At 40.9% G+C, this 144,179-nt stretch overlaps 1 protein-coding gene across 4 annotated transcripts; it reads right to left on the bottom strand.

Annotated features, from left to right (window-relative positions):
* Positions 1-38,961: 38,961 nt before the first annotated feature.
* Positions 38,962-123,985, bottom strand: LOC126355249 (uncharacterized). 4 transcript variants are annotated; one of them, XM_050005529.1, is made up of 7 exons: positions 123,798-123,928; positions 90,847-90,959; positions 82,427-82,518; positions 77,067-77,159; positions 64,409-64,492; positions 50,120-50,275; positions 38,962-40,318 (listed from the first exon to the last, which is right to left on the bottom strand). In XM_050005529.1, the coding sequence occupies exons 3-7, from the start codon at positions 82,511-82,513 to the stop codon at positions 40,178-40,180; spliced, it is 561 nt and encodes a 186-aa protein (XP_049861486.1). In that variant the 5' UTR covers positions 82,514-82,518; positions 90,847-90,959; positions 123,798-123,928; the 3' UTR covers positions 38,962-40,177. The 4 variants fall into 4 exon arrangements, with proteins under 4 accessions (XP_049861486.1, XP_049861487.1, XP_049861488.1 ...); XM_050005530.1 differs by having other exon boundaries at positions 82,427-82,515; positions 123,798-123,921; XM_050005531.1 differs by lacking the exon at positions 90,847-90,959 and having other exon boundaries at positions 123,798-123,985.
* Positions 123,986-144,179: the final 20,194 nt, after the last annotated feature.

Raw genomic sequence — 144,179 nt, 5'->3', positions numbered from 1 at the left:
CACATATCCCCCAAATCTATATGCTATGCTCAAACACTCCTCCTCCCGCCCCTCTGTCTTTACAGCTTAAACAATTGCCCCACCAGAGCACTTCAAAACGATGAGAAAATATACTTACAACAATTTTAAAATGATGGGAAATCTGCTGGCTCTCAAACCTATAGGACTCTCGTCCTATCTTTAAAACAATACCCTACTGATGCAACCATTATGTTTGTCACTACCGTGATTAGGAGGAATAGGAGAGGAACAGCCGCATATTTGTTTAAACAAATACCACACAAAGTTCGCGACCCGCGGACTGTGAATACCGTCCACAAACAATTGGTGGACCTGGCCTGGGCATGCGCCGCTAACAGCCGCACCCTCTGCTGTCCGACATTGTAGGATGGACAACAAGTTGTGGGATGCTGTCCCAATACTGCTACGCCCTGAAACTACCTTCATAATTAAGAGAGGCATACGACATCTATATATGTTATCAGTAACAGAAAGAATGACCAGCCGGCCGGTGTGGCAGAGTGGTTCTAGGCCCTTCAGTCTCGAACCGCACTTCCGCTACGGTCGCTGGTTCAAATCCTGTCTCGGGAATGGATGTGATGTCCTTAGGTTAGTTAGGTTTAAGTACTTTTAAGTTCTAGGGGAGTGATGACTTCAGCTGTTAAGTTCCATAGTGCTCAGAGCCATTTGAACCATTTGAAAGAGTGACCCACATACCTGCTGAAGTCGTGGAACTGCATGCTTTCTGAACGGTTGCCTCCACACTCTTCCATGACGATCATAGGTGTCAAAAATTTCAACACACCGTGGTGAAGAGAACATAACGCTACTCGTATGGGCTTTCCGCGGTCTCTGGGTGTACACGCTGACTCAGCATTCATCTGCACATTTTTGTCGCCACATACCGGGAAACATAAAAAAATGGCTTTGAGCACTATGGGACTTAACTTCTAAGGTCATCAGTCCCCTAGAACTTAGAACTACTTAAACCTAACTAACCTAAGGACATCACACACATCCACGCCCGAGGCAGGATTCGAACTTTCGACCATAGCGGTCACGCGGTTCCAGATTGTAGCGCCTATAACCGCTAGGCCACCCCGGCCGGCCCGGGAAACATCGTTCTTTTTTTGCCCTATCCTGTAAAGACCACCCCCTCCTCCGACCTTCACGTCCTCCACCCCACCAGCTCCCCAAGCCCCTGCCCCCCTGCTTTTCAACGTCATCCCGCTGTCTGCCAACTGCAAGCCATCTCCCTGCCTTTGATCAGAGTTTTACTAATCTGGCCCCGTGTGCAATATCATTTGCCGTCCAGCATGAAGTGGTGCCAGCGCCAGCAATGATCGGCTCAGAAAAAGAAGGCTATGAGGAAGTATTTCATCAATTAATCTCCAATTATTATTGTTATTATGTCTGTATGTTGTTATACTTAGTACTCCGTTATAATTGTTACAAACGAAGACACATGTGTTTGTACATGTAAGAGCAGCAGCCACAGCCCACAGGATGTCTTCGTGGTATAGTGTCTTTCAGCTATGCAGTAGCACAGCCGAAGCAACACCAACAACCTTCTGACCCAATGTTGGACAAGGGGATGCAAAAGTTACCAACAGCAGCAGCAATCACGGTCCACAGGTTGTCTTCCCAGCCTTCCAGACCTAGTGTTATTCGACTGTTCCATAGCACAGCCACAGCGATTACCAGAATTTGAGTCTCGGCTAATTACCATAAGGGTACTGTTGTTCACCACTAAGTGGGGCTGCCAGTGGTTCTAACAAATGAATGTAGGCCTAGCACCCTACAAAGACTGTAAAGTAGTTATAGCGGTAGGAAATGCACAACATGTTGGTGCTAATGTTCAGTATTCATGGTAGGAGTGCGAATATTTGTGTGACATACTGTAATGTATAGTGAGTATGTTGCATCTCGTGCTCTGACTGACATTCACATATTTGACTGTAAAATTTCTGTAGTAGACACGTTTGGTGAGATAACCCTAGAATTAACTTAATGGGACATGAACATATACCTAAAACATTCAAGTAATGTTAAACTTATAGACCTGTATTATGCTTTACAAGCTTCCGCAGATAGACTGTGATGTTGGCACCTATATGTAAGAAGGGTGTACTACGAATATGTTGAGTATTTGGAAAACAAAACCATAAATGTAGATCAAATGGAAAAATGTAACAATTCGTGTATACCCCCTGTACCAAAGTGTGTAAGAGTTGAGCCTGTAACTATAAAATGTTTGGAGGATGCACATAGAAAACAATTATCTGATATGGACAGTACTGTAAGGCTGTATACATGCACACACGTGTGTGTGTGTGTGTGTTTGTAAACTGTAAATAACACTGTTCTACAAAATAAATAGTTTACTTTTGCTCCCATTTTGTAACAACTTTAATGGTGAGAGGATCACAAACATTCTAGAGATAATAACGCCCATAGAGCAAATTAAACTATGGTTGTTTATTAACGACAACAGTTTTTTTTTCAAAAGGGATTGCATAAATGCACAGATACATCATACTAAGAGAGTACGAGAAGAATTATTTCACATACACAACAGCAGCTGTTTCCTGTAATACATCACATTTTATACGACTAGCAGAGATACACCATACCAATAGTAAGACGTAAAGAGGAGAATGACTTTGTATTCAGTAGTCACAAGAATAAGAGCAGCTGACTGCCATGATAAAACACATGTAAACTGGCAGAGAGTCATCATAGTTCTGCTATCGAATTCCTTGGGATTGTATGTAATTGCTTCATAAGGATCACAACTTTCACCAAGTAGGTGAAACTGTTTGTATCAATATAAAGTAACTAGATATCAAAGAAGTTTGGTTCTGCAGATTTATAGTGCAATCGGTATATGTGGTGTTTGGAGGGGTCTAGATCACATACCAATTTAGACAGAGTTTGTGAACTCTACTGAAACCCTGGCCATCTCTACAGTAATTATTCCTTCATTGAAGATAATGGCTTACTTAAAATTTTACCTGGTGATCTAATCTTTTGAGCATTAATCCCATCCCTATGTTAAACCAAATAAGTTTCATGACTGTTTCTAACAGACTTTATGGTTTTCGTGGAAACAGAATTATTCATTAGAAAGTCTCACATCGTGAGGCCACCTTGTTTCGACATTAACTTCGATATACTCCTGCTGACAGGGACTATGGTCGATAGGGATGCCATAGCGATTCTAAGAAGTTGCATCCCTAACCTGAGACACTACTGAGAGTTTCTATAGTGTAGAATATATCTCTGCTTATACCCCAACTTTGTGATCAGCTTTGGAACAGAACCATTTCGAGGGCCTGGAAACTCTGGACACAGTGGAAATCACTGTACTCATAAAAAAAAATCGACGGGATATTGCAGGTCCCATCCAAGAGTCAGCAGCCACATCTTGATCATGGATCTTATCCTTTAGTCCGACGATTTCACCTTTGGATAGCCATCAGAACCCTCCAAACAGCAGCTTTTGTTGCATGGCATGCCCTGAGAGGCTGTTTACATGTGAGTAAAGATGTAACTCAATTTGTCAGATGGCATATTCTCCTCCTCACTCAACAGCAAGTACCTGTGGATACACTGAGAATGTCCCCCCCCCCCCCCCACCGAATTCTGCATCTGAAGAAAAGCAATATATAAACATCAGTGAACAGCTTCATTTTTGTACTTTTCCCTTTTTTTTAAAAATCGCACCCCAAGAAAACTTTAGCACAGTGTAACAGAAGGCAGGTTGCAGAGTGTATTGGACCAATCATACACTCCAGAATTTCTCAGAAACGTCTCTGACCAAGTGTACATCTGTCTCCGCATACAGTTTAGCATATCCCTATGAGTTATAGGCGCTGAACACCAGAAAAACATTCACCACATGCCTATACTCCCCATTTCTTATGAATGTGTTATATTCGGTTACTCAGTTTTGAAAATTATCTCCATCCAATCCTCGTATTTATGTGGTAAAATCCTCTTTTTCATTATAACCTGAAACTCTGGATCGTTGGAATACCTGCATGTGGCTCTGGTGATTTGCATATCCTTCAAACACATTGTCTCAACAAGTTTCTGGAAGACTGTCTTAATGAATCCTAACAAATCCTGGAAACATAGTGTTGGTCTAGATGAGATTAGTTTGGAGAATGAAATGTGTCCTTCTATATTGTCACCCAAATGCTCAACAAGAAAGTGCTCAAGTTATAGCGTTAGATAGGTATGTGTCATAGCACTTCATATCTCATGTTATGTGCACATTGGGAGCTGCACCATGGAACTTCCCCATTCGTTGACAATCATCACTAGATTTTCTGTGCAGTGGTAGCCCACGAATATAATATTCAGCTTTCTGCTTGTACGAGCTTCGTTCTCCTGTGAGGTAATAATTGAAATTTTGTTACTATAAAGAACATAAACATAAAATCCAAGCTTTTCCAGCTCAAAGAGCAACCATCTCACAGTATTATCTCTGACACATGATTCGAGTAAGTTGTGACTGGAATCATAGGAACGTACAACTTCATATGTTGTCATATAGAGTATGTGTGATTCTTTCAAAGTGGTTTGACAAACTGTGAGATGACCTTCATGACGTGCCACAGGAAAAAGCAAGCGCTCAAAGTCAGTGTATACAACATATCGACAGTGTTCATGGAGATAGGCATTCTTAAACTTTAACAACTTCTTACCCCTAGTGGGCATTACCGACTATAGTGATTTCTGACTAGCGCAGTCAATCAGATGTTTTTCTAAATACTTATACTGAGTAAAACAATTGAGGAATCTGTGGCAAAATTCATTTCCCCTTAATTTTACATGGTTGGGAAGAAAGTATTCAGGACATATTCTTGATCCAGACATAGAGGATGCAGTTGTGTTACATAGTGTCCAGCAAAGTATGAGCCAACATTTGCGAATTGCTTGCAAATGCAAGGTGGTTGCTTTGAACAGCTCCTCCAAAGTGAACATTGTTGATATGTGTATGTGTATGACTCTCTCAAGATAAGCTGGGACGCCAAAAATACATAATGGAATTACTGTGCGTAGCATAATGGGCAACACAATGTAGCATACCTATTGTGTTTTTATACCTCATTGCATACAGAAGACATTATTGTGCCCACTGTTATTTTCTATTATCTTTATCTGTATCATCGACAAAACAAAGTTGTCGTTTACAACTGTAAGAAGTTCAGGTTACATCTTAAAGGTTAAATAAGCCAACAGGAACCGGAGGACATACACAACATACTGTATTGTGAAGATCCAAAATGGATGTAGTTTGATGCTTTGACTGAAAAGAAGTTTGTTGCAAACGTAGCTCAAATATCGGCGAGCTCATCTCACTGAGCTAATGAGACAGCTCTGGCATAGTTTAGAGATCACCTGTGCTGAGCCACAATGCACTCAGTTACAGCACTGCCAGAGTTTTCTATTTTAAATCGCATTTTTATTAAACCTGTTGGCAGGACTAGAGTTTCCTACATTCAGTTTTGTCTTGAATTGGGATGAGGAATAGTATACCACCTGCCAGGTGTAGCCTTTTTGCTTCACTCCCTAAAAAAAGGAACATACATATAAACTAAGTACTGTCATCGTCGTTGGTAGGTATGTGAGATGGCACAACTAACATATCAGTACATAAACTTATATCCACAGACGATTCCTCTTATTCTGGGAATGTGTAGATGGACTATGAACAAAGGACTCAGGAAAAAACCACTGCTGAAGCAGGAAAAAAATGCAGACATTCATGCACCTGTAGAGATATGTCACATACCATTGGTTAATCTGGTCACTGAATCATATCTATTGCACTCATGTGAAAATTATCAACAAAACAAGAAAAATAGACAGTGATTCATTGAAAAAAATAGACATACACACAAAATATCTGATACTTACTAGCAATATCGCCATTTTGATTTAAATCATCAAGAAGGAGTGGACTGCCACCATCAGCACTACCTTCCTCCTCAAAGTAGGAGTGCTTACTAACCCTGTTACCACGAGCATGCACTGATTGTTCCATAACTGATGCCGATCAAACCGAAATGGGTAGGTAATCTTCACTACCGATTGTTATAGCCGGTGGCCAGGTTGCATGTGCATCTGGTCGAAAATACACGTGTAATGAGAAAAATTATTTCCTCATCAGGCAAGCTACCACTTTCAACAGTACATTTACATGGAAATTGGTGTGTTCAGTTTATTTCTGCACATGTGTCGCTGACCCTATTTTGACTGGGGGCTGCCATGCATTCCTGCAACCGTATGGACAGTGACTTTGGTAAAAGCGATGATGTCACACACTTTTTTGCGATTGATGATCCTGGTGTGACTGGGAGCAGTGTGAAAAGCCACTCTGGTAAAGAAATAATAAAAGTGAGTCCGTCATATCTTCATACACCACTTCATCGTCATACCAGCTATTTGTATTGTAAATTCATGCCAACCACACCACAGTCTTCGCGTTTTCACTTTTTAGCACAGCACATTAGAGCTAAACGGTATGGATGAAGAAACGGTTGAGGAATACCTTGTTAATACTTGTCCAGTGTCAGGAAATACAATGAATGCAACATTTCAAAACATAAATTGTCCAAACTCATAAAAAACCGGTGTGTGAAAGTGATGAGGTACACACATTAAGCCATCGGTGTAAAATACTCCACATGTTGTGCAATACCTCTCCATTAATACTACATGGTGTGAAATTCCTCTTAATGGTGAGTACTTTATGAGTCAGCCCTGCAGCAAGAATGCACACACTGTGGTGTCTGCAAGGGTGTGCTGCAATGATTCAAATTCAGTATGTATGTCTACAGTTCTAGTTTTCATTGCCTTCTATAGCTCTGAACATTCTACCTCCTCAAGGTTGATAAGTACTTGAACTTCTGTGGGATGAGTGTCCGTCTGTAACGATCATCAGTAACACGGGTAAAATCTTGCAAATATGTCATACAATCTAGCTGTAAGTTATTGTATGGAAGAAAATATTAGTTTAGGCAAACTCCAGTACTGACAAGTTTAATTATAAAAGACGCATTATTATTTTCAGACTCCAATTCCAACCTTTTTTCAGTGTTAGAATAATAAAGCATGGTGTTTCTACCCGAACACGTGTCTTAATCATCCACACTTGGCAAGAAGACTGTGGAAGGACTGAATATTCATGCAGCTCCCATGAACGGAAAGTTAATGCAGTGTAACTCCAGCATTCACTGCACATAAAAGTTCCAGATTTGTCTAGTAGAGATACAGAGTCCAGACACATTAATGTGATGCAGAAAACTGTTTTTGTCATAATGTGGAAACTGAGCGATTTATTTGACGCCCAGATGAGCATGAGCATTGGCTTTCAGGCCAACGGTGAAAGTCATTTCCGAAACGGCAAAGACTGTAAACTGTGCCTATGCTGTCATGGTTACAGTGTAACATCTATTGCAAAATGACGCTATCCATAACGAGAGCCGAGGCAGCTGTGGTGCACCACAGGCCATAGGTGACAAAGGTAAACGACTGCTGCAGAGACGTTAATGGGTGAATGTATGTGCAACTGTTGAGCAATTGACTATCCAGATGAGCCAAGTGGCTTCCAACACTGCCTCCTTGACAGAAAATGTTTAAATTGGCACGCCAATGCCGCACATGGATGTCCTGTACATGACGACATGTGGCCTCTGCAGATGTATTACATTTTACATTTCATTGAGTAGATGGCCATTAGTGTGTACGGCCTTACAACAATCGTTGAAAGGGTGCATTCGGAGGAGGGAACATTATGGTCAGAGGAATGTTTTTGTGTCATGCCTTGGGTAACATTATCATTCTGGGGCGCACACTGCATCAACACAAGTATGCATCTATTCTTCGAAATTTTACCCACCCCTAAATACAGATTTTTTTCCTTTGCATGGTGGCACCTACCAGTAAGACAATGTAATAGACCATCGCACGAGAGAGTAGACGGCTTCACATCCTTGTCAGAATCTCGGCAATTCTCTTCCTGCATGTTTTACACTGTCCACAGTGTAAAAGGCGGCTATTCAGGCTTTTGACAGGTGGTCACTTGACTGTGACTGGAGCGTGTATGCAATAATTTCTGTACCAATTTACAGAGGAAAATTTTATACTCACAGTGAGAGTGGGATACACACACTATAGCAGCCATTTATCGATCTCTCCATGAACCATTTACTTCTATGTCTACATCACATCCCACAAGTCACGTAGCGGTGTGTGGTGAAGGGTGCTTCTTGTACCACAAACTGATCACCCCTACCATGTTGCGAATGGCATGCAGAAAGATTGATTTTCAGTAAGCATCTTTAGTAGCTCTAATTTCCACCGTTTCGTAAGCCGTTCAGATCCGATGCTGATGCAGAGACATCTGGTTTGAGAGCTCAGTGTCATTCTGTCGTTGCTGTTGCAGTCGATATCATGTGATCCAGTTTGTATCGTATTTTTTGAAACAGAAAGACGAATGCTTTACATGTAAGTGAGTTTTTACCATTGCTGCCTGCGTCTTCTAAGGTCTTTTTTTGGAATTTTTTAACCATTTTGATAGTTAACAATAATTCGTATCTCATCGATGTTATTAAACATTGCTGAATAAAATGATTTACAGTAGGAAAAATGATCCTGATGTATTATATGCTCATCATATTGAACTGGAGATGTTATATCGAGTGATATAATCTTGCGGATTTAAGAAACTCATAATTTTAAAGTGTTGTCATGTTCTGATTCGACGGAAAATTGGTCTTCCTATTGTTGTGCCCACTGCATTTAGGCTTTATACCCATGATGCTACTGCAGACTCCTCAGCCCAAAAATCGATTAGATTTCCGTTCTTATCTGTGATATTCAGTTCGATATGGTCCAATGTCTGAAAAGTCACTGATACATGTAATGGAGCGCTGGAGACCTACACAATTTTATAACATGTGCGACTGCAGGAAAAATTCCGGTTGAGGTATGGATTAATTTGTCATTAAGATATGAAGTCGTCGTAATATTACACTCAACGCGAATTGTATTGACTAGCAGTAAATTCACTTGGTCATTTGTTTCATAAATTTTATGAGTACTTAACTGTAGCACTTGAGCACTCGAGAAACCTCGTAGCGATTCAACTTGACCTATGGAGCTAAAATCCACTGTCTCTTCTGTTATTTTTTCTCTATTAAATATATTAATGTTTGCACATATCTCTTCACAAATAACTCAAAACCTTTTACAGAGCGTTTTACATACAATTAAATTTTCAGTGTCATAAGGAGCCAGAGATATTACTACAACTTCCCCTAATCTTAGATGGAATTTACTTTTTGCCCAGTTACATTAGCTGAGCAGTTTTATATTTTCAGACTGATCAAACACAATACTCCCCTCCCCCTTAGGTAGATATGTTGGAGGAAAGTAGTTTGGTTTTAATGTAGCCAAATGTTCTTTTAAAGTTAGTGTCTACAGCATCGCAACTGAACTTGAACCGATGCAGTGAAGTGCAAATTGCAGTTTCCAGGAGAAACAGTAGACACAGGTGACCACAGAGACATGAACTGAAATCTTCACAACAGCGAAAATTGTAAAGACATGGTTCTTGTAGGTGAAATAAACGACAAAATGCTTTAGTTCTTCTGGTGTTTTTAAATCGGTGAATGAAACAAAGTAGTAGATGGTATTCGGCTCTTTTTTAAGATGTACAACCCAGTGAATCCCATATTTTCCCACAATATCTAAATTGACAATCCTGGATTCTATGGATTTCAACATCGTCTTTGGCAATGTCTCTTGCTTAATCAAACTGCAAAATATTGTGATTTTTAGTTTTCTGATGAGTTTAAGTGGATCTATGTTTTTAGGTGGTCTCTTTGGCAGAAACACTATGAGCTTTTTTTATGAACAACCCAAGCCCCTTCCCTTATGGTACAAAATATAGTACCTTACTGATAACATTTGCTTCCATTTTCATATTATGTCTTTTACCTTCACGTGGTTGCTTCTCTGCATGCCATACATTCATTATGCTTGAGTTTTGGCAGCATCTCCTCCTGCTAATGAACCAATGGCGGGAAGTTCAACAAATGCGCGGATTAGAAGTGGAATTATTATACCAAGTATCTTAAGTACTGGCTTAGCCTTAGGCATTTTAACACATTTTCATCTTCCTTTCTGCCACACAGCGCCTTTCGCTGCTGTCACCACTGATTGGTTGCAGTTTTTAAGCATCATGTTGGCTTTCTCGTCTTCTTTAATGCACGACAGGCTGCATTTATAATTTGCCTGGAAGTTGTTGCAGCACATTATGTAAGTTTAACACACATTGCCTTATTGGCTGTGAATGCAACAGTACTTTGTCATGTACCAATGACCTTATTTAATCATATCTCATTGGTTTTATAAGTTAACATTCGTTCTGCAATTCGATTCTATTTATTTGTGGCGCAAGCACTGCTGTTCTCCTTGTGAGCCTTGTCTAGTATATTAATTGCTTTACCACCATGAGCTAGGCACTTTTTCAACTTTGTTCCAGGTCCACAAAATTTGTATTCAGGGATATGGAGTTCCAGTGGGAGATTATGGAGAATGCCGCCTCACATCCGTTGTGTGTTTTCTAGCACCCATATCACACTACTGTGTATGTGAGGCTTGTGTCTCCTATTATATAACAAACCTAGGGCGCTCATTTCACTAATGCCTTGCTCCCTACATGTCTTATGATCTACTCCATGAGAAGAACATCCATGTCAGAGCTTTTCTGTAATTTCTGTGTGAGAAAACTTTCTGAAATTTCTTCACCGTCTTTGTCCTTTAAGACGTTAGTTCTTGGGTTGGTGAGTTGCACTCTGGAAACTGCAAATAGCTCCATGGACTAGATTGGTAGGAAGGACATCTGAAACAAATTTTTGTATTTCGATAACATACCAAATCCCCTACACTGTACATGAACTTCCGTGGATCCTGCACCTTAATACGACTATGTACTGTATTTAGAATGCCATTACCATGGACATCAGTAATTCACATTTTAATTATATAGTGAGTCCTTAGATTATACTCTTCAGTAATTTATGGTAGAATATCTAACCATTTATATGATCCTCAAAGATTAAACTGCATCCAAATCTTGTGCCTCATCATCCTGTTCAGCTCTTCAAGATACTAGTTTTCAAATGAGAGAATACTGTCTAGTTATTTATTCCACACCATATCGTCACCACTTTGATATATCTATCGTAAAATTTGCTTGTAACTTACTTCCTCATCTTTACCTTCACAGGTAGAGCCCATGTAAATTTGAAATAGTTATGTACGACCATTGAAATGCACTTGAAAGCTTTATTCTAATATGAATAGTTCCACATATCAAAGAGATCAGCCTGCCATAAATCATCTAATATTCATACATGTCTGTGCAGAAATGTTTTGCACTCCAGCTCCATCGAGCTCATGAACAATATTCATCATAATTATTCAAAAATACGTCTTTCTCGATCTCTGAAATGACTGACATGATTTAGTTTGTGTAACCGGAATTCCCTGCACTACAGATTCTGTGAGTAGGTATAGTCGTTCTATGACTTTGTTCAGGTGATCATAATACATAAACTCCAAAGGCATACTGTTTAGTTTTTTACCCTAAACTTCAATCCCTGGACTTCAGTCCCTCTAACTGTGCCTATATAAAGCTGCTAACTTGGGTTTAATTATATTCTTGTATTTTTCACACGTTGAGGTTTTCTTTTGTTCTTTGAGTTGTCGCCTTTCTTATGCACATTAGTCATGTGTAATATTTCACCCACTGTTTTTATCTCTTTTGGAAAATAATTTTTGAGATTCAAAGTTTTTATGAACATTAAATCTAACTAACAGATTACATAACTTTGATAGTTCCTTCCTGTTGGCCCCATATGTTCTGTCTAACTCAGCATCTCTGTGATTGTTAAAGACAGACCGGCCGAAATGACCGTGCGGTTCTAGGCGCTGCAGTCTGGAACCGTGAGACTTCTACGGTCGCAGGTTCGAATCCTGCCTCGGGCATGGATATGTGTGATGTCCTTAGGTTAGTTAGGTTTAACTAGTTCTGAGTTCTAGGGGGCTAATGACCTCAGAACTTGAGTCCCATAGTGCTCACAGCCATTTGAACCATTTTTTGTCAAAGACATCACTAACAGGGAACGTCCCATCTTCTTCTCTTTCCTCCTCCTTCTCTTCTTCCTCTTCCTCTTCTTTTCCACCTCCATCCATAGCTTGTGACAGCCTCTTTAGACTGTCAGTTATTGGGCGAAATATTTCCAAGGGAGACTGATCTTGTTGCAGGTGCCCTAAATTTAACAGTCATAATTTCCATCAAATAGCTTTCCGTGTTGCAATGATTTTGCACTTTGTCGTCGACATCCTGCTGTGATTTCTTTTTTTCTTTGTTTGAGTCATCAGTCTTCTGACTGGTTTAATTTGGCCCAGCATTAATTCCTTTCCTATGTCAACCTCTTCAGCTTAGAGTAGCACTTGCAACCTATGACCTCAATTATTTGCTAGATGTACTCCACTCTGTTTACCTCTACAGTTTTTACCCTTTACAGTTCCCTATAGCACCACGGAGATTATTCTGTAAAGTCTTAACTGGTGTCCTACTATCCGGTCCCTTCTTCTTGTCAGTGTTTTCCACAGATTCATTTCCCCTCTGATTCTCATGAGAACCACGCCTTTCCTTACCTTACCCCTCCACCCAATGTTCAACATTTTTCTTTAGCACCACACTAAAAGGCTTCAATTCTCTCCTCACAGTCCATTCCTCACTACCATGTAATTCTGTGCTACAAAGGTATATTCTCAGAATTTTATTCCTCAAATTAAGGTCTATGTCTGACAATAGCGGACTTGGCCAGGAATGCCTATTTTGCCAGTGCTAGTCTGCTTTTTAAGTCCTTTCTGCTCCATCCATCATAGGTTACTTGGCTGCCTAGGTAGCCGAATTCCTTAGCCTCATCTACTTCGCGATCACCAAACGTGCTTTTAAGTTTACCATTTCTACTGCTGCTCATTACTTTGGTCTTTCTTCAGTTTACTCCCAATCCGTATTCTGTACTCATTAAACTGTCCATTCCATACAGGAAATATTGCAATTTTTCCTCACTTTCACTGAGTACAGGAATAACATTACTGAATCTTATGATTGATATCCTTTTACCTTGAATTTTAATACCCCTCTTCAAACTTTCTATAATTTCTGTCATTACTTCTTCGATGTATAGATTGGACAGTAGGGGCGAAATACTACACTCCTATCTTACACTATTTTAATCTGAGCAATTCCTTCATAGTATTCCTTTCTTATTATTCCTTCTCTGTTCTTGTACATTTTGTATATTACACGTCTTTCCCTATAGCTTATCCCCTTTTTTCTCTCAATTTCGAACATCTTGCACCGTTTGACACTGCCAAACGCATTTTCCAGGTCGACAAATCCTATGAACATATCTTGATTTTTCTTTAGCCTTGCTTCTGTAATCAACTGCAACCTCAAAATTGCTTGTCTGGTGCCTTTCCCTTTCCCAATGCAACAAATGGTTCGAATGGCTCTGTGCACAATGGGACTTAACTTCTGAGGTCATCAGTCCCCTAGCACTTAGAACTACTTAAACCTAACTAACCTAAGGACGTCACAGACATCCATGCCCGAGGCAGGATTCGAATCTGCGACCGTAGAGGTGGTGCGGTTCCCGACTGTAGCCCCTAGAACCGCTCGTCCACCCCGGCCGGCTCCAAAGGCAACACTGATTGCCGCCTAACACATTCCGAATTTCCTATTTCATTCTTCTGTATATTTTTCTTCTCAGCAGCCCGATAAATCTCGCACTTGTCGAAACTTGGAATCATCAGAACTGTGTGGACGATGTTTTTCCGAAAGTCATACATTCTGCACACCAACACGAGGAGTCGATATATTGCTGCTTCACCAATGATTTTAGAAATTCTGATCGGCCGTTATCAATCCCTATTGCTTTATTCCTCCTTGAGTCTTCGAAAGCTCGTTTAAATTCAGAAATAAATATTGGATCCTATATCTCTTCTGTGTGGACTCCTGTCTCTTTTTCTGTCATGTCATCAGACAAGTCTTCACCTTTATAGAGGCCTTCAAAGTACTCTTTCCACCTAACAGCTCTCTCCAGTGCATTTAACAGAGGCGTTCCCACCGCACCCGTAAGGGTATCACCCTTACTTGTAATTTCAACGAAGCTGGTTTTGACTTTTCTCTGTGCTGAGTCAGACCTTTTTCAATTTGTTTCCATTTTCCATACAGCCTTTTCACCTTGGCCTCCCGCAGATTCTATTTATTTCATTCCTCAGCAACCTATATTTCTGTATTGATGAATTTCCTGAAACTTTTTTGTACTTCCTTCTCTTTTCGGTCAGCCGAAAAATTTCTTCCTTTTCCCATGGTTTCTTTGCTGCTATCCTCTTCATATCTGTCATTATATTTCCAACTTCTGTGATTGCCCTTTTCAGAGATGTCTACTCCTCTTCAACTGAACTGCTTACTGAGCTACTCCTTGTTGCAGAATCTATAGCCTCAGAGAACTTCAAGCAGCTCTCTCCATTCCTTAGTACTGCCATACCCCACCAGTTTGTGCATTAATACTTCCTGCATAGTCCCTAAAACTTCATCCTACTCTTCAGCACTACTACAATTGATATGAGTCTATGTCTGCTGTAGGGTACGGCTTACAATCCAGTATCTGATTTCGGAATCTCTCTCTGCCCATTATGTAACGTAACTGACAACTTCGCGTATCTCCCGGCCTTTTCCGAGTATACCTCCCGCTCTTGTGATTCTGAAACAGATTATTCGCTATTACTAACTGAAATTTAACGCAGACCTCAATTAAACTTTCTCTTCTGTTTTCCCTGGCATCAAGGCCATATTCTCGTACAAAACTTACTTCTATTCTTCCGCTACAATTGCTTTCCAATCCCCAATGATTAATAGATTTTCGTCTCCCTTTACATAATTACCCATCCAATATCCACATATACATTCTCTTTCTCTTCCCCTTCGGCTTTCGATGTCGATATGTACACCTGAACTATCGTTGTCAGTGTTGGTTTCCTGCTGATTCTAATGAGATGGACCCTATCACTGTACTGTTCACAGTAGCTCACAATATGCCCTACCCTCCTATTCACAACAAATCCTATTCTCGTTATACATTTTCTAGTGCCCCTGATATTACCCTATGCTCATCTAACCAGAAATCTTTGTCTTCTTTCCATTTCATTTCACCTACCTTAGCATATCTAGATTGAGTCTTAACATTTTCCTTTTCAGATTTGCTAGTTTCCCTACCATGTTCAAACTTCTGGAATTCCACGCCTCGTTTCGTAGTAGATTATCCTTTCGTTGGTGCTTCAATCTTTTTCTCACGGTCACCTTGTGGAAATCCGAATGGAATACTAGTTCGGAATCTTTTGCCACTGGAGAGATTTTTGCGTCATTTTTTCCATTACAGTTCAATGTCTTACGGTTACGCATTATTAGTCTTTAATGCAGTGATTTCCATTGCCTTCTGCATCCTCATGTCGTTGATCATTGCTAATTCTTCCACTTTTTTGGTGGAGTTTCCTAACCCAGGAGCAAGAAACTGCCCTGAACCTCTATCCACTACGTCACCCTGTTTGACAAGACCATTAGCAAACTGAGGGTGAGACTGATAAACTGACCATTTAGTCGCATACCCCCCCCCCCCTTCCCGTCAGCGTTCAACCAGTCAAATGAGGGTGACTTCCGATACGGATAATGTTCGGGCGCCATTGCTGATGATTTTCATTCAAAGTTTAAGTGGTGGTGGGATTCGAACCTGGGACCAAGGAAGTTTTGGATACTAATCAAAGACCCTATTCGTAGACCATGGCTGTCTATGAACCTTTTTTGAGACAGCATAAAGCTTACATATACTCTGTGGCTACTGACGGTGATGAGCTTTAAGTGCTTTAGCTATTGCCTTGACAAATCCTCTTGTACCTGTTAGTTTTTTGTTGATATTTTTCTCTTCCTTTTTTGACGTATAAGTCACATTGCTGGATTTTAGCGTTCAACCGTTCCAGCACTTCAACATTGCTCGCCACCACCTCGATAAGACTTTCTAGTTCTATTAATTTTGCGTTGATTGTCTCGAGTTTACTGTCAACTCATTGATGCCTGTGCTTTGTACCGAGGAAAGAATGTGCGAAACACGTGCAAATTTGTCCATAGTCCACATTATATTGAAACAGTTACGTTTTTTTACTCTGACATTTATGCAGAACTTTATCCAAGTTTCGTCTATATCAACCCTAATTGCTTTCCTAGTTTTGTAAATAACCAGAAAGGCATGCTGTGCATTACTCCAGCAATCTCCACATATGGTAACAAATTCATTGAATGGCACGTTGGTTTCTTCATGTGCTTGGCAAATGTTCCTTGAACTATAATTGTCTTGTATGAAACTGGTAATAAGGTTCTAATTATCCTAACTATCTGCTTCAGGATCTTTGAGTATGTGCTGCTCAAGTAAAACGAATCGAGTTGCATATAGCAGCCAAATCAGAAATATTTATGAATTTCATCGTCATTTTACACTGTAACGTCATCAAATTTGACTATGTTGTTTGATTTTACTTTTTCAGTCACAGGAATATCTCTGATTTGCCTGAACGTCTGGTACGCTACTCCCTCCATGCCGTTCCTCTTCTTCCAATTTCGGGCACCGTCATTGCAGGACCACTTTCGTACAGCAAGAATCTTGTGGTGAAGTTGTTTTGTTCACTTGGTCATGATGGTAACTGTTCGTTTACATTGGGATACAGGGAATTTTATAGGGAAATAAATAACACATAGGGCCCTTAAACGCTTCAAATTTATAAACATGTCCATGTAGCTGGGTATATAGGAGCTTAAATAAGAACGTAGTTACGTGCCCGTATCTGGGAACGTGATTCGCGCATTCCCAGATCCATTGCTGCAGAGCATGAATCATAGAACTGAGCTATGATTTTTTCTGATTGGTGGAGAGTTTGGCGAGATAGGTCCAGCGGATTTCTCCACAAATCTGATGAAATCAGCAGACATATGGTTGCCACCCTAGTCAACACTCTAGCTTATGCTGTGCTGCAAACCTTCTGTACATTAAATTCGTAGAAGTCTGCAACTGGAGATGTACACAATCTCTACTGTTAAATAACTTGTTTGTTCCAGGTAATTCCCCTGCAGAGATTGTATGATCTTCCAGTATCACCGATGGTGCATCAACATTTCTATGGAACAAGGCTGAAAGCTGCATTGACAGATCCCATAGTCGACACCATTGATTCGCGACGTTCATTCGTGGATAATGTAGCTTTGCTGTCACTAAATGAAAGGTTTTGAAGTGCTACCACCATGAACAACTCCTTATACGACACCATACCGACACTGACACACTCACAGGCTCTGGTGTTTTGACCGAACAGTATTATTTCCTTTTCAGGTGTCTGCTGCTGATCGTTTTCCAGGAAAAATGATTGTCAGTTACGCACTTTTTGTCGCCTACGTACCTGTTCACGACCATCGGTGTCAATGCTTTATCCTTTGGCGGTTCTCTCACAAAGGGGGTAAACAGTTTATCGATCACTGTAAGTATATAGAAGTCATAACCTTTTAAAGACTAATACGCTGACCTCCACTGCCTGTTCATAATCATCATCATCATCAATGTGAATAAGGTTATTACTATCTTTGACACTAATTGCAGCGTGACGATGTTCATCGTCAGGTTAAAAATGTCTGAATGCAGTTAAAGATAATTGCCCATGTCTGAGTGGTTAAAACCCGAAAAAAAGTATTCTAAGCGGTTTGTGTGTGCTGTGAAGTTGCGTGCTGATGTCACAGTTGTGTCTGTTACCACGAAGTGATGAGGTATGACTATTTTGTACTACGCTGTGTGGATGCTCCTCAGAGTCACAGGCAACACATTCACACAACGTGCCTTGGACGACATTTGCTCCATGCCATACATTTAAAGTTATTATTATTATTCTTATTATTACCACTGCCACATCACATGAATGGTACTGTGTGTCTAGGGATAGTGGTAACTATTAGTGAACACACACAGTACTAATGTGTTCATCAGCAAGGTGCTTTATGAAACTCAAATGTGAGTGCCATTATTAACAGATTGAGTACAAAAAAAAAAGAAATACATATTTATTTACATAGCAACCATGTTACAATATTCCTCCTTATTTCTAAACATATTTCTGTGTTGTTGCTGCTGTTACTGTAAACACCTCCATGTCCTAGACCAGTAGCAGTTCTGCTAGAGCTGTTAAAATGAGAAAAACCCTCAGTATAACATCATAAAGACATAGTAATAATAGTAATTATACATGAGTGAATGCTTACTAGAATCAATGTTGTTATATCGCTGATGTTTCTTGTGTGCTGGGAGACAGTACTGAAATTTTAAAAAGGATATGCAATTGTAGCATACATGGGTTCCAAATAGATGATTCATCTTCTTGCCACAGTGGTGCATTGTCATTATTGATGCTTGTCCGTTATCATATCTTTCCATACTTGATGCATAAAGCTGTGAGTGTTTTTCTGATACATATTCACAACAAGCAGACGTCTTAAATTCTCCTTTCCTCAATGCAAGCGCCTTGGCAATTGTTGTATGTGCTAACATCAAAGAAATGACTGCGCTTATCCCAGCGTCATATATTTTAATAATATCGCATGTAATACGTTATTCTCGTAACGTCATAATCATAGGATTCGCCATCTCACAGCTTCTTTACAATACAGCGATGGGAAAACCCACTGCATTCAGACTGAAGTTGATCGAAGGGTGGAGAGTATGAATGCCGTTGGCAGGCAGCTTGATGACATCGATGTAAGAGGTTGCTAGGGTTGGGTTGGGAGGCAGTGGGTGAGGGGGAAGGGTGGTCTTAATAGGGCGGTGATGTGATGATGTCGGGAATCCCAAAATGCGATGATACAGCTTTGCCGAAGGATGTTGAGCCAACAGTTGTGCTCAGAAACTGCACAGGCGCCTTACTACCACTGACCAAGGCTACGATATAAGTTAACCAAATAATGCAGAGAACAGTCAAAACTGCAATATTAATTTATTTTATTACTTGATGCATGGTTTGGAGCCTAAAATCATTATCAAATTATCTTCAAAGAAACAGATACCAAATACTAAGCACTTTGTGCATAACAAACTATTGCTACGGTACAAAGATAACTGATGAAAATTGGTACATACCAACAAGCTATGCAATAGCATACAACAGCCACTTGAATTTCTTTTGTATTATAATTAGTATAAAACAGTGCAGGGCTGAAATTCACTCAACTAACTGGGACATCGCAGTGTGGAAGATATTAAGATGATTACGACAGGGGCTCTTATCAGATATGAGCAACTTCATTTTACATTTTTTTCTCTTTGCTCAGTTTCTTATGAAACTCTTTCGCACAATTGTGGGCACAAGCAATACAAAAGAAATATTTCAGCTACACTCAAAAATCGTTACAAACAGACATTTAAATTACAATTTGTGACGGAAGGAAAAAATAGTCTGTACATCATCATGCTAGCGCCACACTCGAAAAATCGATGAAACAAATTTTGAACATCTCGACGAATCTAGTAACAAACAAATTTTAAGAACACCAAAAAACTGAATAACAGACCAGTTTAAAAGACAACTTATACGACATAAAAAGACAGGAAAGTCCGTGATGAACAAAGCTACATGGTCTGGTATAAAACAATTACGTGGAATAGGACGCACAACAGAGGTAGGGCTACATCTGCCTTTAAAACCATGGTAATACAGCCCCATACTCACAAAAAAGTCTGTATTATTAAACGTTGTAAATTATCATACTTAAACGTAAGATCTTTTTCAGAGCGTGGAACTCGATTCTTTCGCCTCCCAAAAAGTGACTAGAGCAGAAATCAAAAATAAGACATTAAAATATTAATATAACAGCATAGTTATAACAAAACTGTACATACCTTCTTCACCGTTGAAAGATAACTACATGGATATAAAAACTGAGGACGCCAAAAGTTGTAGAGGCTAGTTTCTATATCATATTGACCATGAACCTCAAATACAACACTTTCACATAAGTTAAGTTACCTAGTTTCAGAAGTAGAACAGATAATATTCTCCCGTGGCAAGCATACTCTAGGCATGTCAATTAAGATAATCAAACTAATGGACCACGGGTATGGATATGTATCACGTTACAGATCCTCCCCCCCCCATTCCAATTACCACTCTCGCTTCATACATGCATAAGAAGAATGTACAAGATCTGAAAGAGTAACTATATCTACATCTACATAGATATCTGCAAGCCACCATACAGCGCGAGCCAGAGGATACCCTTTACAGCTACTAGTCATTTCCTTTCGTGTTCTACCTACAAATAGAGGGAGGGAAAAACGACTATCTATAAGCCCCATGTGAGTCACAGTTTCTCATATCTTATCTACGTGGTTCAAACGTGCAATACATGCTGGCGACAGTAGAACTGTTCTGCAGTGAGCTTTAAACGCCAGTTCTCTGATTCTCTGAATTTTCCCAGTAGTGTTCCTCGAAAAGAAGGTCGCCTACCGTAGATGACGCCCATTTGAATTCCAGAGCATCTCCATAACACTCTCTTATTGTGCGTACCTGCTGGTAACAAACCTAGCAGCCCACTCTGAAATACTCCTCTGTTCCGACTTGGTACGGATTCCAAACACTAGAGCAGTACGCAAGAATAGGTCTACCAACGTTCTATAAGCGGTCTCTTTCACAGATGAGCAACATTTTTCTAAAATTCTCCCAATAAACCGAAGTCAACCATTCATATTCCCTACCAAAGTCCTCGTATGCTAGTTCCATTTCATACTGCTTTGCAACTTTATGCCAAGGTATTTGAAAGACGTGAGTGTGTCAAGCAGGATACAACTAATGCTGTATCCGAAAATTATATATACCTAATGTAAAGAAATTAAACCGAAACGTAAATAAGATGCAAAAAAATAGTTAATATAGAGTGTGATGCTACAAAGGTTTTCCTTGTGGCTTTTGCATATTAACAGCTGCTCTTATTTTTTAGAACTCTAACGCTCAGAGAAAGTCTGTTTGAGCGTTTATTGAAAGTGGGTGAACGTATAGGTCATATCTACATCAGTACTACCTGTCCGTTCCAGGACCATAGAATATAAGACATTCTTGGATACATAGGAGACAGCACGGACAGTGAATGTTCATTCCGCTTCGAACGCCGAGCGGGAAGGTTCTTGTTTATTTCACTTGCCGCAGCGACGCTTGAGTGAAGTTTTCCTCGTTAGAGTTGTTGTGTCTGCCGACTGAGTTGCAGCGTCTCCGCTCCACCTTACTGTCTGTTTGTCTTTGTCTATTTGCAGCGGCGTCGTCCGCTCCGCTATGGCTACCATGATTTCCACGTGTGTTCCACAGAAAGGTACTTTGAGCTTCACTTTCGATAAAACAACGCGACATGTGCAGCCCAGGTCTCTGGAAAACCACTATTGGCTTGTCGATACAATTCTTGTAAACTCTGACCAGATCATATCGCTTATTTTGACGAAGACGAGTTCGTTTTTTACGTGAAATTTGAGGATCCCCTTCATGTTGAAAGATTATTGTCGCGAAATGTTTCTCAAGTCCTGTTCAAGCATCGCGATAATTCCGTTGGTATGGTGTCACTCGGAGGAACTGAAATTGACTAAACCAGTGTTCGATCGTTCAACCTCCCGCCGGCGGCTAATGACAACTTTCTAAAGGACATATTGACTCCTTATGGTAACGTGAAAAACATCCGTCGTGAACGTTGGTTTACTCAACACAGATTAGTGTTATAGTCGAATTCGTTTCGTGGAAATGCATGTCAGACGCAATATTCCATCACATTTGCTAGTGTGTTGTTATCGCGTTCGTGTCATGTATACTGGTCAAGAATCTGCTTCCTATGTAATGAACGTGGACACGTTCGGTCTAATTGCCCGCGGAGGGTTTCTGTGTTAAAGCTGTCACTAATGCAACGTCGCAAATTGACGATTGCCGATCTTGTTCCTTCCACTTCCGACGTCGGACCTACTTCGGCTTCAGATCATAATTAACAAAAAATCAGTTCATATAATCGTATAACCGAATTTCCGCCTTTACCTCCGTGACAGGTTCAGAATCCTATTGCCCCCAGGATAGAACCCGTACCAGTGACAAACAAGCGACGTCGCGCTCAAGATGGTGAGGGTGAGGATTTGGCTGTGCCTTCTGCCCCAACACTCTCCGCATCGATTGTGTCCCCTGCTCCTCTCGATGCTGCGATACCTCCCGTCAGTGGTTCACTGAGTGGCGAAGAAGTTATCTCCAGCATCCTTCTGCTCGCGAAATGGCTCTTCCTGAGATGCTTGTGTGAGTAGAGGGAGCGGAGTCCCCACCCCTTCGTTTTTGTGTCCTCCGTTACAGTCTGAGACAACACAATGTCCTCCTGCTCCTTCGTCTTCAGACGCCGGCGGTTTCCTGAATTTGTCGCCTACAACTCCTGAGCAGAACAAAATTAGCGACCTAGTATCATCTGTTGTACATCTAGTCCCACAGAATGCCTTAGTGACTGGACCTCCAGTACATGGCCCTTGTTCTGAGGGACAGGAGACTGTGCCTATAGCCCCTCCCACACCTCAGTCTGCAGAGGCCGCCATTCCAGGTAGCCGACAGAAACAGCGTATACATCTAAGAAACAAGGTCGTGATGATGGGGGTTCTGTTCTCCCGATGTCTGATTCATCTGTGGACTCCGCAACGGACCTTGACGCTCAGCTGTCTACCTAAGTCTTCTCAGTGCGTTCCGTACATCCCTGTAGAGCTGTAATCAATGACCCAGGCCAACACGTTCCTTTTCTTAAATGTTAATCGTGTGGAATCAGCATTCTGATTGGCTTCGCTGCGTCACTTCATTTATGATTCATGTGCGGACATACTCTTGTTACAGAATGTGTTATTTAATAATTTCTCCTTACCTGGTTTTCCTATAATTTTTAATGTAACACCCGAATATCCTACTGAGGCCGCCTTATTCTTTCCCATAGCTGGGGTGAAAATGTTGGATTATGGCAGGGGCATAGGCTGTCAACCTTTTAATCTTGCCTTGGCTCTTTTACATGCCCCTTCTGGTACTGGTTGCGCAGTGGATCGTTCGAGTTTTTATAAAGAGGATGTTGTTTATGTGTTGCGTATGAGTCCTCCGGGTATTCTGTTGAGTGGTGATTTTAACTGTGTATTACGTCATGCGGATCAGTCTTCTAATTTTAATACATCTATTGAATTACATGAACTGGTCCACTCTGTACGCCTCAAAGACGTCTCGATATGTAAATACCACACGTTAGTTAAATTTACCCACTTTACAGCGACTTCTAATAGCGGGTAAGATACTTATCAGACAGCCAGAGCGATAGCATTCTTAATGTTGAAGTCATCCAAGCTTTTTTTACGGATCACTGTGCTGTGGCCACAACTCTCAATCTTGAACAGCTACTATTCGAACTGTTTCACCCTCCGTGGATGTTAAACGTCGCTCACCTAGTTCAAAAAAATGGTTCAAATGGCTCTGAGCACTATGGGACTCAACTGCTGTGGTCATTAGTCCCCTAGAACTTAGAACTACTTAAACCTAACCAACCTATGGACATCACACACATGCATGCCACTAGGCAGGATTCGAACCTGCGACCGCAGTGCTCACCTAGTTGACGTGACGTGATGCGAGCCATGTGGAAGCGGACTCTACGGTCCAATGGGAAACCCTCTTCGACCCTTGACTGGTGGAGACAGCTAGCAAAACTGAGGCTCAGGCAAACTTTGATACTTCTTTGTGCTGCCAAGGCGCCAGACTTTCGGAGAACTTACGAATATTACTATTCCAACCTGCGTGAGCTTTATGCTGATTCGGATCACGCAACTCTGCAAATTGTGGATGTTAGGCGTGTAAAGGCGAAATTGTTGACCTTGAAGAGAATAGAAATCGAAGGTTTGAAAATTCGATCGAAGCGGCGTTCATTGGTGACGGGGGAACTGACTTCCTTATATCATTTTCTTCGGCATCAGACCCGTCCCCGACGAGCTTGCGTTCATCCTCTCACAACAAATGATGGACGTATCGTTATGGCGCAAACTGATATAGTGCGTATCTTACACCTGTACTATGTAGACATCTACGTCATCGATGAGTCCAATGAAACCTTTTACGACCCACTTGTCAGCATCTTGTATACGACAATTACACCTGAACATAATGCAACACTCTTAGCTGCCTTTCAGCGTGAGGAAGTTTACAAACTTAACTTGGGATCGCCTTCTCAAAAGTCCACGGGTCTACATGGACTTCCAAAGGAATTTTACGTGCGCTTTTGGCAGTTGTTGGTTGATACCTTTACCTCCCTTTTGAATGAAGTGTTACAGGGAAGAGTAGTGCCGACCTCACTCAAAATGGGGAAAAATTGTTCTAATTAGGAAACGCACTGTACCGGCTGCTCCTGATAGCCTTCGCCCACTTACTTGATTAAACATTGATTATAAGACTGTGGAGAGGGCAGTTAATTTTAGGATGTCGGCTCTGATGGAGACAACTGTTGCAAAACATCAAAGCCTGTAGTCGAGTGTCGTGACGCGATCTCGGTTTCTGTTGTAACGTCCGTCCCTGGTGTCCTTGCTCTTCCCAACTTCAACAAGGCATTTGATCGTGTTAATCACGACTTCTTGCTGCCAGTTCTGAAGGTAGTTGGTTTCACTGTTGACACACTACGAGAGCTCTCAAATCTGTTTATGGGTATTTCGGCTTCGGTGGTTGTTAATGGCCAACTGACGCCCTCAATAAATTTCCGTAGGGGAGTGCCTCAAGAAAGCCCGCTGTCAGTAACTTTGTTTGTGTGGTCTCGGGAGCCCGTACTTCGGATGCTAGCATCCCAGCTGAGGGATTGGACTACAGCTATTCGTGCATACACGGATGTCGTAATGGTTCTACTTAGCGATCCTGCTGAGACACCTCGACTGAAGGCTGTAATCGATGATTTTTGTCGGAGTTGAGGCGCAAAACGTAATGAAGGGAAATGCAAGCATCTTCTTTTGCGAGGTTTTTATGACGCGGATGTTCCATGGGTTACTGCGGTGGATCGTCATACGTCTCTCGGTATCATCATTGATCGTTGTCCACTCAAAACGGCGAAGCTCAACTGGAAATCTGTTACGGAAAAAATTCGCTGGCCAGGGTGGCCGAGCGGTTGTTGGTGCCACTGTCTGGAACCGCGAGTCCGCTACGGTCGCAGGTTCGAATCCTGCCTCGGGCATGGATGTGTGTGATGTACTTAGGTTAGTTAGGTTTACGTAGTTATAAGTTATAGGGGACTGATGATTTCAGAAGTTAAGTCCCATAGTGCTCAGAGCTATTTGAACCGTTTTTTGAACAAATTCAGGGAGCGATATTGGAGCATGAAAGGAGTTCTCTCACCCTGCTCCAGAAAGTCCGAATACTGTATACATATGTCCTAGAAACGCTTATTATGTAGCCCAAGTTTATTCGCTTCCCTCGATGAGATTTTTCTTAGTTTGCTATTTCGAATGTAATCTTGTTTCGTTTTCCTTATCCTTTTAAACTCTTTTACAAACTATAAAAATATATAAAAAACACAAAATAAAAAAAATTAAAAATTACTAAAAACCATATAAAAAGAATTGTTGATACATATTATGTGAGCTTGGTGGTGGTTTGTCGGTTACGTTCTCGTTTTCTTTTCCTTTTTCCTTTTGTTTATTATTGTGTTATCATAATTAATTTTTTCTCCCATTTGTAGCTCATATTACATGATGATTTTACTATGGTATACTGAAGTGTCATGATAGTACAAAGTCATTCTGATAATAAAGAAACAGATGCATCCCTGAAAAATGTATTACATGAAAGATTTTTTGAAAGAAGGCAAGCAGCATCTTGCAGTTTTGTACAGGAAAGTGTCACCCTCCGTTACTCTAAGAAAATGCAGTGCTAATCTCATCTGAGCTAATTACTTGTTTGTACTGTACATTATTTTCATCACCTGCACAAAAACATGAAATGCTAGAAGAAGCCTTATCTATAGCTGTAGACCCCGTGTGCATGTAAAATTGACAGAAAACGTGCATGCAAATATTTGATATGCAGTTTATTAGACGTGCATTGTAGGTAATATGGTGTGAGCCTCATATGAAGAAGGCATACCGAAACAAAAATTTAATAAAAGGGTCAAGAAAATTAAGCAGTAAATATCCACACTGGAGTATTCAGGAAGACCTAGCACAAGTTAGGATTTTGCAGAAACATGAGAGCAGCCATTACATCCGAGGTCCTGAGCACATGTTTCATCAGCATAAAGAAAAAATACGTTACTTGCTTTTCAGAAGCAAAATCGATCTTAGCACAGGATCTACTGCTGAAGGTTGACTCTTCCTCTCTCTGTCTCTGTCTCTGTCTCTCTCTCTCTCTCTCTCTCTCTCTCTCTCACTCTCTCACTCAAGCACGCACGCACAAGCGCACACACAGAGACACACACACACACACACTCATACTGTCACACACTCTCTCTATGGACCAGATGAGTAGCATGTTTGACAGCAATTTCGTGAATTAATTCTTGGGAATGACATGAACTATCAGAAACAAAACATTAAACAGAGCGCATTAGTGTAGTGTGAACTCGCCGTCTCGGAGGTGCCCGCGACGCTTGAGGCCGCATGATGTCGTCGGAACCAGGGACCAGACTACAGTGTCCTATCGCGCACCATGTTCCTTCAGCACACTCGGAAAACAAGGCCCAAAGTGATTACTATGCCGCACTGTGGCACCGTCGCTTCAGAGACGTTAGTACACCTTTGTTGGGTACAACGAAGCCTAGAGAGAGAGAAATCAGTTATCAAACTAAAGTTTATGTGTGAGACGAAACAAATGGGACATGATGAAAGGAGTTGAATGAAACTACTTTCATCTGAAAGGAGTATGTTCAGGAATATTCTTCCTAGAAAAACAACGATCGATAAGACTATGATAAAATTATTCAATAAAAGCAGTTTTGATCGCAAATAAGTTATTTATTTCATTCGCTGTCGGGGTTCGATCTCTTATAGGAGAGCCATAAGACAATTTTACTCTGTGAAAAGGACAATACAGTTCCATATAGGCCATAGGACTTAAATAATATCATAAGAACAAAATAATATAAAAGTACTGCTGAAACACCCATGGGGATAGCAGGAGACAACGGTGAGTGGTAGGCCCTCTAGAAAGCGAGAAGAACACTGCTTAATAAAGCTTAGTCGCTAGTAGTTTTCATAATAGCGAAAGCGCCGTCCACCACCTCTGGCATAACGTAGCTAATCGCCAATGTCTGTGAGCCATGACTACATTTTGCAGAATCCGTTTATAACAGCAGATACTTATTAGAACGTGGTAATACAATAAACAGCTAAGGACGTTTTAAATACTACGTGGAAGTCATGAATTACAAGAAGCTCAAAAACAGCGACAAAATCAGTATTCAATGACACTGGCTGATTTAAACGTAAAGTACCCTTTACATGGACTTGTGGTAGACGTACACGTAGAGTAGATTCTCGGTAGGAGATCAACTGGTAACAAAGTAAACGGTATGGCAATCGATAAGTACTGCCGTCAGACAAAGCTCTTGCGGAGTTACCTGAAGATGCACTTGAAATGCACATATTGCGCGTATGTATTTATGCAGTTAGCTATCTGTTTCACCGTTGGATGTAATGATACCGTTTAAAAGATGAAGCCATTGTTTGCAAGTTAAATAGACGTATAAACTGTTACAATGCTGCGTGAAAATTACAAAATGCGCAAATTCTATTTATATATGTATACACCAAGAATACAGATGGCCTCCTGATCTCATGTGAATCTTAGTCAAGAAAGGGCGACAAAGCTAATGACGGTAATAACACAATGGAGTTAAAGGTTATGTTTAACAGGGTGTTACAAAAAGGTACGGCCAAACTTTCAGGAAACATTCCTCACACACAAATAAAAAAAAAGATGTTATGTGGACATGTGTCCGGAAACGCTTACTTTCCATGTTAGAGCTCATTTTATTACTTCTTCAAATCACATTAATCATGGAATGGAAACACACGGCAACAGAACGTACCAGCATGACTTCAAGCACTTTGTTACAGGAAATGTCCAAAACGTCCTCCGTTAACGAGGATACATGCATCCACCCTCCGTCGCATGGAATCCCTGATGCGCTGATGCAGCCCTGGAGAATGGCGTATTGTATCACAGCCTTCCACAATACGTGCACGAAGAGTCTCTACATTTGGTACCGGGTTTGCGTAGACAAGAGCTTTCAAATGCCCCCATAAATGAAAGTCAAGAGGGTTGAGGTCAGGAGAGCGTGGAGGCCATGGAATTGGTCCGCCTCTACCAATCCATCGGTCACCGAATTTGTTGTTGAGAAGCGTACGAACACTTCGACTGAAATGTGCAGGAGGTCCATCGTGCATGAACTATATGTTGTGTCGTACTTGTAAAGGCACATGTTCTAGCAGCACAGGTAGAGTTTCCCGCATGAAATCATGATAAAGTGCTCCATTGATCGTAGGTGGAAGAAACTAAAATGAGCTCTAACATGGAAATTAAGCGTTTCCGGACACATGCCCGCGTAACATCTTTTCTTTATTTGTGTGTGAGGAATGTTTCCAGAAAGTTTGGTCGTACCTTTTTCTAACACCCTGTATTTATATTATGTAAAATGTAGTACACAAAATAAAACACTTAATTCTATAGGAAGGAGCTAATTAAATAAAATAACATTTGCAAGAAATTCTAAGGATGTAACGTAAATTTTGTCACAATCATAAAATATTTTAAATGGGGAGATATTGTAATATTTAAATATTTTAAATATTAAAAAGCACATGAAGTGAGAAAAGAACAATAATAATCAGCCCATTTTTACACAGTACTTTGAAATTGCACTAAAGTATGTCATACAATAATATTTGTTTATTTGAAAACCCAGAAATTAGGGATAGTTTCAAGAATCCTCTTAATTTTTTGTCTCTTGTGGTGTATATAAATATTATGAAAAAGGAACTGCTGCTGAAACAGTAAAATAAGAGAATATAAACATACACTGTAATTTGAAATAAGGTATACTTGTCAGGTCAGACATGTAGTAGGTTGTTGTTGTTGTTGTTGTTGTTGTTGTTGTTGTTGTTGTCTTCAGTCCTGAGACTGGTCTGATGCAGCTCTCCATGCTACCCTATTCTGTGCAACCTTCTTCATCTCCCAGTACCTACTGCAACCTACATCCTTCTGAATCTGATTAGTGTATTCATCTCTTGGTCTCCCTCTACGATTTTTACGCTGCACGCTGCCCTCCAATGCTAAATTTGTGATCCCTTGATGCCTCAAAACATGTCCTACCAACCGATCCCTTCTTCTAGTCAAGTTGTGCCACAAACTTCTCTCCTCCCCAATCCTATTCAATACCTCTTCATTAGTTACGTGATCTATCCACCTTATCTTCAGCATTCTTCTGTAGCATCACATTCCGAAAGCTTCTATTCTCTTCTTGTCCAAACTAGTTTATCGTCCATGTTTCACTTCCATACATGGCTTCATTCCAAAAAAATATTTTCAGAAACGACTTCCTGGTACATAAATCTATATTCGATGTTAACAAATTTCTCTTCTTCAGAAACGCTTTCCTTGCCATTGCCAGTCTACATTTTATATCCTCTCTACTTCGACCATCATCATTTATTTTACTTCCTAAATAGCAAAGCTCCTTTACTACTTTAAGTATCACTCGATTTAATTTGACTACATTCCATTATCCTCGTTTTGCTTTTGTTGATGTTCATCTTATATCCTCCTTTCAAGACGCTGTCCATTCCGTTCAACTGCTCTTCCATGTCCTTTGCCGTCTCTGACAGAATTACAATGTCATCGGCGAACCTCAAAGTTCTTACTTCTTCTCCATGAATTTTAATACCTACTCCAAATTTTTCTTTTGTTTCCTTTACTGCTTGCTCAATATACAGATTGAATAACATCGGGGAAAGGCTACAACCCTGTCTCACTCTTTCCCAACCACTGCTTCCCTTTCATGCCCCTCGACTCTTATGACTGCCATCTGGTTTCTGTACAAATTGTAAATAGCCTTTCGCTCCCTGTATTTTACCCCTGCCACCTTCAGAATTTGAAAAAGTGTATTCCAATCAACATTGTCAAAAGCTTTCTCTAAGTCTACAAAGGCTAGAAACGTAGGTTTGCCTTTTCTTAATCTTTCTTCTAAGATAAGTCGTAAGGTCAGTAGTGCCTCACGTGTTCCAACATTTCTACGGAATCCAAACTGATCCTCCCCGAAGTCCGCATCTACCAGTTTTTCCATTCGTCTGTAAAGAATTCGCGTTAGTATTTTGCAGCTGTGACTTATTAAACTGATAGTTCGGTAATTTTCACATCTGTCAGCACCTGCTTTCTTTGGGATTGGAATTATTATATTCTTCTTGAAGTCTGAGGGTATTTCGCCTGTCTCATACATCTTGCTCACCAGATGGTAGAGTTTTTTCATGACTGGCTCTCCCAAGGCCGTCGGTAGTTCTAATGGAATGTTGTCCACTCCTGAGGCCTTGTTTCGACTCAGGTCTTTCAGTGCTCTGTCAAACTCTTCACGCAGTATCTTATCTCCCATTTCGTCTTCATCTACATCCTCTTCCATTTCCATAATATTGTCCTCAAGTACATCACCCTTGTATAAACCTTCTATTTACTCCTTCCACGTTTCTGCCTTCCCTTCTTTGGTTAGAATTGGGTTGCCATCTGAGCTGTTGATATTCATACACGTGGTTCTCTTCTCTCCAAAGGTCTCTTTAATCTTCCTGTAGGCAGTATCTCTCTGACCCCTAGTGAGATAAGCTTCTACATCCTTACATTTGTCCTCTAGCCATTCCTGCTTAGCCATTTTGCACTTCCTGTCGATCTCCGTACAGGTTTTGACGAGTGAGTTGGAGAGTATCTACTTACGTAACATAACGGGCCAAATATTTTGACTGCATAGACTTAGGAGCTTAAATTTCTCACACTGCCAAAGTACAACAGTCCGTAGCAAGTGACATAAATTCGAAATTGATACGTGTTCATGTCTGCGTGAAAAAGGTGTGTTAATAGAAAGACAGATGGATAAAAAATGACAAAAAAGTATTTGTTCGAGTTATAGCACACAAATAGGCAGTTTCCGGATTTTTGTCCTGAACCTGTACTGCGAAACCTTGCTTCCAGCCAAATTTCATGGTGGTGCGTCAACGGAAAATACCCTATAGATTTTGATGAGTGGGTTTGCGAGTTTCAAAACATGTGACACAGATTTGAGCTTGATGTGGCATTCTGTCCCAGAGAAGACGAGTTTTAAAAGGTGGACAAAATACAGGTGGATAAAAAAGATAAAAAATATTCTTTTCGTGTGACATAATTACAAATTAACGATTTTCTGATTTCGTCTCTACTTGTACTGTGAAACTTTGCTACTAGCCAAATTTTATGATTAAAGCTCAATGGTAAGTAGCCTATAGGTTTTGATGAGTGAGTGGCAGAGTATCAAAATATGTGACATAACTGGATGAATGTTTTGATTGCATTGACTCAGAAGCTTAAAATTCCTACACTTCCGAGCGAGCATAGGTCATAATGTGTGACATAATTCGAATTTGATACTCCAGTCATTTAACGAGAAGAAGGGTTCTTAACTGACAGACAGAAAACTTAGCGTTCCTATGGGGGTCCCGTTTATATAGACTGAGGCACAGAACCCTATAAATTAGGGGAGAAATAAATGGAAAGTTAATAGACACAGAAGGAAAATAGTGTGTAAAATATCGCTTGATTAAAGTGCGTAATAGATATAAAGACAACAAGTGATACAATAATCTCATATATATAGTAAAATCTATGAACGAGAAGAGCTGGAAATTTTAAAGTAATTCATAAAATTATCGGGAGAAACTTCTCTCTAAAGTCAAACTGTTAATTAAGAAGAGACGACTGTTACTTTTTATGACGAACGTAGATTTCAAGTTCCTGTAAGGAATTAAGTAAAACTGTCTTAGGAACCATGAGAGAACTTTGAGACTATTAGTAGTAATCTGTCTGTTTGACTTACGTAATTGCTGTGACAAGTGTTACACATTACTTTACAAACTCTGGAGTTCAAATATAGGGCTACTACAGTTGTAGGTAGTTTCCCTTGACTTATTATGCGAAAGGTTATTCGTCGAAAAGGCTATGGTTAGTTCAGTATTTCAGTAGTGAATTAATATTTTCATGTACATCCCCTAGATGAGGACATTTTAGTAGATCTATAATTACCTTTAAGTTTGGCTGGAACTATATTTTGATTCGGTATTTTGATTTAGTAAATAGAGCACCAAAATATTCAGTGTCATAGTTATTAGTTGTAGATATGTTTGATTGAGTTTAATCCCTTCTGAATTGCATCTGTTTCTTATGGCAACTTTACAATCGTAAAATCATAGACTGAAGAAGTGCCTTTTATATCCAAATGTATGCCAAGAAGAGGCGTTAAAAACTACATCAGAAGTTATAGTTTTTCTAGGATAGAAAACTGATGTTTACTGTTATGATGTAATTGTGATATCTAGAAAATTGATGTTGTTGTGGACATAACATTGGACAGTGAAACGCCAATTTAGCTGAATACTGTTAAGCATAATTGTCAGTGATTCAATTTCTTTTGGAAGCTTTTATAAAGAAATGAGGGTACAATATATGTATCTTTTGTATAGATTGCTTTACTGTGTATATCACAGTTATGTGAAATCTTGTGTTTCTTAGTAATTAACAAATAAATTGCCCATCAGGGAGTTACCATAGCAAGGCCATCTTCCTGAAAGTAAATTTTCTCGATGTATGAAAGAGAGTTGAAGGATAGTTTACTCTTGAGTAACAGAATGACTCCAAAATTTTCCTTTACTTCATGTCCTTATGTTTGATGAGACTATCTTTAATTATAGCAATAGTTTCTGTAATTGGAGTAGTGGTGTAAAGCTTGGTAATATCCAGTGATTCAAACGTAACACCAAGAGGAATACTGACTTTGTAAACTTTTTCAGCTAATCGAGACGTACTCTTTATACAGAAATTTTCCTTGCAGACATAAAAAGTTTTCAAAATACTACTTGATTTTCTATTTAGTTTTTATGATGGACAATTTTTGTTAATGACAATACGATGGATGGGAAAATTTATTTGTGCGACTTTATCTGATACCTTAATTTCAGAAATGTGGACTCATAATTTTAAGAGAACCTTTGTGATTTAGCAGAAAAAGATAATTATCTTCATCATTTAAATGTTTTAAATTTTGTTTGAAACGTTGATATTAGGTCTTTTTCGACCTCTGTGATATCATTTCTGGAAGAAATTTCAAACTCTTAGAAATATAAGCCTGTACATTTACTATAATTAGGATGTTCCCTTTATCTGCTTAGTATAGTAGAGTTTGCAGAGAGTTACACTATGTGATCAGAAGTATCAGGACACTTGACTGAAAATGACTTACAAGTTCGTGGTGCCCTCGATCGGTAATGCTTGAATTCAATGTGATCTTGGCCCACCCTTAGCCTTGACCACAGCTTCCACTCTCGCGGGCATACGTTGAATCAATGTGATCTAGGTCCACCCTTAGCCTTGACCACAGTTTCCACTCTCGCAGGCATACATTGAATCAGGTGCTGGAAAGATTCCTGGGGAATGGCAGCCCATTTTTCATGGAGTGCTGCACTGAGGACAGGTGTTGATACCGATCGGTGAGGCCTGCCACGAAGTCAGCGTTCCATAACTTCCCAAAGGTGTTCTATAGTATTCAGGTCAGGACTCTGTGCAGGCCAGTCCATTACAGGGTTGTTATGGTCGTGTAACCACTCCACCACAGGCTGTGCATAATGGACAGGTGCTCGATCGTGTTGAAAGATGCAGTCGCCATCTCCGAATTGCTATTCAACAATGGGAAGCAATAAGGTGCCTAAAACATCAATGCAGGTCTGTTCTGTGACAGTGCCACGCAAAACAACGGAGGGCGCAAGCCCCCTCCATGAAAAACACGACCCCATCATAACACCACCGCCTCAGAATTTTTTCTTTTGGCACTTCACACGCTGGCAGATGACGTTCACCGGTCATTCGCTGTACCCAAACCCTGCCATCAGATCGCCACATTATGTACCGTGATTCGTCACTCCGTACAACTTTTTTCCATAGTTCAATCGTTCAATGTTTACGCTCCTTAAACCAAGCGAGGCGTCATTTGGCATTTACCGGCATGATGTGTGGCTTACGAGCAGCCGCTCGTCCATGAAATCCACGTTTTCTCACCTCCCACCTACATGTCATAGTATGTGCAGCGGATCCTGATGCAGTTTGGAATTTCTTTGTGATGCTCTTGATAAATGTCTGTCTATTATACATTACGACCCTCTTCAACCTTCGGCGGTCTCTGTCTGTCAAAAGACGAGGTCACCCTGTACGCTTTTGTGTTGTACGTTTCTCTTCACGTTTCCACTTCACTATCACATCGGAAACAGTGGACCTAGGGATGTGTAGGAGTGTGGAAATCCGGCGTACAGACGTATGACACAAGTGACAGCTAATCACCTGAGCGCGTTCGAGGACCGTGAGTTCCGCAGAGCGCCCCATTCTGCTCTCTTACGATATCTACTGGCTACTGAGGTCGCTGATACGGAGTACCTAGCAGTAGGTGGCAATACAATGCAGCTAATATGAAAAAACGTATGTTTTGGGGGTGTCCGCATACTTTTGATCACATAGTGTATGTAAATATGGGCTGACACTGGTGGTCCAGTTTTTTACTTTTTGTGCTGTATATTATTTATAATATTTCGATATTTAAAATACGTTTATATCAGTGACAACATTCATGAATCCATCGACTTTCTTGCAACTGTTATTTCACTTCATAAGTCTCTTATCACGGAATTTAGCATTTTACATTCGCTCTTACATTTTATGTAACCCCACTGTCTCCTACTGTCACTTATGGTATATTACTCTACTTTTATATTACGTTATTCTTATGATTATAAGACCTTTGGCCTCTAAGGAAGTGTATTACTTTATTTCACAGAGTAAAATGGTCTGATGTTTATCCTCTAATAGACTGAAACCCACCACCAAATAAAATAAGTTACTTACTATGTGAGGAAGCCTAATATTATTGAAATAATTTCATGGGGGAGTCTATCCCATTTCCTTTCAACGATATTTCCACTGATCTCTTTAAGTGCGGATCATCACAAGGCAAAGAACCAGGAAGTATCAGATGATATCAAAAGTGCTAAATTCTTGAGCCTGTCGCATCGTAATATTACTATACTACATGACGTATAAAGATCACATGAAATTGAAAACATATATGTGAGAGGAAAGCTTAAATTTGTTGGCAGGTTTCTGGGAAAGTAAAATTTAGTTGTTATGGAAACAACATACGATACCTCAGCGCATAAAATTCAGCATTACTGCTCTTTCCTTTGGAATCCTTATCATGTTGTCAAGGAAATCTGAGCTCCTATGATACAATAATGAAAGACTTGATATTGAGGACATCAGGTTTAGCAGACATGTAAAAACGAAGACGTAGGTGTGTTCCCAAAATAAAATGAATACTGGAACAAATTAGCCGTAAACAGATGAAGATAATAAAATCAAGAATCAGAACTAAAACCAGGTAAAAAAAGTCATCAGGGCGTCGTCAAAATCATCTTTCATAACTAAAGTTTAATCAGAAATTAGATTATATCTATGCATAATAATTATGTCACGTTCTTGTTTCTTAACTACATGAACAAATCTGTAGTTACTATATATCTGTTTCAACAAGAGAAAATTTCGTCAGTATATTTGATGCTAAGAATATCTCACGATGATCATATCGCGATGCTATATTTCGCTCCATGGAAATATATTTGAATTCGTGTGACCCCTGTCCCTTGCATGCGCCGCTGAAGAATTTACCAATTAAAATTCCGTCTTCAGTCTAACATCTTGCATTATTTTTCATATCCAGAGTTCCAGAGTCTCATGAAATTCAAGATACGTTAAGGTATTTAATTACTCAATTACACCTAACATAGCTGTTAATATATAGGCTGTTTCAAAAATAATATATGTATTACAAAGTATTATATTGTCAAAACCATCAATCCGTGTGCTATGGCTCAATTATAGCAGGAACCAATACATTATCTAGTGTATATACACTGTCGCTAGTTGTCAGCTATCTTCTGTATGGTTGGCTACTCCAGAGGAGAGATCATTCTGTGTTCTCTAGTTTGCTAATAGTAATTTCGTGATTACGGTGAAAAGATCTTTCACGTCCAGGCACCAAACTGATCCTCCGAATGGATGGAAACTTCGCAGTTGGTATCGACAGATTGTATACATTGGATGTGGGGTTAAAGGAAAGAGTCCTGGCAGTCGTCTTTGCGACAAAAATGTTGCTTGAAATCAAACCGCTTTCCAACGTATTCCTGCAAAATCAGTTCGTCGTACCAGTCGGAAGATACAACTTCCAACAACAACAATTTGGCGTCCTTTGTGATGCCGGTGTTTTGAAGCCGTACAGTTCACAGCTGTTAAAGGTTCTGCGTCATGACGACAAACGCAAGCATGGGGCATTTTCTGACGAGGTTTAGAATGCTGCTGACAATGATAACCCTTTCGCACAACGCATCGTGTTCAGTAATAAAGCGACTTTCTACGTTAGTAGGAAGTATAAAAACGCAATGTCCGAATTTGTGACCTACAGAAACTACTTACACACATTGAACATGTACGAGATTCACACAAATCTATATGTTTTATATGATATCCCACTCATTCTTTTCGGCTCATTCTTCTTTGACGGAGACGCTATTAACGGTCAGCTGTATCTTGTATTGTATTGTATTGTATGTTAACCAGGGGCCTAGAAACGAACGGAGAGGCTCCGTCCTCGCCGCAGGTGCAGTGGTCCACAACACTACGACGACTACCGCAGTCCACTTCAGCCCTCCGCCGTCCCACACCGAACCACTCTTTCAGGGTTCTACATCTACATCTACATCCATACTCCGCAAGCCACCTGACGGTGTGTGGCGGAGGGTACCCTGAGTACCTCTATCGGTTCTCCCTTCTATTCCAGTCTCGTATTGTACGTGGAAAGAAGGATTGTCGGTATGCTTCTGTGTGGGCTCTAATCTCTCTGATTTTATCCACATGGTCTCTTCGCTAGATATACGTAGGAGGGAGCAATATACTGCTTGACTCTTCGGTGAAGGTATGTTCTCGAAACTTTAAGAAAAGCCCGTACCGAGCTACTGAACGTCTCTCCTGCAGAGTCTTCCACTGGAGTTTATCTATCATATCCGTAACGCTTTCGCGATTATTAAATGATCCTGTAACGAAGCGCGCTGCTCTCCGTTGGATCTTCTCTGTCTCTTCTATCAACCCTATCTGGTGCGGATCCCACACTGCTGAGCAGTATTCAAGCAGTGGGCGAACAAGCGTACTGTAACCTACTTCCTTTGTTGTAGGATTGCATTTCCTTAGGATTCTTCCAGTGAATCTCAGTCTGGCATCTGCTTTACCGACGATCAACTTTATATTATCATTCCATTTTAAATCACTCCTAATGCGTACTCCCAGATAATTTATGGAATTAACTGCTTCCAGTTGCTGACCTGCTGTTTTGTAGCTAAATGATAAGTGACCTATCTTTCTATGTATTCGCATCACATTACACTTGAATACATTGAGATTCAATTGCCATTCCGTGCACCATGCGTCAATTCGCTGCAGATCCTCCTGCATTTCAGTACAATTTTCCATTGTGCGGTTCGACCCTCGGTGGACCCCCACAGGGAAAGTCTCACACCAGACGACTGTAACTCCTATTTTTGCGTGGTAGAGTAATGGTGGTGTACGCGTATGTGCTGAACTTGTTTGCGCAGCAATCGCCGACATAGTGTACCTGAGGTGGCATTGGGGAAACCAGCCCGCATTCGTCGGGGCAGATGGAAAACCGCCTAAAGGCTATCGACAGACTGGCCGCCTAACCGGACCTCAATACAAGTTCGCCCGGCGGATCCGTGCCGGGGACCAGGCGCTCCTTCCCAGACTGGAAAGCCGTGAGTTAGACCACACGGCTAACCGGGCGGGCCAGCTGTATCTTGCTATGTTTCAAACGTGTTGTGCCCGAGGCTGTACAAGGACTACTTCATTTTTCAACAATATGGGTCATCCCCTCACTGGAGACATCAAGTATGTGAATCTCTGAATGGAACTATACCAAGCGGTTAGATTTGTCGTCAAACACCCGGTAACTTAGCACTCCTCATCTGATCTCCGCGGCCACCAGATTTCTCGCCCTGTGACTTCTTCCTGAGGAGTTTCATTAAAGTCAACGTTTGCGCACAACACTATCGCAGAATCCAGAAGACGCGAAGAACCGAATCCATCCTGTTGTACACCAGTGACGATGGACGTGCTTATCCAAGTATGGGAGGGATTTTAGTTTCAATTTTGTTCTTGTCGCTAGTGGAGTGCATATTGAACATCTGTAATCCAAACATGTGTCCCAAGGTTCAAACTTGTATGTTGTATTCCTTAAAAAAATATGTGCGTTCGAAATATGTATCTTCTTTTTGAAACATCATGCATTTACTTGCTTACCTCGTGGCTAAATCCTACAACGAAATAGTCCTTAGGGCGTAGGACCAATAGCAAATAAACAGTAAACATGGAACGCTAACATTAAGGAAATATCACTTTTTAATTTCTTTTGACGTATAGACACGAATAAATACTTATATACATTTATTTAATGAAAATGTTGTAGGTCACCTCTGAAACATAAGGTACCGTAGGGACATAAAAGGCATATGAAACAAGGAACTGTAAAAGTTATTTATGTTTATACACGTCACTGAGACGCAATTCTTTAATTATTTTTAAAAGTAAAAGCGATCTAGTAACATACGTTATTGATGATATTCTGATGTGTAATTTTACGAGTGGCAGTTTTTGTATGCCTATTGTACAAACCTGACAAAATGTTGCGTGGAGGCCGACTGGTAACTGACCCAAATTTAAATAACATGCGTCTCATATGTTCGATGTAGCTACTAGACGTAGTGATATTGAATTTGACGAATGGAAGCCGCATTTCGTACACGAGGTATGACATGAAAAAAATTCTGAAACATTCTGTAGTATGGTTTCACAGCCTAGACTTCTGTATGTTCGTTTTCGACTTTGGAAGAAATGTTTTTCAGTCAGCTAATCCTGTTACGTCTTGACACACACTGTACCGTTAGGTCATCTGAAATTACGTGAAAAGTTTGTTCTTGGACACTTCAAAGCTACGTTTCATTGATGTACGCTGCTCCTGAATCGTGTAATGATAGTACGAAACGCCAGAAGTCACTACTACCATTAATTCATGCTGATCCCAGAAGCCAAAGACAACTTCCGCAAACGTCTTCATCAGTGTTTGTCACTAAAGATGACCCCTTAGTAGATATTATGACTGAAAAATGTATCATAAGTGCTTTCTATAAATTAATTATTCAGAGGTTTCTTGATTCACGTATCCATATATCCCTGAAATATATACGAATTACCCTTCTAGATGTGAATGTTATCTATGCTGCAACCTGTACATTCAGACAATGGCACTTCTGTATTCACAACCTAAGAGAACACAATAAAACATCGTTTTAATATTTTAAGATAATCCTCAATACGAAACTACTTTTGTGAGTCTTCAGATACATCACGCTAGACACGACGATTGCACTCACAGCAACATAGACTACACCATGATAGTTTGGAATGGAGATGGTATTACCACTAAACTTCGGAAGAATGTTAACTGCATAGTTTCTCCTTAGAGAAAATAAGGTCACCATGAAAGAAGTCACTGTTCCACGCTCTTGAGGTTATGAGCAACCGCTGGCTGTGCTCGACCTTAGATTTCGTTGCTGTCTGAGGTCGTGGAACTTTGCGTAGTGGTCGTCGTGGTCGTGGTCGTGGTCGTAGCTGGCCGCAGAGCTTGCCGGAGAGACTCGCGGAACTCGGCACGTGTTTGTGCCACATTGCGATACGAATCCTGCAAACGGTTAACATCCAGTATAAGAGGCAGTACCAACATTGTCCAATGAAAAGTAGATCAACTCTTAAGAAACAGATGTCCTGTTTTCAAAGAACAAAATGAGAGGTGTTTTTGGAGGCAATACTCTAACAATCTATTGAACAATCCGCCTCAGATGCGAAAATTTTCTTTTCATCACCCAGATTTCGGCTAGAATAATCTAGCCTTCTTCAGAAGCACAATATTACTATAACATGCCAGAATAAGGCACAGTCAACATTAAAAATTAAAACCTATAGTACCGTGGTACCATGTCGAATTAAAACTACTTAACTCAAGTCAGTGAAAACGTAGTTGCCGCTGCCGACCGACCGTGCGATGAAGTGATGCCGAGGCTGGACTTCAGTTCAGTAGCTTTAATTCGACATGGTGCCACAGCACTATAGAATTTTTAATGTTGACTGTGCCTTACTCTGGAATGTTATTGTAATTTTATGCTTCTGAAGAAGGCTACATTATTCTACCTGAAACCTGGGTAAAGACCAGAAAATTTTTGCAACTGAGGCGCATTTTTCAATATATTTGTGTATCACAGTTGTTGACGGGGCTGCAATATGCTATTCTTAAACTCTAACAATGCTTTGAAGTTTTTGCAAGTGAATTTGCTGTACAATTCAAATAATTACAATATTTTTCTACCATTGGTAATTCTAATAAACCCACAATCTCGATTCCAGGAAAGGTATTCGATAGTTAATTGTTTACAGAGTAATATCTTTCAGAATTACGTAATAAAATTTCATCAATCGACGTTTCTTGCGAGTTATCCAAGCTATTTGGCTGTAGAAATATCAATTACGAGTTATATGATATCAGATTTTATATAAGTTTTATGATGTTAATGGTGTAGCTAAGAAATAGCTGGTGCCATGTTAAACAAAAAGACTACTGACAGCTGTGCTTTACTATTCAACAGACGTAGTAGGGCGAGACTTTTCCGTCTGGCGTGTAATTTTTCATACGAATCCAACAAGATTCAATCGTAAGTTACAGTATGTTTGAAAATGACTTTGCTTTTAATTCAGAATAATAAAAATTAGTTCTCTTTGTGTGAACAGCTAAGTAAAACGAAGCACATAAAAAGCATATTCATTTTCAAACATCAAAACTTAACGCATTAGCGGTAAATTTAATACACAGTCAATAGTTAGAAAATAAATCAAAATCTTGTCTTCAAACAATTCATTATGTCAATATACTGTGATTATTTTCATTCAGAACTGTTATACAGCATCAGTTTCTTAAGTATTGATTTTGGAGAAGGAAATAAGTCATTGCACAAAGTCGTTCTGTACAAATAAGATGCAGGGCTGATTAAAAGACTTATTGTTTATAGATATTTTGTCTCAGGAAAGTGAAAGGATTAATATTCTGTCTTGCAGTACAGAAAAGTGAATACTACGAGTTGTCCTTTTGAAACCAAACTCAGCTCAGAAAGGAACAATAAGTGCTGCTACCAACATCTTTTTTTTTTTACCTAATGACATAACACGCCTGACAGACAGAATTTCGAAATCAGAAGGACAAGTTTATTTGTTGAAAACCTCATACAGCAATAACAGTTGTAATCGTTGTAGAAGTAGCAGTTTTATCTGTAATATTCTGTGTACACAATGTAAATGAATTAAATACAGACTACTGTTATCCAAGTCAATATTTTGGTCTTATATGTAGACCTGTATATGAAGTAACTATACTTAAATTCGGTTTTAATTACGTTACATATCCAGTAAAGTATCTTTCTCAGTCTCATCACGATACATTGCACACATGACACCTTGGAACAAATCAGAAAATATCATAAACAAATATTAGCGAGGGAAGTAATATTATCAGATGTCACGTGTACTGCTCTGGGTGAACAGCAATGAACATATGTTGCAATCCTTAAACAGCAATATTCTTCATGAAAAAAAAGATATTTTTGCATTTGTCCGCCCTGAGGATTTTTCTGTGAAAGTTTCTTGTAAACTGTGCACACATATCGTCGCAAGTTATCCAACTAACGTGGCCGGTAGTGGGAGGAGTAGATCAATTTTAACACTAGCACCACAAAGTTCAGATCTGTCACATGGATGTCTAAGTGGGGGGGGAGTCAAAAATTGTTCTCACATTATTTTCTCTTTTTAACGTTTTTGTTCGTTTCTTTATTTTATTTTTTTATTTTTTAATGAACTAGGAATTCCTTTACTATGTTGCAACACACTTTCCATATATATTATAACATATACAAACAAAATAAATCAAATAATGAATACGAGAGATATTATTATATTTTTATCATGAAACTAACACTTTCATATACATCACTTTTATATTAAGAAATCTTATAGGAACATACAACAGCAAACCACAAATAAGAAAACAATAAATTACAATTGAGTTTTTCCTTCCTACTCACTTTCACTTTCAATTCCACAACCTTGGCATATGATTCTTTTTGAAGAATGAGTGGAACACACATATTTGGAACACCAGCAACAAACTATAGACACTGTTGTCATCTTGTCTTTTTCCTTTTTAGAGTTTTTATTCTTCAAACAGATGTGACATCTTCCTCTTGAGTAAAGTTCAACAGATTGAACAGTGGCAGTAGCGCTGGGTGTCGTTTTCCCTAGAACATTTTCCATTGCAGAGATGACAGGCTTTTGTAAACCAATGATATTCTTTGCTCTCTCATCCACAGATGGCCTAACGAGCTGTGGACCTAATTGTAGCAGGTACAGCATGCTTACATTATGCTTCTTCATATTCCAGTTTGGGTCGTTTATCATAAAAATTGTTCCAGCATTGAGACAGGCAATATCTATCAAAGTGAAAAAGAGAGATAATGAACACCTTCTCGTCCCTAGTTTATTGAATGGTGACGCGTCATTTGATCAATACCGTCTGTGCCCCTTTTTGTTTCATTGTAGTAGAGACTGATGTTCGTCTTTTTTCTCTCATCCACCTTTTTAGCATTGTGTTGTGTGGAAAGAAGTAGGAGAGTCTTAGCAGGCTTCAGTTTGGAAAAATATGAAACCAAGGTAACTGCTGCATCTTGTCGTCATTGTAAAGCTCCTCGGCTAGGTTTATGGATGTATAATAACGATCTGTTGTTATATTTCTTCCACTCCCTGCCAGCGGATTCACTAGGCGTCTAACAACCGCATTTGCACTCTATTGTTCAGCAGGCCGTTCAACCTTCCCTGCATAGACCTCCATTTTTTAGAAAATACCAGGTGTGTGCATCTGCTAACATCTTAATCAGAATGCCATACTTCCCAGACTTGTCTTTCATAAAGACGTTGAAGGGACATCTTCCTCGAAATAGGGAGAGCATTTCATCGATCGTTAGATCTGCACTTGGTATGTAATATTTCACAAACGTTTCGTCAATTTTGTCGAAAACTTCACGAAGGGGGCAAATCTTATCCTGCTTTCGTCTTTCGGGGCTTTTTTCTTTATCATGAAATCTAGTCAGGGACAGAAGTTCTCCACATCGAATACGACTCATTGTAGCTATGTAGATATTCTGTCCTAGTACGTTCCCCCGTAAGTCGATAACACACAGAACAAATTTCACGTGGTATGCAGACAGATGTCCACAGGAAGGGCATCCGATCACAAACTTAAATAATAAACTTCGTAAATCCTCAAAAAAGAGGCCTTGAAAACATGATAAACGCTACAAAAAAAAAAGAAAAAAAAAAAGAAATACCACTTGTATTATGTGACTAACCAGTTGGTTTATAACTTTAATGTTCTTACCTGACATTACCATATGTTGGTTTATTACATCATTAACTGAAAGAAAAACCATTTATCATTGGAAATAATTTTCTTGGAAAAGGTATATTTCTGGGTTTTGTGGCAGATAAGCTATTTGTAAGACATACTTAAAAGCCATAGCCTGCAACAATTCACGATCATGGTTATTTTGCAACATATAGCTATTGAAATTCACAGTGTTAGTACAACTGATATTGTATTTATCATTTCTGGCGTCCTGTGGGAGACACAGGAGATAGAGCTGTATTTCAATTCTCCAACGTTGATTGCTATGAAAAAGGAATTCTTAGCAATGTTCACAATGGAAGAACAGCTAGCTACTATTTGAAGCACTTACTTTTCAAACGATAAACTGTTGGTGAATTTAAACATGCATCTGCTTAATTTCTGAAGCTCCCAAAAGGCGAAATTTCCAAAAAAATTTAACTCTTAGGAGCGAGACCTAAATCTACGAAACATAACGGGCTTGCCCTTTTCTCACATGGTAGGCTGAGAACTATGGACGAAGGGCAACAGGCAAATTCCGTATTTCTAGATTTCTGGAAAGCATTTGACGCGGTGCCCCACTGAAGGCTATTAATGAAGGTACGAGCATATGGAATAAGTTCACAGGTATGCGAGTGGCTCGAAGACTTCTTAAATAATATGAGAGGCGTTAAAAAAGAAACGAGCCTGGGGCATAATTACAGAAAGCAGTACCTGTATGTTAGAAGTATTGACCCTGGTTGTTGAGACACTTGTCCCACTGGGACACAAGGTGGTGAATGGCTGTCTCATAAAATTCCCCGGTCTGTGATGTTAACCAGTTCCGCACGTACAGCTAGACGTCGTCGTCCAAGGTGAATCCTTTGCCCCTCAGAGCCTTTGATCAAGATGGCCCCCTTCTCCTTCACTTCCTGCAGCACGGGACAACAGTGAATGCCCAGCGTTACTCGCAAACCTTGGTCACCCTTCGCCAAGCGTTCAGATCAAAACGACCAGGCAATGTCCGTGGGGTCATTCTACTCCACGACACTGCAAAGCCTCATACGGTCAACACAGTCTCGCCACTCCTGCAGAAATTCAAATGGGAGTTTCTCGGTCACCCTCGGTACAGTCCGGACCTCTCTCCTTGTGATTACATCATTTTTGGTCCCCTTAAAACGTCCGGCTGTGCTTGCGGAACTGGTCAACATCGCAGCCCCAGGAATTTTATGAGACAGCCATTCACCGCCTTGTGTCACAGTGGGATAAGTGTCTCAAGAGGCAGGGTCAATCCTTCTAACATACAGGTACTGGTTTCTGTAATTACGCCTCCGGCTCGTTTCCTTTTGAGCGCCAGTACACTGTCCTCGACGGTGAGTGTTAGAGACAAGAGTATCGTCAGGTGTGCCCCAGGGAAGTGTGATAAGACCGTTGTTGATCTCTGTATACATAAATGATTTGGCGGACTGGGTGAACAGCAATCTACGGCTGTTTGCTGATAATGCCGTGGTGTACGGTAATGTGACGAAGTTGAGTGACTTCAGGAAGATACAAGACGACTTAGACGAAATATCGAGTTGGTGTGGTGAAGCTAAGTAAGCAGAATGTTAGACACGCAAATGTTTGATAATCTGTAAACTGACTCATCCTGCTAAATTTCTATAGAAATTCTCGCCATGATGTACTGAATTTGGAATAACCGATTTACGTAACTACCTAAATATTGCGACAATAATTTCACTAGCGCTAAATGAGGAAAAACATAAGTTAATGCGAATGAGCAGGAAAACCAAACCTGTAATGTTCGGTTACAGTATTACTAGAGTCGTGCTTGACACAGTCAGGTCATTTAAATATCTCAGCGTAACGTTGCAAAGCGATATGAGGTGGTGCGAGCATGTGAAAACTGTGGTTGGGAAGGCAAATGTTTGACTTCGGTTCATAGGGAGAATTTTAGGGAAGAGTGGTCCACCTGTAAAAGAGGGCACATATTGGAAGCTGGTGCGACCTACTCTTGAGTACTGCTCGAGTGTTTGGGCTGCGTAACATGTCGAATTGAAGGAAAACATCGATACAATTCGTATGCGGGCTGCTAGATTTGTTACCGGTAAGTTCGAACAACATGTCAGTGTTACGTAGATGCTTTGGGAACTCAAATGAAAATCCGTGGAGGGAAGGCGACGTTCTTTTCGATAAACACTATTGAGAAAATTTAGAGAACCGGCATTTGAAGCTGACTGCCGAACGATTCTACCGCCGCCAATACACATCGCGCGTAAGGATCGCTAAGATATGATACGATAAATTAGTGCTCATATGGAGGCGAACAGACAGTCATTTTTCCCTCAATCTGTTAGAGAGCCGAGAAGGAGGGGAAATGGCAAGTAGTTGTCCAGGATACCCTCCGCCACAGAGCGTACGCTGGCTTGCGGAGTACCCATATAGATGTAGGTGTAGATGTAATGGTTTTGCAAAATATAAAATGTGACTGAGGTTCTTTTGTAAGACATAAATTTACCTAGTGGTATATTTATCCTAAAATTTTGAGGAAACGTTGTACTTAAGAGTATAGTCAAGGGTAGATAGACGGAACATTTCAGTGAATATGAAAAAATCAAGGATACTTGTAGCCTTAAAGTATAGTTTTATTGCTTTTCCTTAAGTCGTCTACCAAATATACATGAAAAGGGGATGGTCACATTTGCAGAGGCCACAGGTTTTGTAACTAATACTTTTAGATATGAAGAAAATAAATGCTTAAAACGTATTTGAAAAATTAATAAATGTTTCTCTGCAAATGTACTAACCTCAAACATTTTTAAAAAGAGTCATTTGCATCTGCTCAACAAACTGAAACATATTAATAATTAGTATGATACATAAACAGGGGTCAAGAAGTAGGGCAGTACGTATCAACTTTTGAATATATATATATATATATATATATATATATATATATATATATATATATATATATACAAAAATCTAAACAAAGAGAAATATTATACACTATTTAAAAGATTTCAGCTCTTGACAAAATATTTAGTTTGAGAAACAAACAAACCAGCATCTTAACATACTTTTCATATTTGAACTCAGTCTCTTCCAGCGTAAATTTCTGAGGTACTGGAATTTAGAAAGGGCTAATTAAACAGAAACGAGCGAAAGCAGAAAGCTACCTTCATTACCTAAAACTAGGTTCCTACATGACACACAAAGGTACGAACTGGAAAACTGTCCAACACTGAGTAACAAACCATTTGTCATCTGTCTAATACCATAAAGTGTCTGACAAGTAAAGAAGTAGATTTTGAATCTAAATTGATATCGTCTCTTCCAGAAAATTTCTCTTACTATAGAACTAAATTATTAACTATTATTAATATTTATAGTACAGAAGATGGAGGTGTTTATTTTTGTCATTAACTTGAACTAGTTCCTTTGTTATGTTTAATTTGGTTAAGCTTCAGCCCATGTGCTATTAGTAATCATTAAGTAAGCGGAATGTTATACACGCAATTGTTTGATAATCTGTAAACTGACTCATTCTGCTAAATTTCTATAGAAATTCTCGCCATGATCTACTGAATATGGAATAACCGATTTACGTAACTACCTAACCATTGCGACAATAATGTCACTGTTTTACCACCACAATATTTTCCAATGATAAATGGTTTTTCTTTCAGTTAATGATATAATAAACCAACATTTGGTAATGTCAGGTAAGAACATTAAAGTTATAAACCAACTGGTTAGTCACATAATACAAGTGGTATTTCTTTTTTTTTCTTTTTTTTGTAGCGTTTATCATGTTTTCAAGGCCTCTTTTTTGAGGATTTACGAAGTTTATTATTTAAGTTTGTGATCGGATGCCCTTCCTGTGGACATCTGTCTGCATACCACGTGAAATTTGTTCTGTGTGTTATCGTATTTTATTTGTTTTTGAATCGTATTATATGTGGTGGATTTAGGGAACTAGCCAGCATTTGCCTAAACGTGAGTGGGTAAACGCCTGAAAACTACACTAATGGTGGCCGTTGTACAAACCGCACGGATTCTATCTTGCTCTAACTCATCTCCCTGCCTCACAGTGTAGCATACCCATGTTACGTTGTACAGCAGACCACTTGAGATGAATAATCAGAATCCTAAATGTTTTACCGTCTTATGTAAGTAGAGTGTGGTTTTGCTGTGGGTGAACCCTACAAAATTAAAATCATTAGATAATATAACTATCCAATAAATTAGATCTTATTTCAAATTATCAGCAAGCAGATCAGTGAAATTCATAATTCAGTATAGAACAGGAATAAGGGTTTCGAAACGATGTTCACATTTAAGTACATGAAATTAGTGTGCTACAGCGCAAGAAGATCAGTATTATTAATCTGTAGATCGAGTGACTCTCTTAAAAGCATTTTGACTTGCATTGAACTGGTAAGTATCTGAGTTGATAAGCACTAAATTGATACTATCGGAACATGAACTACTATGTAGCAACCGTGCGTATGGAATTATTGAATCAATTTTGCTCTGTTGTATAATCCCAAAAGAAGCTAAGACACTACAGGACTGTCTCATTAAATCCTTCGGTGCTAAACGCAAAACTAACAATCAGACACCAATAGGAAAAATTGCTTTTATGTGTTATCTTGGAGGTGGAAGTGCGTGTAACTGTGGGGAATACTTTATGGTAATCTACGCCCATATGAGACGAAATCTGGGGCTCGATTTACGTCGACATCAGTTTCAATCTCCTGGATGAACGTCAGAGGTATTCGGACACCACTATGTAATGCGGAAGTAACCACTATGTGTTACGAGCTGGGACCACCATTGTAGAACGAGATGCGGAGAATTGTGTGACTGCTAATAAATTCTTCCGAATCCGTAAATAGCCGGCTCCTTAGAAAAAGTAATAAAGGCTACGGCAAAGAAGAAGGAGAATCACTTGTGTTAAGTGGTAATCAGTTGGTTTATAATTGTAATAAAGGAATCGGTCGGCCAGAAGAGTTCAGCGACTTCGAGTGCAGGCTAGCCATTGAGTGTCATCTGAATCAGAAACTTACCAAGGACGCTTCTACCCTTGTAAAGCCGCCCCAGCCGAATGTGGGCGATGAGGCTGTGAAATACAACACGAGGAAGCAACCACAGTTAAAACAACAACAGGTAGATCTCCTGTACAGAAGGACAGGGCCCGTAGAGTATTGCAAAATGTGATTGCAAAAACTTGCATGTAATCAGCAGAAGGAACCACTCGTGACTTCCTAAGTGCTCCCCGGCTAGCAGAATGAGTGTAGTCGATTATCTCTTGTCTAAAGTTTCGGTAGCCAATAACAAACGACTTGGAGGTGGCGTAAAAAGAGACGCCACTCGACTGTGGAATATTGTAAACGAGTGGTTTGAGGTGATGAATCAAGCTGTATCCTTTGACAAACTGACGGAGGGGTTTGAATTTGGTGAATGCCTTGGAAAACTATATCTGCTATCGTGAGCAGTGCCGGTAGTGAAATACAGAGGAGATCACGTTACAGTACAGGGTTGTTTTTCGTGATTAACAAGACCCTGATGCAAAAGGATAAGAAAACATTTTACAGAATTGCGTGCTGCATACAGTACATGAACAGTTCGGAGAGGGTGACTGTATCAGCATGACGATGCACTCTGCCTCAAAACAACATATGTGAAGCAATGGACTCTGGACAGTAACATTCGTATAGTGGCTTCTCTTGCCCAGAGTCCCGGCCAGAACACAATAGAACATCTGTGTCATGAGTCAGGACGTCGACTTCGTTCTGGGCTCCACCGTTCACGATCATTACCTTCTGCCTTGAGGAATAATGGGCGGCCCTTCCTGCATAGACATTCAGACACCTAACTGTTGGTGTCCCCCAGAAGAGTTCAAGCCATATAAAAACGAGAGTGGACACAGATCATATTAATGTCCACTAGTATGGATGAGATAGTGTATTCGGATGGTATTCTACACCCAACAGAGATGAGCAGTGGACCGAGACTTACGTTGACAGCAATGTCGACCTCCTGATTGAAGAGCCGCACAAGCCCGCGGATGTTGAGACGCGCGATCCTCAGCAGCTCCTGGCGCGTCAGCACGTACTCCGTGGTGGTTGTCATGTTGTCGCCGCCCTCGTCCGCCGGCGTGCTCTGAGGGGGAGGCTGCAGAACAACAGTGGAACGTGTTAACTGCGTGTGGTAGTTGTAACAGCGATACGCATTGACGATATGGTAGCGCAACGAGCAGAGAATGACCGCTGATATGTTGAGCCATTTGTGTGCTTATGCTTAAGGAGGAACGTTCATGAAATTGACCGAAAATATCACTTTCCAATTAATTTTTTTTATTTAAGAGGAAAGAAGTCATGGACAATAAGTGACATAATAAAAAAAACTTTAGGTTGAACTTTAAATAGCATTTCGTGAAAATTACGTTTTTTTTTCAAGTTTATGAGTCTATGAAGGCTATAATTGTGAAATTTTGTGCAGTTATTTCTATAAACTTAATAAATTTTGTCTGGAGAGCAAGTTTTGTAATTTTCAGCATCAAATGATGTATGGGGCAAAGTGCTCGGAATTTTGCATGAATTCATTATACTTGCAGTATTAAAATTAAAAATGTATTTAAATTCTCCTAGTCGTTATATTCAAAAAAGCCTCCCGAGCGAAGTTTACTATTTGCAACCAGGTTAAACTAAAAAAAATTATGGAAATCTCTTTGAACAGTTTCTGACGAAAATGTCCTTATATTATATTCTTTGGAAATAGAATTTTTTAATTCCTCAAAAAGTCAAATACGTGTAATCCTAGAAACTCAACAGTAAATCTGTTAATTTCATGTAAAACGTGGTACAAAATTTCATTACTGTAGCTTGAAAATGGTGCATTTTGTGAATATTTTAAATAATGTGTCTTTTTCATGAACGTCCCCTCCTAATACAGTTACCTTACATGCCCAGTGATACTGGCGCAGCAATAGTTAAGCTGTCTGATCACTCGATGAAGAGAACCACTAGTTCAGCGGGACTTGGTTTTGGAAGCAAATCGGCAGCAGCCCTTCTAAGGAAACATTTCGGCATTTTCTTAAACTGCTGCTTCCATAGACAACACGTAACTTCTCTAGGGATATGTAGACAGGAATTTGAACCTTGGTCGGTTGGCACCTGTGTTTAAACCACACGACGGAAATCAAACTAACCACACAGCAAAGAAACAATATTCTCGTGGAACAGAAGAAGAAATTTAAACATAAATAAAGAGGTAGTAATTCTATACAGAAAAGAAATCTTCGTGACTATTGAAAATGTCATAAACTGCCTTTGTCTGATTTGCCTTGATAATTACAGATAGTAAAACCGTGGTATGAATCACAAAAACAAACCTAATTTCAGGACATTAGTAGACAATCACGAAATTTTAAGTATTTTTGCAGTATGGACGATTTACTTTATTAGAGCTGATTCTGTCCACGCACTTGCTAAAAGGAAATTTTCACAACTTGTTTTTCCCCTTTAAGCACTTAAGAAAATTCATTATCGTTGGTCTGAAAATTGAAGGTGTTTTACATTTACGTTATTTTGCAAATTCAGAAAATTATTGGTCCCATGATTTCTGTAGAGCCGCTCATTTACTTATAGTGTTTTCTCGACTATGTCAGCTTACACGCGGATGGCTTGTTCGTGTGTATATTGCACATCAATTTTCCTGAAAATCCGTTATTTGTAGCACTCGGCATATTCTGCGCGAAGCACACGCTTAAATAAAATCGAGAATACGTGGAAAATGGGGAAGGCGCTATGAGACTTCAGGAAACCTGATAAATCTGATTGCAGTATGAGCCGTGGCGGCTCGGGTTTGATCTATCGAACGTACCGCGTATAATATTACCGCTGTATCGCGGAGGAAAGGAGAAGTGGCGCCCCCTCGTGGGGGAAGTCGGTGAGGCACCTGTGACAGTCGAGTAGTTGGATTCTGGAGGGCGAGCAGAAACAGTGAGATAGGCAGTAGTGCGCCAAGCGTGAAGCCGTGTCTGGCGACGCCGTGTGTGGTGGCAAGAGGAAAGTTTTCCACGTTACCTCATTGCGTTTGGGCGTTCGCGGCGGACTTGGTGGGTAGAGGCGCCGATGCTGTCGGGAACATGCTGCTTCCTTGTTTACGATGGATTTACCGTTTGCTTCTACTGACTACATTCTCGTCTCTATGGCTCTGTGACTGATGTGATACCATTGCGAGCGCAGTTGGTTTGGATACAAGCAGCATTTTGTTCTGTGTCTATCGTTCTGGCGATTACTGAGTGTGCTTGCCGTTGTGGTGCATTTATTGAGCAGTGTGCTTTGCACGCTTGACCTTACTATTAGAAGTCCATTGCTTAGGGCTGCGTTTACCCTGTGAGGACTTGTGTTCTGCATTTAAAAACTTAGTTGTTGTCAGTCACTGAATTGCTCCAATGCATTCATACTTTTCTGCTTATGTGCTACTGTTTTACGCCCCTCTGAAAGGGGAATATGATAAAGGGCCTTACTGTTACTGACCTTCTCGTGTGCCACTGACTTGGTTGTATTTTTCACCCACGTAATTTGTGCGTTTATTGTAACGAACCGATGTCTGTTTCTGATTGTTTTCCTGTGACATTGAGTGTTAATCTTGCAACGAACACTGTTCTAGATATTTTAATCAGTGTGTTGCAGGACATATCCTATTTGTGCCTCGAAAGTGGAGAGCGGAGGCATTTTATTGGCCATGATGATATGTTGGTAGATCCATTTCACAAGTCCCGGCCAGTCACTTGGAGATTTAGAAGTTGTATGTTGTGTTAAGCTAATACTCCCCATTTTAAGCGTAGTGCGCTCATGCAGTAAGTTTATGTGGCTTTGCGCGGATTGCGCAGTTTGTTTAGATGACTCTGAAATCAGTGTGTTAAGTTAGTACTCCTTATCTTAAGCGTAGTGTGCTCATGCAAAGGAAGTTTATGTGGTTTTGCTCAAATTCCCCGGTATGTTCAGATAACTCTGAATTCACTGTGTTAAGTGGTGTCCTCTGAGGTGCTGGAAGTAGTGGATAGACAACTGTTTTGGACACGTTGTATATGCAAATAATTTATGTCCTTATTATGTTGGTGAACTGCTTGCCCTTTGTGTCACAGGTGGTGCTAATTTCATTAATTTCGCCATCGGACTTCGCAGAGGCTGCGGGAGGAACCGAGCCACTGTGGCAAGCAGTTACGTAGTCGCGCCCGCCCACCGTCGCGGGCGTTCTTTACTAGCCTGACGCCTTCCTGTACTTGGTGGCTGGAGCGTGTTGACTGGTTTCTTACGGTTTGCAGTCTGGGAAACCGTGCCTTTGGTGTTCACATGGAAGACTTACGTTTTGCTTCCAGTACCTCGGAGTGGCTCTATGTGGGTAATGAGAACGACTTATGTTGTTGGTGGCTCAGGCCGAAAGTGGTTCATTTGCTAAACAGGTGTACATGCATTTCTTTCCCAAAATTCTGTAAACATGTTTAAGTGGTTGTTTTTTTAAGTCAACTGAATTGTTGTTCAGAGGTTACTATGTATGGCCATTAACTTATGCAGACGTTTAATAGCAAGGAAGTGTATGGAAGTCTGGTTTAAAGTTGTGTTGATTATGTGGGGAAATTGCTTTGAGCAGACATTTAATTAAGCAGTAAACAACTAAATGCTATTTGTGAGTTGAAGTTAATTGTGTTCCTAAACATATTAACGATTACTTTTAGTAGTTCACTTATGCAGTTAGGCGATTTACAAGTCCTGTTGTGTTGTTTCCTTTTAAAAGTATTATCAATGTTATTAATAAAGAGGTGTGTTTAAAAAAAATAAAGAGTGAATGAAGTGCCTCAAATCCCTTTGGTCCACGCCTTCCGTAATTCACCCTTAGGTGGTATTACAGTGTAAGCCCATTTCACAGTATAGTAGTTGAGATAGAGATATTGAAAATTGTCATGAGAGGGAGGGACAGGTATAAGTATGAGGAAGGAAGAAACTTGGAGGGGAGAGTAGAGAAACACATTGAAGAGGGAGGGAAAACTCTTAAGGTATGTAGTATCCAGTCCACATTTGCACCCTCCAACCACAACGTAGGTTTCGCATAGTCCTGTGTATTCCGCGAGTGCAGAGCACTTTGTGGCCATGGGCAAGTAAATTTGTTTATAAGGTAATTATTCTGTCCGACGTATTACTTCAGAAGCAGTACTGGGAAGATGGACCAAACACTGGCTTTTAAACAAGTAATGCTCTCACATGTTTATATTTGAAGAAGCTAATGAGCCGTGGCACCATTGAGTTAGCAAACTGTTTTGTCTGGACCCACTGGCACAGGTCTAGTATCTACTATCCCTCGTGAGGCTCCATTGCCAATATGTATGAGGAAGAATTGGTATATGCTGGTTGCGTCCTTAGGTCTTTGCTTGCCGATATATGTACGGGGTTCGCTGGATCGAGGAGGAGACACGAAGTTTGTGGATTGGTGGTAGCGTTGCGACAACAGGTGGTCTCAAGGTCAGAGCGGCTGAAGCCACGAGCTGCGCAAGGACGGCCTGTGCAGAGCGAAGACACCGGAATACTTGATAGGGGTCAGAGACGACTACAGTCAGCCAGCCGACATCCCGTTGGTTGGTTGGCAACATTCGTGGCCTGGCTGCCTCTTCTATCTGGCTTTCATCGCCACCACTCAGTAATCGCTGCGACGCACCGTGGATCCATGGAACTGCTTGGTGATAAAGGGGAGTAACATGCTGTAATCTTCATGGTGGTTTGTTTCATTGTCTAACTGGTCTGCTTATTTTTTGGTTTGTACCCGACCCTTAGAGTTTTGAGCGGTCGCCTCTTTGGTAGTAAATGTAGGCAGTAGTATTGTACTAAAACACTAGTTGTCTTTTGAAAATTTGCCCCGCTACTATATGGTCTTTCCTTTCTGGTTGTACCCGATCATTAATATTCTAATTAATAAGTTGTTGGTCGTAAATACAGCCGGTACAATTTTACTAAGGCACCGATTGCCGTAAAACAAAACAGAGACCTTGTGGTTAGAGTTAGCCGTTAACCAGTTTAATTCTTTGTTGTAACCTCATTTCTGTCATTAGTTACAATCTGGACAACCTGTTGTACTAAGCTATTCGTTTCCGTGTTTGAAAGACCTGGTCATTGGTGTATTTTAGCTGGATCTCGTGGTTCCATTGAGTGAGTTGCCTTGTAATAAGTGTTCACAAGTAATGTTTTAAGACATTCCTTCCCAGCGGTCTTAATAACTGACAATCACTTTAACTTTGAAAATATTAGCAGCTAACTGTCGCCAAGGCTTTAGTCAAAATGAAATTGTCAGGAGGGACAGGTTGGCATCCAGTCGCACCTTGGTTGCCAATTGAAATTATGATGCTGGTTGCTTTGAAGTAAGCTTTACCATTGTCATATTGTTTGCTGATCTGTTTAACCTTGAAGCAAAGGTGCGCATCTTAACCCCCGAATATTTCGACATACAGCTTTCAAATTGAAAGTTAAATCATTTGTTTTGAGTAATTGAACCACTCTCGCCATGAATGGAATTTATGTAGTTTTCATGTGTTGCAGAAGGGCATTTAATGAGACAGAATGTGTGAGTGTGGCAGTAAACACCACTGTTTTACCCGACAATGGGTGGGCTGCAGGTCTGGCTGCCTTGTAATCATTGACATATTGTTTGGTGTTAAGTAATACAGCACTTTAGATCTCTTTTGCAAAGACTAAAAGCTTATTCAACGTAAGGTATAAGGTCAAAAGAATTTTGCAAATTGTTCATTATTTTTGCAAAATATTGAAGAAGCAGGAAATAATTAACCTGAAAACATTCAGGCTACCAGCCAACAGTACAAATAATTTAACAAAAAAAGTAATAGAAATTACAATGAAATAAACCATGAATGGCTTTGAGAGGAATGTAAACAAAGAAATCATGAAATATTATATGGAAGAACTGGTGTGTGGTGGGAAATGAGTTAATGGCTATTGTTGAACAGTGAAAGCTTTAATTTCAGCTACCCCAATGGAAAAAAATGTTAACTACATCAATGTGGAAAAATATTGAACACAATGGTTACGTACAGTACAGGGGAAAACTCTATAACAATGTGAAGGAAGCAGATGACACAGATAATGATGAACAAGTATATTATCCAGTGAATTTGAGGAAAACTACTGCAAATCTCCTCCCCCCATGAACCATGGACCTTGCCATTGGTGGAGAGGCTTGCATGCCTCAGCAATACAGATAGCCATACCATAGGTGCAACCAAAACGGAGGGGTATGTGTTGATAGGCCAGACAAACGCATGGTTCCTGAAGAGAGCAGCAGCCTTTTCAGTAGTTGCAGGGGCAACAGTCTGGATGATTGACTGATCTGGCCTTCTAACAATAACCAAAACGGCCTTGCTGTTCTGGTATTGCAAACGGTTGAAAGCAATGGCAAACTACAGCCATGATTTTTCCCAAAGGCATGCAGCTTTACTGTATGGTTAATGATGATGGCATCCCGTTGGGTAAAATATTATGGAGATAAAATAGTGCCCCATTCGGATCCCCGGTCAGGGATTACTCAAGTTGACGTCGTTATCAGGAAAAAGAAAACTGGCGTTATACAGATTGGACTGTGGATTGTCAGATCCCTTAATCGGGCAGGGAGGTTAGAAAATTTAAAAAGGGAAATGGATAGGTTAAAGTTAGATATAGTAGGAATTAGTGAAGTTTGGTGGCAGGAGGTAAAAGACTTTTGGTCAGGTGAATACAGGGTTATAAATACAGTCAAATATGGGTAATGCAGGAGTAGGTTTAATAATAAATAAAAAAATAGGAATGCGAGTAAGCTACTACAAACAGCATAGTGAACGCATTATTGTGGCAAAGATGGACACGAAGCCCATGCCTACTACAGTAGTAAAAGTTTACATGCCAACAAGCTCTGTAGATGACGAAGAAATTGCAGACATATATGATGAAATAAAAGTTACTCATATAGTGAAGGGAGACGAAAATTTAATAGTCATAGGTGACTGGAATTCGGTAGTAGGAAAAGGGAAGGAAGGAAATGTAATAGTTGATTATGGATTGGGGGTAAGAAATGAAAGAGGAAGCCACCTGGTAGAATTTTGCACAGAGCGCAACTTAATCATTGCTAACACTTCGTTCAAGAATCATAAAAGAAGGTTGTAAACATGGAAGAAGCCGGGAGATACTGGCAGATTTCAGATAGATTATATAATGGTAAGGCAGAGATTTAGGGATCAGGCTTTAAATTGTAAGACATTTCCAGGGGCATTTGTGGACTCTGACCAGAATCTATTGGTTATGAACTGTAGATTGAAACTGAAGAAACTGCAAAAAGGTGGGAATTTAAGGAGATGGGGCCTGGATAAACTGAAAAAGCCAGAGGTTGTACAGAGTTTCAGAGGGAGCATAAGGGAACAATTGACAGGAATGGGGGAAAGAAATACAGTAGAAGAAGAATGAGTAGCTTTGAGGGATGAAGTAGTGAAGGCAGCAAAGGATCAAGTAGGTAAAAAGACGAGGGCTAGTAGAAATCCATGGGTAACAGAAGAAATATTGAATTTAATTGATGAATGGAGAAAATATAAAAATGCAGTAAATGAAGCAGGCAAAAGTTAATACAAACGTCTCAAACATGAGATCGACAAGAAGTGCAAAATGGCTAAGCAGGGATGGCTAAAGGATAAATGTAAGGATGTAGAGGCTTATCTCACTAGGGGTAAGATAGGTAGTGCCTACAGGAAAATTAGACACATATGGAGATAAGAGAACCATTTGCATGAACATAAAGAGCTCAGATGGAAACCCAGTTCTAAGTAAAGAAGGGAAAGGAGAATGGTGGAAGGAGAACATAAAGGGTCTACAAAAGGGCAATGTACTTGAGGACAATATTATGGAAATGGAAGAGGATGTAGATGAAGATGAAATGGGAGATATGATACTTCGTGAAGAGTTTGACAGAGCACTGAAAGACCTAAGTCGAAACAAGGCCCCGGGAGTAGACAACATTCCATTAGAGCTACTGACGGCCTTGGGAGAGCCAGTCATGACAAAACTCTACCATCTGGTGAGCAAGATGTATGAGACAGGCGAAATACCCTCAGACTTCAAGAAGAATATAATAATTCCAATCCCAAAGAAAGCAGGTGTTGACAGACGTGAAAATTACCGAACTATCAGTTTAATAAGTCACAGCTGCAAAATACTAACACAAATTATTTACAGACGAATGGAAAAACTAGCAGAAGTCGACCTTGGGAAGATCAGTTTGGATTCCGTAAAAATATTGGAACACGTGAGGGAATACTGACCATACGACTTATCTTAGAATCTAGATTAAGGAAAGTGAAATCTATGTTTCTAGCATTTGTAGACTTAGAGAATGCTTTTGACAGTGTTGACTGGAATTCTGTCTTTCAAATTCTGAAGTTGGCAGGGGTAAAATATAAGGAGCGAAAAGCTATTTACAATTTCTATAGAAACCAAATGGCAGTTATAAGAGTTGAGGGGCATGAAAGGGAAGCAGTGGTTCGGAAGGGAGTGAGACAGGGTTGTAGCGTCTCTCCGATGTTATTCAATCTGTATATTGAGCAAGCAGTAAAGGAAGCAAAAGAAAAATTCGGAGTAGGTATTAAAATCTATGGAGAAAAAATAAAAACTTTGAGGTTCGCCAATGACATTGTATTTCTGTCAGACAGCAAAGGACTTGGAAGAGCAATTGAACGGAATGATTAGTGTCTTGAAACAATGATATAAGATGAACATCAACAAAAGCAAAACGAGGATAATGGAATGTAGTCGAATTATGTCGGGTGATGCGAAGGGAATTAGGTTAGGAAATGAGACACTTAAAGTAGTAAAGGATTTTTGCTATTTGGGGAGCTGAATAACTGATGATGGTCGAAGTAGGGAGGATATAAAATGTAGACTGGCATTGGGAAGGAAAGCGTTCCTGAAGAAGAGAAATTTAACATCGAATATAGATTTAAGTGTGAGGAAGTCGGTTCTGAAAGTATTTGTATGGAGTGTAGCCATGTATGGAAGTGAAACATGGACGATATATAGTTTGGACAAAAAGAGAATAGAGGCTTTCGAAATGTGGTGCTACAGAATTCTGAAGATTAGATGGGTGATCACATAACTAATGGGGAAGTATTGAAAAGGATTGGGGAGAAGAGTAGTTTGTGGGACAACTTGACTAGAAGAAGGGTGCGGTTGGTAGGACATGCTCTGAGGCATCAAGGGATCACCAATCTAGTATTGGAGGGCAGTGTGGAGGGTAAAAATCGTAGAGGGAGACCAAGAGATGAATACACCAAGCAGATTCAGTAGGATGTAGATTGCAGTAGGTACTGGGAGTTGAAGCAGCTTGCACAGGATAGAGTGGCATGGAGAGCTGCATCAAACCAGTCTCAGGACTGAAGACCACAACAACAATATTGCAAATCTGTGGTGTGGATTTTCCTCATAAAGGATTGTAGTCTGTAACACATCCAGTATGTTACAAAAATATAAACAGGAAAAGACTGAAATAAAGTGTAGTGAGCAGCTTATAGATTAAAGTATCAAGTGAAATATAAGACATGTTCCTGATTAAAGAGAGGATAGTTAACACTACCTATAGTTAAATCTATAATAATGGAGATAAGACATAACAATGACATGCAAATATATATGATTGAGGAAGATGAAAGGAAGGAAAATTAATAATTCATATATGCATGATGTAAATTAAGATGGACCTTCAGGAAGAAGAAAAATTTAGTAGCTACAAAGAAATATTTCTGCCAATAAATAAATATACTATTTTCAATATATTAACATGGAACAAGAGGACTTGGATTGCTTAATATACAACATGTGTTAAAATGTAATATGGACACTGGAAAAGTTGGAAATGGTATTCGTTACAAAATCTTGTTAGAATTGTGTGGAAGTGAAATTATGTAAATTACATAAAGCAAGGAAACAAACATATTTGTGGAAAATATTTGTGTGGTAGGGATTCATATTGATAAAAACAGTAACTTGGTTATTGAGGAGGATACTATTATACTACTACAAATGCTATATTAGTTACAAATTTTCTCCGGAAAACTTACGTACTTGTTGATACCAAATACAAGGAGGAGAAACAGCTAATATAACCAATTAAAAGACTGTATTATTTTAACCAGTTGATATTTGAGTACATCAGTTTTTCTATAACTGAAATTTTAAAAATGTTGAACACTTTGTCTTTAGGACAGAGTGCATGAATTTCTGATTAGTTATGAACCCACAACAATTTATTTCAAGATTTTCACACTGCACTTCGTTGTTTTTGTGCAAAACATTAAAATGTTTAGCTACAATACACAACATGTTAGTTTTCCCAGATTGTTTAATTTTGTGAGCTTTTAGGCTAGAAGATATGCATTCTCATTACAGTTTAACCTCCTGTAAGGTGGTACCACCTCAAGTGCACTTATCTATTTCTTCTGTTGTAAATATTTAATTACTTCTGCACTTACTTTAACTGGAAAGGATTTCTGGATCTTAAGAGTTGATAACTGCCTACATTGCTGCTCTGGAATCACAAAATAAAACGGCGTTCTCTAATGTGTGTAAATAATTGTTTAGCTGACCTATTTACAGCACTGATGACTTCTATTTCACCAAAAAAATCGAGTGGTGCAATCCTAAAGCTTAAGAGAATGAGAAAGTTTTGCTGTAAACTGCAATATCATTTCTTTTCTTCTTCCATTAATGAACCATCTGCATAGATGTTGAGCCATAGATCTTGAGTGTCTCGGCGTTATTGTTTCCAATGCTTTCATTAATTTATGTTCAAATTTTTTATAATTACCCATTAAGTGTAAATGGTATTGCAACTTAGTAAGCACAGTTTGAGAGAGTGGGAAAAGTGCCAAAAATCAGCAGTTCACTTTTTGATCTTGTGTTCCACTCTTTGGCTGAGGTTAATGTGTGTTTCCAACAGGATGTTGCAGTAGGCTCTAATCCAGTAAGAATTATCACAGCTAATAAGACTGCTGACTTTACTCAACCAGCTGTAGTTTTTAACTATGGCTCTGGATTTTTTCTAAGCTATTGACATTTCCAGTAGTAGCTGTAATAAGTGCTACACTAACGTATGTTAAAATTTGTCTTTTGTAAGTTCTGTAAGTTTTGTTATGTACAGTCCTTGAACATCTCCATTTACTACCAGCTAATCACTTCCATACAATAAATCTGTTTTTGGCTGTCTCAACATGTTTATCTGTTTTGTTGTATCAGTTAGATTTTTGATTCATATATACCCCTAAATATTTAGTGTGTTCATTCCTATATATAACTACCATGCAATTTTCACAGTTACTTTTGGATGACAATGACAAGAAGGTTGCGGCAATGTTTATGAAGTGTTGCACACAGGAGTGCTGTGTACTCTTGCGTGAAATCAGGCATGTAATATTACAGTTGTTTATCATTCTAACAGAGCAGTAGGAAATGGACGACTATTTAACTATAACAACCAGGGAATACTTCTGATAATAAATGTAAGTTATTGGAGTTAAATGTGTATATTCAGCACTTCTCTGTGGAACGACATCCAATTGAAAGTTGAAAACCAAACAAATTGCCTATGGTTCCATTCACATATTAGTGGGACAAATAGTAGTTTACTTGTTATCAGTGTTAAATAATGGGATTCACCTCTGTGTTCCATACTTCGTTCAGCTCTTTGCTTAAATCTGGCCACAATACGTCAATATTAAATATGGGAAAGAGACACATTATGTCTGTAGAGTATACAAATATATCAACGAAGAGTTCATATGGTTCAAATGGCTCTGAGCACTATGGGACCTAACATCTGAGGTCATCAGTCCCCTAGAACTTACAACTACTTAAACCTAATTAATCTAACAACATCACACACATCGATGCCTGAGGCAGGATTCAAACCTGTGACCATAGCAGCAACGTGGTTCTAGATTGAAATGCCTAGAACTGCTCAGCCACTCTGGCTGGCCAATAAAGAATTCATGAATGGTTTTAAGTTATAGAGATAATGATATGATATGGATATGATAATACCCAACAGACGGAATAATCTTTGATTTGAGGTTATATGGTTTGACTTTTCATAGGTCAGGTAGAAATGCATGTACTAAATAGCATTAACAGATTAACATACATTAATGCCTTAAAATTTGTGCCGCATAAAATCTTCCTCTCATGTGGGACAAATAGATTTATCAGTTCAAAGGAGTTTTTATTTTCATGTCAGAAATGTGTAATTAATGCTGACTACATACACGTGAAATATTTTAAGGGGTGTCAGATAAAGATTTTAATTTAGCCAGAACTATTCTTAATCCTGGAGGACAAGTAATAACTGTGGGTTGATGGAATACATGCGATTTTTTTTCGTTCTGGTGTTCAGAATATACTGCTTGCAACTGGAGCAAGAAAACTTAAATATGTGCAAAAATAAAAGTTTAAATTAGAGCAGAAAATCTGTTATGAGACTAACATAATGTACAACAAACACATCTACAAAAGTATCCATAGTTCAATGTGATGAGCTTCCAAACAGAGTAGCTGATTACAAGATGATGATAGAGAGAAAAATATACAAAAGAGTAAATATGGCCTGGACTACTTTTGCTAAACTGAAAAATGGCTTCAGTAAAAAGATTAAAATATATTGAAAACTAAGTTTAAATCTGAAATTAATAATAGTTTTAACTAATACCAATAAATAATGACGTTCAGTGCTAAAACCACTCAAAAATCTAGTTTTGCTAAGTAAGCAATCAAGATGTGCACAGTTAGAATATTTGAGAAAGTCAGGGAATCACTCAAATGGACAAGGGAACACAATGCAAAGAAAGGTGCAGTTATGACAAAAATTTAAATGAAATGGGGTGTGTGGGACATGCAGCCAGGTGAATGGATGGCTGATGCATCAAGGAAAATCTTAAAGAGATTGAAGGAGATAGGAAAAGAATGTGTTTAAATGTGACTATAATATACAAAGGAAGATAACGGTGTGCATATCTGAACTGAAGACAATAATGGATGGGAAAGTGCAGCACATGTCAAATGGTTCATTATGATTGTGATAATATTGGTCATCATCATTCAGGGAGCTTTGGTTTATGCTGTGTACAACAGTATAGCTTACAAAATAAGGTTAAATAATCTTAAACATAAGTGAAAATTGTTATTTGCTAATGTGTTTGTAATATGAATTAACATTATTTCTAGTGTTTCTCTGTATCAGTTTACTACAATAAGTCTTTTTTGAGCATAATTTAATGTAATAATCAACACATTACTAAGACAATTTGTGATCCACATAAACCACTGCTGCACAGTTGATAGCAGTAACTTAATTTCTCCAACATCTTGTTTCATTGATGATGTTTTGCTTACTTTTTGTACTAAGTCTATGGAATAAAGTGGTACATGTTCTTGCTGTATTGATATGTTGTTACTACTTAGTATGATATATGGACATTGTAGGTGCCGAAGGTGTCTCCAGGGTGCACTGCACCATTGGCATAAGTAGTGTTTGGATGTATGACCTTGACTGAATTGATGTATATGCCAAACTTTAAGCAATATATTTTGAATATTTGCACGACATTGGCCATAAACTTGAGTCATACATTTATAGTTTTTATGTAATTCATAACAGATACCTAAAAAAATGAAATTATGTCTAATAGGATTGAATTTCAACATGATTAATATGCATCTCAAAAACATACAGTTGTTGCACGATGTGGGTACAACCTATCATACAATAACTTAGAATTACAGATGTTTCACTGAAAGTACTATGTTAAACAAGGAAGAAAGTATGTGGGAAATATACTCATGTCATAATATAGTCTGGAGTAGCCTTGTACATCACATAACTTTGGACCACCATGGAGAATAAATTTTTGATACTTCTTAACACACAGTGTTATTATAGTTTGAAAACAACTGTATTTAATCTTTACATAGCTGTATTGCTATTCTTTGTTCCAGATACTGATATGAAGACATTAAAAGATTAAAATTGCATAAAGTGTCTCAAAACATTTTCGTTATGTGGAATTCATTTCAGCTAGCATTATGAAAAACTATGAAAATATAACTATGACTTAAGTTTATAGGCTATTGTTCTGGAGATTCATGAACAATTTTCCTGACATATAACTTCATTAAATATGTACATAATTTGGTTTAATGTTTAAGACCCAAATCTTAAATAGATTATGGTTACCTGCTCTGTTGATGCTGCATCTCGAATGTTATCGTTGAGGATTTGGGAAATTTGTTGTATGGCGCTTTTTGTATCATTTCTCGTCTGAAACATTGAAACAAATAAAAATTATTCACTTTTTTATACCCAGTTGATTACACCACAACATATCTGTTTACTTCAGCTTTTTTCTGGGCTGCAGTAAATATGGGTAACAAATTTCGTACATTTATGCCTATATTTCGTAAAATGTCACTAATTAGGATCGTAGCTGCAAAGTTGTGCAAAGCCAGAAAAAAAACTGCTCCTTTAGGGGATCCCTAAGTTGGATGATACAGGTAAACGTTAAAGGAACATGCATTAACTGTAAATAAAGGAGAAATGGGGGGATAGTAATGTAATGGCCAAGAGACAGAAAAGAGAGAAAAATAACAGGGAGGTGGAAGAAATTCGGATGAAAACACTCTGTAAGAAGCCGGTGCAGCACCGAATAATATCCCGCTAAATGATCAACGAGCCCTAAGACGTAGGCGTAATCGGATAGATAAGCACAGTTTTTGTGAAAAAATACAGAATAATTATGACTAACTGTCAGTTATGAGTTTACGTCAGCAGCAGAGGCTGCAGCATTTAAGGCAGACACTGTATTGATACTCTCCATAGAAAGAGAAATGTAGCATAAGGCTAACGGAAATACTTGGTTAGCGTTGCTTAATAAAGGTGCTATTAAATGTTACAGTGCCAGAAATCGAAAGACACTATGAACACCTTGCCCCAGCTGTTGCAGTATTATACCTGTGGAATACGATAGTTAAAACGTTGTACTTACGTAAGCTTAATTCCAGAACAGAAGGAAACTATTCCTAAGATGAAGCAAAGAGTGAGCAAGTGATGGCTTTTGAGTGCATCTAACCTTAGGATCACAACACAGCGTACCCGGAAGACTTGTACATGGTACTTATAGCTGCATTAGATAATACATTTATATCAACCATCCATACAAGTCCAACGTACAAATATAATAATATGCGAAATTACAAATTTGTCTTATTGTAATTTGCATAGTTACTTATGGATCGTCTACTTTCGCTACAGAGTTATATAAAATAATGTTCGCATATTCGATAACACAGTTTACACACACGTACGTTACGTTTCTTTCACAATGTGATGTGTTGTTGCAAATAAGGTGGTGGAAACCATGGAGTGCCGTTCTGGTGCTCACTTGTCTCATCTCAAAATTTTCCTTTGGCCATTTTCGGTCAACTTCTGCTGTAAAATTCTTGATGAATGTCTCCTCTTTTTTTCTTTCAGTATATTAAGTAGACTTTTCCGAAGCGCAGACATTGGTTAGCATCAGGTTTGTACTTAGGTCTTCAATGAGGAAGGATTATCTCGCAAGCGTGTATACGGCTTTGGATTGAATTGCCTTGGACAATATGATCGTTTTCTTTGTATACGAGATCGCCTTTACGCTATGTAATGTCGAAAGGTTTCTCACTGAGAGACGTTGTCCGATGATTTCTATGCCGTAAGTCAGTATTAGCGAGATGCTGCCCCTTAATAGTCTCTAGGCTGTCTCTGTGCTGAGGGAGTTAATGTGTCCTATTTTATGGATAGCCATTGTTGCTTCACTGCTTTCTTTGCTACGTGCTTTGTGAAAAATTCAGCACTAGTTTGTATTGTGACGCTTAGATGTTTGAAATCTGGTACTGTTTTCAGTTTTCTCTCTCGTATGGAGATCTCAGCCGCCGAAGGCGCTCTGAGCAATATCATTTCTCTTTTGTCACATTTATTTAGAAGTTTAGTTTGTCCACCTAATTTACCATGACGTTTAAAGTTTCTTGTAAGCTTATAATGTCCATTGAGCCTGTTACAATACCATTAGCATATGCGTATGAGGTTGCGCCCTCTCTTTTGGGAATGCTTACAATTTTTTTCTACTCCAAGGATAAGTAACAGAAGACTTACTGGCTGATCGGGAGAGGAGGCTGAAATCTTTAAAATTGAAGGATTGTTAATTTGTAATTGGCATCAGCCATCAATTTTTTGGCTTTTAGTTTATTATTGCCTCACACGCTTCATATATAGGTGCCCCAACTGACATTAAAAGGGCTGCAGTATACGAGTTAATGTGTAATTTATGAGATACTGAAAAATAATATTACTAGTTGCCGTGTGTTTTGCGAAGTAAGGGAAGATAATATTTTTATAGTGTCACCATTCAGTGACTACTGGCCTTTTGGAAAAGACCCACGAGCTTTAATTCACGCCCGTTTGAAAATGAAATTTCCGTGGAAACACAAACTGATATGTTGCATGTCTGTAATGCTTTTTAATCACACCACCAAATGGAATTACTAGCAGCGTTGACAATGAAACCATTTACTGAGGTAGTTTGTAATGCTGTTCATTGTTTTCCAAGCTGTTAAATGTGCGTATGTTGGCATTAATGACTGAGGAGTATTCCATAATACCTCACAAAAAACACAGTAACTGGTAATAATATTTTTCAGTTTCTCACAGATTACAAATTAACTCGCAGACTGCAGCCCTTTTATTGTCTGTTGGTGCAGCTATATACGAAGTGTGTGGTGAGCAATGCTGTAATTCGAAAAAGCGAGAGAAGATTAAACAAACGGAATGTCGTAATTCCAGTAAAATAAAGTTTGTAGGGATACGAGATGAGATCTATGTGAATCGCCAAGGGAAAAGTATGCCGGCAAAAAAAGACTGTATTCACTTGCAAGTAAGTAGTAGCTTTCTTTATTGTCTTAGTACATGAATAATATATTACACTGCCTAAATCCCAGACGTGCTCCGTAGCTTTCACAGTGTAAATGTACCAACAATGGAACAATATAATGTTTAAATACTTCCAGGATTCCTATAATCTCATTTTGTAACCAGTTCACATGATGATAGTCGTGTTTGGTGATTGTTCGCTCATTGAAGCAGAACACAGTGTACAGAAAATGTGAATAATTCGACTTTTTTTTGTTACAAACGTGTGTCCTTCATTTTTTGGCGTCCTAAACGTTTATTTAGAAGGAATCAATGTTTAATGTACTATACACTTTTAAGCTCCTTGCTTCTGTGCTACAGTGAATTCAGACCATTCTTCACCTGTAGCGTTTATCTAACATATCTCTGTAATGTCGTGTTACAAGAGTATTCTACATTATATAACTCCATATAACAAAATGCGTTCATTTTAGGTATGTATAGGGTAATTTGTATTTTCATGCATATATTACGTTACTTGAGACTGATAACACAAAAGCATGTCTTATTATAGCGGGTACAAGATTTCTTGGAAAAAAATGCAGAAGAAAAATGCAGAAGAAAAATGCCTGGGTATATGCAACCAGTGTCACAATATTACAGCAAATCATGATCAAGGGCTTATTGCTCTTTACGATGTGAAACAGAGTGATCCAAGGAATCACGCTCCAAGGATTAATTCTGCCAGCTTTAAATATCATTTACTTAATGGAACTACGAGAGAGAGAGAGAGAGAGAGAGAGAGAGAGAGAGAGAGAGAGAGAGAGAGAGAGAATGTGTTTCGATGTATATACAGGAGTTTTTAGCGTCAGTGTGAAGAGAATAAGAATACTACGAGCACTGAAAATTGCTGGCAGAATACTCTACGACAAGAGAGGGAGGCATATTTCCCACAGCCTACCAAGAGCAGTGCATGGTTTAGTGCGAGATCATACATAATCCTTCCCGTGGCAAGAATGCCATTGTGAAGGTAGGACAAACGATATTACTCAGTGCTGACATCAGCATCAGAACATGGAAATTATTCCTTGAGAAACACCTTCAAGAAAAAGTAAGCTGTTACTTTTACTGGACATCCTTCAGGGACAGTTTTAATAACAAATTTGGAAGGACACGAAGAGACGCTAGTGGCACGTGTGAGGAACTAAATGTGCAGCTGAAGTCTCCTCGACTAAATGATAAACGAAGCACAGAGCCGTGATTGAGCTGCTTCTTCATAGGCAGAGGAACATAAAATCTTACACTTCTCTTCACATGAGAAATCGTAAGCAGGTATACTAGAAGACCACATTCTTTCTTTGTGTTTAGATTTAATGTAGAACATCTTCCTACCAAAACTTCCAGTGTAAGATGTGTTTTATTTAAGGAAACTTACTTTTAATTTATTTTTCTTACACAATACAAAGACCGACAAAACCACAGTATACGTTTATCATGAAGATAAGGCAACAAAAGTCCAAATGAAGTGAGCTCATTTATAACTGATCACATGAAAGATGTCCCAAAAAATATATTGAACTCCAACTGAGCAGCTGAAATAAGAATCAAATCCTGAGTAGATTTATGTCGTACCTAACTGTTTCTTTAAAATTCAACAAAACACAGCAATACTTTCTCCGTGAGGGGCCACAGTTTTTTGTCCTGTGATAGGGATTTCAGCATTATAGAAAAGAAACTAAGGAAATGCCCATAATATCTACTGTGTATGACGTGAGAAACGTAATTCTTAAAGGTCCGGAGGAAGATAAATTCCTTTTTAAAGAAACTGGTGCTACTTAGAATTAGACTAAAGTCATGGTAGTCGCTGTATTACCGGAAGACGTGAATTTCTGGAGAGACTCAGAAGAGTAGCAGACAAGGAAACCTAACTTTCCCTACCAGCACTTTTTCACATTTTATTTTTCGTAGGATCAGACTGGGTTGTATTACAGCTATTAAGATGATCAATGGACTTATTAGTCACACAGTGCTTCTGGGACTCCTCCATGGCCCTCTGACTGCTCCAGATAAGCTAGTTTACCCATCACGAATAGTTCCAATTTAGTCTAATACGATAACAGACATTGAAAAATACCAACGTAACCTGCCCGACGAAGAGATACTTGTCTATGAAGAAATTCTGAAGTCGCCTGTAACGAATGATAGCCAAAACGAAGAATAAATTGGCTGCGAAGTATTGATTTTTGTTTTAGAATTGTGCATAACTACTGTAAAATGTAGAACTGTGTATATTTTATTGTTTTCTTTAAAGATAACAATAATTTGAATAGAAAGGAGTATATGGTTTCAGAATTTTTTAGGCACAAAATTCAGCTTTTAACAATTAATTACATTGGTTTAGAATTTCATTAGAAATGCAGTCTTTTGTCAAACAACCAGACTTTCATCATATTACATAAAATGTGAAGAAATATGCTAATAAGTAATGATTTTATGATTTAAACAATTTTTATCGATTTCGCACAAATGCACGAGGGTTGATTTAAGCCCATATAAAAGTACACGATTGCTCCGTTGTATCCCAGGATTGCGCTTATGATTCGTATCCACACTTCGTTTTCACTTGCGGTTTTCTCTAATTTTTCTTTGGTCACTGGTGTCCTGTCTACAAAGTCAAAGACTTCTGTGAAGTCTATGAATACCAGATGGTTGTAAATAAACTGAAGTTGCTCGCAGAGGTCCAGTGTGGACTGTAATTATCGTAGACATGCTAAGCGTTAATGCACAATGGAATTTTTTCTTTGGTCATCAATCTTCGGACTGGTCTGATGAAGCCTGACACGTGTTCCTCTCCTGTGCCAACCTCTTCATCTCAGAGTAGCACTTGCAACCTGCGTCCTCAATGATTTGCTGGATGTATTACAATCTCTGTCTTCCTCTACAGTTCTTGCCCCCCCCCCCCCCTCTACAGCTCCTCTAGTATCACAAAAGTCGCTTCTTGATGTCTTAACGTATGTCCTATCACCTTGTACCTTCTTATTGTCAGTGTTTCGCAAATATTCCTTTCCTCTCCGATTCTGCGCAGGACCTCCTCATTCCTTACCATATCAGTCAACCCAATTTTCAATATTGATCTGTAGCACCACATCTAAAATGTTTCAGTTCTCTTCTGTTCCGATTTTCCCACAGTCCATGTTTCACTACCATAAAATGCATACAACGCTGTACTCCAGACGTACATTCCCAGAAATTTCTTCCTCAAATTAACGCCGATATTTGATATTAATAGTCTTCTCTTGGGCAGGTATGCCATTTTTCCCATAGGTAGTTTGCTTTTGATGCCCTCCTTGCTCCGTCCGTCATTGTTTATTTTACTGCCTAGGTAGCAGAAATCATTACCTTCATCTGTTTCGTGACCGTCAAACTTGATGTTAAGTTTCTCACTGTTCTCCCTTCTACTACTTCTCATAACCTTTGTCTTTCTTCCATTTGCTCTCAGTCCATAACCTGTACTCATTAGACTGTTCATTCAGTTCAGCAGATCATGCAATTCTTCTTCACTTTCATTCAGGATAGCAACGTCATCATCGAATGCTATCATTGATATCCTTTCACATTTAATTTTAATTCCATTCCTGACCCTTTCTTCTATTCCCATCATTGTTTCCTCAATGTACAGAGTGAACAGTAGAGGCGAAAGGCAACATCCTTGTCTTGCACCCTTTTTAATACGAGCACTTCGTTCTTGGTATTTCACACTTATTGTCCCCTCTTGGCTGTTGTCTCTCCCTATAGCTTACCCCCTACTTTTCTCGTAATTTCGAACATCTTGCACAACTTTTTACTGTCGAACGCTTTTTCCAGGTCGGCAAATCCTATGAATGTGTCTTGATTTTTCTTTAGCCTTGCTTCCATTATTAACCGTAACGTCAGAGTTGCCTCTCTCGTACCTTTACTTTTCCTAAAGCCAAATGATCGTCATCTAGCACATCATCAATTTTCTTTTACATTTTTCTGTATATAATTCTTGTAATAAACTTGGATGCAAGATCTGTTAAGCTGATCCCCGCACTTGTCAGCTCTTGCCATCTTCGGAATTGTGTGGATGATGCTATCCCGAAAGTCAGATGGTATGTTGCCAGACTCATGCATTGTGCACCAACGTGAATAGTCGTTTTGTTGACACTTCGTTTTGATTATGAATCAAAGACGCTACGGCTAGACCACTGGTGTCTTCTGCTTGAAATACCAAATCTGGCGCTGTAGAGCACCTCGTCTATGTCTCATTACTCATATTGAACAAACTGTGTAATCTGTGGGTAATAATAAAATCAGCTGTGTGGCTGTCTCATTTTCTTTACCTTTCCTGTCCACGTCCTGTTTCTAATCCATTACATGTCGAAACACTTCTACATGTCTTTCTTCCATTTACAAGTTCAGATTTGCACCCGCTGGCCAAAACAGAATCAAATTGTTTTCCAGCGTGAATCAGTTCCACAATAATGCATTGGAGTATCTACCACGTTACAGCCCACACTGGACCTTCGCGGGAGGCAGCAGTTTAATCACCCGAAACTACCTTCTATCCCACCAAGGGCTTTCCATACGCTCTGCATTAAGAGTCCCATCAAGGTCGGTGTTGATCTTCCTGTTCTGTTATCACTGTCTTTCGAACTTTGAGATGGATTCATTGGTCTGACGGACGTGGAAGCATCGTACCTACAGATCGCACGGGCAGTTGTCCGCAGTGCAATGATTGCAGAACGTATTGTGACGCAATGGACACAGTTTGACAGTACGAGAAGAGTAGGAACGGATCCTTCCTGTACGAGTACACCAGAAGATCATAGTTATTCGACTGACTCATACAAATGGACGGATGACAAACTTAAATCACGGCAAAGGTTTCAGGGAGAGTGTCACTTCGAACCGCGGGAAAGATTATTGGAAACAAGATTGTAATGTCGAATTGTATGTTCCCTACACCGCTGACACCATACCATAGACAACAGAGAATTGCATGTAGTAGACAGAGAGTCCCTGGAACGTTCAGTGCAGTCTGTGACGTTCAGACTTAAATCTTGATTCTGTCTGTGGTTCTCAGATCGAAACCACTGAGTCCGTGGGTGTAAGGTCACAGGAAGTAGAGTTTCTCGAGACCCACACCTCTCCTACTCCTGGACTCGTGTTGCGGAAGCTACTGAAGGTAACAGCAGGACTGATCTATGAATTTTAGAAGGGAGAATGAATGCTCGCCAGCATGTGACAATAACAGTGAAGCCTGTTGTCATACAACCAAAGTACCAAAGGGCATGCTCTAAAATTATAACGCCAGGTCCCACACTGAATTTCACAGTACAAATGCCTTGAGAAACGTAGGAGGCACTGACTGGTCCCCCGATTTGTCACTCATGCAGCCTGTCTGGGAGGCGATTGAAAGACGAATTTTCATACCAGACTGCAGTCAGCAATATTCATGAACTTATAGTATCTGTTTCAGCCTCAACAGGAAATTCACCAAAATGAAATTCAGAGACTGTCTGCTGCCACTCCGAAAGGGAAACAAGAGTGTATTCGCCCATCTGACGATGGACATGTTTGGACATTATTCAAACGGAATTAAAGTTTAATCATTTAACATCCCTTACGTCACGGCCGGACGGTGTGGCCGAGCGGTTCTAGGCGCTTCAGTCTGGAATCGCGCTACCGCTACGGTCGCAGGTTAGAATCCTGCCTCGGGCATGGACGTTTGTGATGTCTTAGATTAGTTAGGTTTAAGTAGTTCTGAGTTCTAGGGGACTGATGACCTCAGATATCAAGTGCCACAGTGCTTAGAGCCGTTACGTCACGCATCGACAACCTTTGGTGACCTGCAGGCCTGATTCGTGTGCTTAATTACACGGGCCATCTCGTCACGTTACGCGACAGCAGCTCTCATAGCGCTTAAAGACAAAACTACATCGTCCATGGCGTTAATGTTTCAATGGTAACGCGCCAATGTGAATGGTACCCTTCTCTCGAAATGCTACGCGAACAAGTTTGGGTTCAAAACATGCTTTTTTGAGAAAAGATAAAATTTTATGTTCACATCTGAACATCAATATAAAAACTTGCTTGCAAAATTCTGCCACGCTTCACTTTCATGCCCACGCATTTGTTCTGTTGACCGGACTGAAACCAGTCATGGTTGTAATCCGGCCGGCTATCCCTCTGTTCTCCACCCGTTGGTTATGTGATGAACGTCACCACAAAGTTTTGGAAAGGTGTTTCATAGTGTAACACTCTTCATTTCCGTCAGCGTAAAATTAGTCACGATATTCTCTGTTGAAATAATGAGGAATGACATGCATGATTGGTTCTGAGCACTATGGGACTTAACTGCTGAGGTCATCAGACCCCTTGAACTTAGAACTAATCAAACCTAACTAACCTAATGACATCACACACATCCATGCCCGTGGCAGGATTCGAACCTGCGACAGTAGCGGTCGCGCGGTTCCAGACTGTAGCGCCTAGAACCGCTCAGCCACTCCGGCCGGCGTGCATGATTGCTACTGCCCTAATACGTGTGCATGATTGCTGCTATTCTGATACGTGTTCCTTAATGCGAACAGTGCGGACAACGATTTTAAAAGAAACTCCCGGTCTCTGCCTCTCCAGATAAAGATCATTGACATCGTGCTATACGTGGATTATCAGAACGTTTTTGTGAAAATGTAGTACGTAAGGTAGAGACTTTAAAAAGGGAAATAGGTGGATTGATGTTAGATATACTGGAAATTCATGATGAGTGGTGGCAGGAAGAACAGAACTACTGGTCAGGTGAGTACGCAGTTATAAATACAAAATCAAATAACTGTACTGTAGAATTAAGTGTAATGATAATGAATAAGAAAATAGGAATATGGCTAAGCTGCTGTCAACAGCATAGTGCGTTCATCACCATAGTAAAAATAGATACGGAACCAACACTCACCGCAGCAGTACAAGTTTATACGTGAAATAGCTCCGTAAATGATGAAGTGGTTGAAAAATATGAACGTTTGTGGCATATATAACATCTACCAATAAGACAACACCTAACAAACTTTACAGCGCAGTAACATATACTACCTCCTTTGACGGACGGTAACGGTGTGTCAATGCACCAGGAGTCGAAATACAAAGAGCAACAAAATTAAAGGATCACTTTTTCGAAACCTCGTAATTGTCCCCCGCGACACGTAAGTTTGAAATTTCACCCTAAGGTGCTTATAACCTTGGTCTGTATAATGGTGCAGAAACATGGTGCCCTGCGACGTCACCATCGGGCTCGGTCTTCCTTCGAGCAGCAAAGTGTCGACACATGCGGAAAGAAGGCTGCAGCTCAGAAGTTCTTGTGAGCTGTAAGGTCAGTTAAGGATGTCACAATGTCACGAAATTTCGCCGCAATTCTGCCTAACTCCACCGTGGACGTCTCACACGATAACTAGGTCGTCATATCAGCACTTACCCACATTCCATCCCTTCTCTGTGCGGTGAAAGCAAAAACACACAGCGGTGAAATCAAGCTATATTCTGTGGGTTGCCGAGGTAGTATAAAGGGCGTCAATGAAACCACCCCTTTACCTGTTTGGAAGGGGCAGGGGGAGTTGATTTCCACATATTTCGCTGTCAAAAACGTCATTTCTATGTACGATATCAGAAAGACATTCTTGTCACCCTTTATCACTTGTAGCACCACCGAACGTTTTAAGCCTCCTAGAAGGACATCGAGGGGCTGCATCCCCATTGAAGGCGACTGAACACCTGTGGAATGCAGCGAGACCAGAAGGTTTTCTCCCATGTACAGGCTGGGAACACTAGGAACCGTTTAAAACCATTCGAAGAAATTTGAACGTGATCCGATCCACTCCCTCCTGTGGCGTGACCGCACGAAGTGCAACATTTACAAGTGTGAATGAAACGTCACAGGATCCGTCTAAGACCCCGCAGTTCTTCAATACTTTCAGTGCCACCCACGAAAATTTACTGAGCACGTTATAAATGTACATGTCATACAAGTGGACACCAATTCAACCTGGAGCCTACACTAGCGCCCGAGTGTTAGGAATACCTTCCACATCCCTTGGTGCGGTATCCCTAGCTTCAGGCACCAGAGCAGCCGAGAAGCTGAATTGTTGTCGAAATTCCTGACATGTACGTTTGTTTATAATGTGCTTAGTAAAGTTGCTTGGGTAGCGGCGAGGGTATTGCCGAACTGGAGAGGATGGGCGGTGGTGGTTTGGAGGTACACTTTGCTGTTTGATCCACGCATATCTTAAATTGCCCTCCCACGTGATGACGCCATAGGAGGGCAGAAAACAGAAGTGTTGAAGAAGAATAAGTACCCTTCACTGCTCCTGATGACGTTCAAATTTCACCCAGTGGTTCTGAACAGTCTTTAGTGGTTCAACCCTTTACAATCGCGTCGCACACAAAAGTGGTGAGATCACGTTCAGTGGCGATGCAGCCCCACAGTCTCCCCAGAGAAGTCTTGAAATTTTACGGTATTATTCAATTTTATATATTCCTGATTGTTGGAATTTGTCCCTCTTGGTAGCTGGCTGGCTTAGGTGTGATTGAAGGGTTTGCCCAGGCGCATATGCTATTTTGAAGCCCTGTCTCTTTAGGATGTTTGCAACTCTGTGTGTTAGTTTATGTGTGTAGGTCATTGTGTACCATCTGGTTCTTTTCTGTGTGGTGTTGCCATTGTGTGTGTTTGTTGAGTGTGTTTGTAAGTTTTGAGCTTGTGAGTTCTTTTGTATTCTGGAAATGTTGCATTTGTTTTATATTTGTGTTTATATTTTTTGATTGAGCCTGTGTACTACATGTGTGTCATACCCGTTGTTCCTAGCTATTTGCATGATTGTACTCATTTCTTGTTCATAGTTTCTCTTACTGAGTGGGATTCTGTTTAATCTATGTAACATGTGTCTTAGTGCTGGAAGTTTCTGGCTGTGGGGGTGGTTGGATGTGGAATGTATTATTGTGTCTGTGGCTGTTGGTTTTCTAAAGATGTTAAATGTATGTTTGTCATTTCCTTTTTTAATTGTAATGTCAAGAAAATTTGTTTTAATTTCTTTTTCAAGTGTGAATTTTATGTTCTGATGAGCTTTGTTTATTTCTGAATGGAGTTCATCTATTTTTTCACTTGGCTCATCTACCAAATAATGTCATCCACGTATCTGTACCAACATATGATTTTGAAACTTTCATTTGTGGTTATCTTTTGAAATATCTGATTTTCTAGGAGACTGATAAAAAATGTTTGCTAGTGTTCCTGATATTGGGGATCCCATGGGCAGTCCATTAGTTTGTAGATAATATTCCTTCTCAAACTGAAAGTAGTTTTGTTCAGTTGTCAGTCTGAGCATTTCTGTTATTTCTTTTATTGCGTTTGTGATGAGGTTGCTGTGGTATGAGAGATTTTATTCTATGATTTTTATTGTTTATGTGATAGGGATGGAGGTATACATATTTTCTATATCGAATGAAATCAGTGATGCTGTGTGTGGTACCTGTACGTTCTGTATGTTTTCTATTAGGTTTCCTGTGTTTATCACTGTTCTGTTGTTTTCTGCTTTATAGTGTTTTGCAACTAACTTTTGGAGGTGTTTGGCTATGCGGTATGTGTGTCGACAGCTTGCTGTTTGAAGCGTCCGCGAGCCAGAGGGCGACGTCGCAGGGCACCACGCTTTTGCACCATTATACAGACGAAGGTGGTAGGTACTTTCGAGAAAAATGCAACAGTAAAGCGTGGCAATGGGAGGCGATCGTGGGGTTTTGAAAAAGTGATCTTTTAATTCCATTGCGCCGTATAGCTTGATCACAGAGCATAACTACAGACATGAACCTGTGATTAGATATTAATCAATTAAAATATCCCGATATTCTACCAACATCTATTGTGCGTCATTAAAAGTTGTGAACTCACCTCTCTGAGAACCCTGAAGAACGTAAAGAGCAACCGAGGCAGCTGAAACAGTGCAACCTGTCGCCGTGGTCGCGTAGAGCTCTGCTGCGACTCCTGCAACATTGGCGCAAAACGTGTAAATGCGTGAAGTACATGTCAGGCACACGGCACTCTAAATGAATTGCTATAAAACAGAACTTTCCTATAGCAGACAATTCTCCTTGAATGCTAAACAGTATTCTAAGACAAAAAGTAACTATAGGAAAATGCGACTTCCTGAAAGCGATTACTTAGCTGCAGGACTCACAAATGCGGGAGCAGTGACTAACTCTATATAGAGGAACACAGAGAGCTGACAATCTTACAATATACTTTGATGAATACTACGTATAATGAATGAGTCAGGTCGGGCTAACCCAGTAAATGTTTACTTCTTGTCAGCGGGGTAATTACGTCGGGGAGGATGAGTTTTGTTGTCCACACCACGTGAACAACATGAAGGGTATCCATTTATCGCCCACATTCGATAAAACACATTTTGAAACAACGAAAACGATTAATTTTAGCCAAACTTGCACTTAAAATCATTGTAAAAGTTGGCGAGACTCACATCAGCGAGTTGACATGTTTTGCAGATTTTTGGGTAATAATTTCTGAGGTAGCAATACTTTAAGAAAGAAAGTTTTCATTGCTCAAAAACGTGCTGAAGGGAAAACACGTTGTGCACATTTCAATCTATTTGTAGGTCTGAGATATCTTTAAGAGAGAAAGTCTTCACTGTTAAAAAGCGTGCTTTAACAATAATATGTGGTACTTACACACCATCACCTTGCAGACATCTCTTTAAGGAACTGTCCATTCTGACCTCCGCTTCACAGTATATTTATTCCCATATGAAATTTGTTGTAAACAATCATGTTCTATTTCCGTTCAGAATAAACAAGGACTTTCATAATTACAGTACGACAAAATAATGATGTCAATTACTTCACATTAAGGTTATCCTTAATACAAAAAAGAGTGCACAATACAGCAACCAAAATTTTTGATCACCTATCCAGCGATAAAATGTGTCTGACAGATAGCAAAATAAAATTTGAAAACTGAAAAAGTTTCTCTTTGGGAACTCTAACTATTCAGCAAAAACTTTTCTGTAATTATGTGTGAAAAGTCGTGGGTAGGAAGTAGGAAGTAGGAATTACTAGTTCACATCGGTATGTTAAAAAAATCATAATATATGAAAAGCATTATTATTCAGAACGTCGCCATGTTTGCAAGTTAATTTGTGATGTGAATGTAAAATGACTCGTTCCATATCATTACGAATTATCGTGGAAATGGTCGATGGAACATGAAAAACACAAACTTAAATCTGTAATGAACGACAGAAATGTTCCACCGACATATTTAACAATTGGCTGATTTACTAGTCTTTCCCTTTGTTCTCTTCTTAAAATACATGTAGATAACGTAATGTATGATGATACAAGTGAAATATTTAGTAGCTATCAATTTTATGTTACTTAAAATACACTGATCGGCAGAAACATTATGACTACTGTCCACCGCGAGCTTGGGTACGACCTCGTGACGTTACGAACAGGTGATGCGGTATGGGAAGTATGTAAGCGGTGCAGAAAATGGAGAATCATTCTAAGGACAGGGAAGGTAGAAAATGTGGAAATCAGTGATACAGTATTTTGAAAAGCATCACAGTGAACCTATGGTGTTGTCACTGCCACCCAATTCTCGTTATCTGACCCCTATTCAGCTCATCTTGGCGCCTTTATACCAAAGCTCAATAATTTAGCGAAACTGTGACCTGTGCACCTATCTGCTGCGACATCTGTTACGTCTTAAAATAATGTACTTGGTGCATCCGCGAAAAAACTACTACGCCTTCCCTGGCAACACAAGCCGTGGAGCGGAGAAGTGTTGAGCAACACCATAGTCCTGGGCAGTGAACGTTCTGGCGCCAATGTAACAAAATAACGTCACAGAGAGAGAGAGAGAGAGAGAGAGAGAGAGAGAGAGAGAGAGAGAGAGAGAGAGAGAGAGAGAGGGGGGGGGGGGTTCCGTCAATGTTATGACCATGCGCCATGGAGTAACAAGAGTAACTCACACTGAAAGGAAGCTCATTCAGGAAGCTGACAAAGTGATGGAGCTAGTCAGTGAACCTGAAGAATGAATTTGTGCAATATTACAACTCTGGCTAGGTTCCTTCAGGATATGACTGAACAAAACAAGCAGAGTTAACGAAGTCATCGACAGTGACGACTGGCTGCGATGACCTGCTGCTCGTTCTGTGGTGGGCTTGCTGTAATTAGTCAGATGGGTCTCATACATATTCCTCAGATCAATCATTCTCAGTTTTGCTCGCGTATTCTCAGACACTCTTAAAGTATATACGTGAAGCTGAGCTACACCACCAGCGCCAGACTAATTCTAAGTTGAAGATCGTTCATAACACACCAGTCACTTACTCATGCCTTACGCTCTGGGAGCTGACGGCATCCGCCTAAAGAGAAGACTGCACGAACATTACACGGCACCTTCACACCGCCGAGTCCACTACTCGGTGACAGCCTCCTGAGTGTGGCGACCTTCCTGGGGAGGAAGGGGGAGGGGTGTTCGGATCGAAACTGGTTGCTATCCGGTCTTTGGACGACCGCCATGTTGGTGATCATGACCCAAAGTGGGCACACGCCTTTGATATCGAGCTTGCTGGGAGTGAAGTTTGAATACCGTCCTCTCCTGTGATGTATTCCGCCGCCCGAAGCGAGGCAGCAGCCTGGTCGGGACTGCCGTTCATCCACGTGTTATCTCTTCCAGCGCTAGCAGCCCTGCTGATCACAGCGAGTGATGCAGTAGACACACGCTACTGCCCAGACGTACCTTCCGATGATGGCTCGTTGGGCTCTGCAGCTCACTACGTCATCCGGCATCCGGGTTCACCGGTTCCTCCTTCACCGACGACCACACCTCTGTGTTTGCTCACCTGTTCCCAGACACTCTTCGCGTGTATACGTGAAGCTGAGCTACACCGCCAGCGTCAGACTAACTCCAAGTTGAAGACCATACATAACACACGATGATTCAGGCAGTCACCTACTCATGCCTTAGGCTCTGGGAGCTGACAGCATCCGCCACGTGCGATCTCTGCCAGCGCTGGCAGCCCTGCTGACTCCAGCGAGTGATGCAGTAGACACACGCCATTGCACAGACGTGCCTGCCATCTATGGCTTGATGGGCTCTGCAGCTCACTACGTCATCTGGGGGTCACCGGTCCCTCCTTCACCGGCGACCACAGCTCTGTGTCCAACACGAACAAAATCTGAACCTACTAGTGACGCTCGCCTCGCCTCTCCTTTCCAGTCCCTACAACTCACGTACTGGAGAAGGACACGACGTTACTTCCTGACCATGCACAGCTGTTGCCTCTTCTACAGGAGAGCTCACAGCGAGGGGTTCTACAATATTATGTTAAGCGTACCAAGAACTTGTCGAATCGACGCCACGCTGAATCGCTGTTGTGTAGCATTCCAAAGATCGACCATCATGCTCTTACGCATATGCAGATAATATTTTGGCTGATCAATGCATAATAAATACTTTTCTAAGTACGTGGCGTGTTTTTTAAGTAACTACCATTTTGAAATTAAAAAAAAGACGTGCTAAAGTATCTGAATAATTTTGTTTTTACAGGAAAGCCTGTACCTTAATCTGCTCTTCTACATAATTCCCGTCAATACTGAGGCACTTGTCATAACGTTGTACCAGTTTTTGAACACCATCCTCATGGAAGTCTGCTGCCTGACTGCATCACCACTGTTTTGACTTCGTCATCGTCTTGAAGACGCTGACCGCCCAGGTGTTTCTTCAAGTGCAGGAACAGATGGCAGTCGCTGGGGGCTGTACGGAGGACGATCTAGAGTTTCCCATGGAAAAGATGCGATGGGATCTTTGGTCTGATTCGCCACATGCGGACCGGCAGTGTCTTGCAGCAAAACGATGCCCTTTCTCAACTTCCATGGACTGTTGCTTTGATTCTGGTGTGACATAGGCAACCCATATTTCATCGCCCGTGAAAATTTGGCTTAAGAAATCATCACCGTCGTTGTGATACCGCACATGGAAAGTCAATACACTGCCTAAACGTTTGGTTTTGTGCACATCCGTCAACATTTTCGGTACCCAACGTGCGCACAATTTTCGGTAATTCAAGTGTTCGGTCACAATGCCATACATAACACTACGAGAAACATTAGAAAAGTCATCCCGCAAGGGGGAAATCGTAAAGCATCTGCTTTATCTCACCTCATTGTCCATTACCTGCACCAAACTTTCATTAACGACCGAAGGACGCCCACTCCGTTGGTCATCATGCACATTTGTGCGGCCATCTTTAAATGCTCTCACCCATTTTCTTACCATTCCATCACTCATAATGTTTTCTCCGCAAACTGCACAGATCTGACGATGAATATCGATCGCTTTTAGGCCTTTAGCACTAAGAAATCTCGGTGTGGCCGAGCGGATCTAGGCGCGTCAGTCTGGAACCGCGCGACCGCTACGGTCGCAGATTCGAATCCTGCCTCGGGCATGGATGTGTGTGATGTCTTTAGGTTAGTTAGGTTTAAGTAGTTCTGAGTTCTAGAGGACTACCGAGCGAGGTGGCGCAGTGGTTAGACACTCGACTCGCATTCGGGAGGACGACGGTTCAATCCCGTGTCCGGCCATCCTGATTTAGGTTTTCCGTGATTTCCCTAAATCACTCCAGGCAAATGCCGGGATGGTTCCTCTGAAAGGGCACGGCCAAATTCCTTCCCCATCCTTCCCTAATCCGATGAGACCGATGACCACGCTGTCTGGCCACCTTCCCCAACCAACCAACCAACCAACCAACCATCTAGAGGACTGATGACCTCAAATGTTAAGTCCCATAGCGCTCAGAGCTATTTGAACTATTTTGAACTGAGAAATCTTGTAACAGCCCGTACTTCACAGTCGGCAGGACTCATAATTATCGGAAGCATCTTAAACACTCAGTACACAACGTAACCAAGGATGAATCAGACTGTAATGGCTTCAGTGCGTAAATTAAGGCACCGGCTTTGACGTGAAAATAAAATTATTGAGATATCTTAGCACGTCTTTTTTTTTAATTTCAGAACGGTAGTTACTTAAAAAACACGCCTCGTATTTCAGACGTCATGTATCACGTTACAGTGTCGAATGCTTTTTGTAGGTCATCTAATCTGATGAAAGTGCGTTAGCCTTTCTTAAGTCTTTCTTCCGCTATCAACCGTGTGCCGTGGTTAAATTACAGTGTCTCCAGCTCGACAGCAGTAGGCGCAGCACTACGGTACGTCGACACAAACCTGATGCAGAGGGCGCAGAGCCGTCTCCTGACACAGGCAGAAGGCTACCAGGGCCGCACAGTACAGGAACAACAGCCGAGGCCACATGGCTACTGAAACACAAACGTGACGATAACGGGTAAAGAACTACAAGACGTTTGCTACATACAATGCACGAGATTCTTAATTGATTTTTCGGTGAAATGATAAGCTATTTCGTAGGAAAAGCTATAGGTGTGGTATTTTATGTACATTTATTAGAAAAGTGCGAAAATCACCTGACATGAAACAGAATACACAGAAAATCTATATGAGTTAAGTGTATGTGAATTCAAATACTTATATAAGACATTCTTACATACACCAGTAGGGAACTTTTCTTTCTTTTAGAGAGTATGGTTTTCTGAATATTTGACTTAAAATTGAAAATTCTGCTTCATGACTTCAGTTAACTTCATAACGGAAGTCCTACGACAGACTAACAGATTAACTTATCAATCTCTTACAATGTGTCGCAAATGTTACAAGAGACTGTCAGATACGATAAGGATAGCGAAAGAGCAGTCAGCCACATTTAATTGTGTCACCATCAGTTTTCTTCAATGAATCGTCAGGTGAGCTGTAGTTCAACAAACTGAAGTTTTGTTTTATTCAACTGGCGGTCATCCTATAATATTGGTCGAACAAAACCAATGACGACATAACAAATGTACATTAATAAATCTATGGCTTTCATTTACACAAACAATAATGAGGTGTGGAGTACAAGGTGCTAAAGTTTATTTAGGTGTGTTATTATAAGACTTGAATGACACATTAATGGTTCAAATCATGAGATAATTAAATTTGGGCTTAATAATGATTCCAGAGTAAAAGATAATTATGCCAGAAAACGAACAATTAATGGAAACAATAGGACTTTTAATTGCATACTACATAAATTAAAAGAGGCGCCACAAGATAGTGTCAATGAAACATTTGACTCATTTTTCTGTAATTATAAATTTTGATTTATCTTGCATTACTAATGAATAAAATGAAAGTTATGATAAAGTCAAATACATGACAAAACTAGGCACAAATATATCACCAGAAACTCTCAGTGTTTAATACAGCAGCAAAATAAATCAATCAGTTAAATCATTAATTATAATGGGATGCAGAAATAAAGTAACATTCAACAGATTCATCATAATCAATGTGTATAATCCAACTAACGATGTGACAGTCCCCCAAAATAAAAATAAAATCGTATTTAGACTTGTGTGTATACTGATTTTAGCTGAAGTAAGAAATAAATTAGTAGTCAGAAATAAGATGTCTCTTGTCTTAAATGGGTCCTACGGCACTAAACAAAGTTCAAGAAAAATAGACTTTCAGTTAGCTCATCTAATCAAGGACTCGCTTGGTATGGGAATATTTCAAAAAAATCTAAAATAGCTAGATGTAAAGCCATTTCGCCGGCAGCTGTAGCCGAGCGGTTCTAGGCGCTTCAGTCCGGAACCGCGCGCCTGCTATGGTCGCAAGTTCGAGTCCTGCCTCAGGCATGGATGTGTGTGATGTCCTTAGATTAGTTAGGTTAAAGTAGTTTTAAGTCCAGGGGACTGATGACCTCAGATGTTAAGTCCCATAGTGCCTAGAGCCATTTGAACCATTTTTTAAAGCCATTTCACATAATGTATGATACAAGAGATGTTAGAAACTGTAGATGTTTCATTATTATTTAGCTTTTATAACATAATAAGAATCATGTATAGAAGGTTATTTACTTGAATAAGAATGAAATACAACTTAATGCTCGAAATGGCTTCAGGAAAAGCAAATTTACTTAAACAGGAAACTGAGTTTACAAAGCAAGTCGTCAATGCTACAGAGAAACATGCCCTTGACTATTGGTTCCTTCTAGACCTACATAAAACATTTCATCTGATCTATCATGATCAAATACTTTAGCAGTCATATATACATGGTATCTGTTGAATTCCCCGTAACTTAAGTCTTACCCTTCTGGTAGGCAACAGGTGGGAGAAATAGGCTACGTAACTGAAAGTAATTTTTCTGTGTGTAGGAAAGTTAGCTATGGAGTACTTCATAGCTATGTGTCAGGCCATCTACTGATCTTAATTTTCATAAGTGATATCACTTTGAGCAGGAGAGGCACAGATTATTTTTTCAGATGCTAGTACACCATTATACTAAAGGGCATAATGTGACTGATTTATTGCAGAAGATTCTGTGAAGCAGAAGAGGGAGAAAGACAGTTTACAAATAATTGTCAGAAGAAAAGTTACAGATGAGCTTTGGAGAAAAGGGAAAATGGTATGTGATTTGAGAAGAAACACAGTATTTAATTTTGTGCAATAAGTCCAGCATACGAACAACTGGTGTAGTCCACGAACGGGAGTCAACAAACACGTTAGAAGGCTCCAAACATTGGGTGTACATGTTGATGGAAACTTATATTGGAAGAAGCATGTTAGTGAGCTTCTCAATCAATGAAGTTGAGCTGCTTTCCCCCTTCATACAACTGCTAGTATCTGAAACAAACGATTCACCTTCAGTACTCATTTTGCATATTTCCACTGAATAATAACTTGTGGAATACTTTTGTGGGTTGCTTGCATCTTATAAAATACTGATGGCTCAAAAGCGAGCTGTAAGAATAATAAGTGATGTTCACACACAATACACCATGTAAATACCTCTTGAAGGAGTTAGACATTTTAACTACACTACATAAGACTTAGACATTTTAACTACCCAGTAGATATATTCTCTAATTAAATTCGTCGTAAATAGTGCATCACAATTTCAGAAGAACAGTGATGTCCACAGCTAGACCACTACAGGAAAAAAAAATGATCTTTATTACCAATCATTAATACTGTCAGTGGCTCGGAAAGGTGTCCAACATGCAGCAACAAAAATTTTCGATTATTTGTCCAACTGCATAAAATGAGTGACAGGTCCCAAAGTAAGCTTTAATTCTAGCGTAGTCAACTCATTCTGTTCGATAGGCAAATTTCTATTTAAAAGCTCGTAGCCTGTAGAAAGAAGAAAAAAGTGTTTTAAATGCAGTTTAAGAAGAGGGCTAAATCATAATGTGTTCATTAATGTTAACGCTAATCGTGTACACATATCCTATAAAGTGATTCTCCCCAAATTATTACACTAAAAGAATTGTTCAAATGATCCATGGAACACTTAACTAAAAAAAGAGGGAAGTGGCTTCCATAAACATGATAAAATGTTGCGTGTATTTCCATCTGCAATAATTTATTTATGTTACCATAGGTTAAAAAGGTCCGTGATGTATTTCATATGTGTCATATATACTGATCAGCCAAAGAAAGTAGTACATCTTCCTCATATCGTGTAGGGCCACCTTGAGCACGCAGAAGTGTCGCAACACGAAGCGACATGAACTCCACTAATGTCTGAAGTAGTGCTGGAGGGAATTGACACCATGAATCCTACAGCGATGTCCATAAATCCTAAAGAGTGCAAGGGGGTGGAGATCTCTTTTGAACAGCACCTTGCAAGACATCCCAGATATGCTCAATAATGTTCATGTCTGGGGAGTTTAGTGGCCCGCGGAAGTGTTTAAACTCAGAAGAGTGTTCCTGTGGCTATTTTGTAGCAATCCTCAAGGTGTGGGGTGTCTCATTGTCCTGCTGGAATTTCCCAGGCCTGTGGGAATGCACAGTGGACATGAATGGATGCAGGTGATTAGACAGGACGCTTACGTACATGACACCCTGTAATGCCGGAAATGCAAATCCTCCTATTTCCATCTATTGTACTATATATATTTTTTCTTATTTTGTTACCTGAAGATACGACATTTCTGTGTCTTTATATATTGTGTTTTACTAATTATATATATGCATATATGTCGATGTATAGTTGGTTTGTTTTGTAAATATTATTTGCATTTTTCCGCTGGGTCTGGCGTAGGGAAAACTATGCTATCGAACGATTACATCGATGGGTCGTGTGGAGAACCAAAGTGTTTAGGTTTTTGGTAATGTTAACTCTGCCGCTTGGAGGGCGGGCAGGGCAGAGTCTGGCTGGAGAAGGGCGGTGGAGCAGGTGTGTTGTGTGGCGCTCCCGCGAGTTGCCGCGCTTTTGGGGTTTGGCAGCATTTAATCGCGCCAGACTTGCTATGATAGTTTTTGACACGGTGTCGCGGACGGGAAGCATTAGCTGGCGCACATCGAGAGCCCGTTTCACCTGGTGACCATGTCGAGAAGGCGCACCAACATCCATCTTCTGCAACAGCGACAGCCGACAATGAGTGACTGTCGCCATCTCCTCGATCGACGACTTCAAACCTTCAACCAACAAGGAAGACTGGAAACACGTTAAGTTTTAGAACTGCATGGCAGACCTCAGTTTTTAAAATTGTCCCATTTGCCTCACAAAATTACAGCAACTTAGCATGAACCTTTGTTGTTCATTGTCCCAATTGCATTACCAAGCAGGGTCCCTTCCTTTTCTGGAATGAACCCGAGTGTCGTTGAAATTCAAACGCCAGCATTAAAGTAATATCATTCGATTTCACTGCTTTAATTTCAAAGTTCAGTTAAGGTATTCATAGCTGGCTACAATATTTAGATTACACAAGCACAAATTAAGAGTGCGAGTTTTGTTACCATATTTTAGCTTACCTGTGACTGCAGCTCAGCTTGGTATGTATTAAATTTTACTATTGTTAATTGTTCAGAATCATTTAATTCAAGTTCAAAGTTAAATCTCTTATTTCTAAATTTCGTAGATTCAAGTAGCTTTTGAAATGATTGTTGAGGTAGCCCAAGACTAACGTTATTTTACTGAATTTCGTAGTGCTTCAGAAACAAAGCTCACTATTAATTTCAGTCACTAAATTAACTTTCAATTTTCCAGTTTTATTAATTCTTTTGCTAAATTAAGTCAGTGGGTAGCGAAATTCATTACTTCTGACAGACATTCAGTTTTCACACAGCACGTGTCAACCTTCAGTTGCCACGCTTTTAGTGCTAATTATATGTGCATTAATCTTTCATTGTCAGTTATTATAGCAGTTGTCCATAGGACTGGCGACCGTACTTTTCCCCAAATGTCAAATATCTAATTAACGCCAATTAATTGTTAACGTAACGACCGCACATTTACTTTCTTTATTAATTTTACCCTTTTCTCAAAATTAATTTTCAGCAATTTCATTTGCATTTTCCCTTTCATTTAGCTTTAACTCTTTCCTCCCTCGTTACCGGCAAATTAATTTCGGTGACGATTGATTTTCCCAAATTTTCATTAGGTGCACGCGTTTTTATTTTTTACTGTCATTAAGGTCGATAAGTGAGGGGAGGTTACAACCGGTCAGTCGTATCTAGACGTATCAGGGTTACCGTATCGCTCCAAGTACACACGCCCCATAGCATTACAGAGCCTCCACCAGCTTGAACCGTCCCCTGCTGACATGAAGGGTTCGTGGATTCATAAGGTTCTCTGTATATCCGTATACGTCCATCTGCAAAATACAATTGGAAACGAGACTCATCCGACGAGGCAACATGTTTCCAATCATCAACATTCTACTGTCGGTGTTGGAGGGCCCAGGTGAGGCGTGATGTTCTGTGTCATGCAGTCATCAAGGTACACGAGTGGGCCTCTGGCTCCAAAAGCCCGTATGGATGATGTTTCGTTGAATGGTTCCCACGCTGACATTTGTTGATGTCCCAGCATTGAAATTTGCAGCAATTTTGCGGGAAGGTTGCACGTCTGGAATGCCAAAAGATTCTCTTCACTCGTCGTTGGCCCCGTCCTTGCAGGATCTTTTTCCGGACTCAACGATGATTCACTGGATTTCTGATATTCACAGTACACTCGTGAAACGGTCGCCTAGAAAATCCCCACTTCATCGCTACCTCGGAGATGCTACGTAACATCGTTCGTGCGCCGATTATAACACTAGTTTCAGACTCACCTAAATCTTGTTAACCTGCCATTGAAGTAGCAGCAACTGATACAACAACTGTGCCAGACAATTGTCTTATATAGGCGTTGCCCACCGCAGCGCCCTATTCTGCGTTTTTACATAAATCTGTATTTGAATACACATGCCTACACCAGTTCCTTTGACGCTTCAATGGATAAGGAAAATCTTTAACGCTGAGTCATTATTTCAGGCAGTCAAGTACACAGAAAGTAGCTGGTACTCTCGTAGAGGAATAATATTTGTGTGAGTGAAGATAAGTGTGTGACGTCCAGTCAGTGAAGTGGAGTACTCTTACTCTCTCTCTCTCTCTCTCTCTCTCTCTCTCTCTCTCTCTCTCTCTCTCTCTCTCTGTGTGTGTGTGTGTGTGTGTGTGTGTGTGTGTGTGTGTGTGTGTGTGCGTGTGTGCGTATTTGTGCGTACATATGAGCCCTGAAGTGTAGTATTTCTAGAAGAACTAGAAAATAAGATTTTCATTGCTGTTGTTGTGTATAACTAGCAACTCATCACAGCTTCGTAGGGTATGCCCGGACGACTTGTCTGATGAAGAGGTAATTTTACTTACAGGTCACTGCCTAGAGTTACAATTAGACTTTTGGGAACCAAGTAGGATAACTGAATATTAACTCCAAATTCTGCTGTAAGTTATCTTATTCAAACAGTGGATGCCGGGGAAATTCTCAGGGGCCATGACTTCATCGAGGCACATCATCATAGTTTAGCCAGTATGCACGATATTTACAAATTACATACACAAACCTTGCTCATGAATCAGAGTATCTGTTACTCAAAACCATATCATAATACCTAGAGCAGTTCCTGAAATTATCATTCACATACAAACAGAAAAACGTGGTAGTAGCATTAATTTGCAATACGTAGCGACTAAGACACAATTTTGCATTCTTGTTAAATTATGTAAATAAGTTTTCTTTAATTTACGTTTATGGTCACAAACTTTTTGTTAACAGATTACCGGTTTCGGTCTATAATGACCATCATCTGATCTGTTTTATAAAAACAAAGTCGTAATGTACTGCATTTAACATTTGACGATGCCATTATGGGTGCAGCACTTTAGGACTTTGCTTTTATAAAACAGATCTGATGATGGTCATTATAGACCGAAACCAGTAATCTTAACAAAGAGTTTGTGACCAAAGACGTAAATTAAAGGAAACTTATTCTATATACGGCTCACTGTTTTATTCGCGACAACGCCACAACTTGTGAAATTATGTAAAATCTAAACATCTCTTTCGAAGTGACTTGTCTGTTTCATTGTGAACAATGAGCAGAAGCTTAATAATTATTATATCTATTATCATTATTATTATTATTATTATTATTATTATTATTATTATTATTATTACTATTAGAAAAAAAGAAACTCAGACGTAGACTATCAGAGCCACAGGGAAAGGAGTGATATATTGAAGGGGGTAAGTTCCATTTCTCCTACATAGCTTTAGTGATAACAGGAATTGTTTGCAAAAGCATTCAATGTTGAGCTGTTCAATATTAATGACATTTAAAATTTTGTATAGTTTATCAGATATCAATATGATATGTGTTTCTGTGCGTTACTAACAAATGTCAAGGAATTTTTACTGGGATCAAAGTAACATAAAATATATGAAGGCCGGCCGCGGTTTTCTTGCGGTTCGAGGCGCGCAGTCCGGAACCGCGCGACTGCTACGGTCGCAGGTTCGAATCCTGCCTCGGGCATGGATGTGTGTGATGTCCTTAGGTTAGTTAGGTTTAGTAGTTCTAGGGGACTGATGACCTAAGATGTTAAGTCCCATAGTGCTCAGAGCCATTTGAACCAAAATATATGAAGGTATATTCCACAAAGCATGGGTTAATAAATATAGGTGTTGGCAAAGTACGGAACGTACTATAGTGATGTATTTCTTGTGGAGGTGGTTGTGAGGTCATATATGACGAACGAAACATAGAACACTCAGATAGCAGCAGTGGTGATATATATTAACAGAATGTAGCACACACGGCTTCACACCTAGTGTATGGTGCAACGTTATCTACAATCTTCTGATTGACTATGCATGCTACCGCGACGACTGAATCAATCGGCATACTTTAATATCTTGAGAGACGTACAACGAAAACATGTGCTCCTTGCAGTTCTCACCGCCATATGGCTCAGGCAAGAGGAGACTCCAGTGCACTTCAGTTTGGATGTCCTCAAGGTTTTGGACACCATCATAACAAGAGTGTCTATTGGACGCTGATGTCTGCTGCATGACCAGATTGGCCATCCAAATGCGAAGTATTGTCTGTGTTACTCCGTTTAACATTATAAAAACCTGGAACAGTCTATTGATCTCTGAGTACCCGTTCGACGTTTCCACGTGCAGTCACTCTGAGTGTGTACGGTGTCGTGCGATTCACACGTCAGCTAGTACTTGGGTTAATCATAAACGTGTAATGTTAATAGAATCACCTTGTGTTGATCCTCGAATTTCTCCTCCCCTCTCTGCGCAGGCTGTCTTCTTCCTCAGTATTCCTCAGGTAGAACCTCAGGCATCACTGGCGATTGGTGTTAAGAGCCTCACCCTGTACAGATACATCGGAAAAATGATAATTGCTATTGCCAGTAAATAGCACATGGCTCTTTAACGGGATAATCGCTTGTTCACTATGTTATACAGTGTTATTGTGCACCACCTTCCACCCACCGAATACACCCAGAGCATTAATTTATATTCCCCAGATTGTTGTCTTACGTTACCCTTGGTTTCCTCCAGTCACCAAGTGCATGACGCTCATTTCTGCTTTGACATGACCTGTGGCTTTCCTCTAGTGTGCCAGTGTTTATGAGAATACATGTCTCCACCACTCTTATTAGGAACAGCACATCCTGATGATTTAGTATTTTAACACAATTTCAGGTTTTCGGTACCTGCAGACAAGGTGCTGACGAGTGCCGCAATAATTTTCGTGTCTTACATTTAAGGCGTCGGCATCAAGGAGACAAGCTGTGCTCAGTAGGAAATGCACTGATTAGCCAAAGCATTATTATCATCTGCTTTATAGCTTTTTAGTCCACCTATGAAACACTTTACCGCAGCGAATCTGTGTGGCTTTATTTCGACAGATCCTTGACATGTCTCCAGAGGTACGTGTCTAAAGATGACCATGCACAGATCACACAGTTCCTATAAATTACCAGCCTGTGGAAGCCCGAGTAGCGTCTCAGATGCGTTACATCGGGTTCCGATGAGGCAGCCAGAATATCAACGTGAGTTCACTGTCATGTTCCTAAAACCACTGTAGCTCGTTCTGACCTTGTGGCACCGACAATTATCTTGCTGGAAGGAGCAGTCACCGTCTGGAAAGACATTAAATGTGTGATGCAGGTGTTCCACAGATATGTTAACGTAGCGCACAGAGTCATGGTCCTTTGTATTAGTAGCGCAGGTCCCATGGAAGTCCAAGTAAATCTCCCCCATAACATAATATTGCCCCCAGCTGGCTGTGTCTGTGGCACGCCGCATGGTCAGAGTAGCTGTTCAGGGGGCTATCTGGACAAGACCGTCGAACTGGAGTAACAAGAGACGTGATTCATCAGACACGTCGATACCTCTTCACTGATCCACCGTCCATTTTCGATGGGTCGTCTGCTGTGGAGCCCCATGTTCAACAGTGTGTGCTGAATGGTATGCACCGAAACACTTGTGTCGGCACCATTATCGTACTCTCTCTCGTCAGATCTGCCGCAGATCGCAGCCTGTCCTCCTTTACAGCACGAGTAATCTTGACATAAGCTTCACAAACTGCGATGAAGCCCCGTACTACACCTTGTCGCCTGCTCGTGGTTTTATGCCCTGCAGCCATTTTCCATAGTTGCTCACGACTGTAGCACGTGGCCAGGCGTTAATCTTCGCTGTTTCCAAGATGCTCGTCTCTAGGCGCTGGGCCATAACAATCTGACCTTTTACGAAGTCGCTTATGTAAGTAGATTTCTTCATCTGCGGTCTGTATCGTCGTTAGTGTGATTCCCCACCGCGGCACCTAATCGCAACGTCCCTAGGCGGCGTGCAAGCTCGCCCGTGGGTCGAGATGAATTCGCTGTGGCTCAACTGCGTACGTAACGGCAGTTGAAAGGGTTCCTCCTCAGGTGACCGAAAAATGAAGCGAACTGAGAGTAGTGTCCACAGCATATTCCTTGTACTGTAATTTGGAATTTGGAAATTTGTGGTAAGGTCTTATGGGACCAAACTGCTGAGGTCATCGGTCCCTAAGCCTACATACTATTTAATCTAACTTAAACTAACTTACGCTAAGAACGACGCACACACTCATGCCCTAGGGAGGACTCGAACCCTAGACGGGGGGAGCCGCATGGACCGTGACAAGGCGCCTCAGACCGCTCGGCTACTCCGCGCGGCCCAGAATCATATTGGACATCTTTCCACATGACACGCCTGAATACAAATGACAGCACTACTAATGCACTGCCCTAAATTACTTCTTTAAGAAATGAGCTGTATGTCAGAAACCGTGATTCTGATTTACGCATCCAGAGAATTTACATCAAACAATTAACAATTCCTTTACTAGAAAGTCATACATGTTGGAGCTATTTGGTTAGTGTATTCATTAAGATAAAGAACATCGTCTTGTTCTGCATTGTGCTCAGCAAGAAAATTCTGTGACCGCGTAAGGGAGCGTAGCCTCAACTTTTACTTTTTATCACATCAGAATACGCAAAGTAAATTATCAATTTATACTCAAAATGAACTTCAAAACAATCTTCGTTGTTGCTCCCCCGATCGTTGTCACCTCCGATTAAAACGTCCAGGTGTGTTTTCGCATGTTTGATTTTGTAAATTTTTGATAAGATCTTAAGGGACCAAACTGCTGAGGCCATCGGTCCCTAAGCTTACACACTATTTAATCGAACTAAAACAAACTTACTCTAAGGACAACACAAACCCAGGCCCGGGGGAGGACTCGAACCTCCGACGGAGGGAGCAGCTCTGACCGTGACAAGACGCCATAGACCGCACGGCTACCCTGCACCGCATGTAATCTGAACTACGTCGGGTATATTATACTAGAAATTCGTGGTTAGCTCGCATTAATGTGACTACCACTTATGTTCGAAGACAGCGCTTAGTAACCACTCACAGACCGCAGGTAGCAACACTAGCAGTGAGAGATAGATGAAGCCTGTGGGGGGACTCTGAAAACAATGCCGTTGTTATGTAAGTAGGCTGTTTAGGTTTTTTATATTGGTAACGCCACTTAGCGCTCTGTACGAAAAATCACTGGCTGTGGTGTGCGCAGTCTGTGGCTAGTTTGCATTGTTGTCTGCCATTGAAGTGTTGGGCTGTTGGCTGTTAATAGCGCGTAGTGTTGCGCAGTTGGAGGTGAGCCGCCAGCAGTGGTGGATGTGGGGAGAGAGATGGCGGAGTTTTGAAATTTGTAAGACTGTATATCATGAATTGCCATGAACTGCTATATACATTATGACTTTTGAACACTATTGAGGTAAATACTGTGTTTGTTCTCTATTGAAATCTTTCATTTGCTAACTGTGCCTACCAGTAGTTAGTGCCTTCACTAGTTTGAATCTTTTATTTAGCTGGCAGTAGTGGCAATCGCTGTATTGCACTAGTTCGAGTAACAAATACTTTTGTGAGGTAAGTGATTTGTGAAAGGTATAGGTTAATGTTAGTCAGGGCCATTCTTTTGTAGGGATTATTGGAAGTCAGATTGCGTTGCGCTAAAGAATATAGTGTGTCAGCTTAAGCACAGTCTTGTATAATTTTTCTAAGAGGACGTTTCATATGGCGACCATGCCAGGATACCTCACTGGAATCTTCTGATATTTTCTTGTAGATCGTGTAATTAGTGTAGCTATCGTTTATTGCTAGTGTGTAATCATAGAGAGAATTTCCTTTGTAAGAAATAGGAGTGCAGCTTTTGAGCAACTGACCACCCAGAGAGACTCCGCAACAGCTGTTCAGTGACAGTTGCTGCGTATGGGCCTTCGCAGCTGATGCGACATTTACGCACCTGTGTCGCCTGCTTTTCGTCGAAAATAGAGGCTGAAGTCTGCAGGCTAATAACGCAACTGGACATTCACTGAATGATGACAGCTGCCTTTCCACATGAACCACCTTTTACGCTCCAGCAGATCAATGGCAAATGCGCAATCGTCGGAAGGATCCAGGCCGGAGGAGGGAGCACTATTGTATGCGGAATCTTTATCATGTTTTCCCTGGGTGCTCTTTTTCATTCTAAATGGCACAATGAATGAATGAAAGTAAGCATCTATCCATGGGGACCATGTCCATCCCTACATACTTTTTGCTCTTCCTTGGCACAGTGGTATCTAGTAGCAGGACTGCGTGTCATGTAGTTCTGAGTGCATGTGCGTGGTTCGAAGAACAGCAGGTTGTGACTGCTGTACTCCCCTAGCCACCAAATTCCCCGGGTTTAAGTCCAGCAGAGAATCTGTGGGACTGCTTCGATCGGGCTGTTGACGCCATGGACCCTCAACAGATACACCTAGAGCAGTTGACCACGGCACTGTAGTCAACAAGGTACCATGCAGAATGTCATTGACTCTCTTACTGCACGTCTTGTAGCGGTCCGTGGCTCAAGAAGTGGTAATTCGAGCTTTTTACATGAAGTCACCTTAATGTGAGACGACAGTGTAAGTTCTGCTATGTGAGTAGTCATTTACACTGACGATGCTCTAGGCATATCAACATGTTTAGCGGTACATTTCCAATGTAGTTTACAGTGTAAATGCTGCGAGATCATGAACATGAATTAACAAGGCATCGGATATGAGATGACAATGATTATTTCTGTTTACATTCTGCCATAAACGTCTGCAAATAAAATAGACATTATGACTGATGATAGCTGTATTGCATTTGATAGAAATATCTACAGTAAATGTTAAAAACAATGTTCAGTCAGCGGAATTAAATCAATAGATTAGCGACGACGACGAAATATGAGACTTTGAAGTGTTTGAGATGTGGTATAACAGAAGAATTTTTTGTTTTGTTTTTTGGTCATCAGCCTTCTGACTGGTTTGATGCGGCCCGCCACAAATCCCTCTCCTGTGTTAACCTCTTCATCTCAGAGTAGCACTTGCAACCTATGTCCTCAATTATTTGTTGGATGTATTGCAACCTCTGTCTTCCTCTACTGTTTTTGCCCTCTACATCTCCCCCTAGTACCACGGAAGTCATTCCCCCATGTCTTAACAGATGTCCTATCATCCTGTCCCTTCTCTTATCAGTGTTTTCCAAGTATTCGATTCCTCTCCGATTCTGCGCAGAACCTCCTCATTCCTACTTTATCAGTCCACCTAATTTTCAACATTCTTCTGTAGCATCACATCTCAAATGCTTCGATTATATTCCGCTCCGGTTTTCCCACAGTCCATGTTTCACTACCGTACAATGCTGTACTCCTATCAGAAATATCTTCCTCAAATTAAGGCCGACATTTGATGTTAGTAGACTTCTCTTGGCCACGAATTCCCTTTTTGCCATTGCTAGTCTGCTTTTGATTTCCTGCTTCCTCCATCAGTCTTTGGTTATTTTACTGCCTAGGTAGCAGAATTCCTTAACTTCATCTACTTCGTGACCATCAATCCTGATGTTAAATTTCTTGCAGTCCTCATTTCTACTACTTATGATTACCTTCGTCTTCCTACGATTTATTCTCAACCCATACCCTGTACTCATTAGACAGTTCATTCCGTTCAGCAGATCATGTAATTTTTCTTGACTTTCATTCAGGATAGCAATGTCATCAACGAATCGTATCATTGATGTCCTTTCACCTTGAATTTTATTTCCGCTCCTGAACTTTTCTTCTATTTCCATCATTGCTTCCTCAACGTACAGATTGAACAGTAGGGATGAAAGGCTTCATCGTTGTCTTACACCCTTTTTAATACGAACACTTCGTTCTTGGACGTCCACTCTTATTATTCCCTCTTCGCTGTTGTGCATATTGTATATGACACGTCTCTCCCTCCAGCTTACCTCCTACTTTTCTCAGAATTTCGAACATCTTGCACCATTTTACATTGACAAACGCTTTTTCCAGGTCGACAAATCCTATGAACGTGCCTTGATTTTTCTTTAGTCTTGCTTCCATTATTAACTTCAACGTCCGAATTGCTTCTCTGATGCCTTTACTTTTCCTACAGCCAAGTTGATCCTCATCTAGCGCAACCCCAATTTTCTTTTCCATTCTTCTGTGTATCATTCTAGTAAGCAATTGGGATGCATGAGCTCTTAAGCTGATTGTGCGATAATTCTCGCACTTGTCAGCTCTTGCCGTCTTCGGAATTGTGTGAACGATATTTTTCCAATAGTCAGAAGGTATGTCGCCAGACCCACACAGTCAACACACCAACGTGAATAGTCATTTTATTGCCACTTGTCCCAACGATTTTAGAAATTCTGATGGAATGATATCCATCCCTTCTCCCTTATTTGATCTTAGGTCCTCCTAAGGTTTTTTAAATTCTAATAGTGGATCCCCTATCTCTTCTCAGTCGACTCCTGTTTCTTCTTTTATAACATTAGACAAATCTTTCCCATCGTGGAGACTTTGAATGTATTCCTTCCAGATGTCTGCTCTTTCCTCTGCATTTGACAGTGGTATTCTCGTTGCACTCGTAATGTTACTACCCTTGCTTTTAATGTCACCGAAGGTGCTGAGTCTGTCCTTCCAACAATCATTTCTTTTTCGATTTCTTCACTTTTTCCTGCAGCCATTTCGTCTTAGCTTCCCTACATTTCCTATTTACTTGATTCCTCAGCGACTTGTGTTTCCCTATTCCTGAGTTTCCCCGAACATTTTTGTGCTTCCGCCTTTCATCGATCAGTTGGTGTATTTCTTCTGTTACCCATAGTTTCTTCACAGTTGCCTTCTTTGTATCTAAGTTTTCCTTCCAAACTTCTGTGATGGCCCTTTCGAGAGATGTCTATTCCTCTTCAACTGTACTGCCTACTGAGTTATTCCTTATTGCTGTATCTATAGCCTTAGAGAACTTCAAGCGTATCTCGTCATACCTTAGTGTTTCCGTTTACCACTTCTTCACGCATTGATTCTGCCTGACTAATGTGTTAAACTTCAGCCTACTCTTCATCACTACTATATTGTGATCAGATTCTATTTCCGCTCCTGGTTACGCCTTATAATCCAGTATCTGCTTTCGGTATCACTGTCTGACCATGATGTAATCTAACTGAAATCTTCCCGTATCACCTGGCCTTTTTCACGTATACCTCCTACTCTTCTGATTCTTGAAGAGCATATTCGTTATTACTAGCTGAAACTTCTTACAGAGCTCAATTATTCTTTCCCCTCTTTTATTCCTTGTGAGAAGCCCATGTTCTCCTGTAACCTGTTCTTCTACTCCTTCCCCTACAAATGCATTCCAGTCTTCCATGACAATTAGGTTTTCATATCCCTTTACATATTGTAATACCCTTTCAATATCCTCATAAACTTTCTCTATTTCTTCACCTTCAGCTTGCATCGTCGGAATATATACCTGAACTATCGTTGTCTGTGTTCGTTTCCTGTCGATTCAGATAAGAACAATCCTATCAATGAACTGTTCACAGTGACATAATCTCTGCACTACCTTCTTATTCATAACGAATCCTACTCCCGTTATAATTTTTTTGCTGCTGTTGATATTACCCTATACTCATCTGTGCAGAAATCCTCGTCTTCTTTCCACTTCACTTCACTGACCCCTACTGTACCTAGATTGAGATTCTGATTTTCTATTTTCCCTCCCACGTTCAAGCTTCAGACATTCTACGCCCCGACTCGTAGAATGTTATCCTTTCGTTGATTATTCAATCTATTTCTCATGGTAACCTTCCCCTTGGCAGTCCCCTCCCGGAGATCCGAATTTGGGTCTATTCCGGAAAATTTTGTCAATGAAGAGATCATCACGACACTACTTCAATTAGAGGCCACATGCTACGTGTCTTTAATGCAGTGGTTTCCATTGCTTCTGCATCCTCATGCCGCTGATCGTTGATGATTCTTTCGCCTTTAGGAGCAGTTTCCCACCCGTAGGACAAGAGAGTGTCCAGAACCTCTGTCCGCTCCTCCACCCTCTTTGACAGGGCCGTTGGCAGAATGAGGGGTAACTTCTTATGCCGGAAGTCTTCGGCCACTAATGCTGATTAAAATCAAAATTTAAGCTGTGGCGGGATTAGAACCAGGGATTGAAGACATCTTGATTATGAATAACTTTCATTTTGTTCGGTATCATTTGTTGCGTTTGGTCTGGAAGGACGTCACAGGACATCTGTTCAAGTTGATAGTTATTTCCTTTACTCGCTTTTTTTTTTTTTTTAATTACAGAGGGCTAGTGCTTCTCTGACTGAACACGCTGAGCTACCGTCCCGGCTCCCTAGACTAGGGTACAGAAGGACATTGAAAATTAAATAGAGCGTAAGATAAGAAACGAGGAGATTCTCTGCAGAATCAGTGAGGAAAGGAATGTGTGGAAAACTAAAAGAAGGGATGTGATAATGCATCCGTTAATAAAATGTGCCACATATTTCGTGGACCTACAAGGACTGTGTAGAGAACAAATTATAGGGGAAGACGGAGATAAGGATTTGCTTCTAAGAGTCGTCAGGATAAACCTCTCTGCTGTTTCGGCAGATATCTGCAGTTCAGTTTTTACGTTATATATCTAGAGCCACACCAAAGAAATACTACTCATGACGTCTTTATGAGAGGCCTAGTGTAGACGAAAATCTGCTGCTTGTTTCCCGTCACTAACAAATGAATTAAATTGGAATTTTTCGTTGTCATTTGGTACATCCGTCCCAAATTAATATAATCTCATATTCATTATACAGAAATATGTTTACAGGGAAATTAAAACTGAAGGAAGAACAGTACTGGAGCTGCGACTGAGCAGCGCTGTTACTCGACGGTGCCAGTCAGTGCAGGCCAGGTAAATGCTGTGGTTGCTGGAAAACTGCTGATGTTTTGTGTTTTCGTGCCCTTGTTAATACATACCGATAAAATGAATATCACAATAGGTTAATTTGGGACCGTTCTATCGAATGCGCACGTAAAATTTCGCTTTAAAAATTATCTTGTACATAACGGGGAACATACCGGTGCTCTCCTTCGACACTGAACGTCTCATGAAAGACATGATCAACAGTATTTGTTTGGTTTGACTCCAGTTGCACACCGCTGAAAGGAAACCGCAAATATCTGTCGAAACACCAGCCAAAATGCACCTTACGACCCTTACGAATGGTTCAAATGGCTCTGAGCACTATGGGACTTGACATCTGAGGTCATCAGTGCCCTAGAACTTAGAACTACTTAAACCTAACAAACCTAAGGACATCACACACATCCATGGCCGAGGCAGGATTCGAACCTGCGACCGTAGCAGACGTGCGGTTCCGTACTGAAGACCCTTACGAGAGACACACTGTTTACACAAATTTATTGAAGACGTTGAATGTAGCTGATGTTCTGAGATGTAAATGTTAATACAGAGAGAAACGTTGGCGAGCCGCTTCAAAGCAGCCAGGAGATGTCTTCCACTTCAAAAGAATGTTTCGTCTTAAGTAAGTAAGTGTGTAACTGCAGAAACTGATTACTAACCGTTTTAGAGCTGCCTGTGCACTACTTTTTCTTAGCGTAATTAATCTCTGATGTGTTATCTTCTTATTCTGCAAATAGTTTCAGGTGTTGCTTCTGCTCCCGCTCTTAAAAGATATGATTATTACAGATGTCGCAACAGCATTTCAATTACTTGAGCAAGCGGTCGCGGTAACTGCACTTGGGCGTCATTAGGGCTTCTAACACGCAATGGAAGCGGTCTCATAACGGAAAAGCTGAAGTTGACGAAGAGGCAGCGTCTGTTGCAAACCGGAGGCTGGCGTCTTATGTAACAGCGGCAGGAGCAGCACCGCTCTGACTGCTTTCTGGTGGATTTCCTTCTGGCACGGCCAGGGCTATCTCTGTGTCCACCCCCACCGTCGAAATTGTAAGCCACTTCCGTGAAACCTGTTCGGCGTTCCTGCGTAGTTGATACGTACAACACACTGTTTCCCATAATACGAAAATACCAGTGGAAGCTGAGATATTCGTGTTGTGTCAGATTAGCGTCCACTTTGACCCAGATGATGGACTAACAAAATGACCTTTGGCTTGTTTCGCATTGGTTTGTCTCATTCATTTACAACTACACTCCTGGAAATTGAAATAAGATAACCGTGAATTCATTGTCCCTGGGGTCAGATACATCACATGATCACAATTACAGAACCACAGGCACATAGACACAGGCAACAGAGCATGCACAATGTCGGCACTAGTACATTGTATATCCACCTTTCGCAGCAATGCAGGCTGCTATTCTCCCATGGAGACGATCGTAGAGATGCTGGATGTAGTCCTGTGGAACAGCTTGCCATGTCATTTCCACCTGGCGCCTCAGTTAGACCAGCGTTCGTGCTGGACGTGCAGACCGCGTGAGACGACGCTTCATACAGTCCCAAACATGCTCAATGGGGGACAGATCCGGAGATCTTGCTGGCCAGGGTAGTTGACTTACACCTTCTAAAGCACGTTGGGTGGCACGGGATACATGCGGACGTCCATTGTCCTGTTGGAACAGTTCCCTTGCCGGTCTAGGAATGGTAGAACGATGGGTTCGATGACGGTTTGGATGTACCGTGCACTATTCAGTGTCCCCTCGACGATCACCAGAGGTGTACGGCCAGTGTAGGAGATCGCTCCCCACACCATGATGCCGGGTGTTGGCCCTGTGTGCCTCGGTCGTATGCAGTCCTGATTGTGGCGCTCACCTGCACGGCGCCAAACACGCATACGACCATCATTGGCACCAAGGCAGAAGCGACTCTCATCGCTGAAGACGACACGTCTCCATTCGTCCCTTCATTCATGCCTGTCGCGACACCACTGGAGGCGGGCTGCACGATGTTGGGGCGTTAGCGGAAGACGGCCTAACGGTGTGCGGAACCGTAGCCCAGCTTCATGGAGACGGTTGCGAATGGTCCTCGCCGATACCCCAGGAGCAACAGTGTCCCTAATTTTCTGGGAAGTGGCGGTGCGGTCCCCTACGGCAATGCATAGGATCCTACGGTCTTGGCGTGCATCCGTGTGTCGCTGCGGTCCGGTCCCAGGTCGACGTGCACGTGCACATTCCGCCGACCACTGGCGACAACATCGATGTACTGTAGAGACCTCACGCCCCACGTGTTGAGCAATTCGGCGGTACGTCCACCCGGCCTCCCGCATGCCCACTATACGCCCTCGCTCAAAGTCCGTCAACTGCACATACGGTTCACGTCCACTCTGTCGCGGCATGCTACCAGTGTCGAAGACTGCGATGGAGCTCCGTATGCCACGGCAAACTGGCTGACACTGACGGCGGCGGTGCACAAATGCTGCGCAGCTAGCGCCATTCGACGACCAACACCGCGGTTCCTGGTGTGTCCGCTGTGCCGTGCGTGTGATCATTGCTTGTACAGCCCTCTCGCAGTGTCCGGAGCAAGTATTGTGGGTCTGACACACCGGTGTCAATGTGTTCTTTTTTCCATTTCCAGGAGTGTATTTTCTTTCTGATACGGTAGGTGACCGAGATTCACCGCGTGGAGTGGCCACGTGATTTGAGACGCCATGTAACGAATTGCGTGGCCCCTCCCACCGAAGGTTCGAATCCCCCCTCGGGTGTGTATTGTTCTTAGCATAGGTTAGTTTTAGTTAGTTTAAATTGTGTGTAGGTCTAGGGACCGAGGACCTCAGTAGTTTGATCCCTTAGGAATTCACACACATTTGAACATTTCAACATTGGACTGAGATTCGGGCAGAAGCCCAAACTTCACTTGATCAGTCTGAAATTTTACCCTTCATCTTACTGTTTTATGCCACATAAAATCATCATCACTGGAGTTTGGTGATCATCTGCCATCTTCAGACTTATATTCTATTGAATATACACTGACTACTTTGCATAACGGACTACCGGCACGAAAAACTCAGAGGATGCCATAAAGTTTAAGGTAACAGTTATTAGAAGACATGGTTTCACACTATTTTATATAGTTACAATGCTTGACAAAAAGCGAAGCGCACAGAAGTCATCGGATGTCAGTGCGCTTCATACACGTACACACCATTTGCACGTATGTAAATGTTTAGATTTGCAATTTTCTGTGATAGGCAGCGGCCTTCGGAGTGCTTTGATGTTGTCCCTGTTTAGTATTGTTACCAGGCCTACTACTGTATGTAACAGCCGTAAAAGCGTCAGTTGCTGATCACTGAAGGTCATGGTTATGTCATATGCATGTGAGAGACAGCGTTATCAAGTGCTGACAGAGTTTCAAAGAGGTTCCATTGTGGATCTACATACAGCCGGCTGGTCGAATCTAACAATCAGATTTCTGGGGCATTGGGATATTTCCTGTCGACCACAACTCACCGTCACAAGGTAGGATCACTGAAGGTTAGATATACTTTTCGTTCCAATAGAAACATAGTGAGGATATCCTGCAAGATACAGAAAATTTCAGAAACAAGAATACACAATATATATTCACAAAGAACAACAGATACGCTAATGTGCCTTCCGCACATCCTAAGTGAAATGCTCCCAATGAATGAGGAGTAAGCTAAAAACAATCTCAAACATATTTTCATTTAAAAGGTAGTAATAAACTTGCCACAACAATGCATATGTTCAATACAGTGAAATACATATAATTCTTAGGCTGTTGTAGCCATGCATCATGAAATAGAAAAATATTTTTACAAAACTTATTTCCAGTGATCGCATTACAACATTGAATTTGCGCAGAATTATTTGATATTATTAGTAACGTACATAAATCAGTCAGTTCTGATATTAAATGCATCAGTGGAGTAGAAAGAGCTGCTGGTAAACTTTCCGGGATGTGAGGTTGCGGTCCAAGAAACTCTTCTGTTCCTGACGTTTCGCCCACGACTGCGCTGGACATCTTCAGAGGCGCTCTACCGCTGAGTCTTGCCGAGTGGACGAAACGTCTTGGACCACGACCTAAAATCTCGAAAGGTTTACCAGCAGCTACCGGGTGATCAAAAAGTCAGTATAAATTTGAAAGCTTTATAAAACACGGAATAATGTAGATAGAGAGGTAAATGCTTGTAATGACATGGTGTTTTATTAGAACCGAAAAAAAACAACAGAGTATTGCTAGACGCGTGAAAGATCTCTTGCGCGCGTCGTTTGGTGATGATCGTGTGCTCAGCCGCCACTTGCGTCATGCTTGGCCTCCCAGGTCCCCAGACCTCAGTGCGTGAGATTGTTGCCTTTCGGGTTACCTGAAGTCGCAAGGGTATCGTGATCGACAGACAGCTCTAGGGATGCTGAAAGACAACATCCGACGTCAATGCCTCACAGTAACTCCGGATATGCTTTACAGTGCTGTTCACAACATTATTCCTCGACTACAGCTGTTGTTGAGGAATGATGGTGGAAATATTGAGCATTTCCTGTAAAGAACATCATCTTTGCTTTGTCTTACTTTGTTATGCTAATTATTGCTATTCTGATCAGATGAAGTGCCATCTGTCGGACATTTTTTGAACGCTTGTATTTTTTGGTTCTAATAAAACCCCATGTCATTCCAGGCATATGCGTCAATTTGTACCTCTCTATCTACATTATTCCGTGATTTATTCAGTTGTCAAATTTATACTGACTTTTTGATCACCCGGTATATTACCCTGCTGTGAAAGCCTTCATTCTAGGAGTAGAAAGAGTTGGCCACCAGTGAGTCCTTTACCTAAGTTGACTATCGTCGGCGAGTATGGCGGCGACATGGTGAGCAGCCCCGTTCTTTCAATGTCTTGGAAAGCCACAGCGGTGTCATACCTAGCGCCATGGTATGGGATTCATCGAACATGACTTCAGGTTACGGCTGGTAGTGACTGGAAGAAGTCTGACAGCACACGAAAGCCCTTCGCCCTCACGTGTTATCTCTCATGCGGCAGCATTGTGATACTTACTTATGTGGGCAGCAAGGTCCCCAAATCTGTCCCTGTTAGAACATGTATGGGAGCAGCGTCGACGTTGACTCCGTTCTGGTGCCACTGTCCAAGATATCGAAGACGAGGTAAAAACACTGTGGCTCACCTTGCCTCAGAAGAAGATGCAATGGCTTTATGAAACCCTTTCCAACCAAATAAGTGAATGCATCCAGAGCAGAGGAGCTGCAACGTTATGCTGATAAGTATGCTCATACTTCCAAGTTCTTTGTAAATTTGACTATATCACATACCATCTGAACCCATGAAGTTTCATTTCGCTTCCTTCTCCCTTTCTATGTGCCTTAATTTTTTTGCCATATGGGGTATTTTGAACTTTTCGTTATCTAAATTATTCCAAAGTCACAATGATAAAATTTTTACAATGGTAGATTCATGCCTACTAAATTCTGAAAAACCCAAACAGTCCCATTTTTGTTTCAAATTCTGGCTCGATTATCTTTATTATGTGAGTGAACTGGGACACAAGCAATTCCACACACTGGGTAATGGTACAACATGATACTCCAGACTGTTTCTCATCTTAACACATCATTGGACAATGATGTTGGAGGGCTTTGTAGTTGCTTTGTCTTACATCATGATTCACAGACAGAATCATCAACTGTACACATGGCATATTTTCTTGATTAGGAGGAGGTCATTAATGAAGTTCCACAAGGATCAGTTTCTCATTAAGTATTAACGATCTTCCAATCAATACATCAAGTAGAATTAATTCGTTTTGCATATCATAGGATTATAACCATTGCCAGTAGACATGAAGCAACAAATGAAATTGTAAGTACCATATTTAGAGGGATTGTGGGCTGAATTTCCGCTGAATTATCCTCCTCTTAAATTTAATAAGACACAGCTTACTCATTTCTGCTGCTCAAGGAGTACAACACAATAGATAAATTTAAATCGTGGAAAATTCTTCAATTTTAGTGGAATACGTACTGATAACTGAAACGGAATGAAATACACATTTTAGAGATCCTTAAACAGCCCAGTTCTGTCTCCTTTTAAAACTGCAAGCCTTGGAAGGATACATTAACTAATGTCATAGGGAGCCATATTGTGGGGAAACTCATCAGTGAGAAAGTAAGTTTTTATTGTACAAAAGCCTCATATTAGAGTATATCTCAAACTACTTATCAGAGAATTATATATTTTAGTTACAGAATCACAATGCATATTTTCTCTCACATAATTTGTTGCATATAATCCATTATGCCCCCCCATGAACCATGGACCTTGCCGTTGGTGGGGAGGCTTGCGTGCCTCAGCGATACAGATGGCCGTACCGTAGGTGCAACCACAACAGAGGGGTATCTGTTGAGAGGCCAGACAAACATGTGGTTCCTGAAGAGGGGCAGCAGCCTTTTCAGTAGTTGCAGGGGCAACAGTCTGGATGATTGACTGATCTGGCCTTGCAACATTAACCAAAACGGCCTTGCTGTGCTGGTACTGCGAACGGCTGAAAGCAAGGGGAAACTACAGCCATAATTTTTCCGAGGACATGCAGCTTTACTGTATGATTAAATGATGATGACATCCTCTTGGGTAAAATATTCCGGGGGTAAAATAGTCCCCCATACGGATCTCCAGGCGGGGACTACTCAGGAGGACGTCGTTATCAGGAGAAAGAAAACTGGCGTTCTACGGATCGGAGCGTGGAATGTCAGATCCCTTAATCGGGCAGGTAGGTTAGAAAATTTAAAAAGGGAAATGGATAGGTTAAAGTTAGATATAGTGGGAATTAGTGAAGTACGGTGGCAGGAGGAACAAGACTTTTGGTCAGATGAATACAGGTTTATAAATACAAAATCAAACAGGGGTAATGTAGGAGTAGGTTTAATAATGAATAAAAAAATAGGAGTGCGGGTAAGCTACTACAAACAGCATAGTGAACGCATTATTGTGGCCAAGATAAACACAAAGCCCATGCCTACTACAGTAGTACAAGTTTATATGCCAACTTGCTCTGCAGATGATGAAGAAATTGATGAAATGTATGATGAGATAAAAGAAATTATTCAGGTAGTGAAGGGAGACGAAAATTTAATAGTCATGGGTGACTGGAATTCGTCAATAGGAAAAGGGGAGAAGGAAACATAGTAGGTGATTATGGATTGGGGCTAAGAAACGAAAGAGGAAGCCGTCTGGAAGAATTTTGCACAGAGCATAACTTAATCATAGCTAACACTTGGTTCAAGAATCATAAAAGAAGATTGTATACATGGAAGAATCCTGGGGATACGAAAAGGTATCAGATAGATTATATAATGGTAAGACAGAGATTTAGGAATCAGGTTTTAAATTGTAGGACATTTCCAGGGGCAGATGTGGACTCTGACCACAATCTATTGGTTATGACCTGTAGATTAAAACTGAAGAAACTGCAAAAAGATGGGAATTTAAGGACATGGGATCTGGATAAGCTGAAAGAACCAGAGGTTGTACAGAGTTACAAGGAGAGCATAAGGGAACAATTGACAGCAATGGGGGAAAGACAGTAGAAGAAGAATGGGTAGCTCTGAGGGATGAAGTAGTGAAGGCAGCACAGGATAAAGTGGGTAAAAAGACGAGGGCTGCTAGAAATCCTTGGGTAACAGAAGAAATATTGAATTTAATTGATGAAAGGAGAAAATATAAAAATGCAGTAAATGAAGCAGGCAAAATGGAATACAAACGTCTCAAAAATGAGATCGACAGGAAGTGCAAAATGGCTAAGCAGGGATGGCTAGACGACAAATGTAAGGATGTAGAGGCTTATCTCACTAGGGGTAAGATAGATACTGCCTACAGGAAAATTAAAGAGACCTTTGGAGAGACGAGATCCACGTGTATAAATGTCAAGAGCTCAGATGGCAACCCAGTTCTAAGCAAAGAAGGGAAGGCAGAAAGGTGGAAGGAGTATATAGAAGGTTTATACAAGGGCGATGTACTTGAGGACAATATTATGGAAATGGAAGAGGATGTAGAAGAAGACGAAATGGGAGGTAAGATACTGCGTGAAGAGTTTGACAGAGCACTGAAAGCCCTGAGTCGAAACAAGGCCCCCGGAGTAGACAACATTCCATTAGAACTATTGACGGCATTGGGAGAGCCAGTCATGACAAAACTCTACCAGCTGGTGAGCAAGATGTATGAGACAGGTGAAATACCCTCTGACTTCAAGAAGAATATAATAATTCCAATCCCAAAGAAAGCAGGTGCTGACAGATGTGAAAATTACCGAACTATCAGTTTAATAAGTCACAGCTGCAAAATACTAACGCGAATTCTTCACAGACGAATGGAAAAACTGGCAGATGCGGAAGTCGGGGAGGATCAGTTTGGATTCCGTAGAAATATTGGAACACGTGAGGCAATACTGACCTTCCGACTTATCTTAGAAGAAAGATTAAGAAAAGGTAAACCTACGTTTCTAGAATTTGTAGACTTAGAGAAAGCTTTTGACAATGTTGACTGGAATACTCTCTTTCAAATTCTGAAGGTGGCAAGGGTAAAATACAGTGAGCGAAAGGCTATTTACGATTTGTACAGAAACCAGATGGCAGTTATTAGAGTCGAGGGGCATGAAAGGGAAGCAGTGATTGGGAAAGGAGTGAGACAGGGTTGTAGCCTCTCCCCGATGTTATTCAATCTGTATATTGAGCAAGCAGTAAAGGAAACAAAAGAAAAATTTGGAGTAGGTATTAAAATTCATGGAGAAGAAGTAAAAACTTTGAGGTTCGCCGATGACATTGTAATTCTGTCAGAGACGGCAAAGGACTTGGAAGCGCAGTTGAACGGAATGGGTAGTGTCTTGAAAAGAGAATATAACATGAACATCAACAAAAGCAAAACGAGGATAATGGAATGTAGTCAAATTAAATCGGGTGATGCTGAGGGAATTAGATTAGGAAATGAGACACTTAAAGTAGTAAAGGAGTTTTGCTATTTAGGAAGTAAAATAACTGATGATGGTCGAAGTAGAGAGGATATAAAATGTAGACTGGCAATGGCAAGGAAAGCGTTTCTGAAGAAGAGAAATTTGTTAACATCGAATATAGATTTATGTATCAGGAAGTCGTTTCTGAAAGTATTTGTTTGGAGTGTAGCCATGTATGGAAGTGAAACATGGACAATAACTAGTTTGGACAAGAAGAGAATAGAAGCTTTCGAAATGTGGTGCCACAGAAGAATGCTGAAGATTAGATGGGTAGATCACGTAACTAATGAGGAGGTATTGAATAGGATTGGGGAGAAGAGAAGTTTGTGGCACAACTTGACTAGAAGAAGGGATCGGTTGGTAGGACATGTTTTGAGGCATCAAGGGATCACAAATTTAGCATTGGAGGGCAGCGTGGAGGGTAAAAATCGTAGAGGGAGACCAAGAGATGAATACACTAAGCAGATTCAGAAGGATGTAGGTTGCAGTAGGTACTGGGAGATGAAGCAGCTTGCACAGGATAGAGTAGCATGGAGAGCTGCATCAAACCAGTCTCTGGACTGAAGACGACAACAACAACAATCCATTATGGTTCACAAGGGTTAACGACATCCATCATTATAGTACCAGAATGAAAATCGACATTCATTAATTTTCATTAAATGCTACTTAAGCTCACAAGGTGGTGAAAAATAAACTTGCAAAAATGTTTAGCCATTAAGTTAATGATATTAAAAGTTTGGGAGATAACAAAGCTAAATATGAATGTTACATGAAGAAGTTTTTTCCAGGCAAGTACTTCTATTCCACAAAACAATTTTTATGTACCCACTTGTATCACGTCATTACCATGTATAGCTACTTTCGAAACCAGAGCCTCTATCAATGAGCTATTGAGTTAACTTTGTTGAGTAAACCGTTCCTGCAGTGAAATACTCCTTGTCAGAACTGGAGTTGAAACTCAATACAGGCCTACTAACAGCTGATCTAAGAAGGAAAATATGTTTGCATTTTTGTAGCTTCAGACGAAATATGTGAATGCGTAAAATGCTTCATTGAGTTACACTGGTTGCTTCAAAGAGGCTTTGTTGGACTTTAGTTTCGATGATCCGACGACATTAATGTCATATAACGCTTGATTACTCATTGCTAACTGATACCAAACCAGAGGTGAGATGGGTGAGTTACAATTAGCTCACATACAATCAAACAATGATTCAGTTCGATTGACGATGTGTAACGACAGGAAGCGTGTGAAATAAAGGGGGTAATTTTTTTTTAATCGAATCATAAATTCGATGAGAGTGGACAACGCTTGGAAGAGAAACAAAATCACGAAGTAGGTAGTGTATTGGTGACATCACTGAAAATTCTATAATTTTACATAGGGCACAAAAAAGTAAAGTTTTGATGATTTTGAAAATTTACATCATAAAGAGAAAGGAAGCTCGCAAGCTACTGAACTCTTATTTATCTGATCTGCAGAATATACTTAATGCCTTAATCCTTACATCATTTTGATTATCAAAGATTTATATTGTACACGGCAATCAAATTTTGGTTGAAAGTGAATGTGTAATAAAATATCCTGTATCCGTATGGTCTCATAAACACATTTGGAGATTGTGCGTAGGACTTTGTTTTGGTATTTTTTATTCCCTTCAGTCACAAATTTCTAACGGTAAATCAGGCTTGTCCGCATCTTCATTCAAGGTGTGTAAACAGTACGCAAGATATAAACTACATACATAATAGTTGCAGTAATTATCGATAAACTTCTAACTCGGAGGTGAACTAATAAATAATAAATCAGATTATGTTCTGTTTATTACTGATGTTTATAGTACCAACAAAAACAAAACGTTATAAAATATCAGTGGTACCACATAACTGATGCGGTCTCCAGTTAACAGCGCGTAAATTCTTTAAAACTGGATCGTTATCCTCCGTATTTACGGAACATTCCAAACCTCGGTTACAGGTCTGTGAATATACCATATGCCACACACATGTTCTACATCGAAATTACATAATAACCAGTACTGGAAACATAACGTAGAACCTTAACTGTCCTGAATATGGAAGCAGACGGAGACGTGTCTCAAAGTAACATTTTCAGAACTATCATAAATTTCAGTCACACTCCCTTGTATTCTTCTACCCGTGAGTAAACAGTGATTTCGTAACACGATTAATCGTAGCCATTTTACTAGACGTAATACTGAGTTTTTTTTCTTAAAGTTCTTGCTTGAAATATTATAGGGGCGCAGTCTGTGTAACGGGTCAAAAGAAGAAAGTGGTGATTCACTTAAGCGGATTCCAGTTGAGAGACCTGTTTATGCAAGAGACGTCTTCAGTAAACCTGTCGGCGCCGTAGTTGTCACACTTTCTAGACGCGCGTTGCCAAACTCTTTGTTTACCTGCCAGAAGGCCAGAGCTCCTTAACATTCACGAAGCTGATTACGATCGCTAGAATTCGTCTCGAGGAGGAGGCAGTGCCTCTCGCCGTTGTACCTGTGGGGTACGTAAGTGGAAGTCGTACCTGATAGCACTACAGATAGTTCGTGACCCGAAGCGACCCCCACCTCAAATGTGTTTGCGCCTCTGCACCATGGTTTTTAGCCTGAGAGACTTGACTATCAGTTTGTACACAACAGGAGGTTTGATCAGTGCTTTTTTTTTAAAAAAAAAGATAAATGCATCTTCAAACAAGAAAGCATGAGAGTGGAGAAAACGTTGTGGGCAAATTATGACATCAGGAGTTTGCTTCATTTGCTGAAATCTTTTGACAAATCAGTTGCACTGCTATATGTGGTTAACAAACAGACGTTACCATGGAAACCATAAAAGTAAAATTACCAAACATGATTTTCATTAAAATTGCGACTGGCCGGGGTGGTCGAGCAATTCTTGGCGCTACAGTCTGTAACCTCACTGCCGCTACGGTCGTAGGTTCGAATCCTGCCTCAGGCATGGATGTGTGTGATGTCCTGAGGTTACTTAGATTTAAGTAGTTCCAAGTTCTAGGGGACTGATGACCTCAGAAGTTAAGTCCCATAGTGCTCAGAGCAATTTTTGAACCATTAAAATTGCCTTAAGTGAAAAGTGAATGCCATACTTTGAAATCTAGTTACGTGAGTTGGTAAATGTGATTACGCCTACTCCAAATCTGTCAACTTCCGATGAGGCTGTGAGGAATTAATTTCATGCCCATTTTCAGAGAAATGAAGTAACATTCAAAGCTAAAGAAAAGCCACCGGAGGGAGGAGAGAACCTGTAAGTCCAACATCATTACAATACTGATGAGATACGGTTAAATAGTGAGATGAACTTGTTGAAGGCGAGAAGCTTTAAACTTCAGTTTTTTTATGTTATTCAAGCCAAGAAACATTTAAATAATACATGTAATTTATTCACAGTTGCGAATATGTGCAACCAACATATTCATAATGAAATGAGGACAAGAAAAATTTGTCCCATACCAGGACACGAGCCGGGACTTAAAGCTTATCACGAGAGATAACCTCACCATTAGGCTATCAGAACACGCTTCACGGCCATATGCAAACTTCTGTATGTTGCCAGCCATGTGTCTACAACCTGCACACGTACATCCGTTGTGTATATCCCTGCACAGGGGGAACGTTTTAAATGAAAGTTGCTTGCCAAGTTTCGGCAGATAAATATGGTATCGCACTGTCTTTGTTGTTCAGAAGCACGATGCAGCTGCGAATACGTTTCATGTGCTTCATAACGGCTGCAGTCACCACGAGTAACATTGCACAATACTTCTTAACAACAAAGGCACTGCAATATAGTATTTCAATTAAAATATCTCCCGTGTAATGGATGTACTAGTGCAGATTATGCACACATTGTTGATGACATATGGAAGTTTGGGGTCTGGCCATGAAACGTGCTCTATAGCCTAATGGTAAGGCGACCACTCCCGATAAGTGGGAAATCCGGGCTCCTGTTCCAGTCGGGCACAAACCGTCGTTGTCGTCATTGTTGTCCATATTCGCAGCTGCGAACATTTTCCGTGCATATCATCAAGACTGTAGTCACTGCGTCCCTGTTCCTTCGGACTTTTAAGCATGTCGAGAGGATTACTGCATCGTACTTCTGAACAACATAGGCTCTGGAATATCGCAGTCACATTTAAATAACCTTATCTCGAGACATCAACGTTAGCTTTCTTGTATATACTTGTATTAATGTCTTCTTTTGAATAGCATCCGCTTAACTGCTCATTTCAATAATGAAAGCGAGAAAAACATTGGAATGTATGTGCTGTTTTGGTTTTACTATCAACCCACCTTTGAAATTTATTATATCAACATATCGTTTGTGATGCAGTGAAGGAAGATTAGAATTGGAACGTTCCGTCGATAACGAGGTCATTAGAAAGGGTGTACAGTCTCAGGCTGGAGCACGTAGCGTAAGCAAACTGGTTACGTCCGTTTCAAAGGAAACTTCAGGCATTTAGGGTAATCACAAGAAACCTAAAATTGGATGCCCCAATCTTTGACGCAATACTGAGTTTTTCCTTTAATAGTGCGGCTTCAAATCTTTTAGAGGTGCTGTCTATGTAACGGGCCGAAAAAAGAAAGTGGTGTCGCATTAAGCGGATTCCAGCTGAGGGCTCGCCATTCTCCCGATCGCACATAGTGACCAGTGCAATTCTCTGTAGGAAAAGACGAAAAGAATATAAATTCTAAATTTACCCAAAATACAGAAAGTGAGATGAGAGTGTGGATATAAAAAAGTAGAAACTAGTAATTACAATTAACGAAATTTAGGTCCCTGCTAAAGATAAATTAATACTGACGAAGCCTAATAAAGTAAGACTGTTAGAATAAATATACAACTCAATATTGAGGGAAATATTTGAAAACTAAGACGAATCATTTTGAAATCCTTAAGATATTCTCAGTGAAACTGAATATTTTTGTGCGTGTACTTAAAACAAGGTCATTGTTTGGGTCAGAGATGTCTGATTAAATATTGATAAAAATTATTAATGTACAGTGTAAATCAAAAATCAATATTCTAAGTATAAAGAATCAGAGCATTTCAGGAATTTGGAATTATATGTATTTTTATCACTTAGTACTAAGTTATTTTAAGTAATGAAAATATTTGTTGGAACCATACAGTTACGAGAGAAAGTCACAAAGCAAAGGGACTTTTGAGAAAATGAGTATTTATTCTAATGACAAAAAACTGAAACATACATTATTTTTCTACGAAACCTCCCAGCACTTCAGCTCACTTGGTCCAACGGTTCACAATTTATTTGATTCTTCTGGAAAAAAAAAAAGTTTTGCGTGCACCTGAAACCAATTTTGCACTGCATCAATGACTTCTGTAACGCTGCAACTATTCTTCCCTTGAGTGCTCCCTTCAATGGTCGAAACACGTGGAAATAGCTTGCAGCCAGGTCTGGACTCTATGACGGATTTTCCAGCAATTCGAATCCGAATTCCATTTTTGTTTCGACTGTCCGTTCGGCAGAATGTAGGCGAGCGTTATCTTGCAGCAGGATGACATCTTTTCGTAATTTTCCGCGACGTTTGGATCTGATTGCAGGTTTCAGTTTAGTTTGCACCACATCGCTACAGTTCTCACTGTTCACAGTATCGGCTCTTGGGATGAAATGAACAGCTACCCCACCTTCCATGTCCCATAACAGTATTAGCACTATCTTACCAGCTAATGACTGATGTTTAAATTTCTTAACTTCCGGTGATGGCTGTTTCCAAATCGTGCTCGCAGACTTACTTTCCGGTTCGTGATGATGAACACACATTTTGTCTGAGTAACGATTAGCTGTACAAATCCATTTCCCTAGTGATGATAACGGGCCACATGTTTACGAGAGACGTCCAGCCTTCGCGCCTCATGCAGCGCTCACAGTTCTTTCGCTACTCACCTTGCACACACTTTCCGAAAATTTAGCTCCTAGTGTAAGATGGAATACGCTGAACCATGAATGATATGTGAAGTATTGGCAGTTTCGACTATTATCATTCTGTTTTCCATCACCATACCCTCAACTGCTTCCAAATTGTCCTCATTTGCTGACGTCAATGGCCTGCCCGATCTTTCCTCGTCGCATAAGCCGGTGTCACCATATTGAGCTTGCATTTGGCAAATAATTTCCGCAAACAAAAAGTGAATCACTGCCTTCATTTATCCTTGGTGCAGATCGACATGGGGCTGCCATGTTTCACGGTCTGCTACAATGCAACGATTAACGCGGGAATAAGAGTGAGACCTTCTATATAATTGTTGCAGACAACAGTACTTCAGCTATGGATACTAACAGTCGCCAAGCCCTACTGCGAGAATTTGCAAAAGTTTCGTTACATTTTGATTTCCCCTCGTATATGCTGGCGGAACAAACTATTAATTCTAATATAACTAAACGTAGTACAAGAGAAAATAATTTTTAAGTGTGTATGTGTAATTAATTTATCTAATAATGAAATCATAAATCTCCGCAGTAAATAAGTGGCTCTTTTTCTCTCTCCCAGATACATCGAATATATTTTAAAGGGATTGAGTTTTCAATATTGACAGTAGTTGTAGTTTATTAAGAGCAACGTTAATAATATGTGATAAAGGTGTAAGGTGATTTAGTGAAGTAACCTTCAAGTTTTCTCGCAGAATACTGTTACATTGATGAAATACTCGTAAATGTGTAATATTTTTGATGAAGTTCCTTTGGAGTGGCGATGTTTTAGTTTTTTTTGTGGCAAATGTGTCAGTAATTATTTAGCATTTTCAACAGTAGACTGTGCCGTGCAGTAATTATGTGTTATACATTGACAAAGTATTTGATTTATCCGTTTTATTCAAAAAGAAATTATGAATTCTCCAGACTGAAGATTAATAATTGAGATTTTTGGAATGATAAATTTTAGCTGTGCTGATAAATTACAAGAAACACTCACACAGCTGATATTTTGAAAATGGGTAAGCAATCAGTGTAAAAACTGCATTCTTAGATTATGTTTAGGAGAATCAGAGTGACTGAGCTACGTTCTGTGTTTCATGAGAAACTGCTGAAACTCGTGATTAATTGCAAATTGTTAGATTCCCTTTGTAGATAATGACCATATTAGAATCTTCTCAGACTACGCAGTAAATTAGTTTTAAAGGAAGGAATGGAAACCAGAATGAAGTCGCATATGTAGATAAATATCGTGAGTGTATTGCACTAAATTTTAAGAAGCTAAAGCTGTGTTGCAACCAAGTAAGAAGTACTTTGTAGTCAAGTATGGACTGCCTTTTATTTTAATCTCAGAGGTCAGTCCACTGGTTCACAATTAATGATTATCAATGAACGCTTGGGCCACATTGAGAATTATTTCAAATGGCTTTGCAACTTGTACTTTTTAGATGACTTGAGGGGACACAGTGCTAGTATATGTAATGTTTGTTTTTCTGTAATGTTTTTGTGATCAGCAAAATTTTGTTAGTATTATGAAAAGCCTTATGATCCTCCAATACTTCAATAATATGTTAAGAAAGTACAGTGGTATTGCAGAACTCCATCGGGCGAAGTGTGGATTGAGGGTAGATGGGAGGCTTTCATGGAAGTACCCCGATCAAGATCTTGTGCAGAACTGAATGCTTCTACCTTCACTGTCCCTGAAAAAGTTTATTTTGCCTCCTTTCACTCAATTACCTTGTAAGGTTTTATGTTTTGGAGCAGGTCTTTCCACTCACGAAAAGCATTCTTAACACAAAGACGTTGTTTAGACAGATTTGCTGTGTCAGTTCGCGAACTTCGTGTAGGCCATAATTCAGGCGCCTCAGGATTCTAACTTTTCCATGGGTGTACAGATAATGCATAATAGGATTTGTGGTTCAGAATATTGATTCATTCTGAAGAAACTGCAACATTCATTCAGTGAACACCAGACGGAGAAACGATATGCCCTAAGTCAACCTAGGCTTCAGCACTGTACAGAAAGCTGTGTACTGTTCAGCAGGTTTATTTTCAACAGGCTTCAGGCAGAACTGAAAAAAAACTGAATGATATACCGCAAGAATTCAACTAAAATATGGAAGGTTTCATTGTTGCATACTCCTTATATTTTGTTAATACTTGTTTACTTATTTTATTTAAAAATATACTTATTGGCAATCCGTTTTCTATGTACTAACTCCTTCCATAGCCAAATGCCTTTGACTTGCTTGGTCCTATGGAACGATTTAAATAAATAAAGTCAGGGGAAAAAGCCATTACTGTTCCAACTCTTCCTCACACCATAATACGAGAGCTGGCTATAAAACAGAACCCAGTGGAGGAGGAAGCTTGTAGACTGGGCCTGATCGCGTAAAGTAAACGTAAGCAAGCTGGCAATAAAGCAACAGGAATGGTGCTGTCACTGAGCAAGGACGCATGCGTCACAGACGTACGACCAATAGCTCTGAATCGTGAACACTTCTCAGTCGAATGAGGCATCTGTGGTGTCTTAAGCAATTTAGTATGGCCATTATCTTAATTTGTATAAGAACTGTTTTTCCACAAAAGTAATAAGTTTAATAATAGAGCAACGAACTGTCGTTTCACGTCAAACTTGAAGATGACTCACGGGCGGGACGTCCTTCAACAACAAAAGTAGATGAAAATATCGAAAACCTCGGTAATCTTATTCGATCTGAGCATCTGTTGGGTACTCAATCGATTGCTAAGACTGTAGCATCGAGAAAGATCACCTAAGGAAATTGTGCATAGTCAATTTAATATGAGAAAAGTGTGTGCGGAATTCTTATTAAAGATCCTCGCGATCGAACAAACATAAGCTCGTCAAAGTGTTTGTAGTGACACTTTGGATACCACTGAAAATGAACCTAATTTCTCGGAAAGAGTAGCCAGCCGAGGTGGCCGAGCGGTTCTAGGCACTTCAGTCCGGAACCGCGCTGCTGCTACGGTCGCAGATTCGAATCCTGCCTCGGACATGGATGTGTGTGATGTCCTTAGGTTAGTTAGGTTTCAGAAGTTCTAAGTTCTAGGGGAGTGATGACCTCAGACGTTATGTCCCACAGTGCTCAGAGCCATTTGAACCATTCGGATAGAGTGATATCATGTGACGAATCTTTGTTTCTAACTCATGACCCGCATCGAAAGGCCAAATTTTACCGAGAGCAGAAGAAGCTCGAATGAGCAAATCAAGATTCAAAGCCATGATGACATTTTTTTAAAATATTCATACTTTGTTTCTTTTTATATTCATGGAAACATGTATCTTCACTGGATTCCAGAAGGTCAAACTATTAATCAACATTAATAGCTTGATATTTAACAAGGAAATTCGCGAAAGATCAGTGCCAATTGAGAAGTTATTTTATTTCCGCTATAAGTTTCGGAAATTGAATATGCCACTTCATGCCAAAAGTTGTCTATGTTGACGTACATTGTCATCAGTTTCTGGCTGTCGTGAATTCTCAGGTATTTCCTTCGAAAAATTGACTGTAACTTGTCAAGATATATACACAAAATGTTTTACAGCAGTAAACACGTTATTTTACAGCCCAACGTTGTACGTACGCTACTGAGTTCACTGTGCTACAACATTGTTAAGCCTTCGACTTCAGTTACCTGTCTCTCGCTCTCGCTCTCTCTATCTTTCACATGCCGGGCAGTTATGTGCAGTTACGCAAGCGGCAGCGAGTCTGCTAGATGTTGGGGCGGCAGCAGCAGCAGCACCAGTAGGCCACCTCCCGTCCTTGGAGACTTTTACTTTCTGCTTACCTCTGGCTTGCCGGCGGCTGGATGTGCGCGGACCGGTCCTCCTTTGTAGGTCATAAGGGCGCGGCGGCACCTAGGGCAACGGCTGGGCCAACAGACAAGCTGGGAATGCCACTCGTGACTCAGCCACCAGGACCGTGTTTGTTTCTAAACTACCCACTCGAACCGTACCCGGTATTTAGTAAGTTCCCTCTCTTTCTGTAAGGCCGCGTAACTATTAAGTCTGGGGCAACGCAGTAACTTTCTACTACTGAGAACTTCGGATGTCGTCAGATCCTTTACTTGTCATTCTTTAGGTTTACTCCATTATCTTCCAGGGCCAGATTTGGGTATTCTGTTACGTAGAGTAAGGGTGAGAATCATTTTAGTTTTCAAACGCACTCATGCATACCTTTTGGTAACTTAATGGCAGTACTTTAGAGCATGGCCGTGATAGAGTCCTGGACTCCGTCCTAGAGGTCGAGAATTAACTGTAGGATACGGGTGGGGTGGTTTCCCCGTTGTAGTCCCTCCAAGACGAACCCCGGTCCACTCGGGCTGCAATCAAACGAGTGCTCGGGGTCTTTCCCTGGGCTAAAAGGTAGACGTGGCGCTGGGCACGCCGCCCATCCCTTCCCTGTGCCGTGGGGAAGAAAGATTGTACCTTATTTATACACAGATCAATAATCCGGCCAAGGGCTTGTATCACGGACTTTACAATTTTACCTTTACATTAAAGAACCCAGTCATTTGATATTGTAGTGATTATTTTGAGGCATTTTCGCCAACGTTAGCCCCGACAGTGACAGCGATTTATAATAATTGGAAACCACTCATACACTGATTTTCGATCAGTCTATTTTACTTCTGTAGACAATGCCCCTTATGTAGCTCTAGTCATCAGTTACCCTAAGGAATGGTTACGTTGCATTGGGGGTCGGAGGGTACCAGTAAGGACTGTTTCTCTACTGGAGTCAGCTTATAAGTGGAACTTTAGATACAAACCCTCTTTTCTATAGAAGACGGTAGGAAAAAAAAGAGTGTTTCGAATATTCAGTATATAGATGAACTCGGTAAACCGCCTTAGATCCACACATAGGCTGGTGAGTGTTCCACACCAACTGATATTAATCCTTTATTTGAAAAGATTCGTGTTGATAATCTAAATTGCACAATTCACAATTACTGTCTTCTTCCATGCCCATTTTCAGATCTCTTACAAACAGAAAAACAGTGGTGTGACGAATGAAGTCAAATTAGCTGAAGCAAGTGGCCTGTTGTAGATTTTGCTTCACCTAACTAAACGTAGTTGGTTACACCACCGGTTTTCTATTTGCACCAGATTTAAAGATGACAGTGGACGAAACCGATGATTTACAAATAAAGTACCATAACACGATCATGGACTCATTTACAGACTTAATGTCTTCAATGAATATTAATAAAATTGTTCAAATAGTTCTGAGCACTATGAGACTTAACTGCTGAGGTCATCCGTCTCCTAGAACTTAGAAATACTTAAACCTAACTAACCTAAGGACATCATACACATCCACGCCCGAGGCAGGATTCGAACCTGCGAGCGTAGCTGTTGCGCGGTTCCAGACTGTAGCGCCTAGAACCGCTCGGCCACTCCGGCCGGCAATATTAATCCGTTCCTTGGATTCCAACTGGGCATGGCTTATCTCTCTGTCACGCAAGCCAGCGCATTAGGCATTAGCAAGTATGTACGCTATACCAATCACCAGGAAAAATTAAAGCATTCAAAAGTCAAGGAAGCGAAAAAAGGCACAAAAGGAAAGGAAAGACGATGAAGTACTCGAGTTACAGCTAGGACTTCCACTAGCAAAGTCTGCATAAGATTATGGTGCGTGGAGGCTCAATGAGAAATAAAGACAAGAGATGAAGCCATTTGTTAACTTTGGAACTGGGGAAATAGCTGCATCTCAGACGTAATTGAGCAAGTAATTCTGGGCGAGTGCTTGTAGCACACAGGGACTTGCCCTGCTTCCTATATGAGTTTGGAGAAATTAATTCAGAATGTAACTTAAGTGTCATGTTCTTATAGGAATGTACTGTTCGAAGACTGATGTGTGATTACTGAGAAGTAGATAAAGCAGACCAAGTCTGAAGTAATTGCCCAACCGCACTGCAACTACACAGGAGCATAAGAGTTTTGCGGCACGTCGACAGCGAAATCATTACAGACGGAGTTTTAGGTTGGTGTAGGATGAGGAAGTTAATCAGCCGTGTCCGTTACTAAGCTATAATCCCGGCATTTCCCTTAAGTGGTCTGGGGAAACGAAATTGCAGAAAACAAGTCACGGTGGCCGCTCTGTGATCTGAACTGCCGTCCCCCTGAATGTGACACACAATGATGGTAGTTCTCCACAGGAAGAGGAAACTTGTTCATTGTGCCGGTTACGTACAGCACACCAGAATTTAATGCTGGGAGTCCCTTCTATTAGGACCTTCCTACAAAACCTCGCAATATTCGAAGATAAGTGAAACATTTTCCTCTTTTTTATTTAAAATGCGAACAGCAGATTTCCATGTTTTAGGAAAATATGATCAACATGTACACCTCCTGGCACGCAAATACAAACTGACGGGCGAATCTTTCATCTTTAGAACGGAACCTAAGGGCTACAAGAATTTATTTTACTAGGTAATATGGAATTGCGAACTATTGGATCGAAGCAGTCTTGACAACAAAGTCACATGAAATCGAACACGTTACACGTGCAACTCTTTCAAGACTTTTGTCGAATAGGTAATAAGTTTCTTACGTATCATTGAGAACTGATAGAACAAGCCCCTTTTTTACTGCGTTGGAGTTAATTATTGTACCATAAGTTGTACGCAAGAAATTATTTATGAACTAAAACTACAGGGAGATTACTGATTAGGAAAGTATAAATTCTTACTGATGGCAGTGTTGTAAATCAACTCTTCTGTCGACGGAAACTTTATTGTTCTATCATCTCCCTAGATGTATAGAGGATTACAGGAATAGACGTAACTGATGGAATGCAGGAGAGAGACAGAGAGAAAGAGAGGGAAAGACAGACAGACAGACAGAGAGAGAGAGAGAAAGAGAGAGAGAGAGAGAGAGAGAGAGAGAGAGAGAGAGAGAGAGATGGGCGGAGGTGGAGGGGGGGGGGGGGGAGAAGGTGGATGGTAGACTGAGAGAGAAGAGGGGAGAAAAGAGGTAGTGGTAAAAACACTAAGTTTTATAGTCAGTAATGGAGGCAGAGAAGTAGTTGAAGTAGTTACTATAATACCGTAGACTAATCAATACCTTCTCCTGAAGTTGTCTTACTATTTCTTTTCCCTTTGCCACACTAATCCTTTACATCAAAGTGGATAAAGTCGTAGCAAGTATTACTTTTTCCTGTCCAACAAGTACTAAGACTCAAAAAATAAATCTAAGTATGGCAGGTGTGGTTCCGACTATACAAAATGCTTTTTGGCTTTGTCTCACAACTTTATTATTAGGTTTCAATTTATAAGGCCATTCAACTATGTAACGTTCTTAACATTTAGTTTCTTGCCTGAATCACCTATGACAAATTGAAATCATCGACGTTTGCTAAAAATGGCTTAGATGTTTACAGATCTTTTTGGATAATGTATAGCATGCCTTTCGAAGCTACATATCTGTGGACGGAAAAAGTGTTTTTTTTCTTTTTTACAACTACCTGATACCAAATCCTCTCTCTCAGTGAAAACCAAAGTACTTCCGAACTATGCTACTCTGTTTTACTTCAGTCTTATTCTCATAAAGGACTAAATACATGACGTAATTTGCTGAAAATCCTAATACGTCTACTTGCTATGTTGAGTTACTTATAATCGAATCTCAAAGGTTGTTCTTGTAACATATTTTCACTTGACACTGCAGTCATCTCTTTTCTCGATAGAGTTGATTCGTATAGACATACCAACTCTATTTCTGAGGCGTGCGAAGCTCTCAGTTTTCCGTTACTATTGAGGAACAGGAAATCTTCTAGCCGTGTAGATTATACCTCCCTCAGTTACTCAACGCAGGCAAATGCTCAGACGAATCCTTGAATAAGATCATCCCAGTACCCCGTCTGTTGTTACCTCACCAAGATGGAGCAATGGCTAAGGCAATAGATCGTACTCGGGAGAACTGAATTTCCAGTCTAGTTCCAGCCATCCAAGGCATAAAATCTGTTTTTTGTACTGAATTATTAAGTTTTATCGCCTTTTACCCAAATTCGAATATGTTTTTGCTGTAAAAAAATCGAAACAGGTAAGGTTTCTTGATTTGTAGTGGATATACACATATATATAGGAAAAGTGGTAAATCATTTTATGTTCCGTTCGTAAAGCTTGAAGTCTTTGTCCCACAGCTCGCCGATGTTTCAGGGAAGAAAGAGGTTAGTTATAGAAATATTGACTGTTGTAACATACATCTGCAAGGAAACATGTTGCACTTCCAGGGCCTACTGACACAGGTGTCTCATCGCATCACACTAACAGTAGAAATATTTTGATTCTGAGTTAGCTAAGCCAAGTTCACTTAACATACTGGAATGCTCGGTTTCATTGTGTTTGCTATTGATTTTGCAGCACTGTGTTTGTTGGTGCAGTGTCGACATTGGTGAACTTTGGTGACCGACGATAGATGTTCCTGTTATTTCTGCTGGAGGACGGCAGTTTAGCTCTGGCCGACGAAAACATTGAGAGAAACGCATCTGCAAATCGTGCTAAGAACGTTACGTGGACGGCTAAGAGATGCGAAGGAAACGCCCCGGGCGCAGTCACACGGATGAGGTAAGCTTGCAGCTGCAAACTGACGTGTTACAACAGTATACAGACACCAGAAAGGTCAAACATAGCTAAAGACTGATAGTTTAGCTTCCTCAAAATCAAAGACCAGAAGTCTTTACTACCTCGCAAGCAACGTAAAACTACTTTGAAAATATTAAATATGTTAAGTGGCCTGTAATAAACAAGAAAATTAAATGAATAAAGCGTTTTGTTCATAGGGTCTCTCATTATCCTCTTTTGCCCCTGAGTAGATTAATATTACACCAGTTTATATTCAGTTTTATATTTGCTATAAATGTATTCATATAACAACTAAAATATGTTTGTACTCCAATAAGCATGTACTAATAATAATAAAGCAAGGTTTCAATAAAACTATACTGGTGAGTGATCATTGCGTTTCATTTTGTGAAATTGCTCACCTGTAAAATTTCTTAAATAATAAAAATTAGTTTTAAAATGATATTATGATCCATTATAAGTGCGAAATTATTTTAATGAGTAATAGACACGCCACATAATACACTGTGAAATCAAATAAAATTATAATTCCTATAATTTTAAAATAATACCTTCAGGTACCAAATAACTGTAAAAATAGATCTCATCATTGTTGCGGTATTAGATGTTCAATCTTAAGATAATATGACAATAACTTAGTGCGCCTCAATCACCTGGAGCAAATTCACGAAATATTTCTACGAGTGTACTTAACACAGTTTCCTTCGGACTGTTAAATGGCAAGGTGCTAAAATGGTTCAGTCACTTACTTAGCCGTGAAGTTATGTGTATGCTTGGTAGTTACTTTTACGATTCGCTTGTGACCTACCTCAGGCCGGGGCACGCAGATTTCAAAGCGTGGCGCCGCACAGCCGCAGGTTGGCTGGGTCTCCGGTCGCAGGCCGCCGGCAGGAGGTTAGTTCGCACTGGCCGGCTGGCCACGCGCTTGTCGCGCCAGCAGCTGCCGACGAGACGCCAGAGACACCTGGCGGCTGAAGCAGCAACTCGCCGGGTGACCAGCGGCGTTAGGCTCGCGGGTTTTTCTGGCGTGATTGCGTGTAGTTTTCCCCTGTTGTATCTGTTGTCTGTCGTAATGCAGCTATTAAAGTAGCTCTACGAGGGACTGTAATGATGACATTTTCTGTCCCACGGCAGCTACAGAAAAAAATTGACAACGCTTGAGGGGCCGTGCAAATTGAAATGACAGGGACTAAAGAGCGTGGAGGCCATCCAAGCAGCTGCAGCTTCTTTCGGAACAAAGCAAAACTCTGCAGGTACTATGGGCGGCTACTGTATAAGAGGTATCAGTTGTAACGCTGACACAATTGTACATTGTGTACGGCCATTACCATTTGTTCTTAGCAAATACCACCCTATCTGGTTTTTTTTTTTTTTTTTTTTCTTTCATGTGGCTACTCGCCGCCACTGAGTGCTAATCTTTTTAGTTGACGCCATTTAGGTGAGTTGTGTGCCGCTGATGATGAGGTGATGATGACGACATGCCCACCCCGAGGGGAGAAAATTTCCGACCCGGCTGGGAATCAAACCCTGGGCTCAATTGGCTGGCATCCAGCCACGCTGATCCCGCAAGCAGCCGAAGAGGACCACTGTACCTGGTAACTCTTGGCTATTACATGTCGTTTGCACCTGCGTTCATACCGACACTTTGCAAACGGACATTTCTGCACCGCAGACCGTACGTCCTGTTGTGTTCCATTCACACAAGCAGGAAGGAAATGACTTTTTTAAAGTTAATGGATAAGAGACATCAGTTATAAAACACACACGATTGTATGTTGTGTATGACCATTTTATTTATTCGTAGCTAATACTATGGTATCTAATGATTCTTGGCTATTAGATGTTCTTTACATCTACATTCATACTCTGAAAATGACAAAGTGCGTGTTAGAGGGCAACTCCTACCGTCTTCCATTCACACATGAAGTGCGCAAAAGTAAACTCCTCAAATTCCTCTAAGCGTGCTGTAATCTAAAGTTTCTGTGGAAATAGGAGTGAAGGCTGTAGAAAATTCTTTGAGTCTCCAATATCAGTTCTGTAGTATATTTCTACGAGGGTAATCCCAAAAGTAAGGTCTCCTGTTTTTTTTCTAAGCACATAGACCTGTTTATTTCTACAGTGGTTTACATCAGTTTACGGCTTGAACATTTAGCTATTTTTCGACACAATCTCCATTCTGTCGATGCATTTTTGTGGACACTGTGGCAGTTTTGGCATGCCCATATCATACCAGTTCGCCGCCATTCTGTTCAGAAAGTTATGAACCTTATCTTTCACCTCGTCGTCGGAGCTGAATCGCTTTCTGGCCAAATGTTTTTTTAACTTAGGGAACAGGTGATAGTCCCTGGGCACCAAGTCAGGACTATAGGGTGGGTGGGTGATTATGTTCCACTGAAACTGTTGCAGGAGAGCAACGGTTTGCCGAGCTATGTGTGGGCGACCGTTGTCATGGAGAATGTGTACGCCCTGCTCAACATTCCTCTTCTCCGTTTCTGAATTGCCCGTTTGAGTTTTTTCAGAGCCTTACAGTAGCTGTCAGCGTTAATTGTGATCCCAGTGGGCGTACAGTCGACCAACAATACCCCTTTCCGATCCCAAAAAACGGTTGTCATGACTTTACCGGCAGACTGTGTTTATTTGCATTTCCGCGGCTTTGGCGAAGAAGGATGTCGCCACCGGCGTGATTGTTGCTTGGTCTCAGGTGTAGGGTGGTACGCTCAGGTTTCGTCATCCCTGACCATTGAGTCCAGAAAGTTGTCCTGTTCTGCTGCAAGGCGGTGAAGAAATTCGCGGGAAGCATCAGCTCGTTGCCGCAAGTGGTTCTCAGTCAGCATGCGTGGCGCCCATCTTGCGCACACCTTCCGATAGTTCAATGTTTCCGTTAAAATTCTGTGAGCGGTGCTTCGGGTAACCTCAGGAACCAACGTGCAGAGATCGTCCAGGGTGATCCGACGATATTTACGCATGCTTTGCTCAACCTTCAACACTATCTCCTCAGAAATTGACGGTCTCCCGCTCCTTTGTTCGTCGTGAATTTCGGTCCGACCAGCTGCAAACTCACTACACCACTTACGAACATTTTTGACGTCACTGCACGACTCACCATACACATCAGTCAATTGGCGATGGATTTCAATCGGCGCAGTGCCCTTTGCGTTCAAAAACCGAATAACTGCGGACAATTCCCATTTGGTGGTAACATCCAACGGGAGCTCCATATCAACGGCCGCCATGTTAAGCGAGGCGTGCACATGTTTACACGCAGAGTGTGAAGCACACAGTGTGACCAACTGCATACAGAGTTCTGTACTTATAAAAGAAATAGGAGACCTTACTTTTGGGATTATGCTCGTAGATTCCTCCATACTATTTCTTGAAATACTCTTAGTATATTTTCGTGGAATTCTTCACGTCTCTCGTCAAACTTCTGCCAGGTCAGGTTTCCCAGTACTTCCGTTGAGCTTCTGCACCTCATCTTGTTAAGTTTCTAGCTCAGTTTTGGTATTCAGTGAGAGTGACGTGAGCTCTCTTTTCATTCGATGTCTCATAATTGATATCTGTGCACCGGTTATTTTTTAATCAGAAGTCTTCAACAGTCGATGTGTTGCACCACAGAGGTTCTGACTACGAGCAATGTGATCTTTGGTTGACACTAGCATTGTCTTGTCCAGTGGAGCATTGAGAGAGAAGTAATCGGGAGAGATGGGTGCTGGTCACGGTGCAGAGCAGTCTGTAAATAATTAGCACATCACAGACGTGCAAATGTAGAGGATGTTGCGTTTTGGAAATTATTTTGTAAAGACTCGTCTGAAAAGTGGCAAGACATTCAGGCAATGTTGTCGTTGCATTGCTTGCTCAAGCCTAATTTATTATGTCGAGAAAGGCAGACTGGTGCAAATTCATTTTAATAAGATGGGAGTCACACACATAAGAGGCGTGTGCTATCTGTAAATCTGGTGAATTTTAGTTCGTGGAATGTAGGAATTTTAATTTCGTTTCTTGATTTTTCTTTTGGGTTTCAGTTAAGGAAACAAGGAGGAACAGCAATTTATTGGCCGAGACTAGTGCGGAAAAGTGGTCGAAAACTGTACTTGAGGTGCCCTGTCTATCTGATCGATGAGTCGATCCAAACCTGGCTCAGCGACACGTGTTACCTGAGCAAACTACACTGGTGTGCTAAACTTAAGAGGAAAAAAAAACTTTCCGATGCTGTATCAGTACCAAATAACAAAGGTCGATGAAACTTAGAGCATGCAAGCAAAGAAAGAGCTTCTGCAGAAACTGACTAAAAAAATATTTACTTTAAGTAATACTGTTATTCAAAGAGAGTCACCAGGATTCATGATGGTCCCTTGTATACTCAGCGACGTGCTCCCATTGTGGTCACAAAGTCGGTAAGAAATTTACGTGGTAGGGCTTTTCATTCCTCCACCAGGGTGGATGACAGTTACTAGATTGTCGCTATTACATGTGGACGTGCTGCAGTACGTGTACCAACGCATTCCGCACAGTGCCGGTGTGGTTTAAGTCGGAGGAACGTGAGAGCCAATCCATTCTCCCATACCCGTTGCAAACAGCTAGTGCAATGTTTCCTTACCTATCTACACATTTTGATTCTTGGGCCGTCATCGTACTTTCTAGAAATCCAAGCAAGAATTTCACATAAAACGTTAGTATTACTAGAGTATCATAACAAGATATTGTAATATGATCCATGCACAAAAAATCGAACCATTGACCGATGTGACGCCGTCGTAATTGTAGATCTCATAAGCAGAAGAGTTTCCGTGACTTGTGGAAGAGAAGTCTCACCCTTCAAAATCTGGTATTGTTGGAGGCTGCTGTGCTGGTGAACAAGAGTTCTTAAATATTTTTCTTGATTGTCACCTTTTCGAGTAGTTTCACAATTTATTCAGCTAGTCTTGCTGGATATATTTTTTATTTTTCTGCTACCACATTCTCTATCCCCAGTTTAACAAGCGCAGATTTCCCAAAAAACACAATCCTCTAACATGGAAACGCTTCCAGAATGAGATTTTCACTCTGCAGCGGAGTGTGAGCTGATATGAAACTTCCTGAGCACTTGCCCGCGAAAGGTAAAGGTCCCGAGTTCGAGTCTTAGTCCGGCACACAGTTTTAATCTGCCAGGAAGTTTCATGGAAACGCTTTTTCCGTAAGCGCTTTCCATACGACGGGTGGATTCTGAGACTGGAGAGGAACAATATTCGCTTTCTGCTTCCAACTCTGACGATTCAGTCTATAAGCGGGTGGCGCAGCTCTGTCAGTGCAGTTTTAATTCGTTTTTCAGTGTCGATACAGTTCTTTCTACCACCCTAATAACAACGCTATTGAGTGACACACACTCTCCTTTACTTTCACTGACGCTCTTCCAACCTTTTAGCTTTTATAGCAAACATTTGACAATCATGAGCAACTTAACTTCACAAGCTGGTGTCCTTCAGCAACAGGATGTGACTGCGATGTCGCACCGGCTGAGGTGGCCCAGCAGACAAGAACATATGCCAATTAGGGTTCGGGTACCCAATTAGGCTTAACGTAGTTTTCCTAACTTACTTAAGACAAACGCAGGAAAGCTACGCGTTAAAAGTTACGGCCGATTTTCTGCTTTATCCTTCGCTAATTCGGACAGGTCCTTCGCCTCTATCGACTTTGTCGACATGACGCTGAACCATAATCGTACTTTTTTGTGATGCCTACAGACCTTGCTTTCTCCATGAGAGCATTTAGCAGGTGGTCATGATCACATGATCACCATGTTACTGAATGTGGATTGACAAACTGCTGAGGAAAATCTGTGGACCCCTTCTACTGCCTTCTACCGCTGTCTGTGAGGACGACTGATGAGCTACCTCGAATAAATGTGGCTTCCAAACGCTTATGGCAACTTCCACAGTCTATAATGCAATGAGTAGCCGCTGTAATCATTGTGAAAGAAGGACGCTAATAGCTATTCCCAGTAGGACGTGGAGGCGTGAACACATCCTTACCCCAAATGTGGGCACTTGCTGTCGACTGGTTGAATGCTCGCACACATTTTCTTCAGATGCGACTGTGCTTTCCTAACAACGACTTCAGATTACAGACGAATCATGTAATCAAAACAATCCAATATATCACCTCAGAAATCATGTATTTTGTCACCTCATCCAAATATTCTCAATCTGGAATCATTGAAAGTAAATGAAGTTTTAATTCGTCTGGATCCAGCCTTATTAATTTACAGAACAGAAGAACAATCTAATTCGTCTTTTCAGCAACCGTAGACAAAACGTAACTCTCATAAATATTCTGTATAGCGATTAGTAGCTAATATCTACGTCAGAAAATATCGTCTAACCAACCTGGGCTTGTTATTACCATGCAAGGTACGGAATTCAGTTAATTCCGAACCGCTGCATACAATTCTGTTCATTGCACATGAAAACGGTTGTGGCTGGCAGGTTAGCTTGGTGTCAGAAGATGACACAATTTTGTGTCGAAACTAGTAGCATGTTTTAAAAACAACAAAAGATGTTGGACTGAAATACAGGCGCTTGTTTTGTTATCACTGGGCAGATACGTCGTATCTGACTGTAGACTCAATTTACTTGTTGGATTACCAGAGAAAGTCGGTAATGACCGCATCTATAATAAAAAAGGACTTGTGGAATGAGGATGTTTTGAAAAGAGGTTATGAAATAAACATCAAGAACAATTAAAAACGGGCAAATGAGTGCAGTGGAAGTAATCACTAAGTGCTGAAGTAATTCGATTACAAAATCTAATTTTCCAATTCTACTATTTTGGAAGCAACGAAACTGACGGTAGCCATAACGAAGAGGTTATAAAACATAGACTGATCACAGCATAAAAAGTGTTTGTGGCTTATATGCTGCTTCCATGGCTTTCGGCTGTACTGACGAATTTGATCGTCGACGGTCTACGGATCGAATAAACTCCATCACCACCATCTGATGATGGCGGAACCGTTGTCCGCCGAAATATCGTAGGCTTTCAACGATCGGATGCGGAATCACACCCAAGAACGATGGAAGCAATACAGGTGTTCCTAAACGAGAGACGTTAGCTTAAGTCGAACATTCATTGACATGTTAGCATGTCGTTTTTGAAAGTATTTTTATGGAGAGTAGACTTCTACTGTAATTAAACGTGCTCAATAAACAGTACAGATATGTGGAGAATAGACGCTTCAAAAATCTGGTTTTACAGGAGAATCCAGACGACTAGGTGGGTAGTCAGAGTTTGCAGTGAAGCGGCACTCTACTGAATTAGGGAGAAAAGAGTATTATGCAGCGAAGTCTGGGAAGCAAGAACCGCGGGAAAGACAAAGATCTTACTCCAGTAACCAGGTTAGTGTAAATATGAGCTGCAAGAGTTTTGCGTAGATCAGGAATCTGGCTCAGGATACACTATCGTAGGGAACTGCGTTGTAACGTTATGCTGGGTGGACACCACAACAGCATCAGTTGAATAAAATTTAACGAGTAATGTTTCTCGAATATGGTTTCAACTAGCGAAGTTGGGTTACATTTAGACCTATCCTCGTTCCTAGTGTGTATGTCTATCATTCAATCTCCTTGGCGACACTGTAAAAATTGTAGCTCCTTGCAACTGTATATGCTTATTATATTGTTATGTTCTACTGGACAGCGTTCACCTGAAACATATTTCTAGTGCTCCTGACGTAGTGAAAAAAAAGAAATTCCGTAACAGTAGGAGATTTTACCACTTTACACTGTAACATTACTTGATCTAATGCAGGGATTCTCAGAGTGGTCAATATAGACCCCTTGGGGTCGATATCGGGTTCCTTTATTTAAAACTTTCAAGATAGGAAGGTACTGTATTGTTTATGTTGTGTTATGTGTCCTAAGAATAATTAATATTTTTGTAGGAAAGAACATAGTTGTAGTAATATAAAGCCTAGTGTTCGTACAAGATGAAAAACTCGGCAAGTCTGTGTGGACAAGTTTGTGCAAGATAATGAGTTCGTGCGTACGTCTTTCAGGCGCGTTTTTAATTGCTCTCTATTTGACGCTTGCGTGATTTAACACGAACGAAGTCATGATCAAGTCCAAACATGTTTCTGATATTTTACTATTTAACGAGCTTGCACTTAGGTTGAAAGTTCAATTGCGTTTTGAAATTCGTTGGAGCTTGAACGATAATGACTCATATAAGTACTCATTTATTTCAAGAGATTACAAAGTTATTACATAGCTAAATTAAGTGAAGTAAAGTGACTGAAAAAGTGGCAAACACAACATACAATATATTTGAAATAGGTAGGTATAAAAGTATATGTAAAAATTACTTACACGTAAGTTGTTAAGTAGGTAGGTACCTAAATTTTGAGGTGTTCAGTTTCCTTTAGTTTTCGTTCTTATGCTGATAGGTACCTACTTACTCAATACGGATTTTCTATACCTAATTACCTACCATAGTTACTTACCTAATAGAGGCATCCAAGTTTATCAATGAGTAAGTCAGTAATACCTAACAAGAATCCATTACCTGGGTGTGATAAAAATAAGATGGTGTGAAAATTTAACAGTTTATTATTGTTTTTTTAAGTAGTTTCTTATTTGCAGGATTACTGAGGGTTTTATGATGGCGGACACGAAAAAAATGCAGACAATACAGTTTGGACTACTTGAAGTTCGGATTTATTGCATCTCCATGAAATCAACACCTGCTGATGTGTCTCATATGTGAAAGAGGATTCAGTAACGATGCCATGAAGCCTTCAAAAATGGATGACCATTTATGAAGAGTACATGCTCACAAAAAAGTAAGCCCTTCTCATTTTTTCAAGCACTTAAAGAAAAACTAGACAAAAGGCCATCCATAAGATCGATATTTGCGTCATCATCTATTAAAGACGATGATGGTTTACGAGCGTCCTATAATATATCTTTACTAATGGCGAAGTCGGGGAAACCCCACACAATTGGAGAGCATCTTATATTACCAGCCATTGCGGAGATCCTTAACAATGTATTGCACAAACCCGCACATGATATTTTAAAGAGCAATAACACCGTTCAGAGACGCATAGACGAGATGGGACGTGGTGTGGAAAACATTTTATGCAAGTTCTTACAGACCAACAGATTCTCTGTCCAGTTGGACGAGTCTACATTAGCCGGCAATGAAGCTCTGTTGTTAGGATATGTTCGATTGATCAAAGATGGAAATATGTGCCAAGAACTGCTTTTTGCTACATATTTAGAGACTGATACCAGAGGAGAATCGATTTTTGATTCCGTGGAACATTTTTTTACTGACAAAGCTATTCCATGGAAGAACATTGTTTCTGTTGCGACTGATGGTGCACCGTCTATGGTTTGTCGTCATCGTGGTTTTATAGCTCACTTAAAGCGACAACTGCCTGATGTACTGCGTGATTCACAGGCAGCATTTAGTATCAAAAAAGCTGAGTCCTAGATTGCATAAGTCTTTACAATATGTAATGAATGCTACCAGCAAGATTCGAAGCAATTCTTTGAACTCTCGGTTATTTGCTCAGTTATGTGAGGAAAACGACGAAGTCTTTACTCGATTGCGTCTGCACACTGAAGTTAGCTGGCTATCAAGAGCCTCTTGCTTAGTAAGATTTTTAGCCATTTTGGAATCTGCGTTGGAGTTTTTACAAGAAAAAGATCCGAATTTGAAAGAAAATCTGAACAATTGTAAAACAGATATTTATTACTTGACTGATATCTTTGAAATGTTCAACAAAGTTAATTTGCAACTGCAGGGTGACGATCTTAACTTGATCAAAACAAAATCAATAATATCGGCCTTTGTGGGTAAACTAATCCTTTATAAACAAAATTTAGGCAGAAAAGAATATTGACAGTTTTCGCATTTGTCAAAATTACCAGAAATGCTTCAAGATGATGACATTTTATTATATGTCACTCACTAGGACGCATTACACAAGGATTTTACGGAGAGGTTTGAGGATCATTTAAAAGATTTACAAATTCCTCAATGGATAATAAATCCGTACAATACCACAGCCATAGAAGAGGTCAATGTGATAATGCAAGAAGAGTTGATTACCAGCAGGACAAACGAAGAGCTTAAGCAGAAGTTCAACCAAGGCTATCAGAAGTTCTGGTTGCAACGCAACATTGAAACACAGTATCCAGCATTGTGGAACATTGCTGAAAAATATCTTATCGATTTTCCATCATCATACCTAGTTGAAAAAAGCTTCAGTGTAGTAACAAACATTTTGATTAAACAAAGAAACCGTTTGAAAATCAACGAACGTGGAGATTTAAGGCTGCAACTCACCAATATTGAACCGGACGTAGCTAGATTGGTAGATAGTCACCAGGTTCGTCCATCACACTGAATGCTTTATTTTCTCTTTGCGAATTAATATTTTTTAAAATATAATTTCGTACCTACTTAAGATTCTTTAAGTACTTAATTTGTTATAATCATAATAAATTAAACTTGATATTTACTGAATTGTATGTCTTTTTATTTTGCTAAATTCTGATGAGAAAATGTAGTGAACTTTACTCACTTAACCATCTGCAAAGTTTTCCAATTGGTACCTTAGTACCTAGGTATTTTGTATCAATAGGAAAAAACTAAAGATAGGCCCCCTTATTCATAATAGTCTGCTAACTTAAAGCATTGCTAATTCTCACTCTGTCTTCTTCTTTGACCATAGTCAGAATGAAAAATAACACTCTGTAGCAGCTGTTTTAAGTTAGCGGACCATTATGAATAAGGGGGTTGATCTTAAAAGTAGGTAATTTGCCCATGGGGTTCTGAGGTAACAGTTCATTTTGGAAAAGGGGTCACTTGCCCAAAATAGTTTGGGGATCCCTGATCTAATGTGTCAACGACTACTGCTGTCTATCATTAGAGGTCGAAGCCGGTCATGAAAGAAAAGTTGTATCCGTACTTGAATATTAAATTGTTAAAAATGTTAATGGATTAAAACATAAAGTTATCATGCCGGAAAAAAGTCCACTTGCAGGTATTATGAAATCAATTATCTGGCGCTTCGTTCTACTCCCCGAGATGCCTCAGGAGGAGCCGTTTGCGTGAGTCCTGGTGCAGCCGGTGGTGGAGGAACTTCCGGCACCTAGTTAGGGAGATTTTAAACGTGATGTAATAGGAATAATTGCGAAACCACCGCAATAACACACCACAAGGGCTTTCTCTGCTTCTGAGTAGGGAGGGAAAGCACGCCTCGCGCCTTTTCCAGGGTTCGGTGATGTGTGCCTACGGCCGCTCCGCTCCAGCAGCACTAGTGAACGGAAATCACCGAAGAGGAACTAAAGAAGACAGCTGTGCTGAGTGCTAGAAGCCACCTCCATTTAGTGGTATCATTGCCTACACGAAAGTGAGTTGCAACGCATCTGGAGAGACAACTCGATACAAGGCGACGACAACCAAGAATTTATAGTGTTTTAGCCTTTGTCAGCACCAGTTATTGACAATTGCATGATGGATCACGAGTAGAGCCATAATAATGTTAACAGTGATCGTGGGGATCGAGTGATAGCTGTACATAAAGGTACATTTCAAGTGTTACTTACAAGGTAACCTAACCATGTAACCCCACTGAGATTTAGTTATAGGTTGGCACAGTGGACAGGCCTTGAAAAACTGAACACAGATCATTCGAGAAAACAGGAAGAAGTGGCGTGGAACTATGAAAAAATAAGGAAAATATACCAACAGAGTAGTCCATGCACAACATAGGCAATATAAAGTGTGATATTAGCACAGGAGCTCCGTGGTCCCGTGGTTAGCGTGAGCAGCTGCGGAACGAGAGCTCATTGGTTCAAGTCTTCCCTCGAGTGTAAAGTTTAATTTATTATTTTCAGTTTATGTCACAAACTCTTATGTTTTCATCACTTTTTTGGGAGTGATTATCACATCCACAAGGAAACCTAAATCTGATAAGGTAGAAGAATCTTTTTACCTATTCGCCAAGCGTACAAGTTGGGTGGGTCGTCAACATATTCCTGTCATGGGACGCACATGCCGTCACCAGTGTCGTATAGAATATATCAGATGTGTTTTCTTGTGGAGGAATCGGTTGACCTATGACCTTGCGATCAAATGTTTTCGCTTCCCATTGGAGAGGCACGTTCTTTCATCTACTAATCGCACGGTTTTGCGGTGCGGTCGCAAAAAACAGACAATAAACGTATTACAGTGAACAGAGAAGTCAATGAACGAATGGACATATCATAACTTTGCGAAAATAAACTTTTCTCTCGAGGGAAGACTTGAAATAAGGACCTCTCATTCCGCAGCTGCTCACGCTAACCACGGGACCATAGCGATCCTGAGCTCAGACTATCCTTGATGTTGCATGTCTTACACATGGACTACTCAGTGTGTATATTTTTCTTATTTTTTCATAGTTCCACACAACTTCTTCCTGTTTTTTCGGTGGATCTGTGTTCAGTTTTTCAAGGCCTATCCACTGTGCCAGCTTATAACAAAATCTGAGGGGGGTGCGATGGGAAGGTTCCCTTGTTAGTCTTACCCGACGGACTACTGCTGTAGAAATTGTTCTCGTAGATCTGCTAAATTCTGCCACATCATTAATTACGCTGTCCTAATGCGAATATGTTGACGGGACAATGTTGGTACTTTAGTAGTCAGTAAAAAAAAATGCTCTCTTCAACTTCTTCGCACTGGAACAGCGTAATTAAAGAAGCAAGTTTGACAACACATGAACCTGTGTTCAGTAAACACTGAACACAGGTTCATGTGTTGTCAAACAGCATCTGTAGATGGTCACTGTATGGCCGAAACCGATTCTGACTGTTTCATAAATCACGCACTCCATAAACAAAACGTCGTTTTTACAAAATTCGCAGCTCGTCAAATCTTCTGAAGAGAGATACATATTCCCAGCTTAGTACAGAATGGTAATACTAAATTCATACCGACCACACAGGGAAACTACTGATAATCCAAGGGACGACGGCTAGGGAGGTCACACGTCGGCACGGATGAGGATTTTGTGGTGTCACCGCCAGACACCACACTTGCTAGGTGGTAGCCTTTAAATCGGCCGCGGTCCGGTAGTATACGTCGGACCAGCGTGTCGCCACTATGAGTGATTGCAGACCGAGCGCCGCCACACGGCAGGTCTAGAGAGACTTCCTAGCACTCGCCCCAGTTGTACAACCGACTTTGGTAGCGATGTTTCACTAACAAAATACGCTCTCATTTGCCGAGACGATAGTTAGCACAGCCTTCAGCTACGTTATTTGCTACGACCTAGCAAGGCGCCCTGATCAGTTTCTATTGATATTGTAAATCATGTACCGTCAAGAGCGACGTTCGTCATTAATGGATTAAAGTTAATTATTCCACCAGCTACGTCCGTTTTTCTCAATTATAATTCCCTTGTCGTGTTCCAGACCTCACGCCAGCCTGCGTGAGCTAAAACGCGTGCATTTCGGCCTCCTTTAGTAACCCTGTGTTGGCTCTCCTGCCAACCACAACATTGGCGACGAGAGTAAAAGTGTTCTTATCTAAATTGCCCTGATTTACTTGTGTAATGGCTTCGCCACAATCTCCAGATATACTGTCCAAATTTTATCGCTTACAGAATCAGCAGACGCAGGCTTTACTGGATGCCCTTGGACAGCTCGTCCAGGGTCAACGTGCGATGCAAAACAATGCGGCAGCAGCCGCTTCACCCCTAACGCAGCCACAACAGGCTGTTGCACCAACTTTTCGACCTTTTGATGCTGCACTGGAAAGCTGAACGGAGTGGTCACGCCAATTTGGATTCCATCTCGCCGCCTACAGAATTCAAGGTAAAGAGTGGCAGCCCTTTTTGTTGTCCGCAGTAGGGGTACAAACGTATCGTGTAACAGTCAAATTATTTCCCCGACGCGACGTAGCAACTCTGTCCTACGAAGAAATTTTGTCTGCATTAGATGCATATTTCAAAGAATCAGTCAATGTAGTTGCGAAAAGGTATACCTTCCTTCGTACAAAACGTACAGCAGGTCAGACTAATCGGGAGTGGATTGCAGCCTTGCAAGGCCTCACTAGGGATTGTCTTTTTAGTGTCAATGTGGACTCCCTTATTCAGATACTATAGTACGTGATGCAATTGCACAGAACGTTTCTGATGTTCGTATAAGGGAACAGATTTTGAAACTTGTAAATCCCTCCCTTCAACAAGTGATGGACATATTGGATCGGCAGGACACACTTGACTTTGCTCAGGAATCATTTGAAACTACGCCAGCAGTGTGTCAGGTTAACCGGCCCGCCGGGCGAGCTGCACGGAGCAGTAAACAACCCTCGCGCCCGGCCGCGCCGCAGCCGCCAGGCTCTCAGCCAAGTGTACCGCGTCGGCAAGCAAATGCAGTGATCAAATCATGCCCGCGTTGTGCTACTAAACATTCGCGTGAGAATTGCCCGTCACGCCAAGCTATTTGCCTTTATTGTAATAAAAAAGGACACGTTCAGAGTGTTTGCCAGAAAAAACTCAGATCGGAAGTTCAAAACCGTTCCAGGCCCTTTGCTTCGCGCCGGGATCGGAATCGAACCAAGGATACTCAGGCTCGCGAAACTTCGCCCATGGAAATTCATGTAGTTCATTCCACTCCGCGCAGTGCCACTCTCTCTAACAGTGACTGTGTTCGTCCCAAAAATAGTGTGCGTCGACATCGCCGGAACTCCCGTCAAGTCGCAAGTGATTATGCACCAGTGTCAGTTCACGTTGCACGAGACGGTCGCTCTTGTCGTGAGCAGGACAATAAACTTATTGTAGACTTGGACATTAACGGCAAAGTGATAGCATTCCAGCTCGATACCGAAGCTGCAGTTTCACTTATCAATCAAGGCACTTACAAACTGCTGGGCACACCTCCGTTGCGTGCCGCAAATGTTAAGTTAAATAGCTATTCAGGTCAAAACATCCCTGTGTTAGGACAGTGCAGCCTTCTTGCAACATACAAAGGACATACAAAACTTGCGTCATTTTACGTCCTTCTTTCTTCTTCTGCAGTGAACTTGTTTGGTTTCGATTTATTTCAGTTGTTTAACGTGTCTATAGTAAATCAGGTCCTATCAGTGAACCAGACTGTGCCTTCAGACAGTGTTTCTCGTCTATGTGAAGATTTTGCAGACATTTTTGCACCGGACCTCGGATGCGCTAAGAACTATAAAGCACATTTGGAACTGAAAGTAAACTCGCAACCGAAATTTTTCAGAGCGCGCAATGTTCCCCACGCATTGCCTGATGAGGTCGCAAAAACATTACACGATTTGGAATCACAAGGTGTAATTGAACGTGTGCAGGCTTCTCTCTGGGCATCACCCTTAGTAATTTTGCCAAAACCTTCCGGAAAGTTGAGACTTTGTGTGGACTTGATGGCAACAGTGAATCCACAACTAGTGACTGCAACTTTTCCTTTACCCCGCCCGGAAGATCATTTTGACAAACTGTGTCCGGGTAAATATTTTTCGAAGTTGGACCTAGCAGATGCCTACTTGCAAATACCGGTGGACGAAGAATCCCAGCGCGTTTTGGTGGTTTACACGCTTCTTGGTTTGTATCGATTCAAACGACTGGCATTCGGGTGTGCATCCGCCCCTGCATTGTTTCAGCAATATCTACAAACTGTTTGTGCGTCGGTCCCTACTGCGGCAAATTACCTGGACAATATTGTGATCTCCGGAAAGACGGAAGAAGAACATTTGGCCGATCTCAGAACATTATTTCAGGTCTTGCGACAAAATGGTCTTCGCTTGCGGAAGGACAAATGTGTGTTTTTTGCTCGGGAATTGCCATACTTGGGACATGTACTCAATGCCCAAGGCATACATCCCAGTCCCACGCACCTTCGTGCCATACAAGACTTGCCGTCACCGCAGAATTTGAAGCAACTACAGAGTGTGCTGGGAAAAATAAACTATTACCACCGCTATATGCCGCATGCCTCTTCCATTTCAGCTCCGCTTCATCGCTTACGCCGTAAGGGTGTTCCGTTCGTCTGGACGACGGAGTGCGAACGCGCCTTTCGCCGGTTGAAATCGACGTTGCTTTCCAATACTTGCCTTACGCCATTCGATCCCCAGAAGCCCCTTTTGTTGATGGTGGATGCATCGGATTTCGGGATCGGTGCTGTGCTTGCGCACACAGATGAATCGCACGATCGCCCTGTTGCCTTTGCGTCCAAATTGCTCTCATCTGCTCAAAGAAATTATTCACACATCGAGAAAGAAGCAATGGCTCTCGTATTTGTTGTTACAAAGTTTCATGATTTCTTGTATGGTCGTCACTTTACCATAATCACAGACCACAAACCTTTGACATCGCTTTTTCATCCGACCAAGCCTGTACCTCTACGTACAGCGCAGAAATTCATTCGCTGGTCTATTTTCCTCTCGCAGTACCGCTACGATATCTTGTATCGGTCCACTGCGCAACACGAAAACGCCGATGCGTTGTCCCGCTTGCCTGTTGCTGAGGATAGGGCATTCAGTTCCTTCGAACTTGCTTGCATGTTCATTGATGCGGAAACCGATGACGTAGTCGAATCGTTTCCGATTGATTTTCGTCGTGTAGCTACAGCCACAGCTGCCAACCCTGTCCTTGCTGCCGTTCTGCGTTTTGTTGCTACGCAATGGCCCTTGTCAAAGTCACGGATCGGGGGACCCGTTGGTTTGCCGATTTTCTTGCTCACAAGGAGAGACTTTTTGTACGACGTGACGTTTTGCTGTTGCGTACTGATAATGATCAGTCCAGGGTCGTGGTACCACGTTCGTTACAGTCCTCTGTATTACACCTTCTCCACCAAGGACATAGTGAGAACGAAACAACTTGCTCGTCAGCACTGTACTTGGTTCGGAATCGATTCCGCGATTACGAATATGTGCTCTTTTTGCATGGTGTGTGCCGAACAACAATCAGCACCACCGCGGAAATTCTTTGCATGGCCAAAAGCCACTTCCCCTTGGCAACGCTTACACATCGATTTTGCTGGTCCATTATGGAATGCTCGATGGTTGGTCGTGGTAGATTCATTCAGTAATTTTCCTTTTGTTGTCCGGATGTCTTCCACGACGTCATCTGCCACCATCCAAGCGTTATCCGCTATCTTTTGCATTGAAGGTCTTCCACAGACTATTGTTTCCGACAATGGCCCACACTTCATGTCCGCAGAATTTCAGTCATTCTGCAAGGCCAATGGTATTCAACATCTGACGTCCGCACCGTTTTCGCCACAGTCAAACGGTGCCGCTGAACGATTGGTCAGGACTTTCAAGTCACAGATGTTGGAATTGAAAGAGTCGCATTCTCGGGAGGACGCGTTATTGCTCTTTTTGTCCTCGTATCGCTCTCAGCCCCGAGATGGTCGCTCGCCGGCTGAGTTGCTCCACGGTCGTCCTCATCGAACCTTGATGTCTTTGCTACATCCGCCGCGTCAGGTTCCTGTGCAGCGGCATACACCTGCTTTTGCTCCAGGCGATTTTGTCTACTATCGCCACTACCGAGGTTCAAGGCGTTGGCTCGAAGGGCGCATTCTTCGCTGCCTCGGACGCGCTATGTATCTGGTTTTGGGGGCCTCTGGTGAGGTGTGCCGGCATCTCAACCAGTTGCGCCTCTGTCGTCGCACGGGATCTGCCGCTCGCCGTCTGCTTTCAGCGACGGTGCCGTCCGGTCAGCGCCCCGGGGACCCATCTACTGGCTCGCCTCAGCCCCAGGTGTTACCGACGCTGCCTTCCATTTTGCCCCATGGCGACGCGCCGCCGCCGCAGCCACCGCCGCCGCCGCCGCCTGTTCTCCCGCCGGCGACGCCCACAGTGGTCGCGTCGCTACAACCGCCGGGCGCCTCCCTGGGTCACGCGCCGCCGATCGCTTCCCGTGACCAGTTGTCCTCCGACATGGAACTCTTGCCCGCTCCGGACCATATGTCGTCTTCGCCCGTCGGGTGCCCCGGCCCAATGGAGGTCGACCCTTCGGCCCCTCCTATCTCTCTACGGGCGCATACACCGCATGTTGGCGTGCACCCTGGAGCAGGTTTTCAGGCGTTTCCTAGCTCCCCGCGGTCCGAATGGCAGGGTGCGGGTGGCACAGCCTCGCCTATTGTTAAGCTCCCCACCTCGTCGCATACGTCAACATGGGGTCCTCCCCACGGCGGGCGGAAGCCTTATGCCACAACCGTACGCTGATCTGCGGGGGGAGGAATGTGGTGTCACCGCCAGACACCACACTTGCTAGGTGGTAGCCTTTAAATATGCCGCGGTCCGTTAGTATACGTCGGACCAGCGTGTCGCCACTATGAGTGATTGCAGACCGAGCGCCGCGACACGGCAGGTCTAGAGAGACTTCCTAGCACTCGCCCCAGTTGTACAACCGACTTTGCTAGCGATGTTTCACTGACAAAATACGGTCTCATTTGTCGAGACGATAGTTAACACAGCCTTCAGCTACGTTATTTGCTACGACCTTGCAAGGCGCCATGATCAGTTTCTATTGATATTGTAAATCATGTACCGTCAAGAGCGACGTTCGTCATTAATGGATTAAAGTTAAGTATTCCACCAGCTACGTCCGTTTTTCTCAATTATAATTCCCCTGTCATGTTTCAGACCTCACGCCAGCCTGCGCGAGCTGTAACGCGTGCATTTCGGCCTCCTTTAGTAACCCTGTGTTGGCTCTCCTGCCAACCACAACTGATTTGAGTAAGCGGCTTGCGACAGAGGGTGTTATGGAGACCAAGGGTTGCCTTTGCGCTTGCACCACGGTTCTTGGTTCATCTAGCGACAAGTGGCGTAGTTCTCCTTCCCGACCGTGATGAGGAAGTCTTCGCAATTCACCAGCGAATTTGGCGCCTTCACACCTGCGCGTTTCGTACTCAGACTACCGTAAAACGGAGACTTCAGTCATAACTCAGCAGCATGCTCTTCGCACCTGAAGATATCAGTCGCTTGAGCCGATGAAATATTGTATGAATTTCTCATTGACATCTGAGGTCTCACACGAGAACCATTCCTACAAGTACAGATGAAATTCATTAGAGACGGAATACTGGGAGAAGGTCAGAATGTTGTGCTCTTGTATGACTCGTAAGTTACTCAGGACAAAAAGTAGTTTAAACTACCTTCCAACAATCTACATTTAGGTTTTCTGAGATGACCCTAAATCACTTTCTACTAATGTCGGTGTGATTTCTTATAAATAGAGTGGCCAATTTCCTACCTTAAACTCTCACAGTCCTAACTTATATTTCGTCTGTATTCATTTCATCATAGGACAGTGAAATCTAATTGTCAATCCTCCTTTCTTCCTTTCCACAAGGTCAGAATGACGAAGTATGGGCAGGAAACCTTAAGGAACTACCGAAGACTGGAATAGGCGAACAGGGTTTTAAAACCCACACATCCCGAATACATCTCCGGTTTGCTGACTATTGTGCCAAGTCAACGTTAATAGCTTCGTCCCGTGTGTGGACCGTTTCGGTCACAGGTCCGAAGCCTGGAAACGCTGGTTAACGCAAATTCGTTCACGTACTTTCCAGTGTATATCAGCAGCTGAAATTTGCCTTTGACACCACGAGTGGCATTAAATACTAGTAACAAAAATCACTATGGCAAGTTTCGACATGATAAATCTGTCCATTTCCTTGTTAGTTCTATCAGATTCGGTTCTCCATGTCGTAAGTGGTGGAACGTTATTTCAGTAAGATACTGGAAGATATTTCTATTATTCGTCTAAGTCCTAGTAAGTAGTAAGGAATTTGCGAAGATTTGTGTGCCCGAGATGCATCATGTGCTTGCCACATGCGTGCATGTAGTAATTGTACGGTTACACACATCTCATGTGTTAGACGAAAGCAACACGACTGACGTGACACAATAGTTAGCACACCGGAGTCGTGTTCGGGACTTGTGGGCTACAAAACCATGTTCGCCTACTCCAGTTGAGGTCTGCCATGATTTTATTAGTAATTAATATGAATCATTGGTAGTTTCCTAAGGTTTCCTGCCCATATTTCGTCATTCTGACCTTGTAGAAAGGAAGGAAGAAAGAATGACATTTAGATTTCACTGTCCTATGATGAAATGAATACAGACGAAATATAAGTTAGGACTGTGAGAGTTTAAGGTAGGAAATTGGCCGCTCTCTTTATAAGAAATCACCCCGACATTAGCTGTAAGTGATTTAGGGTCATCTCAGAAAACCTAAATGTAGATTGTTGGAAGGTAGTTTAAACTACTTTTTGTCCTGAGTAACTTACGAGTCATACAACAGCACAACATCCTGACCTTCTCCCAGTGTTCCGTCTCTAATGATTTTCATCTGTACTTGTAGGAATGGTTCTCGTGTGACACCTCAGATGTCATTGAGAAATTCATACAATATTTCATCGGCGCAAGCGATTGATATCTTCAGGTGCGAAGAACACGCTGCTGAGTTATGACTGAAGCCTCCGTTTTATGGCAGTCTGAGTAAGAAACGCGCTGGTCCGAAGGCGCCAAATTCGCTGGTGAATTGTGAAGATTTCCTCATCACGGTCGGGAAGGACAACTACGCCACTTGTCCAAGATGAACCAAGGTCCGCGGTGCAAGCGCAAAGGCAACCGTTTGTCTCCATAACACCCTCTATCGGAAGCCGCTTACTGAAAACCACATCCGTGCCGGTGTGTGACCACCCTAGCCGTCATCTCTTGTGAAGTTATTCTAGGAGCACTCTCAACATACAACCTAGAGCAACTCGTTTGAAAACCAACTCTCGATGAGAACATATTTTATATCTTGTTGACAAGCAGACCTGATCTTTTTAAAGAAGTTAATCTAGAAGAAGGTATTCGCGACTATAATGTCGTGGCATCTTTGTCGGCGAAAGTTGCAAAAAAACTAAAGAAAGAGCGTAGGGTTTTCTTGTTCGGGAACACAAAAAAAGTGTCATTAATCAATATCTTCATAGTCAGCTCCAAGCATTCACCGCGAGACTCAAAGATATTGAGCTTCTTTGGTCGGAATTTAAAGGTATTGTCCACCACGTGCTAGAGAAATGTGTGCCTTGCAAAAATATAGGGGTGGGAAAGGATTCACCTTGTTTCAGACAACGTATTAGGAAGTTTCTAAGAAAGCAGAGAATTTTACACAGTCGTCTTAAACGTAGTCACTGTCCCGGTGACA

The sequence above is a fragment of the Schistocerca gregaria genome, chromosome 3 (assembly GCF_023897955.1).
Source record: "Schistocerca gregaria isolate iqSchGreg1 chromosome 3, iqSchGreg1.2, whole genome shotgun sequence".
Lineage (NCBI taxonomy): Eukaryota > Metazoa > Arthropoda > Insecta > Orthoptera > Acrididae > Schistocerca > Schistocerca gregaria.
The sequence above is the reverse complement of the archived record's forward strand: the minus strand, read 5'-3'. Positions and strand labels throughout refer to the sequence as shown.

What these genes read in the sequence shown, in the direction of transcription:
- LOC126355249 (XM_050005531.1), bottom strand. Translation starts at nt 82,513, where the DNA reads ATGTGGCCTCGGCTGTTGTTCCTGTACTGTGCGGCCCTGGTAGCCTTC. An exon ending in TCTTCAGGGTTCTCAGAGAG is followed by an intron (nt 64,493 to 77,066) that starts GTGAGTTCACAA and finishes TCAATGTTTCAG; the next exon opens with ACGAGAAATGATACAAAAAG. An exon ending in AGGTCGACATTGCTGTCAAC is followed by an intron (nt 40,319 to 50,119) that starts GTAAGTCTCGGT and finishes AACCGTTTGCAG; the next exon opens with GATTCGTATCGCAATGTGGC.